Source organism: Citrus sinensis, chromosome 2 (assembly GCF_022201045.2).
Source record: "Citrus sinensis cultivar Valencia sweet orange chromosome 2, DVS_A1.0, whole genome shotgun sequence".
Taxonomy (NCBI): domain Eukaryota; kingdom Viridiplantae; phylum Streptophyta; class Magnoliopsida; order Sapindales; family Rutaceae; genus Citrus; species Citrus sinensis.
Genome location: NC_068557.1, coordinates 12,062,878 through 12,205,325, shown reverse-complemented (window position 1 = coordinate 12,205,325; position 142,448 = coordinate 12,062,878). Strand labels below are relative to the sequence as shown.

The 142,448-nt window shown below is 34.9% G+C and overlaps 15 protein-coding genes and 1 long non-coding RNA gene across 23 annotated transcripts; 8 read left to right on the top strand and 8 right to left on the bottom strand.

Annotated features, from left to right (window-relative positions):
* Nucleotides 1-4,665: 4,665 nt before the first annotated feature.
* On the bottom strand, nt 4,666-6,281 carry LOC127900290 (uncharacterized mitochondrial protein AtMg00810-like). Its single transcript, XM_052434913.1, has 2 exons — nt 5,990-6,281; nt 4,666-5,654 (listed from the first exon to the last, which is right to left on the bottom strand). The coding sequence occupies exons 1-2, from the start codon at nt 6,279-6,281 to the stop codon at nt 4,666-4,668; spliced, it is 1,281 nt and encodes a 426-aa protein (XP_052290873.1).
* Nucleotides 6,282-9,581: 3,300 nt separating this feature from the next.
* On the top strand, nt 9,582-17,345 carry LOC102606828 (transmembrane E3 ubiquitin-protein ligase FLY2). Its single transcript, XM_006469827.4, has 14 exons — nt 9,582-10,342; nt 11,431-11,503; nt 11,765-11,892; nt 12,843-12,958; nt 13,529-13,589; nt 13,994-14,060; nt 14,141-14,218; nt 14,380-14,537; nt 14,665-14,724; nt 14,856-14,949; nt 15,678-15,845; nt 16,284-16,612; nt 16,753-16,869; nt 16,951-17,345. Exons 1-14 carry the CDS (start codon nt 10,172-10,174, stop codon nt 17,050-17,052), a joined length of 1,722 nt encoding a protein of 573 aa, XP_006469890.1. The 5' UTR covers nt 9,582-10,171; the 3' UTR covers nt 17,053-17,345.
* Nucleotides 17,346-17,737: 392 nt separating this feature from the next.
* Nucleotides 17,738-19,955, bottom strand: LOC102618102 (leucine-rich repeat extensin-like protein 4). The gene has a single exon (XM_006469864.4). It carries the CDS (start codon nt 19,165-19,167, stop codon nt 17,911-17,913), a length of 1,257 nt encoding a protein of 418 aa, XP_006469927.1. The 5' UTR covers nt 19,168-19,955; the 3' UTR covers nt 17,738-17,910.
* A 146-nt stretch (nt 19,956-20,101) lies between these two features.
* LOC102607117 (ADP,ATP carrier protein 3, mitochondrial) lies at nt 20,102-23,572 on the bottom strand. Its single transcript, XM_006469828.3, has 4 exons — nt 23,407-23,572; nt 21,653-22,142; nt 20,922-21,293; nt 20,102-20,647 (listed from the first exon to the last, which is right to left on the bottom strand). Exons 2-4 carry the CDS (start codon nt 22,118-22,120, stop codon nt 20,348-20,350), a joined length of 1,140 nt encoding a protein of 379 aa, XP_006469891.1. The 5' UTR covers nt 22,121-22,142; nt 23,407-23,572; the 3' UTR covers nt 20,102-20,347.
* Nucleotides 23,573-56,640: 33,068 nt separating this feature from the next.
* LOC102607610 (uncharacterized) lies at nt 56,641-61,783 on the bottom strand. 5 transcript variants are annotated; one of them, XR_001507296.3, is made up of 3 exons: nt 58,808-61,763; nt 58,009-58,057; nt 56,641-57,346 (listed from the first exon to the last, which is right to left on the bottom strand). It is a non-coding gene; the product is annotated as an uncharacterized LOC102607610 (long non-coding RNA). The 5 variants fall into 5 exon arrangements; XR_008052312.1 differs by having other exon boundaries at nt 56,641-58,725; nt 58,808-61,783; XR_008052313.1 differs by having other exon boundaries at nt 56,641-58,057; nt 58,808-61,783.
* Nucleotides 61,784-65,434: 3,651 nt separating this feature from the next.
* LOC107175822 (protein FAR1-RELATED SEQUENCE 5-like) lies at nt 65,435-66,325 on the bottom strand. Its single transcript, XM_015527599.2, has one exon. The coding sequence runs from the start codon at nt 66,323-66,325 to the stop codon at nt 65,435-65,437; it is 891 nt and encodes a 296-aa protein (XP_015383085.2).
* Nucleotides 66,326-66,397: 72 nt separating this feature from the next.
* On the bottom strand, nt 66,398-67,305 carry LOC127900289 (protein FAR-RED IMPAIRED RESPONSE 1-like). Its single transcript, XM_052434912.1, has 2 exons — nt 66,931-67,305; nt 66,398-66,838 (listed from the first exon to the last, which is right to left on the bottom strand). Exons 1-2 carry the CDS (start codon nt 67,303-67,305, stop codon nt 66,398-66,400), a joined length of 816 nt encoding a protein of 271 aa, XP_052290872.1.
* A 2,955-nt stretch (nt 67,306-70,260) lies between these two features.
* LOC102618391 (mitotic checkpoint serine/threonine-protein kinase BUB1) lies at nt 70,261-75,429 on the bottom strand. 2 transcript variants are annotated; one of them, XM_052433146.1, is made up of 14 exons: nt 75,248-75,429; nt 74,987-75,137; nt 74,613-74,770; nt 74,451-74,526; nt 74,074-74,184; nt 73,883-73,970; nt 73,138-73,241; nt 72,974-73,045; nt 72,803-72,892; nt 72,551-72,708; nt 71,402-71,453; nt 71,187-71,325; nt 70,980-71,097; nt 70,261-70,779 (listed from the first exon to the last, which is right to left on the bottom strand). In XM_052433146.1, the coding sequence occupies exons 1-14, from the start codon at nt 75,319-75,321 to the stop codon at nt 70,593-70,595; spliced, it is 1,578 nt and encodes a 525-aa protein (XP_052289106.1). In that variant the 5' UTR covers nt 75,322-75,429; the 3' UTR covers nt 70,261-70,592. The 2 variants fall into 2 exon arrangements, with proteins under 2 accessions (XP_052289106.1, XP_052289108.1); XM_052433148.1 differs by having other exon boundaries at nt 74,685-74,770.
* A 4,540-nt stretch (nt 75,430-79,969) lies between these two features.
* LOC102607798 (squamosa promoter-binding protein 1-like) lies at nt 79,970-81,977 on the top strand. The gene is made up of 2 exons (XM_006469829.4): nt 79,970-80,649; nt 81,410-81,977. Exons 1-2 carry the CDS (start codon nt 80,318-80,320, stop codon nt 81,645-81,647), a joined length of 570 nt encoding a protein of 189 aa, XP_006469892.1. The 5' UTR covers nt 79,970-80,317; the 3' UTR covers nt 81,648-81,977.
* A 7,015-nt stretch (nt 81,978-88,992) lies between these two features.
* Nucleotides 88,993-95,569, top strand: LOC102608198 (putative E3 ubiquitin-protein ligase RING1a). 2 transcript variants are annotated; one of them, XM_006469831.4, is made up of 10 exons: nt 88,993-89,426; nt 89,513-89,555; nt 91,367-91,425; nt 92,158-92,239; nt 92,386-92,506; nt 92,600-92,641; nt 93,593-94,129; nt 94,384-94,491; nt 94,739-94,906; nt 95,167-95,569. In XM_006469831.4, the coding sequence occupies exons 1-10, from the start codon at nt 89,189-89,191 to the stop codon at nt 95,197-95,199; spliced, it is 1,431 nt and encodes a 476-aa protein (XP_006469894.1). In that variant the 5' UTR covers nt 88,993-89,188; the 3' UTR covers nt 95,200-95,569. The 2 variants fall into 2 exon arrangements, with proteins under 2 accessions (XP_006469894.1, XP_006469893.1); XM_006469830.4 differs by having other exon boundaries at nt 88,994-89,426; nt 94,724-94,906.
* A 150-nt stretch (nt 95,570-95,719) lies between these two features.
* LOC102608685 (protein TPX2) lies at nt 95,720-100,594 on the bottom strand. The gene is made up of 20 exons (XM_006469832.4): nt 100,149-100,594; nt 99,744-99,829; nt 99,515-99,649; nt 99,362-99,432; nt 99,050-99,262; nt 98,773-98,872; nt 98,560-98,670; nt 98,364-98,480; nt 98,099-98,251; nt 97,950-98,012; nt 97,775-97,855; nt 97,533-97,691; nt 97,310-97,441; nt 97,142-97,222; nt 96,951-97,070; nt 96,689-96,855; nt 96,498-96,606; nt 96,366-96,425; nt 96,168-96,262; nt 95,720-96,069 (listed from the first exon to the last, which is right to left on the bottom strand). Exons 1-20 carry the CDS (start codon nt 100,318-100,320, stop codon nt 95,961-95,963), a joined length of 2,334 nt encoding a protein of 777 aa, XP_006469895.1. The 5' UTR covers nt 100,321-100,594; the 3' UTR covers nt 95,720-95,960.
* A 464-nt stretch (nt 100,595-101,058) lies between these two features.
* Nucleotides 101,059-101,711, top strand: LOC107175824 (non-specific lipid-transfer protein 13-like). The gene is made up of 2 exons (XM_015527602.2): nt 101,059-101,443; nt 101,566-101,711. Exons 1-2 carry the CDS (start codon nt 101,139-101,141, stop codon nt 101,576-101,578), a joined length of 318 nt encoding a protein of 105 aa, XP_015383088.2. The 5' UTR covers nt 101,059-101,138; the 3' UTR covers nt 101,579-101,711.
* Nucleotides 101,712-103,112: 1,401 nt separating this feature from the next.
* Nucleotides 103,113-104,567, top strand: LOC127900442 (non-specific lipid-transfer protein 13-like). Its single transcript, XM_052435536.1, has 2 exons — nt 103,113-103,519; nt 104,361-104,567. Exons 1-2 carry the CDS (start codon nt 103,170-103,172, stop codon nt 104,365-104,367), a joined length of 357 nt encoding a protein of 118 aa, XP_052291496.1. The 5' UTR covers nt 103,113-103,169; the 3' UTR covers nt 104,368-104,567.
* An 8,881-nt stretch (nt 104,568-113,448) lies between these two features.
* Nucleotides 113,449-116,234, top strand: LOC102608973 (probable protein phosphatase 2C 58). 2 transcript variants are annotated; one of them, XM_006469833.4, is made up of 5 exons: nt 113,449-113,614; nt 114,826-115,074; nt 115,230-115,506; nt 115,608-115,762; nt 115,948-116,234. In XM_006469833.4, exons 1-5 carry the CDS (start codon nt 113,582-113,584, stop codon nt 116,086-116,088), a joined length of 855 nt encoding a protein of 284 aa, XP_006469896.1. In that variant the 5' UTR covers nt 113,449-113,581; the 3' UTR covers nt 116,089-116,234. The 2 variants fall into 2 exon arrangements, with proteins under 2 accessions (XP_006469896.1, XP_006469897.1); XM_006469834.4 differs by lacking the exon at nt 113,449-113,614 and adding an exon at nt 113,677-114,627.
* Nucleotides 116,235-119,691: 3,457 nt separating this feature from the next.
* Nucleotides 119,692-121,466, top strand: LOC102618966 (zinc finger CCCH domain-containing protein 2). Its single transcript, XM_006469867.4, has one exon. It carries the CDS (start codon nt 119,823-119,825, stop codon nt 121,110-121,112), a length of 1,290 nt encoding a protein of 429 aa, XP_006469930.1. The 5' UTR covers nt 119,692-119,822; the 3' UTR covers nt 121,113-121,466.
* Nucleotides 121,467-126,957: 5,491 nt separating this feature from the next.
* Nucleotides 126,958-129,009, top strand: LOC107175192 (uncharacterized). Its single transcript, XM_052434911.1, has 3 exons — nt 126,958-127,537; nt 127,892-128,691; nt 128,776-129,009. The coding sequence occupies exons 1-3, from the start codon at nt 126,958-126,960 to the stop codon at nt 129,007-129,009; spliced, it is 1,614 nt and encodes a 537-aa protein (XP_052290871.1).
* The last annotated feature ends 13,439 nt before the right edge of the window (nt 129,010-142,448 follow it).

Sequence of the window (142,448 nt, the reverse complement as noted above, 5' to 3'; positions counted from 1 at the left end):
ATGTTGCTCTCTAGTTTTAATCGGTTAACCGTTTAAAAGAAAACGGTTCACCGTTTATTTCCAAAATCACATTTTAAACCAGATTTTGCAGAGAATCATTTTCTAATTTGAAAGTCCATCTTTTATGAATATGATTGGAATGATTATAAGGCTTTCGTTTATTAAGGAATAGCTCCATCATTTTAATCAAAAACCATTTAAAGTTTGTTATCATCAAAATCAATATTATTAACATATTCATGTTAACACTTAATTTTGCAACAATACAACAAAATATAGATTCCAAACCTTGGTATCGTTGTCGTTAGTCAAGTTTTAGGAATTAATGTGCATTTACTAATTAGTAATATGATAGGTAAGAATTGAAATGGAATGGAATTAGAATGGGTTGGAATCAGAATGAGGAATAAGAATCAGAAAAAATTGCTTACTTTAGGTATAAGAATCAGAATTAGAATGAACTATACTATCATTAATATGTTTACTTTATCTTGAAATTAAAATAGACTGTTCTAAATTACTAAACTAACCTACATTGATTATTGTCATTATTTATTATAATAATTGTGATTATTATTATTATTATTATTATTATTATTATTATTATTATTATTATTATATAATTACTATTATATTAATATAATAATTACTATTAATAACATAATGATTATAATTAGTATTAATAATAATAATTTTAATATTATTATTATTACTATTATTATTATAATTATAACTATTTCGATAAAAGTAATTACTATCATCATCATTATCATCAATAGCCTTTCATAATAATAATAATAATAATAATAATAATAATAATAATATAATATAAGGAAGGACGAAATGAGAATTTTAAAATTTGAATATGGGTAATATGGTCACTTCAAGGAATCAGATTCTTGTTCTAACCTCCACCCATGGGAATGAGAACTCTGGTAATCATTCCCAATTTTAAGTGAGGCCTACCACTTTGATTCTGGTTATGCTTCTCATTTAAGCAAGTAAAGAAATCATTCATTTTCATTCCTTATTTCCCATTCTGATTCCTAATAAAGAAACACACTATAAGAGGAATCGGTTGGTTTTAGGGTTTGATAATATTTTGGGAATTCAAGGGTAATTGTGTTCAAATTGATATTGTGTGGCTAATTATGATAGAATAAAATTTGAGGGGTTAATAGTGAAAATTTAAAGGGCTAATTATGATAGAATTAAATTTTTTTTGGATGTTTTTGTAAGTTTCCTGATGTACTTTCATCTTATCTGAATAAATTGATTTATATTTGAAAAATTGTACAAATAACTAAAAAAATTATATTTCAAAAATCTATCTTATCTAGTGAAACATTTCTTCTTCTTTTTTTACCAAAGTATCATAAACTTATCAATAAATTACAAAATCAATGATATTCTAAAAAAAAATCAAATCTCACTATTCTCCCCTAATCAACAAAACTCACCACCCTCTGCAAATCACCAAATTCGTGAAATAAATGTAATTACACATAATGAAGATAAAATCATAAATTGCAGAGCAAGAATTTAAGGTCAACATTTATTTTTACGCAGTATGGGTTTTTTTATTTCAAATTTTGTTTGAAATTCACATAGGCATTTTGAGTAAAAACAAATAAGGAGAGGAATCCTACAAAATGCGTGATAGGCACTTGTCCCACAACCTCATGTGCGGCAAGCTTATGTGTTGAGCACCTATCGTTTGTTGCACAAGATCATGTGCGATTGTGCCTATTGCTTTTTTTAGAGATTTATTTTTTAATTATGTAATCATATTTTTATTCATTTCTGAATTATTTAGGCTTAATGGAGTCATTTTTCCTTCAAATGTGTTTTAATAGATCGTGGGAGAAATTTAAAACGGCGGTTGTTTTGAATACATGAATGGTAAGAATAAAGCTTCTTTTGTTCAAAAAGAGCTTATGAGGTTCTACTAAAAATTTTGAATGATTATAGCATTATAGTGAAGCTTAAGGTCAAGTTTTCTACCCAACCCTCGTGTACACTACCTATAGACGTATTTGATGATGAAATGGTACGAAATTGTGTTGTAAATGGGCTCTGATCTAGTAAATTATAGGTGCATCTATATTTTAATTACCCCATCCTCTGAAGTTCTGAACCTAGGGAATCAAAAGCCTGTGATACAGCAAACTCAAACTTCGTATAGAGCAAGCATCTTCGTCCTTAATATCCAAGAACAAGTTTTATCAATAACAGCGTCAATGCAACAAATTACTATCCAATTTGCTACAATGATGATCCCATTTAAGAGAATAGCATTACATTGGTGCATGTTGAAGAAGAGGTGTTACCACTAACGACTACTCTTTATTCTTATATAATGATCCCATTGATGACAAGACAATACAACAACATATAACATTAATGTTAAATCATAACATAATCCTATTGATGATGGGGATGACAATCTTTTCGATAGTCCAACTGATGACGAAAATGACACTCTTTTTTATACTCCTATTGATGATGGGGATTATAATCATTTCAATAATTCTATCAGCGATAGGAAAGATTTACCTCACTTTCAAAACAAGTAGGAACCACATCAAAGTTCGCTAGTTACCCCTTGCAAATATTGCTCCAATTTTAACTTTAAACTCGATTGCTGTAGACTTTTCTAGAAATTATAGACCCAATGATATTTGTGTGGGAAAGTTGTTTGATTTAAAGTATAATTTGACATTGAAATGGTGCAAATTTTCCTTGAGGGATAAATTTGATTTCAAGGACGTAAGGTCTACATCAAGATGTTTTCAGGCCCACTACACTTCAAAATCATGTAAATGACATCTTTAAGAAAAGAGAGCTTTAATTGGGAGAATATACGTTGCGTAATAATAAAATGTGAACATTTGTCGTAATGAGGTGCTACTTAGTGTTCTTCATCATGCAAGGAATTGGGTTGTCGGACATTTCATTGTGAACAAATTTAATCAAAAGAAATGGATATACACTCTAAATGACATTATAGCAAACATGCAATAGGCACAATATTCATTTATCTTACTAGCAGGCATATTGGGCTAGAGAATTTGCTCTTGAGGTTAGAGTCATATAACTTATTCTCCAAATACTCTTATGCATTAAAGAAAAAAATAATAAGGGTGCACTACTTAATCACTGAAATTGAATGGCAATAATAATTTCTGGTGCTATTTTGTGGCTATTGGCTCTTGCATCAATCGTTTTTATAATGCATTAGGCCAATAATTACAATAGATGGTAGTCATCTAAAAAGGTTATATCATGCAACGATGTTTGTGGTAACATATTTGGATAGAATAATCAATTATGTCCGATATCTATTGGTATTTGGAATTTCAAAAACAATGGTTCTCAGGAATGATCTATAATAAAATTACATGGAGCAATTGGTAATGTCCCAGAGTTAGTAATTATCACTTTTATCAAGAGAGCTGCTATGAATATATCTTTTAGTGCCTGCCATGATGTTTGCTTTTACCATCCAAGTCAAAATTCAATATTTCCAAAGGTTGTTGCAGTAAGTTTAGGCCCGTATTTATTAGCATAGCAAAGGAATATAGATGCGAAGAATTTACAAAACAACTTAAGTGGTTATGGAGTATACATTTAGCAGCAATTGATTACTTAGAGAATGATGTAGACATATGTAATTGAGTGCAATTTTAGTTCGAATATAGAAGGTATAGTATTCTAACCACTAACATTGCAGAGAGCGTGAATTCTTTTATGTGGGAATTGCAAAAAAAAATTATTAGTTATTCAGTTGACCACTCTAGAAAATCAATTATGTCCGATAGCTATTGGTATTTGGAATTTCAAAAACAATGGTTCTCAGGAATGATCTATAATAAAATTACATGGAGCAATTGGTAATGTCCCAGAGTTAGTAATTATCACTTTTATCAAGAGAGCTGCTATGAATATATCTTTTAGTGCCTGCCATGATGTTTGCTTTTACCATCCAAGTCAAAATTCAATATTTCCAAAGGTTGTTGCAGTAAGTTTAGGCCTGTATTTATTAGCACAGCAAAGGAATATGGATGCGAAGAATTTACAAAACAACTTAAGTGGAGTATACATTTAGCAGCAATTGATTACTTAGAGAATAATGTAGACATATGTAATTGAGTGCAATTTTAATTCGAATATAGAAGGTATAGTATTCTAGCCACTAACATTGCAGAGAGAATGAATTCTTTTATGTGGGAATTGCAAAAAAAAAATTATTAGTTATTCGGTTGACCACTCTAAAAAATTATTAGTTATTGTAACAATAGTTTTATGATAGAAAGAGGGTGATGGAACCACTGAATACTCCTTTAACAACATGAGTAGACAAAATAGTAGCTGAAATAAAGGATTGTTAAATTGTAAAATGTTTGTTTGGTTTCTAAGAAAATTACAGAGAAAAACAGAAGAAAAATAACAAGAGAAAATGAATCTGAATTATTGAATTAATTCGAATGGTTTACAAGAATGTATTTATACATGTATCTCGAATCTTCTACATGCTGCTTGTGTTGAGCTAACAGCATAACAACCTTCCTCCAGCTCAGCTGCCAAGTCAGCGGTCATAACAAACTTGCTTAATCAAATTAACTAAGCTTAACTAACCAAACCATCTTAACTAATTCTATTATCTTAACAGCCCCTCTCAAGCTCAAGGTCTGGAAGAACATTGAGCTTGGATCCTAGATAATGAAATTGATCAAATGCTAATGGTTTAGTAAGAATATCTGATACCTGATCACAACTTGGAACATGATTAATCTGTAGCTCCTTTCTAGATACATGCTCTCGAATAAAATGTAGATCAAGCTCAATGTGTTTAGTTTTAGAGTGATACTTAGGATTGCTAGCAAGGGCTTCTACACTTTTGTTATCACAATAAAGAACTAGAGACTGCAGCAAAGACACTTTCAATTCTTTAAAAAGATAAGTGATCCACAATACCTCAGATGTTGTTAAAGCCAAAGCTTTGTATTCTGATTTAGTTGTGCTTCTAGATACTATATGTTGTTTCTTAGAAGACCATGATATCAAGTTGTTGCCTAAGTAAACACAATATCCCCCTACTGACTTCCTATCATCCAGATCTGATCCCCAATCAGCATCTGAGAAAGCTGTAAGCTTAAGTGATCCAGATGAGTAAAATTGTAAACCATAATATGTTGTATATTGTAGATACCGTAGCACCCTTTTGCAAACTTGCCAATGAAATACTGATGGATTAGAAAGATATTGGTTGAGTTTATTCACTATAAAGGCAATTTCAGGCCTTGTTAGTGTAACATATTGTAATGAGCCAACCATACTTCTATATAAAGAGGGATTTTCAAAAACTGCACCCTTGTCTTTGACTAACTTTTCTGTTGAGCTCATTGGCGTTGGACAGCCCTTGCAATTCACCATTTGGGCTTTCTTGAGCAGATCACCAATGTACTTAGTTTGTGATAGGTGCAATCCATCAACAGTTGAAGTTACCTCAAGGCCAAGAAAGTAATTGAATTCCCCAAGATCTTTCAAGGCAAACTCTGCACCCAACTGATGTATAACCTTCTCTACCAAGTGAGAATTTGAGCCAGTGATCAAGATATCATCTACATAGATTAGTACTACAATGATTTCCCCTGCCACATGATGAATAAACAATGAGGTATCCGATTTGGATGTCACAAAACCCCACTAAATTAAGGAAGCTTTCAACCTGTCATACCAGGCTCTTGGTGTCTGTTTGAGTCCATAAAGTGCCTTGGTAAGTTTGCAGACATGAGTTGGAAACTGAGGATGAACAAAACCCTCAGGTTGATGCATAAAAACATCTTCTGTAAGAATGTCATTAAGGAAGGCATTATTGACATCTAGCTGCCTAATTGTCCAGTGATTCATGACAGCAAGACTCAAGATTATTCTGATTGTGCAGGGCTTTACAACTGGACTAAATGTTTCAAAAAAAAATCCACACCTTGTGTCTGATGAAACCCCTTTGCAACCAATCTCGCTTTGTACTTTGATATGCTGCCATCAGGATTATATTTAATTCTGAATACCCATTTGTTTCCACCAATCTTTTCAGCTGTTTCTGGAGGAATAAGAACCCAGGTTTTATTCTTTTGCAATGCATCAAATTCCTCTTGCATAGCATGTTGCCATTTGGGGTCTGTTAAAGCTGCTTTAACATATGAAGGTTCAAGTTCTTGAGCTACTGTTAAGTATGTCTTGGGCTTAAACACAACAGCTTTTGATCTGGTAGTCATGGGATGAATACTATGAACTGGTGATACTTGTACTGGTTGATGATCTTGTATGTGTGGTGATGAATTTTGAGATGAATGTCTTGAAAATGGATGTGTTGAAGGTGTATGGGAATGACTTGAATCAGGTCCTCCATCTGGAGATGAGGGAATAACAGAGGATTGTGCATTGTTGCTGTCTTGAATGACTTCTGTAATTGTAATATTTGAAAAAGAAACTTGATTTGGTTGGACAAAGGATATTTATGAATCAGACTTTGTAGGAAAGAGTTCAGAATAAGGGAAGTCTGATTAATTGAACTGAACATGTCTAGCAATGTATATTTTACCAGTGGAATCCAGACATTTATATCCCTTGTGTATAGGACTATAGCCAATCATTAGGCATTTTTGTGTATGAAAATTGAGTTTATGTTTATTATAGGGTCTGAGAAGAGGGAAACAAGAGCAACCAAATGTTCTAAGGAACTTGTAATCTGATGATCTGCCATGAAGTTTTGCATAAGGGGAAACATTATTCAACATTGGTGCTGGCATTCTGTTAATGAGAAATGAAGCTGTATGAAATGACTCCCACCAAAAAGATAAAGGCATTTTGGCTTGAGCAAGAAGTGTTAACCTAGTTTCTACAATATGCCTATGATTTCTCTCAACTACACCATTTTGGGGATGTGTGTGAGGAAAACTATGCCTAAAATGTATCCCTTTTGCCTCGATAATTTCCAGATTGTGCATTATTATTCCAGACACCATTCTAATTTCCTCTTCCTCGGCCTTGTGGAAAGCCTTTGCCACCATTATTAGTATTGACATTTTTAATCCAATTAGCATTATACTATCCTCCAAATTTAGTATTGGTTCCAGTTTAAGCAACATTAGCCGCATAGTTCAATTTAGTTTCCTTGCTAGCACTTGACTAATGTGCTTCTAATCTAGCTTCATGAGTCAAAAGCATGGAGTAAGCTTCATTAACAGTCATTTTTGCAAGATTTGCTTCAATATACACAACTACTGGATAGTATGGTTGACCTAGCCCAAAGATCAGATGTGTAATAAAATCCAGGGCTTCCAGCAATAGCTAAATCATCAGTTATTGTTTTCAACTTCCAAAGAATTTAGTCATAGACATTGAACCTTTTCTAAGATTATTAAGCATCATCTTGAGATGAACCTTTTTAGCAAAAGTTTCAAATCCAAATTGTTATCAAGACTAGTCCAGAGTTCAAGTGAAGTTTCAGAGTTTACCACAAGACTGAGAATCTCGAGATTTATGGAAGACAGCATCCAGCTCAGCAACATTTGATCCTTCCTTTTCCAAGTAGTAAACGCTGGATTTGTTTGAGTTTCAACTCCAAAGTTTTCAGATTCACTTTGAAGAAATTGATCTGGACATGATTTGGAGCTATCACGATGATCTTCAAGACCATTTGCACGCACTAAAGAGAGAATCTAAGATTTCTAGATTGTGTAGTTCGATCGATCAAGCTTAATAGGAGAAGTGAAAGTAAATGAAGAAACATGGATTGTTGTGTTTGAATTTGAGCTTATAGACTCCATTTTTGCTTTTAGTGAAGCTCTGATACCATGTTAAATTGTAAAGTATTTGTTTGGTTTCTAAGAAAATTACAGAGAAAAATAGAAGAAAAATAACAAGAGAAAATGAATATGAATTATTGAATTAATTCGAATGGTTTACAAGAATGTATTTATACATGTATCTCGAATCTTCTACATGCTGCTTGTGTTGAGCTAACAGCATAACAACCTTCCTCCAGCTCAGCTGCCAAGTCAGCAGTCATAACAAATTTGCTTAATCAAATTAACTAAGCTTAACTAACTAAACCATCTTAACTAATTCTATTATCTTAACAAGGATCAGGTTGAAAGAATGATTGTTCATTCGATGTTTAAGCACAAATCCCCAGTTTGAGACGGTAGTGTAAAGAAGGAGTTAATTGACATAAGTGGCGAGGCTTTAGCGATAGAGTACTCCAACTATATCAACTTGTTTATGCTCAGACAATTGTTGTCTGTATAAATGCTTGAGTGGAATACATAGGTCTCTATTTTCACTTTTACTCCAAGGAATTACTATTGAAGGCATATGCAAGACCAGTCAATCTGGTTAGTGATGTTACTTCTTGGAAAATTCCACAGAACATCTTAAAATTAAAGATAAAGCCATCAATAAAAAAAACCACCTCTTAATCATCGTCCGAAGCTTAGAATATTATCTGTTAGTAAGGACGTATCATGGAGAACTGTGATATGTTCTCGGTTAAAGGAATGCGAGCATAACCAAAATAAATAAGAATCTCATTGTACCAAATTCAAATTTAATTTCACTAATATACTTCTATTTTTTTCTATAATTTTATTTTTATAATATCTTTTTCTAAATTTTTACGGTGTTTATAAATTTATAATTACAGCTTTGTATTGCTTTAATTATTTTCTTAACAATATGACATGTTTTTAAGTATTCAATTTGTATCGAACATTTTTTGAAAGAATTTTTTTCAAATTGAGTTATAGTTTTAAAAAAAAAATTAGCTTACAGTAAAGTTTTCGTTTTGTTACATACATTCATATTGTCGCACTTTTATTTATTTATTATGATATTTACTATATGATTTAATTAAAGTTGCATTTATTAAAAAAAATGTTCACTTCATAACCGATATAACTTAATTTGATATAATTAATAAATTAATTTTAAATTCTCTGAAGTAAGTATATTTAAATAAAAAATGAGCAATTAAGTTTAAGGTAAAAATTTTGCCACATAAATATTTTTGTATAATGCATTTATTAAGTTATATTTTCCATAGAAAATAACTTTTCTTATAATTTACAAGCTCCTGTAAAATAATTTTTTTTATTTTTCTCTCTCTCAATATCTCTATAATTCTAGACAAACAACAAAACACATTTTTAATTTTTATTTTTATTTTTTGTTGTAAAAACAAGCTACTAGATGAGTTTTCAAATTCATTAAAAACTAATCATAAATACAAAAACATTATTTAAAAAATAATAACAAACATATTTTTAAGGGTTCTGCATGATTTTTTTTTTTAATTTTGCAAGTGTCATTTTTTCGAAATAATAATGTCACGGCAGGTGCACATTAAGCAGAGAAAACTCAACTCACTATTGGATCGTGACGCAAGAAACACATGAAGTGCGCGTAAAACAAACCGCAGTAGTCAGTACTTTTTTTAATTTTTTTTTTTTAATTTTTTATTTTTATTTTTATTTTTTTTACCAACAAGCACCAAGCACCACCAAGAGTGACTCTTCTTTCTCTGATCTCCATTTACCAAAAACAGAAAAGTGCAAAAAACACAAGCCGAAAACATGTCAAATTGTCAACGAACACAACAAACACCAATTGAAGTCTTGAAAGGCTTATAGAATATTTTAGATTAGTTTGAGAAAGCAAACTCCCCAAACCAAATAATCCACCCACCATCTAACTTATAACTAAAAAATAATAATAAATATTTTTTTATTATTATTATCTATCTATCTATCTACTTTTATGTGTATGTACAGTTTCTGGTCAAAATTCGCCTAGTGAAAGGCCTTCGTTAGTTACTTTGTTTGCTTAAATTAAATTAATAATCTCTTTAGTCAGTTGACCTCTCACTTTCCATCATCTGATTATTAGTTAGTTTGCTTGTTTGATTATTTGTTACTTCAAATGTTGGTTTGATCCTACCTAAAGCAAGCGAGCGAGCTAAGTAGAGTCCCGCTTGCTTCATGAGGGGAACTGGTTTTCTTTCATTGTCTTTGCTTAAGAATATTCATCTTGCTTTTGAAGATTGTCAACCTTTTGGTTTGAACTTGATTTTTGGCTTTTGAGAAGGTGGGTATTTTTTTTTTCTAATATGGTTGCCTGGGAGAGGTTGGGTTTTTTGTTGCTTCTGTGGAGGAGGAGGAAATTAGGGTTCTGGGTTCATTTTGTTTTTGGATTATGGTTTGGTTTCTTGGTTTTAAAGCCTGTGGAGGGTCTCAGACCGTTGAGGGAGCGGGCACGGGCACGGTCCTGGGGCGATGAGGTTGGTACATTTTAGTTTGTTTTTTGGGGTTACTTGAATTTAATTTAATTGTAAATTGTGTTGTTATGATGCAAGTTAGATTGGTTAAATTTGGTGTTTGTATGATCAAATTACTCTTTTGTGGTGAGTTCAAGTGGATGCCATAGTGCAATGATAGTTGAGCTTTTTTTTGTGACATGATTTTGATGGGTTTTGAATAATTGTTTCATGAGTTATATTTGTTCTGCTTTTGAATGCCTTCTAAACACAATGTTGTGAAATTGAAGTGGGAAATGTAGTTCAATGGGGAGGAAAAAAAAGGGGGGAAAATATGACAACTGAAAGAAATCCTTTGCTGGAAATTCTACTGTTAGTTAGTGTTCAATTTTAGTCTATAGTTGCAGGATCTTTCGGTACATAAAAACTGGTTTTCATGTAGTACTACAGCCTAATTTTGTGTATTGAAGTTAAAGGTGGAAGTTCGTTTGCATTCAGGGGTCCATGTTTTAGTCAAGACCCTTTGACTGTTAACATATGAAGCACATGGAGAGGTGAAACTTACAAATAGTAGCCTGAAGTTTCCATTTTTCCTTCATGGACTCTGTATGTGTTTCTGTGTTAACTTGTTTGAGTCACTTGTTGCTTAGAAGAAATAAGTACACAAAATATAATAATCTTTCTACAATCTAATCCTATCATCAGTTATGTCAATCATTCTGGCTTAATCAATTGATAAAGTCATTGGCTGAGTTGTGGTACAATTTATGGTGATATAGTAATAGGTAGACTATTAGATTTTTCATTTTTAATATTAGTTTGGTCACCAGTTATATCAGAGCTTTACCAGGTTTAGGATAGATGAGGAAAGTGTCTTTTCGGAGTATTATTTAAATTGTCTAGGGCTGATATGGACCATATGGTTTCTTTTTTAACCTATTATCTACTCTAGATATAAGTGTGCCATGTGATCTTTTAGTGTTACATTTTGATGTGTCAAGGAAGTGCGTAAAGTTGTTATCTTTTATGGATTAGATTTGCCTTAACATTACAGAAAATGTAATTGAATATAAGCTCATTCTTTTGTTTGTTATTAATATTTCTTTTTGCAGTGGCTATTTGTTAGAAAAGATGAAAATGAATTGGGTCCGTATTCGGAATGGAACATAACCGGAACCTACCGAGGTTTGTAAGTTATTCTTTTTTTGAATAAGTTGGTTTGATGTTGTATAATAAATAAGTTATATCTGCATTCTACCCAAGTTTTTAAATTTTTCACTTGCTGGAGTAAGGTTGCTTATTTTTCTCAGATGTTGTAGGACATGCACTCGGATGAGCCTGTTAATAATTGTTTGCCTTTGCATTCTTATCCATTTTTGTTTTACTGAAGAAATAAAAATATACTGCAATGCGTATTTGACTAGTGGCATATTTGGATGTGTGCAGGGACTTGGAAATTTCTGGATTCAACAAATAGCTCTTCCAGGTTTCGAGACTTTAGAAAATCAAATGGCAATTCCATCACTGAATTAGTTAGCACTCCAACAAAAATAAATGGTGTGCATTATGTGCAGGTGAGTGAGTTAAACCAATGTTTATCATGGTCATATTTGAGGCAACTCATCATTATTGGTTATCATGTGTTTACTTGGTTCACTTTGAGAAGTAATTTATTGTCTAAAGAGGGTAACTGATTTTTTCATGCCAAATATGTATTGAAGACTGAAAATAAATTTGGTTGCCAATTATAGGAAGTTTGTGTGAAATTCTCTTGTTACAATAAATGATTCTGAAATAGTTGTTTCCGCTTCTTCATTCTCTTGTAGTCATTCCTACCATGGCATAATACGTTTTCTTTTGAATTTATGCTTTCACAGAACACTGATTTTTATGTGCTCTTCAAGACTTTCTTATCATTGCAAAGTTGCCCTAATATATTATGTTAAATCATTCTATTTTTGTTGGGATTACCACTCCATGTGTCCTTGTAAATCCTATTGCGGTTTCAGAAGTGGAGTGCTGCAATCCTGGAAAAGCAACTTTCCACTATCATGTAAAGCTTGCTTGCTTGGTCTTTTCAAATCGACAAAAGATATTAAATTATTTGATTCACCCATTTCTCATTACGTGAAAGAGTTGACTTCATTAAATCTCCCTCTTTCTCACTAAAAGCTTGCTCTTGCTCTCCCTGTCATCCATTCTCACTAGTCACTACATTTCATATGCATGCAGACACAAAAGCTGACCTGTTTGTTCCCCTGCATTGTTGCATTAGAGGACAGTTGTAATTTTTATGGCCCTCTTGGATGTAGATGCATAATTTTTTGAGTTTTGAGAGACACACACATCCATGCTCATCAACTAATATGGAGCATATAACATTCCCACTGATGCTCAAAGCCTCTTCATATTGTTAATTAAATATGGGTTTCCTTGCCCTTAGTCATTCTCATATGGTTTTTTATGGTAAGATGATATATTGGTAGATAATGTTTGATTTTTTAATTAATGACATTGATAACAGGGTGTAATTATATTCCATGATGTTTTTGACAATGAGCATAATGTTGGTGGTGCTCAAATCAGAGTTGAAGGTGTATATATATGGCCTTTTAGACAACTTCGAATGGTAGCTCACAGGTAATTCTCATGAATTTTGGTATGTTGCTGGCTTTTAAGATTTCCCTCGGAGAGCTATGTCAGTCAATAATCAGTATGCTGCTGACATGTTCTTTATGAATGTACATTCTTTTATATGTCTATTCAACAAGAAGGATAAGCATGCAAATTTTTTTTTATTTTCCCATGAATTTAGAATTTTTTGGCCAAGAGATGTATTCTTGACTTGACTGCATTCAATAAATATGGATGACATTGTCCAAGTAGGAGCCCGTAAATTCACATGTATATTCTGCCATTGGCTAAATTGGTAAAGTGCTTGGTTACGTATTAGCTAACTTTAGAAACACTGTAAGCCTAGTTTCAAGGATGTCTGAACAGAGAGTTTATCAGAAACTAGTCCAGTTATGGGCAACATTGAGTGATTCCTTAACGTTTACTCGATTGGATTGATTTCCTAGTCTTATAAGGATACACATGATTCTGGTTTAACTCAATTGGTTATTTCAGTTCTGTGATCACTTAATCTTGTGAAGCTGGTCATTTTGTTGCATTTTAACTCAAATATTCATTTTTCATGTTCAATTGCAGCGGAAAACAGGGAGAGCTGAGCCAGGAAGATGATTATATTTTATCAAATCCATATCATTTGGTAACACTTTTTATCAAGTCATTACTGAGATACTTGTAATTGATATTGGTCTACATAATAATGTTTCAGGATAAGTACTGGATAAGCTGCTTGGGGGTCACTTTATTAGTTTAATTTTTTCAATTATCTCATTGGTTTACTGTTATTATCGTAAAAAGGCACTAGTTATTCAAGCATTGGTTTTAATGTGATGTGGTTTTGACTTCATAATAAGTGTTATACAGTTTTGAGTTATATTGGGGGCAACTATGTGTTGGGATTTTATGGGATTGGGTTTTTGATAAGTACTTGCTTTTGGCTATGAATGACATTGATCAACAAACATAATTGTCTCAGATCTTATGAAGTATCTTTATTGATGGGGCTTCTGATTACTAATTTGTTACATGTTCTTCTTTGAACAGCTTGGAGTTTTCTCATCTCAGGTTTTCCAAGAATCTCCGCGAGAGAAAATTTGGAGAAGAAAAAACTGTAATATTGCCTCCTTCACTTGGAGTTCAAGTTTGACAGAATGCTACTTTGTAACTAAATCTGATATTTTATCTCTGCAGCACCAATTTATGAGATGGAGAAACATTGCAACATAGAAATCGCAGCCCAAATTTCCCGTGTCTCATCGACCCAACATGGTAACCATTTTCTCGGCATATGAATTCATTCCTCCTTTTTTCTTTCTTTTAAAAAAAAAAAATTGAAATCTTGTATTGCATCTTGGAATTTGTCTGGGCATATTTATAAATGCATGCACATACACTACTAAGTTGTTGCTGTGCTTCTTACCTTTGTGCAGAGGGTGATCATGATCGTTATCACATAGAAGGACTAATGGAAAGTCCTGCAGTGGATGATGATGGAGATTGCTTCTCACCTTTGCTGCTGAATGCTACTTCTGTCAACATTGAGGTCTATTATAATAAAGCAGTGAACTATACCTTAATGGTTACCTTTGTATCCTTAAAATATCATCACTATCTTATTTGCTGATTGTTAATGAATTGCTGCTCTGGTTATCCAAAAAAATAAATAAATAACTAAATAAAAAGTTTTAGATGAACTCCTTAACATTTTTGTTCAGGTTTCTTTCCTGCAGGTTCTTTTGTTAATTCGACAAATGGAACATAGCAACACTCAATCTGTAAAAATTTTATTTTGCGCAACTCTTTTATGCAATATTCTGCATTTGCATAATTTCATTGACATACAATTCTTTTCAATATTTGTACTCTTATGATCTAACGGTGGTGATAATTGATCTGCATTTATCAGGGGGCTGCCAAAGTTTCGATTTTAATGATTGGCCAACAAGCTATCATGGATGCATATCTCTGCCTTTTGCATCTGACTGCTGGAATACTTGTTGGTAAGTCTAGAAATGAATCTGTGGCAAGTTGTGCTTGCTTAAAATTTCAGATTATTTTTTTATGTGAGAAATTGACAGCACTTGTGGATGGATTAAATTTATTTGGACAGTGGCATTGATAAGAGTTTAAGGTTATCTGCGAATAAAAAATTTCTCGCCTTCACTAGTCACAACTGCAAGGCATTGTCAAATCTTCCGTGATTGCAGTTCTCATTTGCAATAGATTTTGAAGAGAACTCACATGAGTCTGTTTGTGTGCATCATAGAATACTCCTAATGAGAATGTTTTGTTGATAAGCATGATGAATTACAAATGTCAAATGGTTTGAATTTGCCCTTTTGGCCTCAATGCACAAAGTCAGCAACTCCACAATCATAGAAGCTTAAAACTGTTGCAAGTGAGGGAGAGCAGTTTTTTTTTTTTTCCTGCTTTTAGAACAAAAGAAGGTTTTGATGAAATTGCTTAATGCAAGTTGAAAGAAACCACTCAGGTAAAGAACTTGATGCTAAGCTTAATGTTGTGCTTAATTCATACTGGCACACTGATGCATTAACATAAATGTTAATGTGATAATATACAAGTTGCAAATGTTTGTTATACCTACATCCTTTGCACACCTCCTGTTTCCAGATCAGTTGATTTGTCCATGCAACGTTTCTTTGTAATCAATCAAAACCAAAAAATTGTTTGCCTCGGTTAATGAGTATACTATGTTCTTTGCTTGCAGAATCCTTGTTTAATGCTTTTGCAACGGCTGCATTTTTCAAGTTTGTAGTCTTCTCAATTTTTGAGATGCGATATCTTCTTGCTATATGGAAAGCAAGCCGACCTATGAATAATGGTGAAGGTTGGGAGACGATGAGGCGTGAGCTATCTGTTCTATATAGCCGTTTCTGTAAGTGCTGTTGCATTGTTGATAAACTTGTGTTTGAAATGAAATGCTATTTGTTAATTTGTGACAACCGTTAATGGCCTTTTAGTAAATGAAGAAAGCTTTAAATTTTATTAAGAGTATGTGAGTTGTTTACAAACTCCATCAACTCTCAACTCAGTCTTATTAATATTCTTCGTACCGATGGGTTCACTGGAGGAGCTCTGGGTCCTCAGAGCCAAGGGTCCACTGGAGAAGCTCTGGGTCCTCAGAGCCTTCCAACTTGTTTATGATTTTGTACCCTTTCTTCTGCAATCATATTTGCTTATGTCCAACTTATTGTATATTTAATGCTATTAGTTAAGTGATTATGGCTCAGTTGTTTGGTTAGATCAGTTTGCTGTTTTTTATCAGATTATATATTGTAATGTAAATTTGATAATCTGTTGTTACTATCCACAGATGGGATCCTTTTGGGTGGCATTCTAGTTATGTACGAATTTCATAATTTCTTGCGACCCATTCTTCTGCTTATGTACTCATTTTGGATACCTCAAATCATCACCAATGTTGTTCGTGATTCAAGAAAATTTTTGCATCCTCACTACATTTTAGGCATAAGTGTTACTCGGTTAGCTATTCCACTATATATATTTGGATGCCCTCACAACTTCATGCGCATTGAGCCAGATAAGAACTGGTGTATCTGTTTGTGTGTATTCATTGGACTACAAGCATCGATTCTTCTTCTTCAACACTACCTTGGGTCCCGATGGTTCATTCCTCGTCAGGTTGGATATAACTCTGGTTATTTTCTTCATGCTAAATCTCACATTTTCTGGTTCCTGTCCTGTTTTCAGTGACTAATAATTTTGCAAAATCTTTTCAAGTTTTTCGATTATTGACTGAAGCTTGGTTTTATGGCTTGCAGATCCTACCTGAGAAGTATAGCTATTATAGAAGGTTTGATCAGGGAACATATCATACAACAGACTGCGTTATTTGTATGACTGCCATTGATCTTATGCAACGTTCTAATGATTGCATGGTATGTTATTGGTATATAATGCTGTTTCTGTTCATTTCCTTTGAGCTGTAGACCTATATAATTTGCAAATACTCTTAACAGGTGACACCATGTGATCACTTTTTCCACTCCGGATGTTTACAAAGGTGGATGGATATAAAGATGGAATGCCCTACTTGCCGGCGTCCACTACCACCAGCTTAGAGAGATTATTCCACTATCTGTCGTACATAGAATCAATCGCCGTCGCTGGACATGTTAATTTTGATAATTATTTGATGCAAAATCAACCCGTTACCGTCTTTAACAACTATCAGGCATTGATGATTTTGAGAGATTTTTTTCATTTCTGAAAAGTGTTAGGATTTCCATTTGCTTTCAGCATTTACAGTTTTATCAGATGTAATTTTCGAATTAAAAATATCATCAATTTGTAAATTATATGTAATAAATTCTTGAATATATTCAGATCAATAGATGTGCAAATTGTTATCTGAGTTGCGCCGCATAAATAACATTCACTACTCGAATCTTTTCTGTTTCATGTTGGCTTAGAATCACTTTTAAATCTTTTCTTTTCAGGCATATTTTAACAAGATGGCTGCAAGAGTGGTAACCAGGCCAAACAAATCCCAATTGTAGTTAACACAATTGTAATAACTGCATAATGTGTACGAAATTTGGATTAAGTTTTAGCCACATTCGAGTTTGGAAATTGAAATCACTTGATGAAACATTTTTGTCAAAGTATTTTCAGTCTTTAGATTAAAATTATTAGGTATTCGGATCGGATATTAGTTGAAGTTGATAAAGAAACGAATATCACTTGGAAGTAGATACAAAAACTATCATTAAAACATAGAAGAAAAGAAATTGAAAATGTAAGGAATCTATTATTAAATGGGGCAAGTTCAATAAATATGAAAAATAGCTTCATATTTTCATCTAACTTCCTTATTGTTACAAACTTCAAATAAATTAAATTAAATTAAATTTACAAGGAGAAGTTTTTATCTTATTTTTGGCTTTTTACAAATTATTACCAATCTTGTAACATCCTTATTAATAGGCAGGAGCAATAGAAGGCGAAAGCATAGGTGCTGCAGCTGGGATTGCACTTGGAACCATACCAAATCCTTCACCAAAACCTTCGCTGCCACCATTACTACAGTGTTGCTCGAAACACTCAACGGGATGCTCGAGCACCGGCTCGCATACTTTGTTACTCCGCTGGAATGGCTTCTCAGGGAAACAGTTCCAGCGATCATCATAAGCTATGCCCTTTGATGTCAAGTTATTGCAAATTCCCTCCTCTTCACAGAAGAAGTTATAAGAGAATGTAAAGTTGGACAAATTTGGCAAAAGACAAACACCCTCTGGCACAATCCCACTCATCATATTATGCTCCAAATTTAGCAGCTCCAGGTGAGCTAACCCAGCAACGCTGTAAGGAATTGGCCCAACTAACTTATTAAGGCTCACATCCAACACTCTCAGCTTGTAAAGATAACCCACTTCTGGGGGCAAACAGCCTGAGATACTTGTGTTAATCAATAGCAGCTCCTCTATAGAATTGGCCAAGTTGGCTACACTAGGTGGCAGGCACCCACCAAATTTATTGTTGGCAATGACCAGAACACTGGCTGAGTTATTTGAACCAAAGTTTTGAGGAATCATGCTAGTGAACCGGTTGTTGTTAACAAAGATTGCATCAAGTTTTTTGTTGAAAAGTTCAGGAGGTAATGGCCCTTCAAATTCATTGAAACGGATGTCAAGATAATTTAGCATGGGAAGAGAGAGCACTACATTAGGAAAAGGGCCTACAAATCTGTTGTTACTGAGGTCAAGCTCATAGAGAAGTGTAAGATTGGATAAAGTTTGAGGGACTATACCACAGAAGCGATTGCTATTAAGATGAATGAGCGCAAGGTCAGAGAGGAGGCCTAATTCATCAGGAAGGAATCCTGCTATATCAGCATTGTTGAGATCAATGCCAGAAACAACTTGGATTTTGTGGTCATAAGGAGGAGGTGCACAATATATGCCTCTGTAGTTGCATACTGAAGGACCAACCCAGTTGGTTGTAAAGTTGTTTGGATCAGAGTAGATTACTTTTTTCCATGCTTGGAGAGCTATGTAAGCTTGGTGAAGTTTCGGGTTTGGGAAGGGGGACGAGTTGTGGGGGCGGTGGTGATGGCGGTGAGTGGAAGAGTAGCCATGTTTTGCAGCGAGACTGTTCGTTAAGAATGATGAGCATAGGAGCAAGATGATTAAAATGACATGAGAAGAAGTAATAGCAGAAAACAGAAATGAAGCCATTGTGTGAGGGTTACTTTACAGAAAGAAGCCGGCTTTGGTTCTTTATGTAAGGACCCGATGATCTGCATTCTCAAGAAGTCTTGTGTTTAATCATGTTGTCGCATGTCAGATGAGAACATTGGTTTCTTTTCTAGATGAGGAGAGTCCTAAGAAGATGATACAACGACCTGTTATAGCGACAATTAACCATTACAAATAGCATAAAACAAATATCAGATTTTCTTGATATGCATGTCAATTCATACTAACCAACAAAACGTCCTCTTCTCAGCTGTTTTTGTTGGATTGAAGTGGCAAATATTGCAAGAAAGAAGAAGTGGGTCATGATTGTTATGGTTGGTTCTAAAATGCATTCTTCACTTAAGAGTAGAATGGGGATTAGTTGCAGACCAAAGCTTTGACAAAATGAACAGAGGATGAGCACGATATAGACCCACCTCCTTCCGTGTAGTTTTCACAGTTGTTAGAAGTGGAACAGGAGAAAGACAGCTTCTCCTCATGTGAGAAAGAGGGTCATTTCTTTAAACTGAAGGGATAAAACATGCGTTGTGTCAAAGATCTAGAAGAAGGTATCAAATTGTAGCTGGGTTGGTTTCAGACTAGTCACAAGCAAACCTTTTTTTTTTTTTTTTTTGGATAATTTGTTGCAACTTGCAAGTGTATAAGAGAAAGAGATCCTGATCATTCTCTTTTCATCCGAGAAAAATGTAAGCGGTACCCAAGTGCTTCTGGCATTTTATCAAGGCCAACTCCAACTATTGATGGCAAAACCACCATTCTATTAGCATTAAATGCTTCTTTAAAAGAACTAAAATGAATATATACTAGTATTACTCTTTTTATAAAACCTTGTGAAAGAATTCTCTACATCATTTGATAATTTCGTCATCATGTTAAAAACATCAACCCCAGTAAAACACAAACACCATTAACATAAAAGAAGCATTCTCCAGCAGATAATAATTTCAAGTGAAAACTATTTAAATTATTATCACAACACTTGAGTCTAGTGCTCAAGCACAAAAACACTCAAATTCAAACAGTTCTTTGACGACTATAATCTTTTCTTTTATCAAATCCCTAAAAACCGGATAAATATTAATAACACTATCGATCATCCAAAATTATTCAAACTTGAGAAGAGCACCTATAGAATTTTCACCAACATCTTGTACAAGTATTAACCGCCACCACCGGATCCGTATTTCTTGCCAAATAGAACCAGCTGCAGCTTGTCATAACCGGCAAGCACACCAGCACCTGCCACAGCACGCAGAATGTTTGCACCAGCACCTTTGAAGAGTGATTTAGTGCCTTCATTCTTTATAATTTCCTGGAATGCATGCAAAGAGCTCTTGTACTTCACAGCTTCTCCAGAGGTCATCATCATCCTTCTACGCACCGTATCAATTGGGTAAGAAGCCAAACCAGCACCAATTGTGATTCCCCAGCCAAGTAAGAAGCTAGCCAAGAAACTATCCTGTAATCCAAAATCCAAAGACAGCCTAAATTCAGCATACAGAAACTATGTTGGCTAACATTACAGAAATAAATTGATTCAATCCAGAATACTGATTTAGAACACAGCGCAAAGCACATAAGTGTTCTAAGTCTGTTAGCGCTGATGTGACTTAACTTTGCAACCAACAAAAACTGCATTCCTGGGTCCTTGTCATTCAATATAAGCAACATAAAACAAACTCAACGAAATTTAAAAAACATCAGGAACAATGTGATAGGCAATATCCATATACCTGCATCCCATCAGTCAACACCACAGGTTTTAGAGAATCGTACATTCCAAAGTAGAGCCCACGATACACTATAATTCCAACACATGAGATGCTGAATCCACGGTAGAGCCCAGCAATGCCATCAGATTTCAGAGTCTTCTTGTAGACATCAATCAAACCATTAAACTGCCTTTCCCCACCCTTTTTAGCTGCCTTAGCATCATTTGCCAAACGTGTTCTTGCATAGTCAAGCGAATACACAAAAAGAAGCGATGAAGCACCAGCAGCCCCACCAGATGCCAAGTTCCCAGCAAACCACTTCCAGTAGCCATCTCTGTCTTTCTTGAAGTTAAACAGCCTCTTAAAGTAATCCTTGAATGCAAAGTTCAGGGCCTGGTACATGCATGCAAAAAGACTCATGGTAAATACAAAAACCTAAAAAGGAAAAAGGATTACTAAATATGAAGGTTTTGATTCAACTTTATCAGCCAACTGCCAGCGGCGGCCAAATCAGAATGAGCAAAATAAGAACGGAAACCCGTAAGAAAAGTTCTCTATCATTGACATTTCCAACTTCCTTCTGAGATTTCCAAATGCTTACACACAACTTTTCTGGCAAGAGGATGTTGAAGATTATCCTCCATCTCTCTCTTGCAACAGAAATCCAATAAAAGCTACAACTATATAGGCTAACATCACTCCACCCAACTCAAAAATAAAAAACTGGAGAAAACAAATAACTGAAAACTGACCTGGGTAGGGAAGTATCTGATAACATTGGCAGTGTTGCCTCTCCAAAGAGATAGTATGCCTTCATCCTTAACAGTTCTACCAAAGCAATCAGAAATCCCCTTGTACGGATGCGAGAGCCGACCACTCTTGATCATCTCATCTTGATTCTGAATCAAAAGCTTAACCCGCTCAATAGGAGCAGCTGCAGTCTTGGAAACAGCTGCTGAAACTCCTCCCATGAGAAAATCCACCAAAAAAGAAGAAAGACTTTTTTCTGATGGAGCTTGTACGAATATAGGAGAAACAGGAGACACAAGTGCCAGGCCAGTTCCCTGACTTGCTGCCCAAAAAGAATTCTGTGATCCTCTATTAACAAAGGAACCTGCCACACTGTAGTTGTGGGCATACAAATTGGGGGAGACCCCAGAAATGAAGTATGACTGGCCTTGCATTTTCTGAAATACGGATGGATACGATCCATCTGCCATGTTTGCAGCTGAAGATGGTGACCTGCAAAGGTAGACATCTGAGACCCCTTTTATAATAGATAAACATTAAACAATCACTCTAAGCAAAATATACTTCTCCCTTTGAGATATGAATTTTCTTAATTTGAAAATATGTGACTTCGATTAAACAAAATTAACCATGAGCATTTGACACATGAAAGTTAAAATCAGAAACAGAAGAAGCTAGACACTCAGCCAAAAAGTAAACTTTAGTATTAAGTGTTTAATACACAGAAAGTGTATGCTAGATCAGTAACAGAAACATCGCCAAGGACAACCTAGCTAACATATGAAATTTAAGCAGTAATTGAAGCTACAATACAATTACAAAAGCTTTCTTATTAGATACCCATACCTAAACAAAAAGTGGGACCACAAGGATCCATTGCCCTTTAGCCTATAAGTGGCTCCTCACCACCACAGGGAGGGTAAAATGGTGTGGCTTTGATATGAAAGGGTAAAATGGTGATACTGTTTGTTTATGGCTTTTCAAATATAAGTTATGCTTCTGCACATATAAAAACCCCATAATCAAAGACAGTAATCCTATATATCCCAAAAGTTGCCCAAAAAGTTCATCCCAAATGAGGTAGCATTTGATGTGGCAAGGGACAATGAATTTCCCATAAAATTTTCAAATTAACTTATTGGAATACTCCACAATCCACAGTATGAACGAAACCACACATAACACCCCATTTGAGATTAATTTTTTGGGATAATGTTAATGCTACACAAATTTGATACAGTCATTTCTCCCTTTCATTTCAAGGAAAAATGGAAAACCCAAAAGAAACCAGCAGATTACCTATACGAAGTGTAATCAACACCTTCAGCAAAATTGAAACTCAAACTTTAAAAAACCAATGTGAAAGACTAAGCATTAGATTAGCAGAAAGCCAAGAATAAATTTTAAAACTTCACCAATAACTAGAAAAAAGAAAAAAGATGAAAATAATATAGAGAATTAGCAACAAAAATATTATAACAGATTCTCTCGGATCATTAAATTACTCTATAATACTATAATTGATAATATGAATAAACTAGATTGCACTTAAAATAAAGCTTAACACGGCTATACAAAGGGAGCTAGCTAAAGAAATAAATAACCAAGTCTTAGGATATGATCAGTCAAAGCCATCCCAAAAAACATACACACAAACACAATTAGAATAAACTAAAAACGACAGCAAAATAACAGAAAATTAGAATGAAACGCAGATACCCAAGGGAAATAAAAGTGATCAGGAGTGAAATTTAACCTGAGAAGGTCGCCTAGTGTGAGACCTCCGTAATGTGAGGAGAACAAAATGGAAGAGACGATATTTATATGGTGACCAGTTTTAGGGTTATGTTTTGTTTTCAAATGACGTATTTGACCCTCTCACGGTTGTTATTTGCTTGCGCATGTTGCTGTTGTGGGTCAATTACGACACACGCATACCAATATAATTTTCTCTCATGATGATGAAAATTTCAAAAACAGGCATCCGAATCTTCTAATTTCTAATTGACCCCTTGACTTTGATTATATCAGTTTAGCACATTCGGTTAATGAAATAAGATGACAAGATGACTCGTACATGTAACTTGTAAATTTTTTCTAGAGGCAGCTAAAGACGAAACAATTTGCTGCAGGTTCAATGAATTATATTTAACAATTAGGTTTTTTTCAAAATTTTACTAAGCCCACCTCATATCGCAGTGACCTTAAGTATATCAACTCAATCAATCCAAAGATAACTAGTGACCAGGACTTTTACAAGGAGACGGTTAATTTGAACCAACCCAAAAGGAGACTCGGTCAAAATTCCAAAGTAATTTGCTGCTATCTGGGCATTACAACATTACAGGTTTCAATGTTAAAATATGCAGTGTGCCCCATCCAGATCAATGGAGTTTACTTTCAAAGATGTAGTTAATGCATTGCATGCACAAGCCCACTCTCTTCTCTACTAACATGATCAAACTAGTTATTGATGGTAACAATATGTTCCTCCCTAAATATAATACATATTGACGTAGTGTGAAAGCAATATTCAATGTCGTTTTGGCATGCATTCTTAGAATTCAAGAAAAAAAAACTCTCGAATAGAGAAAACATCGAATTAACAACCAAGTTAAACTCCTGTTAGAGTGCAATTTATACACTAGTTTTGCATTATTTACTTCCTTTAATATCGATGTTTTGCACTTAATAATAGTGATTCACTTGTGTTTTATTTTTGTAGGTGCAATTCTATTGATTGGTGCTAAAATTGAGCTACAAGATGATGTTTGAGGATGATTGTTTTCTTGAAGAAATTATGAGCGTCAGAAGAACTTTGTTGATAAGACGTGGGCGCGTGCTGTCAACTACGGACCTGCAGTTTTTAGTTTAACGTGTTTTATATTTTTTGTTATTTTTGTAATTACGAATTTAATATTTCAGCTATTAGTATTTTATTTTAAAAAGAACTCTAGAGGAGAAGAGAAAGAGAGAGTATTTAAGGGAGGAATCTATTGTGAAAAAGGGAGATTTTTAGAAGAAAAAGAAACCCTATATCTAAATTTGTCTCTTCTCTCTATGAAGAACTAAACCTATTATTCTGGTTGAAGGTTAATGAAGCTTTGATTCATCACTAATGTGAGATCTTTCTTATGCTTTAATTATTTTATTGCTTTTTAGATATTTATTTATTCTCTAAATTATTGTCATGATTATGTTTGTTAATTAGATAATTGGCCACTATTTAATTATCAACTTAATCTATTGTCAATTAAAAGATTCATCGTATGAAGATTTTAATGTTTGTGACAAATAACACAGCAGTTCGTTGTGTTATGAGAATAAGCAATCTAATTTAAATGAATCATCGTATGCGCTTGTTGATTAGGATTTGGGTCTCTCTGGTTTTTCAGGCTGTCAATTGATTAAATCATATAATCGTATCTAGGGTTGTTTATTGATTAGGGAAATAACCAACGGTCGTACCTTGGTTATCGACTAGTTAAGGAGAGATTGGCTATTAGAGGGTCTCAGTAGCTATAACCGGTCTATTCATAAGTAGTAATAATTTATATTTGAATCAATGATCAGTAGTCGAATCAAGCTGAGTTAATTCCTTCAACCAGAGCTTTCCTCAATTTGAATTACAATTTTAATTTGTGTTCTTGTTATTGTAATTTGATTTTTATTATTGTCAACAATTCCCCCATTTTGCATTTTATATTTTTAAAAGGATTTAAATAATTACCGATCTTTGTGGACACGACCCTACTCAATCACTATACGGAATTTATTTAGAGTATGTATTTATTTTTACTAGATTCGACAACCATCAAATTTTGGCACCATTGCCCGGGATTGGTGTCGTTTATTTAATCCTTTTTACGTTTTACTTGGTGTATGGTTCGTTCTTCTCGTACAGGTACACTTTCGTTTGATCCTGAAATTGAGAAGACAGCTCGCCAGCTGAGATAGAAGACGAAGCGAGCTAAGCAAATCTTCATCGCCTTTGCTTTCTGAAACAGATACGGTGCCTAATTTGGTTAAATCATCTAGCGATTCAGAAGAACAAGTGATGGATAGAGTTGCACCTGGAGAAAGAACTCTTAGAGAGTTAGCTGAACCAGACTTGAATCAACAACCACTCTGCATTCAATATGTAGACTTGGAGGTAAATTTTGAATTAAAGTCTGGTCTTATTCATTTATTACCCAAGTTTCATGGTTTTGCAGGTGAAGATCCTCATAAACATCTCAAGGAGTTTCATGTTGTGTGTTCAAGTATGAGGCCACAAGGCGTGACTGAAGAGTAGATTAAGTTGTGTGCTTTTCTGTTCTCTTTAGATGGGCTAGCTAAAGACTGGTTGTACTACTTACCTCCTAGATCGATTACAACGTGGAATGGTTTGAAGAAGTAGTTCCTTGAGAAGTACTTTCTTGCTTCAAGAGCTGCCAACATCAGAAAAAGACATTTGTGGGATCAAACAACTTCCTGGGGAGACTTCGTATGAGTATTGGGAGTGATTCAAACAATTGTGTGCCAGCTGTCCTCAGCATCATATTTCTGATCAACTTCTTATTCAATATTTTTATGAAGGACTGACATTGATGGATAGGAGTATGATAGATGCTGCTAGTGGAGGTGTGTTGGTGAACAAGACCCCTACTCAAGCAAGGGAGTTGATCTCAAATATGGCTGCTAATGCACAACAATTTGGCAGCAGGCAAGATCCCACTTCAAGGAAGGTGAATGAGGTAAATATTTCTTCTGTTGAACAACGTTTAGATAAACTTACTTCTCTTGTGGAAAAATTTGTTGTAAGTAATGTGCAACAGGTGAAGACTTGTGGTATTTGTTACAATATGGGTCATTCAATTGATATGTGTCCTACACTTCAAGAAGAACCATTGAACAAGCCAATACAGTTGGAGGATTTCCAGGCATGCCTCAGAGGAGGTATGATCCTTATACACAAACATATAATCCGGGATGGAAGAATCATCACAACTTCAACTATGGAGTTAAGCCGTTAGGATTTCTACAACAATACTCACTAAGACAACCAGCACCTCCACAGTCAAACTTCAAGTCAGGTATATCTCTTGAAGAAATTGTTAAATCACTTGCGACTAACACTCAACAATTTCAGCAAGCAACTACAACAAGCATTCAGAATTTGGAGAGCCAAACGAGTCAATTGGCGACTACAATGAGCCGTCTAGAGTCTCAAGTATCAGGGAGATTGCCTTCACAATCTGAGGTGAATCCAAAGTAAAATGTTAGTGCTGTCATCCTTAGAAGTAGGAAGGAGTTGCAAGAGCCTAGTAAGAAAGTGACAAAGCATGTAGAAGATGAGCTTGAGAAAAATGAATTGATGCCTAAATCTCAAGATGTGCAACCCACCAGAGTGAAACCCCTACCTGTGGTGATACTTCTTCTTTTTCCAAGCCGATTTGCAAAATCCAAGAAGGAGAAACAAGAGAATGATATCCTTGAGACATTTCGCAAGGTTGAGGTAAATATTCATTTATTAGATGCTATAAAACAAATACCTCGATATGCTAAAGTCCTTAAGGAACTGTGCACCTCTAAGAGAAAATTAAGAGGAGATGAAAAAGTTCACATGGGAGAGAATGTTTCAGCAGTTCTTCAAAAGAAACTACCTCTTAAATGCAAGGATCCAGGTATGTTTACTATCCCTTGTAAAATTGGTAGTGTTAGAGTTGAAAAGGCTATGTTAGATCTAGGAGCTTCTGTTAATGTCATGCCTCGTTCCATTTATTCATCTTTGAATGTTGGTCCTCGTTCCATTTATTCATCTTTGAATGTTGGTCCATTAAAAGAAACTGGCTTGATAATTCAACTAGCTGATAGGTCTAATGCATATCTTGATGGGGTATTAGAAGATGTCTTAGTACAAGTTAATGAGTTAGTTTTTCCTGCTGATTTTTATGTACTTGATGTGGAAGAGGATAACTCCTCTAATTCTGTCCTAATTTTGTTAGGAATACATTTTCTTAAGACTACTAGGACTAAAATGGATGTACATAAAGGGACTCTCACTATGCAGTTTAATGGAGAGGTTATAGAATTCAATATGAATGATGCCATGAAATATCCTAGTGAGAAACATTCGGTATTTTCTATGGATGTTATTAACCTTATAGTGCAGGAAGTTTTTTACAAGGAAAAGACGAAGACATTTCATGACAGAATGATTTTGAGAAAGGAGTTCTATGTTGGTCAAAAATTTCTTCTTTTTCATTCTAAGCTTAAACGTTTTCTTGATAAATTACGTTCTCGCTGAGTTGGACCTTTTATTGTTACTAATGTTTTTCCTCATGGTGCAGTTGAGATTCGGAGTCCGACTTCTGACAAAGTTTTTAAGGTTAATGGTCATCGCTTAAAACTTTTTTATAAAGGTTTTTCGGTAAATATTGTGGAGGATGTGGCTCTCGAGAGTCCCATTTATGAAGATTGATGCATGAATGTATCTAGCCAAAGACATAAAACAAAGGCGCTTTTTGGGAGGCAACCCAAAGGATTTATTTATTTTGGTTTTTGTTATATCTTCTATTTTTAATTTTGATTCAGATTTTTTTTTAAATAATGTTTTGCTTATTTTGGCCAGAAGAAAATTTTTGATAAGGCGTGCCCACGTTTTAACTAATAAGTATTTCTATGATTTTTAAGTAAAATGATTTTAAGGCGTACCTACGTCTTAACTAATAAGTACTTCTGTGATTTTTAAGTAAAATGATTTTAAGGCGTACCCACGTCTTAACTAATAAGTACTTCTGTGATTTTTAAAGTAAAACGGTTTTAAGGCTTGCCCATACGCTTATTAAAAAAGTACTTCTGAAATTTTTAATGTCTCAAGTGATTCATCACTAAAAAAAAATATTTTATTTATTTATTATTATTTTAAAAGGTTTTTTTCTTTCTTTTATTTTTTTATTTATTTGAAAAAATAATAATAAAAAAATGAAAAAAATTCACTGTTCACAAAATCCCTAATTCACAAAAATTTGTTTTCTTTCCAGCAGCATCCCAGCCATCCCGCAGCACCAGCGTCACCAGCAGCCGCGCAACCAGCTCCATCTCCGCAAAACAAGCCCGCGTCACCAGCCCAGCATCCGCACGCAACCAGCGCAGCAGCTGCAGTCCCACGTCCAGCAGCCGCTCTCCAGCCCACCCGTGTGTCCATCCCAGCAGCGCATCAACCATCCCGTGTCGCAAGCACCAGACCAGCTCGCTACACTAGCCCAGCATCCACGCACAACTAGTGCAGCAGCCGTGCTCACCAACAATCCCATGTCCGCAACTGTACCAGCCCTGCAAGCAGTCCACGCCCTGCATTCCAGCTGCGTGAATCAAAACCCGTGAGTGAAATTACTGTAACAATGCCAAAGAGGAAAGCATCAACTTCCAAGTCATCTAAAAAGACACCCGTCGCAAAGAAATCCAAGATTGCCCCTCCCAATACGGTTCCATGGAACAAAGTTTCAGATTCACGCCAAGCCGTGAGACAAAGTCGAAACATGGAAAAGGCATGAGTGTTTTGCCACTTGCTGAATCCAATCTCGGAGGGTGCCTCACATTCACGACTCCACAAGAGAAAGAAATGTACAAAGATATTTCCAAGCGAAAAATACTTCCAGCTAAGTATATTCATTACCCGACTCTTGAAAAATTGAATGTTAAGGATAATTTTGATTCTTTGATAGATAAGATTGGTTTGCGTAAGTTTGTTGATGTTGATTGCTTGGGTTATGTTGAGTTGATTAGGGAGTTCTATGCTACTTTTCAATTTAATATACCGAATGATTTTACTTTGCGTACTCCAGATGTTATAAAGTTTAGGTTAATGAGACGAAATTTTTCACAATCTATCACAGATTTTAACCTAGCTTTAAGATTCATTGATGATGATTATTCTTCTAGTGATAAATATTTAGGAACAACTTATGACTTTAGCAAAAATTTTAAGCCTTATGGTCTTTGGCGTAATTTATCTGTTGATCACAATGCTTATTGTTAACATGAATATGTTAATAATATTTATTAGAGTAGGTATTTATTTTTCTGGTTTCGACAACCATTAACCCCATAATTTGAAATACTATAAATGAAAAGGTTAAAAATATTACAATAAATTAATATAACAATCCTATTTATATCATTAGTTAACTTAATCCTAACCCTTCTCAAATAAGAGAAATTATCTAAAACCTTAATTAAGCTAGAATTACAAATACAACTCGATAAGCTTATTAAAACAAGATAAATTCTAATAAAATACTAAAAACTAAATTAACTCAAAATATAGAATTCTCAATTTATTCTATCCTATATGCTTTCTACATCAGTCTCCTCTTGAAAAAAAAAAAATTGGTCCTCGAATTTTACTAAAAACAAATGACAATCTAAAAGATAAAACTTAAAGTAGAAGCAATGCATCGTGAAGCTCGAATTTGTAGTCTTTACATCAAGCTTCCTTGAAACTCGAAATGCTCCGTACTTCATTTTCTTTTTGATCTAGTTAGTCACTCTACGAAAAGGTAAAGTCATATACGAATGAGTAACTTCCAAGATTCTTAAGTCTTTGTCAAACCTTACTCAATCTTCTAACCAATTAACTATATCTTGACAGCCATATCTTCTTTAAGAATAACTTTCTTGTCAAGCAAAAGTATATCAATTATCTTTAGGTCTTCTTGAATAATTGGTTTGGCTTTAACTTCAAAATCAATTATCTCTGCTTGATGCCCTCTTCATCAACTTGATTTGATGAAATCATATCAACCATATTACTCTTTATATAACAATTGATGCCTCTTCAACTTGAGTTTCTTGAATTTCAATTGTAGCATTCAATTCAATGCTCAAATTAAGATTAGAAGTTACCTCATCTTGTGTAATTTTGAGCACAACTTCAATTATTTTATGATGCTCATAGATATATCTTTGACTAAGTTGAAGTACTAACAATGATTCTAGAGATTCTCCTGTTGAACTCTTCAGTGCATCAGTTAAACATTCCATTGATGGCAATGCCCTCGCTGAATCTTGCAATGTCTTTGATGGTTCGAGATGCTTTATCATTCGAGCTTCAAAACTTTCTTCGAATTTATTTTTTTCTTTTTTTAAATTTTCTTTTTCTCTTTTTTATAAGATCAAAATAATTAAAAGGGTAACACCATAATTAAGAGAAAGTATTAGATAAAACTATATATAAGCAAAAGATGTGATTACTAGCAACAGTAATAAAAAACTTGGACAATGATGGGTGGATCTAAAATTTTTGAGGTCGATGAGTGCGACAGTAATGGTGGTTTGACAAATCGCTATAGATTGAATGGAAAAGTGAATTGAATTTATGGCAAAGGGTTTGGTTTGCTTCGAGTGAATAAGGCGGTGTTTGACAGTGGGACTTGGCTGGAAAGAAAGGTCTTATGGTCAAGAGTGAATTGGTTGTGGTGTAGCTGGCAAATCATGACCGATGGTGGTGAATCGAGCGGCGAAGATCGTGGCAGTTTGATGGTTGTTTTGGTGGTGTTTGGGCTAGTTATAGTGACCGATTGAGAGTTTAATGGCTGAGGTATGGTCAGCAGTGTGTGGGTGTTCGGATAGTAGAGAGGATCGATGGAAAAAGGCAATAGAAAATGGTGGGGCGCGATCATGTACGCCAACTGTAATGGTGGCTTTGGGTTTTACAAGTTCTTTTTTGTTTTTTTTCTTTTTTATTGATGGAATCGGTAGAGTTAATGGATTATCAAGGAAGCATTTTTAGTATAGAAGGTGGTTGGTGGAAAGAAAGCTCTGCTTGGCATAGAGAAAGGCTCTTATATCACTTGATGCAGTATGGAAGTGATACTAGATGTCATTCTAGCGTATGCTCTTGATATTAAAGAAAGAACATCTCTCAAATCGAGAAAACGTCAAATTAACGACAAAGTTAAACCTCAAAGGATATAATATGAAATATTATTAATGAAAAGGTTAAAGGAATAACAATAAACTAAGATAACAACCCTATTTATAATAGTACTTAACAAAATCCTTATCCTTCTCAAATAAAAAGAAACTATCTAAAACTCTAATTAGACTAGGATTACAAATACTACTTTAATAAGCTTACTAAAACAAGATAAATCTTAATAAAATATTGAATACTAAATTGACTCAAAATCTAAAATTACCAATTCAGTTAGTAATAACTTAGACTATATTTTGTATAGCTTTTCAAATAAAGCTTATTCAAGTAAAGCTTTTGTTAGTAGAACTTTCATAAGTAGAGCTTTTATCAACACAATTTTAGTTTTTTAGTTGTTAATGAGAGTTTTAATTAAAAATTATAAAATTACTTTAATATAAAAGTTTTTATAGTTATATTATAATTATAAAAGGAATGAAATAACATAAAAATTCTAGATTGAGATTTGAGCAGAAATTTATCCCAGGTGAGTGTTGAGTGTTAGAAAATGCATATTTATAAAGGAGAAAACCGTCATTTTACATTTCAAGTCTTACTAACAACCCTTACTTTTATGTATTTAACCTTCTTGTGATTTAATTACATGTGTTTTATTTTAATTAAGTATTTTATGTATTTTAGGGGCATTATAGTCATTTCACAATAAAGGAGAGATCAGACGGCAAAACGGACATCACTTTTGAACTCAGGACAGTCGAAAACCTTAGGAGGAGCATAAAAAGAAAAATGGCACTATTCATATGTACGGTACTATTCACGTGTACGGTACTAACTACGTTACTGTTCACATAGACGGATCGATGACGTGGCATTGACTGATGATGTGGCATTGACTGATGAGGTGTCACGATCCTGTTGGACTAAAATTCTTATGTACTGTTGATGGTGATGTGGCAGCATATCAATGGATGAAAAATCTCGCGTACGGTACATGCATCACACAGGATTATTTTCAACCAAACCGCGTTACTGTTCATCCGAGTCAAACCGTGTTACTGTTCATCCGAGTCAAACAGTGTTACTGTTCATCCGTGTGGTCAAACCGTGGACTGTTGACTGATGACGTGGCACAATCCTGAGCGTCCAAACTGTTTTTAATCCGATGGCCATGATTTACTCCATGTATCTATAAAAAGGGGGCCTCCCCCCCCTAATTTGATATCTCTGAATCTATTTTTGGGATCCATTTTCTGTAATTCCTTCTCCATCTTGTATTTTCTTCATATTTAATAAATTCCCATTTTGCCCCTAGTTCAATTATGAGTGGCTAATTTTCTTTCAAGCTTGGGTTGAAGGTGAAGTCTCAACATGTGTCATGGGCTTTATTTGGTAAATTTATTTTCTCTTCCCCTCTAGTTTTTGTGGATGTTTTGACTTCTCGTCGACAAATAATACTAATCTTGTCTAGTACCGCCTTGGTTTCACCGGCCCTCTAGTACAAGGTTATTATTATTTGGCACGATAAGCCCTTAGCACCATATTGATTAGAGCGTGGTTCATGAGGTGTGGATTCCCCCCTCATGATTTAATTGACATTAATACGGATTATTTAGCCTATGATACATGTTGATACGGATCCAGATACCCAAGTACGTCAATTTAATAGATTTTCTCTTCAATTTATTCTCTCCATTGTAATTCCAGTTTTAGAATTTATTCTCGCCATTTTAATTTAAGTTTTAGCATATTCCAAATCATTTCCACCATAATTCCAACCACCCATTTACAAAATTAATTCTATATATAATTAAAATCCACCTCCTCGTGGGATCGACACTCGTCACCATTGATCTACACTACAATAGATTCGTGCGCTTGCGAGTACATTAAAATTTGCACAACAAGTTTTTGGCGCCGTTGCCGGGGAGGTAAGTAATTTTAATTCGTAAAATTAATTTTTTGTGAATAATTTCTTTTATTTTTTTTCTTGTATTTTTTTTATTATTAAAAAAAAGTGAATCTACATTTAAAGGTTAGTATTTTTTTTCTTTTTCTCTTCTTTAAAATTCTATAATTTAATTTTCAATTTATTTTTCTTTGTAATTTTTTTTATTTTATTTTAATTAATTTAATTTTTAGTTAATTTCTTTCACGTATTTATTTTTGTGTATTTTATAGAAAGGTTTTAATAGCGCAATAAGGTTAGTATCGTAATTTCTCCTCTTCTTTATTTTTATTTATTTTGTTCCCATCTTTATTTTTTTATTTTATTTGTTTTGCATGCATGGTCGAAAGTCATTATTACCCAATCTTGAACCTATAGACCTTGAACTTGAGAAAACACTTCGCACACACAAACAAATTAAAAATAAAATGGATTTGCAACCACAGGAGAGGCCATTTAAGGATTATTTCAGTCCTTTAGCAAATTTGAGCACATCATGTATAAGATACCCAAATGTAGCTGCTAGGAGCTTTGAACTAAAACCTAGTGTGCTAAATTGTCTCCCTACATTTTATGGCCTAGAAAATGAGGACCCATATAATCATCTGAATGATTTTCATGCTATTTGTCAAACTTTTAAATACGAGAATTTTTCAGACGATGATGTTAAACTTAGATTATTCTCATTTTCTTTAAAGGATAGAGCTCGTTCATGGTTAAATACTTTACCTGCTAATAGCATCACATCATGGGAACAAATGGTAACAAAATTTTTAAATAAATATTTCCCAGTGCATAAAACCAATGCTATTCGCAGGAAAATCTCAGAGTTTACTCAAAGAGAAGACGAGCAGTTTTTCGAAATATGGGAGCGATTCAATGGGCTACTCTTGAAGTGTCCACATCATGGGTACGAGAAATGGCACCAATGCCAATACTTTTTGGAGGGATTACTGCCGAATGTGCAAGAATGGCTAATGGCAACAAGTGGAGGAGAGCTAATGTCAAAAAGTGCATCAGAGATTTAGGAATTCTTCCAGCGACAAGCGGATAATTCCCAACAACGGAGTCGATCACTCAGGAATACTAGAAGAATTAAGGGAGTAAATGAGGTTCACATTGGCGAATCAAGTTCAGAAATTAAAGAAGTCAAAGCGATAATTGAAGGTCTCTCTCGACAAATAGCATCATTATCGACTGCTAAATCAACAGAGCCACATGACCATGACTCATACTCAGATCAAGCCAATGCCATAGGTGTAATGAGAAAACCATCGAATTACAACCCATACTCCAACACATATAATCCTGGATGGAGAGACCACCCCAATTTTTCATGGTCTCAAGGATTCCAACAGAACTGACCAGCAGCTCCAGCTCCACCAATTCCACAAAATCCTCAAGCCTCTCAGCCACCATTTAGACAATACAATCAGAACCAGAACCACTCTCAACCTAGACCATGGGAGGATGCATTCCAGAATTTCAGGAATGTTACTCACTCCACGATTGAGCAACATAACCGCACCATTGATGGACTACGAAATGAGTTGAGAGCGGGCTTCAACTCACAAGCCCAATCAGTTTCAAGCCTCGAGAAGATGGTGGGACAACTTCCTTCTTCAGTTCAGACCTTGGCAATGACCGTTGAGAAAGGTAAGTTTCCAAGTCAACCAGTGCCTAACCCTAAAGGAGTGCATGAAGCAAGTACCAATTCACCACAGCAACATGGAGAAGTCAAAGCCGTCATGACCTTGCGAAAAGGAAAAGAAGTCGACAACAAAGTGGAGATGCCGGCGACAAAAGAAAATCAAATTGTACCTGTAAATGTTGACGACTCATCACCGGAGGAGAAACAAGAAACCAACCCACGAGAATACATTCCCAAAGCTCCATTTCCTCAGAGGTTAGCTAAAGGAAAAAAGAGAAAATCCACAGGTGAGATTCTTGAAATCTTCAAACAGGTAAGTGTTAACATCCCTTTGCTTGATGCTATTAAACAAGTTCCATCTTATGCCAAGTTTGTTAAAGACCTTTGTACAAAAAAGAGAAATATGCATGTTCAAAAGAAGGCATTTTTAACAGAAAACGTTAGTTCTATACTCCAACATAAAATTCCTTTAAAATGCAAAGATCCAGGCTCCCCCACTATCTCATGTAGTATAGGGAACCACACAATTGAGAATGCTTTGTTGGATTTAGGAGCTAGTGTAAATTTGTTGCCTTACTCTGTATTCGTGAAACTTGGACTGTGAGAATTACACCCAACTCCAGTGGTGTTACAGCTTGCAGATCGGTTCACGAAAATACCTCGTGGTATTGTGGAGGACGTGCTTATCCAGGTAGACAAGTTCTATTTTCCTGTTGATTTCATTGTAATTGACACTCAACCAATACAGGATTCAAGGAAGCACATCCCCATTATTCTAGGCCGACCTTTCTTGGCAACTGCGGATGCTCACATTCAATGCAGGACTGGAAATATGCCGTTGTCCTTCGGCAACATGACTATGGAACTGAACATCTTCAACATTGCCAAACAACCTCACAGTGCAGATGATGGAATTGTTGATGTGGATTTAATTGAAGCATTAGTTGATGATACTTTTGTTTCAAACCTTAGTGATGATCCTTTACAAACATGTTTAACTCACTTTGGTTTTGATTTTGATATTGACAGATCGGTTGATGAGGTCAACGCCCTGCTTGACTCAGCACCATCTATGGACACTAATAAATGGAAGTCAAGAGTTGAACAACTAACACCATCAGAGAAGAAACTCATCCCATCATCAGAATCACCACCGAAACTCGAGCTCAAACCATTACCCAACACTTTGGAATATGCATTTTTGGGAGAATAAAGTACTCTGCCGGTAATCATCTCATCATCCCTCAATGACGAACAAAAAGGTAAGTTGTTGGATGTTTTAAAAGAGCATAAAGGGGCATTATGATGGACCATAGCAGACATAAAAGGTATAAATCCAGTAGACTGCATGCATTACATTCACCTTGATGAAAATGCTAAATCTACTAGGGAAATGCAACGTCGGTTAAATCCTAATATGAAAGAAGTTGTTAGAACAGAAGTCCTTAAGCTATTAGATGCAGGTATCATTTACCCAATTTCTGATAGTTCATGGGTCAGTCCTGTACAAGTTGTCCCCAAAAAGTCAGGAGTCACAGTAGTTACCAATGCTGATAATGAATTGATACCCACTAGAGTAACTACAGGATGGCGTGTTTGCATTGATTATAGAAAGTTGAATTCTGTCACACGTAAAGACCATTTTCCTTTACCATTTATCGATCAAATGCTTGATAGATTAGCAGGCCATGAATTTTATTGCTTTCTAGATGGCTACTCAGGATATAATCAGATTCCCATAGCACCAAAAGATCAAGAGAAAACTACTTTCACTTGCCCTTTTGGCACATTTGCATATAGGAGAATGCCATTTGGATTATGTAATGCACCTGCTACATTTCAACGATGCATGTTAAGCATTTTTTCTGATATAGTTGAACGATTCCTTGAAGTCTTTATGAATGACTTTTCTGTCTTTGGTGATTCGTTTGATCAATGTTTACATCATCTAACACTAGTTCTGCAGAGATGTATTGAGAAGAACTTGGTCTTAAATTGGGAGAAATGTCATTTTATGGTAAAACAAGGTATTGTTCTCGGTCACATCATTTCGAGCAAAGGTATTGAGGTTGACAAAGCCAAGGTGGATCTCATTTCTAATCTTCCACCACCTAAAACAGTTAGAGAAGTAAGATCTTTCCTTAGGCATGCTGGTTTCTATAGACGTTTCATTAAAGATTTTAGCAAAATTTCTAGACCCTTATGCAATTTACTTGCTAAGGACGTACCTTTTATCTTTAATGATTCATGTCTTATGGCGTTTGAAAAATTAAAACAGTTGTTGACATCATCACCCATCATTCAGGCCCCAAACTGGAGCTTACCATTTGAGCTAATGTGTGATGCATCTGATTATGCAGTAGGAGCAGTATTAGGAAAAAGAGTTGATCGAATTCCCCATGTCATTTACTATACTAGTATGATATTGAATGATGCACAATTGAACTATTCAACTACTGAAAAAGAAATGCTAGCAGTAGTGTTTGCATTGGAAAAATTTCAATCATATCTCATTGGTTGTAAAATAATTATATTCACGGATCATGCTGCTCTTAAATATCTTCTCACAAAGAAAGATGCAAAAGTTAGACTAATTTGTTGGGTGTTACTTTTGCAGGAATTTGACTTGGAATTCAAAGATAAGAAAGGGACAGAAAATGTTGTGGCGGACCATCTCTCTCGTCTCCATTTTGACACAATTATAGAACAATTACCATTAAATGAGTCATTTCCAGATGAACAATTGATGAATGTGGAAGTATTACCGTGGTATGCTGACATCGTGAATTATCTTGTTACAGGTCAACTTCCAGAGCATTTGACCAAGCAAGATAAGGCTAAATTCTTTGCAGAGATAAAGAATTTCTTTTGGGATGACCCGTATTTGTTCAAGTATTGTGCAGACCAAATTGTTAGACGATGTGTCCCAGAAAATGAAATTCAGAATATTCTTTCATTCTGCCATGAACAAGCTTGTGGAGGCCATTTCAGTGCTAAGAAAACAGCGACTAAAATTTTACAATGTGGTTTCTATTGGCCAACTATATTTCGAGATGCTTACACTTTCTGTTCTTCATGTGATAGGTGTCAACAAATGGGGAGCATTACACGAAGGAACATGATGCCATTAAATCCAATTTTAGTGGTAGAAGTTTTTGACGTATGGGGTATCGACTTCATGGGACCCTTTCCCCCGTCTTTTGGCCATCAATACATATTGGTTGCTGTTGACTACGTATCGAAATGGGTAGAAGCAATTCCATGTAGGACCAATGATCACAAGATGGTGATAGCATTTTTGAAAAGCAACATTGTTTCACGCTTTGGATTCCCTCGAGCAATAATCAGTGATGGTGGTGCCCACTTTTGTAACAAAGCATTCAAAGCTCTTTTGACAAAGTATTCAATCACACACAAAGTGGCGACCCCGTATCATCCGCAAACCAGTGGCCAAGTTGAGATTTCCAATCGAGAAATAAAGCACATATTAGAAAAGACGGTGAGGCCGGACAGAAAAGATTGGTCATTAAGACTTGATGATGCCTTATGGGCATATAGAACGGCTTTCAAGACCCCGATTGGGATGTCACCCTACAGGCTAGTGTATGGAAAAGCTTGCCACCTACCTGTGGAACTCGAGCATCGTGCGTATTGGGCCATCAAGAAATTCAATTTTGACATGCAGCAAGCCAGCTCAGAAAGAAGATTACAGCTGGCAGAACTTGAAGAAATTCTCAATGATGCATACGAAAATGCCAAGATTTACAAGCAACGAATGAAAGTCTTCCATGATAAGCAAATTATGAGAAAATCGTTCACTCCAGGTCAGAAAGTGCTTTTATTCAATTCTCGCCTGCACCTATTCCCAGGTAAGTTACGCTCTCGTTGGTCTGGCCTATTTATTGTTCATACTATTTTTCCACATGGGGCAATTGAAATTAAAAACCCAAAGAACGGTGTCACGTTTAAAGTTAATGGTCAAAGATTAAAGCCATATCTAGAGTACCAACCACATGAAGAAGACACCGAAATAAATTTGAGTGACCCACCAAATTTGAATTGATTTTTTTTCTTTTCGTTGATTTGATTTTTCTTTCTTTCTTTTTATTATTATTCTTTTGCTAATTGAAATTGTTTTTGCATAAGTGTGTTTATTTTACCATTAAGTTTTCTCTTATCATTTTTAACCATGAGTCTCATACTTAGACCGTTCCTCCTGAACATTCTTAAACCACTTCAACGTGTCAAAACTCATCTCAAAAGGCAGATTCAATTTTGTAAAACATAACGCATTTGGGCTCTACAACCACCAGAGTTAGTAGCCTATGTTGAGGGTTTAGAACGCCAACTCAGAGACATTGAGAGAAGTGTTTACGACATCCAGTTGGAGCTTGAGGTAAATTCAATAAGAGGACGATTTTAATTTTCTTTGTGTGTTTTAATTTATTTTTCTATTTGTGTGCTTTAGTTTGTTACCCCGGTGAAGTGGCGGATAACGGTACTCCGTGACAATCAAGTCGGTTACTTCAGTTTCCCATAATAACTGATATTCTGAGGCGAAGGTATGGACAGAAACGAGATTCTAGCGAAGCTTCACAAGCGATTCCCTTCACTTCCTCAGAATGCCCTCCTTACGATCTATAAAGCTCGGTCCGAACGCATGCGATTACTCATGAGGAATAACATACTTGCTGACATCCGTTGGTTAATCGAGGCTAAAGTACGATCGGCAGGTGAGTTACCTCCAAAATTTATTGCATACATGCCTGGTTGTGGTAAAGGAAATTATGCAAGAAAACGACGAGCTCGAAGAATTTCTGTTGCTTGTCATAAGTGTGCCAGAATGAGTTGCAATAAAAACCCATGTTCTTTAGGAATGATGTCTGATAACAAGATAAGATTCAATTCATTAGGGATGGCTTGAATAAGGATTCATTGGATGATATCCTTTTGTCTCTTGAAACGCATCCCAGTGGATATGTGCAAGGAGCGATTCTCCAGTTATGGTCATTATTCCAGAAAGAGCATGCGCGATATAGTCTCGGGAATCTGACTATAAACGACCCTGTTTGCCAGTTTATAAGAAAACTGGATAGGAAGCCTATCCTCGACCCATGGAGGGCGTTCAAGCCGTTTCTGGACGTAAAACCAGAGGAAGATGTGAGCCACAGTCGCAACTACCTGTAAATATCCTTTTACTTTATTGTTATTTTATTTCACTATTGTCTTATTGTTTGCATTATTGTCTTTAATAATTTTATTACTGTTTGTTTTTTCCTTTTTACTGTTTTCTTTTTGACTTGCGAGCCACGTGCTTTACGCGTTATTTGACACTGACATATTACCTCATACACAACCATAACCAAGACTCTTAAATGTGATTTCTTTTTTGTCAAGCACTCACAAATTGTTTTCGAGAAGTATCACAATGGCAGCTACTCCCAATAGACAATTCAAGAACATTTGTGTGCTTTCTGGATTTACCTATGGCAAACATAAAGAGTTCGTTGAGGTAGCCATAGATCTTGGTCGAAGCATAGCAGCGAGAAAATTACACTTGGTGTATGGAGGAGGTAATCGAGGGTTATCAAAAATGGTCTCAGAAGCAGCTTTTATCAGAGGAAGTCAAGTGTTAGGCATCATCCCAAAAGTCCTAAAACCATTGGGCAGTTCGTCTGACTCATCAACTGGAGAAGAGTTAGTCGTCTCAGGTATGCAAGAAAGAATAACTGAAATGCTTAATTATGCTGATGCTTTTATTTTCCTTCCAGGAGATCTTGCAACACTAGAGGCACTTATGACACTAGCATCTTGGGCCCATCTACACATTCACCAGAAACCCATCGGTTTGTTAAATGTCAATAACTTTTATGATGGCTTTATCGCATTTCTTAACCATGCAATAAAAAACTATTTCATTCCTTCTAATGTGAAAAAACTCTTTATTTGTGCTCACACTGCTACTGAGCTACTTGATATGTTACAAGCTTATAAACCGGAGCTAGACCCCTGGACCTTTGTGTTGGAGCGACCAAATAATGATGGTAACAGTAGCCGCAGTAAGAAGTACAAATTAGATTTAACTCTCCGCCTGTAAATATTTTCTTCTGTGTTGCACCACCCAGGTGATGTCTTCTAAACTCTACTTCTTTCATTTCAAACATTGAGGACAATGTTTCGTTCTGGTTGGGGGGAGGGAATAGTCGACAATTGTGGAATTTTGGTTAAGTTTTTACTAATTTTTTGTTGTAGAAACTAACTGTTGCTAACTTTTTGTGTTGAAGATGGCTGAATATGGAGTGTAGTTACTCTAGAAACGCATCTTCATTGTTTGAAAAAAAAATTCAAAAAAAAAATTAGACAATTTCTTTTTCTTTATTAAGTTTTGATGTTTATTTTTCTTCTTTTTAATTTCTCCTCTATGAATATACATTTTCCAACTTTTGAGTCAAAGATGGCTGAATATGGAGTGTAGTGCCTCTAGAAACGCATCTTCTTAGTAAAAAAAAAAAAAACCATTTTTCGTTTTCTATCATTTTAAGTGTAACTTTTCTAATTAGTTTTTATGCATTATTTTCACATTTCTGCATGCATATTTTCCTTTCATGTTTAGAATAGGTTGGGGGGTAGAATGTTGTTTAAAAAAAAAAAAATTTTTGATTTGTTTTTGGATGACATGATTAATTTCAAATTTTAGTATTTGTATTATCTTTGGTCTTAAGTGATGTTACGCTATGTTTGCTACTTTACATGTTGATGTCAGAGACAAATGTGAGTTGCTTGAAGGAATGAACATGTCATAATAAGTACCAAGTGAGTTTTTGAGCCTATCATTTTTCTTGGAGAGTAACCCTTTTGCCCATTCTTTATACAGCTTAACGGTTTATTATTGTATGCACGATCTCTAGATTTCTTTTGAGTTAACCCTTAATAAAAATAAAAATAAAAATAAAAGAAAAAAAAAGTGTGTTGCTACATTTGGAGGCCCATCTAACTAGTAGATATGGAAGGTTATTTAGAGCCCTAAAAGACGATGGAAAGGCCATCTTTGATCCGTTTGAGCCTTTCTAACCATCCCTTTTATTAAATATCCATAGTTAACCCTTTTGAGCCTTTAAAAAAAAAAAACATTTTCTTTGTCAACTTATCATCTTGACCCACTCCGATTTGGAGTATTACCCGATATCTTATAAGTTCCATCACCTATTTATGTTTGAGAAAATGTAAATAATTATGTTGTTCAGTGAAGTTATAGCAAAAAAAAAAACAAAAAAACAAAAAAAAACAAAAGTTGTTGTTTCAAAAGAATAAAAATAACAATAATAGGTGAAATCCACCTTGCAACTTCCAAAAAAAAAAAAAATTCTCTGCATTTTTCTCAAACATACACTTTGTTTTCCTTATTTCCTTTCTTTGTTAACCATATCCCTAGCCTACGTTACGTCCAAATAAAAGTCCTTCTTGATTTTAGGGAACTATAGTTTGAAGTAGAAGCTAGTTATATGGGCTAAAAAGATGTAGTGATGCATAATAAAAAATAAAAAAGATAAATAAATTGGGTTGACTAGCATTTTTGTTTGACTTGAGATCGTATTATTTCTAAGCTGAGGGCATATTTATTTCATCTTGGTGAGAGCATGTGATATCACTTCTTTATTATTTTCTCTCTCAATTACCATTCATTGGAGTGACTATTTTTATTGGTTTTAATTTCTTTGTGAGAGTGTCACTACTTCCAGTGAGATTTTGGGGTTTGACATGTCATTCTTGAAAGTAGCTATGACAAAGTCTACTGGGCTGATTCATGTGGATGGTTGATGTGGGTGTGATGTTGCTTTAGACTGGAGATAATGCTTATACTTTTATTTGATTGCTATCATTAATCTGACGGAATAAATACGAGTGTTTCTATTACAAAAAAAAAAAAAAACAATATTTTGAATTTGAATTTTGTTTTCGCTTTATTTGCTAGGGACTAGCAATTAGCTGGTTGGGGGGTGTGTTGAGTGTTAGAAAATGCATATTTATAACGGAGAAAACCGTCATTTTACATTTCAAGTCTTACTAACAACCCTTACTTTTATGTATTTAACCTTCTTGTGATTTAATTACATGTGTTTTATTTTAATTAAGTATTTTATGTATTTTAGGGACATTATAGTCATTTCACAATAAAGGAGAGATCAGACGGCAAAACGGACATCACTTTTGAACTCAGGACAGTCGAAAACCTTAGGAGGAGCATAAAAGGAAAAATGGCATTATTCATATGTACGGTACTATTCACGTGTACGGTACTAACTACGTTACTGTTCACATAGACGGATCGATGATGTGGCATTGACTGATGATGTGGCATTGACTGATGAGGTGTCACGATCCTGTTGGGCTAAAATTCTTATGTACTGTTGATGGTGACGTGGCAGCATATCAATGGATGAAAAATCTCGCGTACGGTACATGCATCACAAAGGATTATTTTCAACCAAACCGCGTTACTGTTCATCCGAGTCAAACCGCGTTACTGTTCATCCGAGTCAAACCGCGTTACTGTTCATCCGAGTCAAACAGTGTTACTGTTCATCCGTGTGGTCAAACCGTGAACTGTTGACTGATGACGTGGCGCAATCCTGAGCGTCCAAACTGTTTTTAATCCGATGGCCATGATTTACTCCATGTATCTATAAAAAGGGGGCCTCCCCTCCCCCTAATTTGATATCTCTGAATCCATTTTTGGGATCCATTTTCTGTAATTCCTTCTCCATCTTGTATTTTCTTCGTATTTTAATAAATTCCCATTTTGCCCCTAGTTCAATTATGAGTGGCTAATTTTCTTTCAAGCTTGGGTTGAAGGTGAAGTCTCAACATGTGTCATGGGCTTTATTTGGTAAATTTATTTTCTCTTCCCCTCTAGTTTTTGTGGATGTTTTGACTTCTCGTCGACAAATAATACTAATCTTGTCTAGTACCGCCTTGGTTTCACCGGCCCTCTAGTACAAGGTTATTATTATTTGGCACGATAAGCCCTTAGCACCATATTGATTAGAGCGTGGTTCATGAGGTGTGGATTCCCCCCTCATGATTTAATTGACATTAATACGGATTATTTAGCCTATGATGCATGTTGATACGGATCCAGATACCCAAGTACGTCAATTTAATAGATTTTCTCTTCAATTTATTCTCTCCATTGCAATTCCAGTTTTAGAATTTATTCTCGCCATTTTAATTTAAGTTTTAGCATATTCCAAATCATTTCCACCATAATTCCAACCACCCATTTACAAAATTAATTCTACATATAATTAAAATCCACCTCCTCGTGGGATCGACACTCGTCACCATTGATCTACACTACAATAGATTTGTGCGCTTGCGAGTACATTAAAATTTGCACAACAGTGAGTGTGGCTACATTTTAGGGTGGTAATTTGTTGCTTGGTCGAGCAGCTGCCCTTGGCAAGGAAGGCTTTGGAAAACCATAGCATCAGGGGCCTAGGCCCTGTTCTGGTTACTACAATTAGTGTAGTGTAGCACCTTTATTTTCAGGGCTTACTTCGGATAGTACCGCTGCTATTGTTTGAGTATAATCCTGGTATCTTTCTACAATCGTCTTTGTGGCTCCTGTTGTTGCGGAGCCTCTGTGCTGTTGGTTTTACCCTGCCCGGTAACGGGTCCTTGAATATTCTCAGGTGGAGATTGTCGACCAAAAAAAAAAACTAAATGATCAGTCAAATAAGTAAAAGATATTTTAACGTTTAAAAAAGCTTTTCAAAGACATCAACATAAGTCATAAGCATTCACCTAAAATAAGAGCACTCCAATCCTAGGGCATCAAGTGCATCAAGTGCACCTCTAAATACTGAACAATTTACAAGTCATTATTCTTCACAAAATCTGCTTTTATGTGAAATTAATTTTACATACCGATCTTATCAACTTAAGATGTATACCATCAATGTAAAGTTCGAACATGAACATCATTCACATTCAATTTATAATCGATTTTTCTCCACAAAACATGCTCAAACATGTCAAACTAATCTTACATATCTAATCAAATTAAGGTGTGTATCATATGTATAATGTTCAAATATGAACATCATTCATATTCAAATGCTCGACATTCAAATCAAATACATAATTGCTTATGAGATCATATGAACCTAATAGTGCACATATGTGCAAAATTATCATGCCAACAGACCTATATAGTATTACAAAATATACCAATAAAAGAAATAAATGTGTCTGAGGTATGTATACCCCTAAAAGCACCCATAAGGCTTTTAAAACCACACAAAATAGGGAAAGGGCAAGATTGCAAAAGACATAAAAATCTAGGTTCTACTTGTATACCAAAAAATTTGTTAACTGAGGTGCGAAGATAATTTGAATTATTTGTTCGTTATGTCACAATCACTATCTATCACACCATAAAAAGTTTTTATTTTAAAAAAACAAAAAGAAAACGAAAACGAAAAGAAACACATAAAAAAGAATGGTAAAATAAATAAATACTTAAACATTGATTTATTAAAAGTACTTGCTAACCTACCTTTCAAGGTTGTCAGCCCAAAGAAAGTCAAGACACGCTTCCCATTTGTTTCCAATGACTTGAAAAATATTAACCAAAACAAAATATAAAACCCTAGAACCAACCATTCATTTGAAATAATAAAATCTTCATAAAGCATTAACTTTAATTATCCCTAGAACCAACCATTTGTTTGAAATAATAAAATCTTTATAAAGCATCAACTTTAATTATCTTTAAAGATATAATATTAATTTTAAGAAGAGATGGATAATTGTAACCAACATTGAATCATGTGTTGTTCAAACTACAATGCCCTTGAGCCGATTTGACGTTGTTCTCGCCTAAGAGCATCACCAAAAGGCTCTTCAAATAAAATTATGGAGTAGGTCACCCCATTGGTTTGGGCTCAAAACTTTTAAAATAGTAGCCGTGGAATAGGCTGGTTCTGAATGTGATTCACTGAGAAAGAAATGTTTGAACTTAACTAAATCAGTGATTTCTAAAATGCTTTGATAGTAGGACTGGGGTTTTGTTAAATCCCATGGTTTAAAAAACCAACCCTTAGGGAAAAACTTTGAAATTGCTTGGAAAGGATCAGCATGGTAAAATCCATCTTCTAAAGAAAGAATATTTTGAAAATGGGTTTTATCAAACCAATCGGAGGTTTTCTTTGAAGGTGATGGTTGGGAAAGTACAATTTGGAAAGAAGAGCTTTCACCAGAGACAATCACATTTTGAGAAGAGGGTTTTGAGATTTCTTTGGAGATAGGGTTTTCTTTTTCTTCTTTTGAGAAAATCTGGCTTTAGGAAAGGTTTTGTAAGGCGAGCATAAGCTCAGGGGACTTTGTAATGGAACTCATCCATTGTTTTACTTGTTCATCAGAAGAGGTGGTTTTGTAATGGGCACCATGTTCTTCAACCATTTCTATCCAAGATTTAATAGGCATGGCTGAGGAAAGTAATTTGTCTTTAGAAGGGGCAGCTTGAGGTTCTTTAGAGGTTGCTCTAGATTCAGAATCTTTAAGAACAGCTTTACCTTTGTCTTTCTTTTTTGGCGGCATTATCTGTTTTGAAGAAATTCCCGAGTTAGAAAATCAGGAATAAAATTTGTATCACCTTTAATAGATTCAATATCAAAATCAAAAACACTGAAAATGGCTTGCCATCGTGCAAAAATCTGTTTTGATGCAATATTTTGAACATCTTTTTCCAAAACATGTTTTGCAGCTTTGCAATCAATTCTAAGTAGAAATTTTTGATTTAATAAATCACTTTGAAATTTTGTAATGCATAAAACAATGGAAAGGATTTCTTTTTTTATAGCAGAATAATTTTTCTGGCAATCATTCCAATGTGCAGAAACATATTGTACTATCTGTTCTTTATCATTTTCTTTTTGCTTTAATATGCCTCCATAACCTAAATCAGATGCATCAGTTTCAACAATTTTAGGTAATTTAGGATTAGCAAGATATAAACATGGGATGCTTTTCACAGAATTCTTTATAAGCTTTACAACCTTGGTATGTTCATCTGTCCAGGGAACAGGTTTTTTCTTTAATCTATCATGCAAGGGTTTAGACATCCTATTAATATTAGGACAAAAATCAAGAACATAATTTAAACTTCCAAGAAATCTTTGTAATTGGGTTTTGTCAAGAATTTTATCAGGAAATTTATCAGCAAACAAAAGAGATCTCTCGATTGGAGTGATTGTTCCTTTAGAAATATGATGACCAAGGAATCTGACTTTTGTTTGAAATAAAGAAACCTTAGAACTGGAAATTGCCAATCCAGCCTTTCTGGTGGCAAAATAAAATGTCTTTAAATGTTTGAAATGTTGATCGATAGAATTTGAAAATATCAATACATCGTCAATGTAAACAATGCAAAAATCAGAATGAGGATTATAAATATCATTCATAATTTTTTGAAATTCTGAGGGTGCATTCTTTAAACCAAAGGGCATAACAGTCCACTCATACTGTCCAAATGGAACAGTAAAAGCAGTTTTGTAACGGTCATTAGGATGAATTTGGATTTGCCAAAAACCAGATTTCATGTCGAATTTTGAAAAAATAAGAGCAGAACATAGTTTTTGGAGTAAATCTTTTTTATTAGGTATTGGATACCTAATCCATTTTAGAGTGTTATTAAGAGGTTTGTAGTTTATAACTAATCTAGGAGTGCCTCTTTCAATTTCAGAATTTTTATTAACATAAAAAGCGGCACAAGACCATGGGGACCTTGACTTAACAATGAGTCCTTTTGACTCTAAATCTTTGATTTCATTTTTGCAATGTTGTTCCAATTCCATGTTCATCTGGATTGGACGTGCTTTAGTGGGGATCTGTCTTTCATTAAAAGAAGTTTCATAAGGTAGATCTACCATGTGTTGTTTTCTGTCCCAAAAAGCAGAATGTAGATCAGCACAAATTTCTTTTTCAATGAGAGTTTTGAAATCAGAAATCTTTCTTTTAATGAAATTACTTTGTAATTGACTTTCAATTCTTTGTAAGTTTAAATCTTTTTGTAAAAACATTATATCACACTGTTTTGATTTAAGTAGGTTATTTATTCTGTTTTGATAAACAGAACAGGCTTTAACAATATTCAAATTCCTTGTTTTAGGTTTTTTAATAAAAGGGAAAACAAGTTTCTTGTTTTTTGCTTTGAATGATATACTATCATAATTGACAGTATATGGAGTTATAAGATTTATAAAAGGAGTTCCCAAAATGATGGCATGATGAATATCATTTGTGAGGACAAAAGAAGTTTTAAAATCAAAACCATTATTATGGATTGAGGCTTCAACCTTGGAACTGACATTCAGTTTTGAATTATTAGCGGCAGAAAGTCTTTCTTTTGTTTTTTCATGAAATCTTTTGGGGATGATGTCTTCTCTAATGCAATTTAAATCTGCGCCAGTATCAAAAAGGGCAATGGCGTCCATTGCAAAATCATCAGAAAAGATTAAAGTGACTTTAATCAAATATTTTCTTGTGGTGATTTGCTTTAAAACAAATAGAAAATCATTGGGTACTGACTCAATGTTTTCTACTTTAATATCACCACCATCATCAGGATTAGATTCATTGTCTGAATTATCCTGCAATTGTTTTTGTAAAAGAAGTTGGATAGTATCAGAATCACTTTTTTGTTTTTCTTTTAAATCTCTGATTTCACATTTGATTTCTTTTATCTCTTTCTGAAGATCTTGGATATTAGGAACCGTCTTCTTTGTTTTCTTTTTATCCAAAATTTGAGTAAGATCATAAGAATTCTTTTTAACAATTGGGACTTTAGAAGTCTCGATTAAAATCCAAAGTTTTCAAAAGTTTATCAAGATATTCTTTTTGAAGATTTGGATCAGAAATATGCTTTACAAGTTCAAGAAAAGTTTCTTGGTCTTTAGTCAAAACATTGATTTTCTTTAAATATGAATCAGATTCAGATTCACTACTGCTAGATACAGAGTCATCTGAGTCAAAAAGCTCATCAACTTGATATGGATCACTGTCTCCCGACATGGAAGATTCGGAATCAGAAGATTCGACAAGAAGGGAGACTATTTTGGAAAGGATTTCCTCATCGAGGTCAAGTTCATGAAGCTTTTTGTTCATCCTGCAATAATTTGCAGTATGACCTTTCATGCCACATTTATGACATATAGCTTCTTTGTAATTGAAAGGGGTCTTTGGTTTGGCTCGAAACTCTTTTCTTTTAGAGAATTTGGGTTTCTTATAAGGCCTCGAAGGTTTCTTATAAGGAGGTTCTCTAAAATTACGAAAGGGTTTCCTAAAAGTTTTTTATTTGTAATGTTTCCTGCGAGGTTTAGTAAAATACTGGCCATTACAATCTTTGGGATAAGAGGTTTTAAAGGGGTCATAATTGAATTGTTTACAGAAACCGCCTAACTCTTGTTTAGACTTTTTAAGTTCACACTTAAGACGTTTCTGTAATTTCAAATCTTGACAAATCTTTAATCCTTCTTTATTGACGAAACTGACAAGTTCACCGTAGGTAAGCTCGTCATATGGAATACGATTATCATAAAGGGCTTTGATGTAATTTCTTACTTTTTCACCTAGAAGGGTAGGTAATCCAGCAAGAAATTTTTCTTTCCAAGTTATATGATTTGCATCATCCCTTAGAAATAGTCTGGTAAAAAATGAGGTTTTGTAACTTTGAAATTCACTAAGTTTCCTACATCTTAAATTATGTAGTAACTCAGCGTTTTTATCACAAAGGTGTGAAGGGTCACCAATGAAATGGAGGGAAATGGTTAAAATTAGAGTAGCAACAGCATCCTGAATTGGATTGTTGAACTCATCAAAAATAGGGACTCCATTTTCATCGACTTGAATGGAATTTAGAATGTCTAATTGTTGCTGATTAGTGAGAAGATGATCCCACCAACCTTTTAATTGACCAGTAAAACCGGCAATGAGGATTTCTGATATAGCACGATCAGAAGTTCCTGCTTGGGTTTTATAGGCATTGGTTGCCATTGTCATTTGTTGCAACAATCCTAGGATATTGTATTCGGACATGCCGTCAATATTCCACTAATAGACTGAAGATGCATTATATCGGGATTGATTTAATGCACTTGGTCTATTATCTATTGCTAGATCTGGTGGAGTCTTGACAGTGGGAAGGGCTAATTCCCAATGAATTTTGTTGGCTTTAGGAGTAGAAGGTTCTTCTTTGAAGGCTTCTATATCAGAAGAGGCTATAGACATTTGGTCTTGTTCTAATACTCCAATCTTGCTAGATTGAGGAGTATCAGGGGCTTTGGAATGTGTTATTATTTATTTAAAGAGCCACATCAATATTTAAGGCTCCAAAAGATATTCCAATTAAGATTCTTCAAATAAGAGATGATTCTCTCTCTTTAAATTTGGAGAGTTGATTTCTCCCTATTCAATTTATATTTTATTATTTTTCATTGGAGAAAGAGAGAGAAGTGTTTTAATTGCTATTGACTTTTCCTTTAAAAAATAATTATTTGATTAAAATAATATTAACTTATTTCTATTTGAAGAGTCTTTTGGAGAATAACATATTTTTTCACTCTTTTATTTGCCACATAAGTAAGCAAATAGATATTTGAAGAGTAAAATTAATAGAGGCTTTCGGAGATGCTCCAAGCATTGGAAATGGAAAAGTAAGACAAGACTAGAGCTATTTCGAAAGGCATCCAATTAAACAATATATGAAAATCATTCTGCCTCTATCGACACCCATTTATTTAATAATTTAAAACTAGCCTTGTGGTGCATTTACTTCCCAAATTGGGGAATTGAAATCCTAAATCAGGATCATTGACAACATTTACTTCACAAAATATATACGAGAACTAAAATCGAAATTGTGGGTTCCACCCTAATTCAGGAATGAGGAATTAGAGATTGATTCCCAAGAGGAAGGTGGGAATCAGTCTCCCATGCCCAAGAGTTCCAATTCTACCCTCATTAACGTTTCGATATTCACAAAATGCCCTCCATTTAAATGAAAAATATAAATACAAAAGAATTTTAAAAACATATCCCTAATAAAATCCTTTTGTCAAAGCTCCATCAAGCGAATGCAATCATACCTTCTTGTCACTGTTGCTGCCAAAATCCAACCATCGTCTTCATCATCGCTAGTCCATCGGCTGTGAAGTGGCAATTGGTTACTGATTTCATCTCCGTTTAGGCTAGTTTTTTTTCTCTATTTGTCAATGATGTTCATCTTGACCGTACAATCTTCACCGTAGATCTCAAGCATCTCGTCACCATCTTCATCGCTGCAAATATTGATTAGTATTAAAAATTGTTTGATTATCAAGCGATAAAAAATATAATTTTGTGCTTATATTATAATTTATATTTTTGTGTATGCAATATATTAGGAATTATTAATTATGTTTTAACTATATATAATTTTGTGTATTTTTGTGTGTTTATTAGGTAAATATTAATTTTACGTAATTCTAGGCTCCAAACAAATAAACATATGTCAAATTTGGATTCCGGAGGTTCGAAAACCTTAAGATGAGTCAAGAACGGCAAAAAGTTGACTTTTTCTGTTGACCGAACACTGATTGGATGATAAAATGAGCTTACAATAGTATGAATACATTAGATATTTTGACTAAATCTCAACCATTCATGATTCAATGGCCACGATTGTGCCACGTGGCAATGGTTGGTGAAGCAAGTTGTAGGATCTGAATCTTTGTATTCGACTCAACCTAATCCATCTATTAACCCGCCAAATCTCAACTATTCTTTGACCAAATCGGACGCTTCACAAGATGCCACATGTAATGTTGACTTTTGAAGTTTGACCAGCCGTTGGATCTTTATCTAATGGTTGTGTAGATTACATGCATAAAGGTTATGATAGATCGCAATACACTGGATTATGAATTTATTTTTCTATAAATAAAGCCTCATTTTTATGTTTTGGAGCATCTCTTTTCCTCTCAATTTCTCTCAATTTCCCTGTAATCTTATTTTTCAGGTGTGTTTTAATATTTTGCATAATTATTTTTATAAATAAATTTGATTTTATTTTTAATTTTAGTTGCTTTTATTCCTTTTAATTATGAGTAATTTAAATTTAATAATTATTTTTATTTCAATTATGCTTATCTAAATAATAATAGTTAGGGTAAGGTGAAACTCTTAGGAAATAAATATGATTTAATCAAATTCTATTTTTAATTACATAAATTAAATTATTTTCTATTTAATTTTATACATATTTTATATTTTGAAATTTTGATTATTGTAGACAAATAAGGGAATTTGGCACAATAAATTCTTAATATCTTAATATAAAGTATGGTAAAATGGTATTTTGACTTATTGTAGACAAATTAAATATTGGCACAATAAATACTTAATCCATAATAAAATTGCACAATAAATACTTAATCCATAATAAGATTAAGGGGAAAATAATAATAATTTATATAATTAATCTTTTGGGCAAAAACATCTATAAAAAAGGCAAAAATAATTTATTAAATTTTATTTACTACTAGGAGTGGATCCATAACCCTAACTAATTCAATTTTATAGTTTCATTTAAATTAAGTTGTTTATATTCAAGTTTTATTTTTATTTTTAGATAAAAGAAAATAAACAAATTAATCTTTTTTTCTGTAGATCGACTTTGAACTCACCAAGCTATAATATAACAAGACACTTGGGAGTTAAAAATCACTTTTAAATTGTGTTAACTACTGATCTAACCATTTTGGCATTGAAGCACAATTTTTTGGTTGTGAATTACTTCTTCATCTTTTTTTATTTTTTATAAATTAGCGAGAAAAATTCCCAATTTCGGTAAGGGCTACAGAAGATTGCATTGTTTCCACATTCTTTGATCGATGTATACGTATATAAGTGTGTATGGAGATTGTTATGTTAGGATCAGGTATCGGGTCTAATTTTTCTTTTGTTTTATAATAAAACTAGAAAATAGAACCGTGCTTCACGCGGTTTTGAAAAAAGAATTTAGTATTATCCTTTTTTTATTTTACACTTGATGAAACTGATAAAACATATGAATTGATTTTTTTTAAAAGATGAGGCAGCCTTATAAAAAATAAAAAAAGATATTAGCCAGCAATACAAATAAAGAAATAACACAAGATAAAAAATAAAATGAGAGAATATATTATAGAGTGATTTTATTCATTCCAACTGTGTGTGTACAAAACAAAAAAATAAGCTCTCCTTTTATAGTTACACAATCACTCCATGAAATTAATGAAAAATTATAGATCATAATTCCTTATGAGATAGTGGGAGTTATAGGGAATGTAAAGGTTGCTAATGGGAGATAGTGGGGAGACTAAGAGATATATGTTATGAACATCTACATTTATTTTAATAAATGTATAACACTCCCCCTTGGATGTTCATTACAAAGAATATGCCTCATTAAAACCTTTACATAATTGTTATTGTGTAATAATAATTAAATTAATTATAAGAAGATGAAACGTCAAATCTAAAAAAAAAATCTATATTTATTAGATAATAGAAAATATAAAAAGATGAGAAATAGTGATGCCACATCACCTCTTGTAGTCCCAGCTTTATATATATATATATATATATATATATATATATATAGAAACTATTAGCCAGCAACAAAAATAAAGAAGAAACGCAAGATAAAGAATAAAATGAGAGAATATATTAGAGAGTGATTTTATTCATTCTAATTGTGTGTGTACAAAACAAAAAGATGAGCTCTCCTTTTATAGTTACATAATCACTCCATGAAATTAATGAAAAATTATGGATTATAATTTCTTGTGAGATAGTGGGAGTTATAGGGAAGCTAAATGTTGCTAATGTGAGATATTGGGGAGACTAAAAGATATATGTTATGAATATCTACATTTATTTTAATAAATTCATAACACTCCCCCTTGGATGTTCATTACAAAGAATATGTCTCATTAAAACCTTTACATAATTATTATTGTGTTTTACATAATTATTATTGTGTAATAACAATCAAATTAATTATGAAAAGATGAAAAATCAAATCTAAAAGAAAATTTCTCTATTTATTAGATAATAGAGAATATACAAATATGAGAAATGGTGATGTCACATCACCTCCTCAAGTCTTAACTTTATATATATATATATATATATATATATATATAGATTGGGTGCAGGTATAATTATTCATATCCATTTATTGGACGGGTAGGGTATAGATATTAAACACTAAAACCTGCACCCACTCGTAAGCCTGTTTTATTATTTATTTTATTATTAATTTTTAAAAGCTAAAGTTATTAATTAACATCTAAACCTAATTATTAAAAACCCTAAAAGACTAAAACATGAATAACTAAAGTTAGCAGCTTTAAGTCTTCAATTTTTCAATTGTAGGATATTTTGAAACCTATTTTGAAACCCTAAGAATACCAAAAGTTAAAGTTTTAAAGAATAATTATCTTTACAAGATTTGATTCAAGACGCCAATTCTAATCATTGCAGTATTTACTAGAAAAATAACCAAAGATGGTCTGAAAACTATGAATCTATATCAATGACCGAATGACCAAATTTCTTTCCAAAATCAATAAAATAACCTCCATCTTGGATATCTATATTCTTATAGTTTAAGAGAAATAAATCAACTAAAATTCTTAACATCATTCATCAATCATCAATATTTCATTAGGTATTTCTCCATATAAATATTGAAAATTTTCTTCCTGTTATTTTAATATTATTAAATTAAAAGGAGATATAGGGAATGGGGGAAGAGAATGGGTATCTATACTTTTTAACGAGTACAGATACGAGTATTTGCAATCCCCACATAACACCTATCCCGTTGGCATTCCTAATTCCAATTCATTCTGATTCCGTTTAGTAAAAACATCATAGAAATAAAAGGCCTGACTAAAAAAAAAGCCTAAACATTTAAGTTTCAGGTCAGGTCAAGCCCGGCTTAATTCGGGTCAGGCTTTTTTCCAAGCTCGAATTTTATAATATTTAAGACTTTTTTTAAATTTAAGTAATTTAATTTTTTTAAATAGATATAACATTCCTCATATATTAAAATTTAACATAAATATCAAAATTACTTAAGGTCTCAACCATATAATTGTATAAATAATAAAATAAAGGTAATCCAAAATTATGTCTTATAAAATTATACAAATAAAATAATATTTTTTAATTTTGAATTTTGGGTCGGGTCACGTCGAGCCAGCTAGAGCACGACCCTGACCCGAATTTTAATCGAGTCCTTATATTTAGGCTCGAGCCCAACCCGAAATCCTTAAATTTGGGTCAAAGTTTGAAAAATTCGAGTCGGGTCAATCGAGCCAAAATTCGAGTCAGACTTTTTGCCATGCATACCTGCACTGGTACCCAACAGATTTTTTCTCAATACCAAATTCACTTGCAACCTGTAGTGAATTTAACTTTAAAATACCAAACCTACCTGTAACCCGCAAAATTACTCGTAGAGGGCGGGTTTAAACAGGTTTGCGGGTAATTTCACCATCCCTAAGTGACTAGTTTTAAGGTTGTTTTGTTTTCAAATGACGTATTTGACCCTCTCACGGTTGTTATTTGCTTGCGCACATTGCTGTTGTGGGTCAATATAATTTTCACGCATAATGATGAAAATTTCAAAAACAGGCATCCGAATCTTCTAATTTCTAATTGACCCCTTGACTTTGATTATCAGTTCATCACGTTGGGTTAATGAACTAAGATGACAAGATACCTCGTACATTTAACTTGTATATTTTTTCTAAAGGCAGCTAAAGAGTATATTTTTTCTAAAGGCAGCTAAAGACAAGGCAATTTGCTGCAGGTTCAATGAATTATATTTAGGTGATAAAATACGCCGATCACAAGTAGATTTTTCTCAAAATTTTACTATGCTCATCTCATATGCAGTGACCTTAAATACATCAGCTCAATAAAAAAGTAATTAATGAGCAGGACTTTTACAAAGAGTCAGTTAAACTGAGCCAACCCGAAGGAGACTCGGTCAAAACCACCTCATGAATTTTCTCTTAAAAATTAGGGATTGAGCTCAATCCTCCAAACTATCATTCCGTCATTTAAGGCGGAGAAGACAAATAAAAGTCCAAAGCAATTTGCTACTATCTGGGCATTACAACATTACAGGTTTCAATGTTAAAATATGCAGAGTCCTGCCTCCATCTCAATGGAGCTTACTTGCAAAGATGTAGCTAATGCATTGCATGCACAAGCCCACTCTCCTCTACTAACATGATCAAACTAGTCATTGATGATAATAGTATGTTCCTCCCTAAATATAATACATATTGACGTAGTGTGGAAGTAATATTCGATATCGTTTTAGCATGCATTCTTAGAATTCAAGAAAAAATAACTCTCAAATAGGGAAAACATCGAATTAACAACAAAATTATACCCGATTATCTGAAATATTATTAATGAAAAGGTTACAAGTATTACAATAAATTAATATAACAACCCTATTTATACCAGTAGCTAATTTATTCATAATCGTTCTCAAATAAGAGAAATTATCTAAAACCTTAATTAAGCTAAAATTACAAATACGCCGAATCTTTTCTCACATTTTGCAATTCGAACGATGTAAAGAGTCAAGAATCAGTAACCGTTATCAGTACTCGTGCTTCCATTCTGGTTATCTAGAACAAATTCTTCAAGATCATCCCATATATCACTTGCATTGCAGACATCATCAAGTTTGTGCGTGCTCGCGCGCACCAGGAAAGTCTCTAAAAATGTATTTGATTTCTAATATTGCTCCATACTGAACATAACTAGGTAAACACAGAGAAGTGCTCACATACATTACAACACAGAAGCAACTGCAAAATGAGAATAGGAGGAATACAGTAAATCAAATTTCAAGGAAACCTTCGGGCTTTACTAGCTGGTATCAGACTTATCCAAAGCTGCAAAATAAGTCCAGAATCAATCGAAGAAACATAAGAGGAATCCACCAGAACTAACAGACAAACACGCAAGGTAAAAGGGAGAAGATTACTGTTGTAGTTAAGGAGGGAGGAAGATTACTGATGTAGTTAAGAAGCTTTGCAATGAGATCAACGTGAGTCATAAGCATTCACCTACAACAATAGCACATTAATCCCAGGGCATCAAGTGCATCTCTGAATACTGAACAATTCACCAGTCAATATTCTTAACAAAATCTGCTTTTATGTAAAACTAATCTTACATACCTATCCCATCGAAGTTGTGTGCCATCAGTGTAAAGTTCCAACATGAACATCATTCATATTCAATTTTCAAGTCATGCTTAAATATGTGAAACTAATCTTACACGTCTAATCAAATTAAGGTGTGTACCATCTGTATAATTTTTGAATGTGAACATCATTCATAATCAAATGCTGGTCATTCAAGTCAAATACATAATTGCTTATGAGATCATATGTGACTTACAGTGCACATACCAAATATACTAATAAAAGAAACAAAAATAGCAGAGTATGTATACTGCTAAAAAGACCCATAAAATTTTTGAAACCACCCAAAACAAGAAAAGGGCAAGATTGCAAGAGACATAAAAACTTGGCTGTACTTGTACACAAAATTTCTTAACCAAGCTTCGAATATAGATTGAATTATTTGTTCATTATGTCACAGTCACAATGTATCACACCATAAAGAGTTTTTATTTGAAAAAAAAAAAAAGAAATACATAAAAAATAATGGTAAAATAAATAATAAAGAAACATAGATTTGTTGAAAGTAAATGCAAACCTACCATTCATCAAGACAATGTCAAGATACGCGTCCCATTTGTTTCCAATGACCTAAAAAAATATTAACCAAGATAACATATAAAACCCCAGTACCAACCACTCGTTTGCAATAATAAAATGTCTTCATAAATCATCAATTTATTATCTTTAAATCTTGATATACGATATAATTTTTGTTTTAAAGAGATGGATAATTGTAACCAATATTGAATCATGTGTTGTTCAAACTACAATGCCCATGAGCCGATTTGACGCCGGCCTTGCCTGAGCCTTGGAATTGAAAAAGTAAGACAAGACTGGGACTATTTCTAAAGGCACCCCATTAAAAAATATTTGAAAATCATTCTACCTCTATCGACACCCATTTATTTGATATTCTAAAACTATCCTTAGATAGAATAGAAGGGTTAAACCTCATAAAAGCAAGATTCTCTTTCTATATAACAAACACTAATCTAGAATGGTACATACCAACATATACCACTCTCTGGTTCCACCAGGCTTTACAATAACCTCCATAAAATAAGAAACAAAAATTTAAGGCATTTTCAAATGCCACAATTACAATTACCCAAAAAAAAAAGAGAAAAAGAATCTAAACTATTATTGCAACAAATATTCTTCCTGTCAGCGTTACTGTCAGGCATCCCAAGTCCTCAAATCTCCTACAGTAAAGAAATGCCAACCCTGGCCTCATCTAAGACTCAAGCCATTGCAATCTGAAAATAATTTCTGCAGTTAATTAGGTTCTGATGCTTTATGGGTGAATTTCTAGTTTGAACTCAACTCATGCATGCTTACCTTACTTCTTTTGCAAGCATCAAATCAACTTAAGATGGAGGTAGAAGGTCCGTGGATGTTTTGCCTGGAGAATTGCAGATGCCTTTATGCTTTCAAAAAGCAAGCCTCACAATTACCACAATCTCCCCGCCAATCAGGGTATTCCTTGCACTAAAATTGGCATCTGCGAAAGAACATCTAAGAAAGAAGATCCCAACCCTGCCCTGGCTCACGCCAAAACCGCTCTAGTTATGATATCTTCAAGGCATTTCACCAAACATTTGTCAATTCCAAAATAAGACACAATGATACTAAAATGTCACAGATAACAAAACGGATTTGCAATTCTTAGGGACTTGGATCATCTAACTCCAGTCAAAAGCTTTCACTACTTTAAGTTGATAAGCCATGGAAGTCATAAGGTATAAAGAGTAACGATAAACAAAATTCCTGAAACAACAGCAGCAATATCATATTATCACTCTTCCCTAGTTACAATGAACATGTTTGAGGAAGTTAAAGCAAAAGAACTTGCGAGGACACTTCTACATGTAACAAAATTTACATGCACATAAGGACTGTAACTAACAGAAACCCAGTTGAGTGAATATTAAGCAATGAACAAAAATGAAAGAAGCAACCAGAATTACACAATTCCAAAAACACCAAATCAAATTAGAAGTATCAGATTTCCAGAACAATTAACTACTTGCAGAAAATGTATAAAACAAAAGCACTTCCGTGCCTGGTGGTTATATATATCTACATCAAGGAGAGGCCATAGTCCCTCTACTATCCAGAAGCATAGACCAAATACTGAAGATGAACACCACAGCAGAAACAATTCAAAACAGGGACAAGGCAACAAAAAGACCGAAAAGGGAAATGACTTTTCCCTTTTTTTTTTTTTTGGTTGGCCCCTAGTATCATTCCTTTCAGTACTTTTGACATGCTACTGTAAGAGTTCTACAAGACAATTGAAAACACAAGTGAAAAATAGAAACTTCCCAAAAACTATGCCACAAAGAGAGCTATCACTGAAACCAAAGGGTGAAAATTAAATAGTCAAAACCGAACAGAATTCTTCAAACACTATGTCACAAACGGAATTCTCAATTAAACAAGCAGAGAAACACAAGTACAAGCATAACACAATAAGAGAACATAGTCAGAATCCAATGAGCTGATAAGCAAATTTACTGTAAACCAACAACAAGATGAACATTGAGAATTATTTTGGGGGTAGGAGATTGTCTTTTTCCCAGCCATGCATATAAATATAAACAGTAACTGTTTTGAGATCGAAAGACTTCATCCAAGACAAATCTATAGGCGGCCAATCTAACATTCAATGAACAACCAGAGTTTAAAAATGATTCCGAGTAAAGTAAAACAATTTTTAAATTAATAAAAAAAATTCAAAACAAAAGCTCCTCATCATTGCCAGTTTTCCATAAAGAATAGAGGAGATTACAAGCAACCTGAGGGGAAATCATGAAATCAGAAAACGTATGTAAATTATTCCTCATTCTGAACATTAGATGTGAAAGCAAACAACAAAAGATTTCTACAAATGCTAAGTGGCAACTTAAAGCAAAAAATTATCAAGGTAATAGACCATAGATCCAACTTGATCAAACAGATTTCTAATGATTAAGGAAGTAACAACTCCTCACCTTTGCCAGTTTCCCATTATGAATAGAGGCACCAAATGTTTTCTTACAAACAAAAATATTAGGGGAGAAAAAAACCTCGGATGTTTGAATTTCAAAAAATCCGCATTTCCAACATCTCTGCAGCAAGACAAATCAAAGTTGAAATACAATTCAGAGAGTCAAATAGATTTGAAACCCAAAAAATTCAAAAAAATCCATTGTTGCCAACAAGTAAGCTGATAGTCTCATGCTGCCAGTTTCCCATTAAGAACAGGGGAGATTTCTTTGAAAGGCCAATAAAAACTCGAACTTTCAGTTTCAACATTTTTTGACATGCATTTGGCAGCTTAAATAACATGCAAACTATTCCCCAGTTCTAACATCTATGCAATTTCCTTGAAAGGCCAATAAAAACTCGAACTTTCAGTTTCAACATTTTTTGACATGCATTCCCAAGGCAGCTTAAATAACATGCAAACTATTCCCCAGTTCTAACATCTATGCAGAAAATAAGTCATTATCAAGGCAGCAAGCAAAACATATTCTCAACATAGTGAACTGAAGCTGCAATAATATTAAAATAAGAAAGCATTCAAAAATAAAAAATAAAGTAATTGTTTTGCCAAAATTCTCAAGTATTCCACAAACAAATTTAAATAAATCAATTAAAAAAAATTAAAGAAACGAAAATTTCAATTTCAAAACATTTTCTATGTGACAACAAACATTTATTTAGTCAAATACAATGTTCAAGAAGCAAGCCGAGGAACAACATCATGGAATCAAAATAATAATAAAAACAAAAAATTTTAAAATGAAGTACCAATTTTTTTCGGTAAGCAAAAAATCCCAAAACAGTTTCATGATCGGACCAATGGTCTCTTTTATTTGAAAGGAACTAACCCAGCAAATATTCAAAATTAACAAATAAAAACTCCTCACCGATGCCAATCTCACATCAAGAGGCGTACTTCGAAGATACTATATTTTTGTAAAATCAAACAAAATGTTAAGGAGAAAAAAAAAAAAACTCCAACCATTGATCTAAAAGCAAAAAAGTTTGTTCTAGTTTTACAACGGCCAAATTTTTTAGCAATTGGCCGACACAAGGGCAGCGGCAATTTGCCGGGCTTTTTAAAATTATTCCTGATAACCCCAATTTCGTTTTCGATCACTGAAACCCTAAAACAAAAAACAGCCAAGAAAACCCTAATTTTGGCTCTCGTAGTCTCGTAGTCTCGTAGTCACAGGTTTAGAGTTTCAACGAACGAATAACAAATTGGAGATAATTGGCCCTTCAAAAATTTTAGCAACTCTCATTCTCAGCGGCATTGCGCGTATATAAGATAGGAAAATGATGTTTGCCCCGGTCAAACCCCGCAAATCATGTAAACGGCGTCGTTTTGATTATTATTTTTTTCTTTTAGAAAACTCTAAAACGACGACGTTTCTGATGATATTTTGAGAAGAATAAAATCTATCTTCCTCTTCATTTTTGTTTCTTCGTTTCACCTGTGAGAGCAACAGAGCAACAGAGATCCCAACTTGGTCTTATTCTGTTTGACCGTAAATCTCTTCATTTCTTCGTTTTTTCATTTTTTTGTTTCTTCATTTCTTCGTTTCTTTACTTTCCTTCCTATCCCGAGGTCCAGGCATTCGGGATCCACGACGACCGACTCACAGCCACGATCATCGTTCAGCTGGTAACGCTGGTAGTCGAAACTTGTTCGTGAAATTGAACTCATGAAGCAGCAAAGTTCACAGCCCGAGGTAATGCTTTGTTTTTTCCTCTTTAGGTTATGGCAAAATGAGGATGATTTGGTTGATCTAGGTTAGGCTGCCCTGGTAATGCTTCGTTTTTTCCTCTTTAGGTTATGGCAAAATGGGGACGATTTGGTTGATCTAGGTTAGGCTGCCCTGTTGAATTTAATTTCATTGCTCAGCAAGTACTAAATTTTGTTCCTCTCTGATTTAATTTCATTGCCCTGTTGAATTATTGAATTTTGTTCCACTTGAAAGCTCTATTTGCTAAATTTTGCTCCTCTTTAATTTAATTTAATTTTTGAAGATCACACTTTTAGAATCTTCCTCATTTGGAGCTTTGTTGAGTTCTAATTAGTTAGGCATCCGACCCACAATCATGGCATCAGGGTCTCTTATTTGATTTTCATGACCCTGATCTAGGATTCATGACTCTTGCATTTTTTTATCCACTGACTTAATTTTTGTAACAACAATTACAAAACTATGAGTTAATCTCTTTGAATTATTATTGTTGCTAAAGTGTACACTCAATGGAATAAGTTGGTCTTAGTGGGAATTTTTCTAATTACAGTGGTTAATTGTTAAGCACAAGAAGGGTTTGTGATGGAACAAATCGATAGAAGCGGGAATTGTAAAGCGAAACAGCAAAACTTAGCCATGACAGAGAGTATTAAGTAGGGCAAATCCAAATCAGATATTCCTTATTTGAATCAATTGCAGCTGTTCTCTTTCTGTATTTTATGTTATTTTTTAAATTAATGTAACCGAGTGATGAGGATTAATATTATTGATGGAGGGTTGTATTTTATCTCCAGTTGTGTGTGTATAGATTGTGTGCATTTTGGCTTGGGTTCTTTGATAGCCTTTCTGGCATGTTGCTTCTAGTTTTCATAGCTGCTGGGTGGTTGCTGGGTGGTATTTTCTGGCATGTTGCTTCTAGTTTGGATATTAGTTGTTGGGTTTCTGGCATTTTGGTATTAGTTGCTGGCATGTGGCTTGGGCTGTTGGTGGTATTTTTTGGCATGTTGCTGCTAGTTTGTTTTTGGCATTTTGGTATTAGCTGCTGGCATGTGGCTTGGGTTCTGGGTGGTATTTTCTGGCATGTTGCTTCTAGTTTGGAGATTAGCTGCTGGGTTTCTGGCATTTTGGTATTAGCTACTGGCATGTGGCTTGGGTTGTGGGTGGTATTTTCTGGCATGTTGCTGGGTGGTTCAGGCAGTAATCATGCTGTTCATATGTTCCAGTTTTCTTTTCTTTTAAGTCTAACTAACTGTAATTGCAATTAAAATTTGATTTGGGTAATTTCTTTGGCATTATTAACTGTAATTGTTTCCGTTTTTGGGCAGTTTATTCTCAAGGGACTATTAACCACAAACAATGTCATCCGAGCTAAGTGAGAATCGGAGCTCATTGCAAATGTGTAATAGATGCGGTAATCATATGGAGTTGTTAACGTCACGCACAACAAAAAATCCAAATCGAAAATTTTGGATTTGTAGAGGATGTAAGAACTTTCAATGGGCAGAAGATCATAAACCTACCGAAGAGAAAATAGACTTGTTAGGGGATGAAATTACGAAGTTAGGCTTAGAGATCGAGTGTTTGTCGGTTAAATTTCAATTATTGCATAAAGAACTTGAGCATATGCGAGAACGTGAAGTGCAGAGGCGATTATTGGACGACGAACTTCGAAAGAGAGAGGCACCACGATATGATTTTATTAAAATACTGATGATTGTTGTATTATGTTTTCTCTTAAAGTATTATTTTTAAGTTGTTTTAAGTTAAAGACTTGTAGACATATGTAATAGCATTTTCATGTTAAATATAAGTTTCCGAGTAGTTTAACTCTCTGGATTTAATTCACAGTATTATAAAATTATAATTTGGCCCCAAAAATTATTCTCAAAATTATACTATGGCCCAAATCATTCTAATATTTTCGAAATTAATTCAATTCTAAACTTTTGAAAATAAACTTATTAATTCACAGTATTATGAAATTATAATTTGGCCCCAAAAATTATTCTCAAAATTATACTATGGCCCAAATCATTCTAATATTTTCGAAATTAATCCAATTCTAAACTTTTGAAAATAAACTTATTAATTCATAGTATTATAAAATTATAATTTGGCCCCAAAAATTATTCTCAAAATTATACTATGGCCCAAATCATTCTAATATTTTCGAAATTAATCCAATTCTAAACTTTTGAAAATAAACTTATTAATTCACAGTATTATGAAATTATAATTTGGCCCCAAAAATTATTCTCAAAATTATACTATGGCCCAAATCATTCTAATATTTTCGAAATTAATCCAATTCTAAACTTTTGAAAATAAACTTATTAATTCATAGTATTATGAAATTATAATTTGGCCCCAAAAATTATTCTTAAAATTATACTATGGCCCAAATCATTCTAATATTTTCCAAATTAATCCATTTCTAGAATTTTGAAAATAGACTTATGAACTCCATAATTTAAAAAATGTCGAAATACACATACACCAAATTACATTAGTTCATTAGTTGAATAACACATAAAATATAAGCATAAGCTAACTTCGATTACATGCTTGGTTCATAAGTTGAAAACTCACCTTGATTGGCCTCCTCGAAATTTTGTTGCGGTGCATGTTGCAATTGCACATGATGAGTTGGACCGTAATTCATCCAATACTGATAGTACGGGGGGAAAAATGCATGTTGTGGGGGTGCTTGTTGTGGTTGTTGTTGTACCAAAAAAAAAAAGTTAAACACAAATTATCAAACATATGACAATGAAAGGAAATAGCAAATAAAACAATATTACCATAGCCATATTGCTCTCTTGTGTTGGGATTGTAGTGGCCACCTGAGAAGATAAATCATGTATCTCCGCGTCCTAGGAGTGCAGTCAACACACATTTAAAGTATATATTAAATTAATTTAAAATGAATGTATTAAAGTATTAAATTAATCTAAAGTATATACAATTACCTCTATAGTTGTGTTTATCGAAATGTTCGATTTCTGTTTTGGCCGCTTAAATTGCTTTTGCTTTCTTTGACTAGGTGGACGACCTTTACGCCGACTTACCACTGGATTTTGTATGTTACTACTGGATCCACCATCAATGGTTGTATCGTTGTCGTCACATCGAACATTTAGAGAAACATCCTTCATAGCTTTCTCAATCCAACCCATAATGTTTTTATGACTTTCTTCATTTTTGGAAGCTACCTCAGCAACATCATAAAAAGCAGTGCACTCCTCTCTATATCGCTGATGTTCAATGCTCGAACTCCGTGCATCATAATGACTTTGACTTTACTAGAGAACCTCCGCACATCTTTCCTCCATCTTCGTAGGATATACTTTTCAGGCAGTAATTGCACACGGTTACGTGATAACACTGCGATAGCGTGTTTGCAAAGAATGCCCTTGTATTCAAACATTGAGCACACACAACGAATTTCACCTTCATCTTTTTCAAAAATGACTCTAAAAGTCTTTTCTCTACTCTTTTCATCGTTTTCAATAACTTCATATTCTGATCTCCCACAACTGAAAACCTCACAATATATCTTATTCACCAGCTCTTGCTGAAAATCCTGAAACTTGGAAATAGTGTACACTTCTTCAACTTGCTTTTCCATGGCAAAACTGGTACGACATGGCAACCGTTGGCTAAAACTTCGTGCATCTGCTTGCCATTCTTTCTCAATTTTACTTTCCATTGCTTTCTCATATTTCTCCACAAATTGCTTCAAAGTTGTCTTCGAGTTAACATACCCATCAAAGAAAGCATTCATACTCTCACTACGCTGAGTGGTTGACATTCCAGCCCAAAAAGTAGTTTTCACGAATGCTGGAACCCAACGATTTCTTTCCTCATACAAATCATTCAACCACTGATTATTTCTCAGATCATATCTAACTAACATGTCATGCCAAGCTTCCTCGAATTCAACAGGAGTATGTAAGTCATAAACAACAGAAAGTAATGAAACTTTAATGGCATGATATTCTGCATACCTTCCCAACTTCTCAGGCACCTTTTTCAATATATGCCACAAACACCATCGATGCCTAGTGTCTGGAAAAATAATCTGAATTGCCTTTTTCATCGCTTTATCTTGATCTGTAATGATTCCAAGGGGAGGACACCCAGACATACATGATAGCCATGTGTCAAATAACTACGTAAATGTTTCCGTGTCCTCATGCGAAATCAACCCACATCCTAACAAAATTGATTGACCATGATGATTAACTCCTACAAAAAGAGCAAATGGCATGTCATACTTGTTTGTTAGGTATGTGGTATCAAATGTGACAACATCCCCAAAGTCCTTATAGGCTGCCCTGCTCCTTGGATCTGCCCAAAATACATTTTTTAACCGACCCTCCTCATCTAGGTCAATACTGAAGTAAAACCCATCATTTTCTGTTTGCATTTTCTGAAAATACCTCTGAATTGCAATAGCATCCCCTTCTCCGAGTCTTAATCGCCTCACCTTGTCAACATGATTTCTAGCATCTCTTTCTAAAAATGACACATTTTCAAAGCCACCAACCTCGACAACAATCGACTTAAAACTTTGAGCCATTTTAATTCTAGCTTCTTCATTTATTTCAAGCTGCTTTTTAACAAAATGACTAATGGAACGAATGCATCGATCTTGCTCGGACTCACGGCATGGTTGTGTTCAAGGATCAAATTTCCAATTACCCATTTTCCACTAACAATATACAAACGTCCTCCAATTTTAGCATTGCATCCAATCTTTTGGTTTGGTTGAAGCCGCAAAACATTAGTGGCTTTGGCTTTTGACTTGCCGTTTCTCCCACAAGTAAACGTCACATATCTCAAACTCTCATCATCCCCTTTTCTACAAGATCTCCGCATCACTGGAAACCCCTCTTGTAGGCCATAAGTTTTATAATATTCAAACATTTCATCAGGACTATCAAAAGACATCCCAACCGTAGGCTCAACAACATTTTCCACCACCAATTCCTCATTGTTTTCTTCCAAATCAGCCCCCTGTAAATCCTGCAATTCCCCAACTTCATCAACCTCCTCCACTTGTTCAAAATTATCCATTAACTGCTGCAAATTAAAATAATTCAACATCTTATTAGTTATTTATCGCAAATTCATTAAATTTAAAAACAAAATTTCAAAAGCAAAATGAAACAACTCATATGGTAATTACATCTTCTCACATTGCTTTTTCTGAAGCCCTTGTATTAATTGCAGATGAAGAAACACAATAATATGATCAACTAGTCTTGAAATAAATTGAGCCATGTATGTAGAAACTCAAATCGATTGATACTGATCATAATTCCTTTCTTCAGAACAATAATATTAATTCTCTTGCCTTTAACAAAACAATTCCATTATACCCAATTTAATTACATACATAATTATAAAAAAAACAGAGCCCAAGTCATTACTCTACCTCCCTTCGTTCACAATTTTTTAAATTGATTTTGAATCCTACGAAGCTACAACCCAATTTCATAAACAACATAATTTCTACATTAAAAATAGATTAACATCACCATCAATTTAGCTTCAAACAACTCTATTTTTTTTTCTTAGTGATGCTAACAGCTAATGTATGGAAACTGTTACAATGTTACTGAAGAAATAAATTCAAGAACATGAGAACTGAAGAAATAAATTCAATGTTACAATGTTACAATGTTGTAAAAACACAGGGAAAAATTTAAAATTAAATTAAAAAACAAAATGCTACAAAGAAGACAGTACCTAAAAAAAAATTCAAGCTTCCAAAATTCAAGCTTTCAGGCACAATGTTAATCTTCCTCTACCGAAACTAATCTTGCCGAAACTCAGCCGAAACCAATCTTGCTGTTGTTGGTCTTGTTCTTCACTAAATGCAAGGGCTGTGGATCTCGTTCAGCTTAATTAGTAGATGCCGAAACTAATCTTGCTCGCAGCCGAAACTCAACCGAAACTCACCCGAAACTCAGCTGTTGTTGGTCTTGTTCTTCACTAAATGCAAGGGCTGTAGATCTCGTTTAGCTTAAGATGAAGAGGATGGAGCAAGGGCTGTGCAAGGGCTTTAGTCTTGTTCTTCACTAAATGCAAGGGCTGTGGATCTCGTTCAGCTGCTGTTGCAAGGGCTGTGGATCTCGTTCAGCTTAAGACGAAGAAACGAAAAAGAAATGAAGAAAGGATGGAAGAAACGAAAGAAATGAAGAAAGCCTGGAAGAAATGAAAAAGAAAAAAATAAAGAAAACGACGCAAATAAGAAACCGCGAAGCAAAAAAAAAATTTAAAAACAAAACGACGACGTTTTGTATTTTTCGGGGTTTGACCCGGGGCAAACATCATCACTCTATAAGATTATATGATATAGAGCTATATATAGAGTCACTAACTGGATGTTAAGAAAACGCGTTTTTTTTTATCTTAACTTGCAGTAAAAGACAACGCAGACGAGAAAACGCGTTTTTTACTCGTTTGAATCGCCATTTTTTTGGTGCGAAAAGCTGTTGAATTTTTTTTTTATTTTAAAAAGACAAAATGCAGAGATAATAAATTCCAAACTTCAATTAGCCCGCTACATTTCAAAAATTATTCTAAGATTTTTTTGTTATATTTTTTTAAAATAAAGTTTATTTAAATAAAAATTTTTGTTGGTAAATAAAAGTTTTACTTAAAAAATTTTAACTATTTAGTTGTCAATGACAACTTTTATTAAATATTATAAAATTATTTTAATATGTAAATTTTTTAAAGTTATATTATTAAAAAAAATAAAATTATCAAATAAATAAAAAATTTAATATTTTAACATTAAAAAAAATTCAGCCAAAATTTACATTTTTGCCCATAGAGACATTTAATTTTCAAAATCTCTACTAAAAAAACAAACTAAACAAGAAATATTTTGATAAAAATTGAGTAAACAATTATGACCATTAAATAAATCATACCCAACATTCGGGATGGCAATGGGGAGGGGAGGGGAGGGGACCGATATCCCCGTACCCATCCCCGATGTTCTGCATATATCCTCATCATTTCCCCATCCCCGTCAGAATTGCTTGAGGGGATTTCCGTCCCCTCCCCAAAAAATAACAGGGGATCCCCGAGAGTCCCCGATCCCCGAATAACTAATATCTTTTTAGTTTTCGAACTTAATTTAATCATATTAACGAATTAACCTAAAAATATATAAAATAAAATGAGAATGTCATGAATGGGTCTTATTTCATTCTACTCCTTCAAACTTTTAGTATATATAATATTCAAATAATAATTTTCAAAACAAACTTCAAATAATGTGATTTTTATACAATATTGACATGATAATTGTCCATAAGTAATGAAACATGTTGATCACGGATTATAGCGCAATAGAGCCGCATGTTTGGCTACTAGTTGGCATTGCGATGAGTTAGGTTGCTCTGCCAATGACAACGCGACGTGCTATTGGGCTATGATGAAATGAAGACGAGTTGGGTACTTGCCATGAGAGAGTAATTTATAGTTTGATTTGTGAGTTATGAGCTTATAGGATTGTGTGCTTTTAGTTGTAGTTAAGTTTAAATTATATTAAACATTTTATATTAAGTAATATGTATATTATTTGTATAAATATTTTAATATTTGTTATTTACACCAATATTTAATATTTTACAATTTAAAATTTATTATCTATTCACTAATAATTTTAGAAAATAAAATAAATATTAAAAATAAAAATAAGAAAATGGGGAAATGAGGAGGGGATGGGGATTCTACCTCATCTCCGTCCCTTTCCCGAATAAATAATTAAGTAAAAAATCACTCTTATCCCTTCTCCAATTAAAAAATTAGGTATAAAATTATTCTCGTACCCTCCCTAAATAAAAAAAATCCCCAAAGACCCCGTCCCCATGAAAATTTCTACCATCCCTACCCAACATATACTAAACCCTTCACATTTTCAACTAGCTTTTCACATCACCATTTTCACGTCATGAACTTGGCAAATTGATTGGCAACCAATCACAAACACTTTCTCAAAAATACAAGCCGAGAGCAAACAATTAAGATTACATTTTCGCAGCCAAATGGACAATTGCTTAGCAAGCAACAGAATTTTTAGTCAAGAAAGCCGACCGAGAGGGTATACACATGATCAGAGCGCAACATTTTATGTCGTTCGCTCAGAGCTGCAGATGAGCCTACATCAAGTTTTACAATAGCACTGATGTTTCTCACTAGTGTTCCCCACATGGGATTGAAGGATGCACATACGTATATTTTTGGGTGAAAAGCAGGGGATTTTCACTTTCTTAAGTGTTGGTTTGTGCACATAGCAAATTCATTCACGACAACAGAAATAATCACAAGTATTAGGAGGTAAATTAAGCACCACACAAGGAAGCCCTCTGCTTTGCCAATAATTCTTTTAGGTTCTTCAAAAGCTGAGGATTGGAGCACAAGTAATCCTGGAAGGATTTCCGCAGATTCTGCAACACTTCCTTGTCATTGCCAGAGCTCATATTAAGCAGATTTGTGAACAGACTTTTCCACAGTTCAAGCTTCCAATATCTGATAAAAATTGTCAAAAGGAAGAAAGACGGATGTGAAAATGAGAAAGTTCCGAGAATCATCCATACATCAGCAACGTGTAAATTTTTCATTCATTCAAGGAAAGCAAAAAAATTTCAGCCACCCAAGTACACACATACAGGAAAAGGTCAACAATATCAACATTGTCTTACTGCTAATGCAGAAATATTCGGACATACCTTTTAAAAGATAACTTTGGTAGATACACCAACCCACCGTCAGGTGATGCTTTCTTCTCAACCTCCATATAAGAGCTGTGCAGCATCATGTGAACAATAGCACACAGGCCATATGTGTCTACCTGGTGATAATGACACAAATGAACCAATATTAAGTAAGTCATGTGAACAGAGCAGTGCAGTTTCATTGTAAGAAATGTTTGAGACTTGCCTGAAATTTCCATGGCTTCTTCTCTTGCATTTCAATACAACGGAAGCCAGAAGTCCTGCAATCACCCTCAAATTCCGTGTTGTCAGGAAAAAGATGCAGATCTATACCCCTTCCCCAATCTACAAGGCAAAGTCCCTGCAACATAAATTCTTAAGCATAATAACAAACATGTAGGGAAAAACATGAAAATCCCTATGCCACCAGAGTTAACCTGATCTTGCCAAGGGCCACTTCGATCATGATCAAGCACTGTAAGTTCATCTCTGCAAAAATGTCAGATAATTGATGTCACTTGCCAAGCTCAGTAAAATGTTCTTTGCAATCAGAATTTTATCTGAAGAGAATGTTTCACTTTTGATATAAAAGCAATGTATAATTGGGCCTAAACAGGACTACAGAAAGCAAGTATAATTGTACTTTACAATGTGTTTTACCTTTATATGTGGCATAAACATGGAAAAAAAGGACAAAAATCTACCATTTTCAACTGTGAAATGTATAGACCAAAAAAAACAAAAGCAAGGTTACTTATCTACCACAAGCTTCCGTCAATTTAGTCCAAGCAAAGAAATTAAAATCAGAAGAGGTAGATACGGATTTATAAATTGCATTACCTTGATAGTTGGTAGAATCTAAACTTTGACAACTACAAGAAAACGAGTCCAAATGATGTATGATTCCCAGATTCATGCAAGATAATATAGGCCTAATAAATTATGAAGAATTCCCATATGATGCAGTAAATCTTCATAAAGAGAGACTGACTACCCACTTCTTCCATACATTAACTTAAGCAATAATATGAATGTGCTGACAATAAAAGATTTTTCATCTACAAGCTCAAATTCAAATAATCTTCTTGAAAGATAAACAAGGGCAAAAATATCAACTTGAGAAAGTATATTGATGATGAAACTAGTATACCAATTAGTAATTGCTGTTAGTAGTTCTGTAATGGGAGAATCATTTACTCTACTAACACAAAATACTTCCTAATAAAGTTTTATTTTTCCATTTCCTTTTTGAAGCTGCCCGCCCCCTTCCTCGAATGCATTTCAAAAAAGCACAGCAGCAACCAGAGAAAACCAATATTCCTGTGTCAAACTTTCTATGATCTGGCCCAGCCCAAAGCCAAACAATACAAGTCAAAAACAATGGAAGGAAATTTTATGCCATAAATTCATATGTGAGGTTCAAATGTCTAATGTGACCCCAAGATCATTATAAACCAAGAGTGATTTTCTAGCTTTATATGTGAGAGTGCAAGGTTTTATAATATACAGATCGTAAAGAAATAGTAATTCAGTTTTGAGCTCTGGATAGTTTCCACAGTTGAATCTATAATGTGAGAAAGCTTTACCTAGCATATCGAATAAGGAGATTATCAGGCTTGAAATCACCATGAATGATGCCAACATCATGCAGAGATTCCAGAATGCAGAGCATCTCTATAGTGTAGTAAATGCATAAGACCTCTTCCATGGACTTGCCGATAACCACATAAGAATTTATGGCGTCCTGCACAAGTTTATGTGTTATCTAAAGTACTAAAAAAGATTTGCCTGCTGCCGATACATGTAGAATTCCCATATACAAAGTAGAAAAAATGTACCTGGAGTGTCCCTTGAGATAGATAGTCACAGACGAGTATGCTATAATCAGAATAGAGATGAATTCTGTGTGCAAAACCAAAGCTTGACCTCTGTTGAAATAAAATATCCAGTAAGTATCTCAGAATCACAAAGAATGCATAGATAAATAATGGAAACAAGAAAATACATACTTCCCTGCCAGAGATGCGCTGATCAAGCTGGCGATACATGTAGAACTCCCAAGGGAAAGCAGGCTTTTGAATCTGTCAGAATTGAGAAATTAAAAAAAAAAAAAAATTCCAGTAAGACAAGTTCTTCACTATGCATTAGAGAAAAGAATGAAAGATAATGATACCTTTAATGCTACAACATCTTCAGGATCACCATTGACATATGCTTTAAATACTTTAGCAAAACCACCCTGACCTGCACATCCTTTGATCTGGTACTTCTTTCCACCTTTGAGTATCACAATGTAAGCAATCAAAGTAATAAACAATTAAATCTCCTCTGGATTTATAGAACTGTAGGTTAGAAACTAAAAATTCCCTACTCTCTAAACCAATAAGACATGACAAGCAAGTTTAACTAGAAGAAAATATAATGTGTGGTTGATGTTAGCAGTCTAAATCAAACAGTGTGAAGTGTCTGTAAACAAGAAATTATACTTGCCCACATTGATTGCATACAATATACAAATATTGCAGTGGACAAGCATTTATGATGCACCATTTACTAGTGTTACATATATCTTAGAAGAGCTTTTATCTGTATGAGACATATACAGAATTACAGATGGTAGAATACTCTGTTTATCGTCTCTCTAAATTTCTCTGTTGGGCAACTGTTACTTTCTTCATACTTGGGGGGTGGCAAATCTGCATACTCTGGCCTAATTTGGTAGTCCTTTTACCTCTAATATTCGCTTGGCTTTGCTCAGCATTTCAGACGATTTCAAATAGCCTCTCCTAAACTTGAAAACTCATGCTTTATGATGCAAACATGTGAAAATTTAGGTGGTAAACAGCTATTCAAGTAGACTTCAAGCTTTCCATGTGAATATATTTAGCAATGAACAATGGCGTAAAAAAGAAATTCACCTATCTCAATAGTCTTATTCCTCGATGAATTATTCAAAGACGATAAAGCCACTTTTCCTGAGTAAACTTTATTACTCCGATGGTATCCCTGAAACAATAGCAAAAGTATTCAGGAGCTTGGTTAAACATAAATATTTATCAGACAAATTAATAGCGATTGCGCCAATAGTAAAATAGGTAAATTGTCGTACCTCAAACTTCATAATTCGAGAATTTATCTGCTTCAGTAATTTGTTCATGTTGGAACTGGACCATGGGTGAATATAATTCTCCATGGAGTCAATAATTTCACCATCATCAATCTGCAAAGTTCAATTAACAAAAATTTGAACTACAAAAAGGTGGACAAGAGAACTGAGAAATTTTCTTGAAATAATGCACTATGTTACATTGGCTTTAACATGTTATAATCTCAAAGGAATTTTACATTTTGAAAAAAAGAAAGTTATCTCGTTTAAAGTGGTATTTACACTTCATACAACAATTACCACTTAAAATTCTTCACATTCAATCAAATGTTTGCGTTTCTTCTCTAAACCAAATCCAAATCACACATGCAAAGGCAAACCTTCTGAAGTCTTTCGGACAATCTATCAATAAATAAGGCAAGTGCCTCCTCCAACTTATCAAGTGGCTCAGCTTTCCTGTTAGCCCAAAATAACAACATTAGAGATGAAACTTGAACCATTCTACAAACAAAGATAAACAATTAATTAAGAGCAAGAGGCACCTTGAAATGCCAATCTGATAAACCATATGTGCATCCCGCCACTTCCCATTCAGTTCAAGAAAAATTGCATACCATTGATATAACAAAGAATGCCCAGTACATATCTCAAGTTCTTCCATTTCTCTAAAAACTTTTTCATAGTCTTTACTACCTTCCAGCTACATAATCCCAAAAGACAAATAAAAGTTATAAACTATCAGATAATTGAAATTAAACTATAAATCAAATGGACCCTATAACCGCTCCACGTGAAACCTTCAATTAAATTAACTAAAATTGATCCCAAAATAAAGTAAAACATAAAAAATACACAAATATTAAACCATTGATACTATTCTATCAAATTTTGGGAAACGAAACAGGAGATTAATTACGTAGAGAAACCAAATCTTGAGAAATCGAATGTCGTTTTTGTACTGAGAATGGTGCTTGAAAGTATTGATACAATTTGAAAGAAGCTTGTACAGATCTGTGGCGCCGGAGTCTTTGCCCGAGTACCATTCATCGAGCGCCTTCTTAGCCGACCTGCATTTACAAACAAATTCATAACTACAACTGTAAATACAAACATATTTATTTGAAAAAAAAAAGAAAAAGAAATTAGAGACTGTATGAGTGTGTGGTTGTATGCGTACTGGAGCCAAGGCAAGAGGGGGTCGTGAACGGCGCCGTTTTCATCGTGATTGGGCAAAATGACGGCCGTCCCCATGTTCTCGACTTCACTTAGCGAAATAGGAATTCAGTTGATTAAATTTGGAGCGAGGCGGCAAATTCTTGTTTTTCAAATTTCAGATTTTTTTAATCCCCATGCTCACGGCCCCCCTTAAATTTTCATAATCTCATATTTCCTTCAATTAAATTTTATCACTATTACATTTTGGTCCCTACAGGAATTTTAAAATATTTATAAATAAGTCCTTCATTATTTATTTATTAATAATATAATAATTATTATTATGATCATCATCATTATTATTATTATTTATAAATGTCATTATTATTATATTAATAATATTATTATTAAAATTTATTATTATCATCATTAATTTTACTATAATTTATTAATTTTATTGTATTATTAACAATAATTATTATTATAATCACAATTACTATGATAAATAATGATAATAATCAATTAAGATCATTTTAGTAACTTGTAATAACCCAATCACCATGAATTTTATTCTTATTTTCACTCTAATGGTAATAATCATTCATAAGTGGACCACCACAACAATAACACAACCTCCGCTAATAATAATTTTTATTGTACAAAAGCCCAATTCATTTTATTTTCTACCACATTTGATTTTTTTTCTCCTCTAAACATCATAATAATGGTCAGCGAATGTGATTCTAATTTTTTGGAAAACTTTGTTTAATTTTATGTCATTTACTAATTGATGAATATTTGTTTGATAACATAAGCTGGTTTTTAATTAAAATTGAAAGTAAATAATAAAAAATTGATGGATTCGATATTAACTGTCGTTGAAGGCTTCTAGGGTAAAAAAATTTGTTGAAGGCTTTTCAGCCCATCATTGGGCTAGAAGACCAGTAACAACAGTCAAAAAACAACGATCAATTATTTACTTATTTATACTTGAGAAGTGGTAATTTTATTTTATAATAGTTGTGACTTGTGAGTAGTTCAACACAAATGAATCTTTGAACTTAGGATGCGTTTGATACACTTGATTATATTCTATTATATTATATTAAGTTATAATGAAATATTATGTTTCATGTAGTATAGATTATATTATATAAAATGATATTTTTATTTTAATATTCATATTAAATCAATAATTAAGGTTCATTTATATTTTATTACTATTTATATTCAATTAATAATTAAAAAAATAATTTTCACTATTGGCCATTCCAATCCACAGCTTGCCGTCGTATAGTATCATTTGGACTATATGTTGGTAGAATCAAAATTTGTATTATCGGGACTATATGTTGGTGCAACTCTTATTAACAAAGGAATTTTCATTCACTTCAGATCAACAGTCAAAATTTTAGTTTTCAAATTTTTATCATAAATTAATAGCAAACGGAAATAAGAATTCTAATAGTACCATATTTTAGTGCAAAACTAATATTATGTGGCGGCCTTGGGCTCCCCTCAAATTGTTGTTGGCAGTTTATTAACACCAGCGGTAGCATATTTAAGTTTTTAATTTTAATTAATATTATATATTTTTATTTAACTTCTATTAATTTAATTAAAGAATTAAAAAATTAAAGTGAACAATGTCGTATTACACAAACTCAACCCCTTCGTCTTTCTTTAATATGGCAGTGTTCGTATTATGTGAATAGAAAGATTTACTAAATATGGGACTGCATTACATTAACTAAAACAATCCCATATAATATGGCGTGCCACGTACTATTAAATATCACCTTATCCTTCCAAAGTCATTGTGACATCAATGTTTGACTACACATTTTCACTAATGTGTCATTTTTGCATTGATTTCGACCCTAAGAAAACTTACAACATATGTAAATGTGAGATTATGTGTATTCTAACAAGCAATTAGGGAAAAAAAATGTGAAGTTCATTCTAACCAAATTAAGGTGGTGTAGTTTTTTTTTTTTATTTGAAACCTGAATGGATTTAAATTAGTCTGAATAGTAAATAGAGTTAAATGTTTGAATTTGAAAAACTTTTGTTGTTTAAATATTTGATAATAACTACTAAGTTATTCTTTTTTTAAATTAAAAAGTCTAAAAACTAGTACTTTTAAATTTGTTCCGTACAAATTTTTAAAGTTGAATAAATAATAAACATCTCAACGAATATAAATAAGATAATATTTTATCATAATATAAATAATGTTTAAATGAATATAACCATTTAGTATTCTAAATTAGAACATATTAATCAATTTTATTATAGTTTATATTTATAATATGAACTACTCATAAAAAATTGTAAAGATAAATCATACTAATTTGAAGAATATAAAAAATAAAAATAATATTAATTTACTACTATATTATCGTAAGTTATGGAGATGAATAATAATGTTTGATTTTGGTAATGATGAAAATAAATTAATTAGATAGGGGTGTTTTAAAAATATCTTTTAATGATGTCATTTAGACTTTTTTTTATTAAATAAAAAGCTAAAAAAATTAACTTAATGATGAAAATTTTTCATCAAATTGAAAAAGTAAATAGAATTTATGATTTAACTGATTGAAATTAAGTCAAATTAAGTCATTAAGTTAAAAGAACACCTATTCTAAAAAACAAATCTATCTAATTTTCTTGAAATTTTCTTCTCACTGTTTTTCTTTTGTCTTTCACCCTTATATGCCATATCAAGCCACCATGGTGTCCATGACTCCTTATTTATGTTTTGTTAAGAAAAATACTCGCAAGAAATATTCTTTTTGTGGAACTCTTTTCATTTCTTTTTTTTTCCTTTTTCAGTTGGTATTTTTTTGTCCTTTTACAGTGGATAAAAGTAGTTTTTAATTTTTTTTTTTTTTGTCCTTTTACATTGGATTTATAAATTCAAAATTTTAGTAGTCTCTATCCGCAAAATTTCGGTTGCGATGGTTGTGTTGATGTGACCATTACCAATTTACCATTACAAAATTTGTTAACGGTGGGGTGATAAATAAGAAAGAGGCAACATAAGAATATCAGATAGATTCCTAACAACTATTGTGGGGTTGGTAGTTAATTGACCTGGATTGACTTGACGCTCAGGTCATAGATTTGATTCAATTTTAATTTATTCATGTTGTTTATTTATCTTTAGTGTAAAAATGTAAGATTTCATTTCATCAATTTATTACTGTAATAAATTATTAAAAAGATGATATTAAATATTTATCTATATTTCAAATCGATTATAATAAAAAAAATAAATGTTTATTTCAAATCTATTATTTTACCACAAAAAAAAAGTCTAATTAAACTCTCACAATTCGGTTTTGGCACACGTCAATCGGGTCGAATCATGACCTGAGACTTGAGAGTCAAGTCAATCGGGGTCAAGCAATTGCGGACCCCACGCCGGTAATTAGGACGGGACAGGGGACCCCGTTTTCTTAAACCATCCACTTCTCTGAACGTCGCCACGTTTCGCATTAACATTAGCTTAAACCAACAAAGTTCAAATCAAAGTCAAACTATCCGGCCGAGCCATCCAAATTAACCAGTCTCTTCCGACCACGTCACTATCTTCGCGTATCGCTCCCACCCACTGGATAGCTTCCCCATGCAGAGTATCAATAATTATTCAATGCGGTGGGTACCAAGCGACATACTGGGCACAGCTAATTAAATAACGTGACTGCCGTGCGTGAGAGTTGCGAAAGGATTTTTGCTTAAAATTTCCGCAACTGATTAAATTAAATTAAATTAAATAGAATGAATTGATTAACAAAAAAGGAGAGGAATGGAAGTCAATTTTTCAATACAATGGATCTATCAATTAGTCTATTATTATTAGTCCAAATCTCGATTGAGGTCCTATATGTCAATTTTTTTTCTAAAATATAAATGAAATTCATTAGATACAGTAAATTTTAGATTATTTTTTGCATTAATCAATTATTTTTAATCGCTTTTCTTATTTTTAAATTTTTTTAATTACTCTTATATTTATTAAAAGATAATAAAAAAATTGTAATGGGTTGCTGAATCTTTTTTTTGTCTTCTTAATAAAAATGAAGAATAAGTCAAAAAATTTAAAAATAAATTAATCCTTATATTTACAAAGAAAGAAAATTGTGGATCAGAAAAAAGGTAATTGGTTGAATGTAGAGTAGTAGACAAGCTCATATGCATATATAAATAAATGTAGAAAGGCCGAGTGGTTGAGCTACTGACCTCACAACTTACAAGGTTTAAACCTCCAAAAAAATATTATGGGAGTTAAAATATTTATAAGAGTGGAGTGGAGAAATCTCTTGTCTGTGTGAATTATTTGTACTTTATAAAATTTAATATAATAATATAAATTTTATTTATATATATTTAATTATAAATATTAATTTAATTTTTACTATAATAACAATTATAAATATATATATATATATATATATATATATATAATACAATAATTGATGTGTAATCAGTATAAAAAAAAATATAGTACTAATGGGCGGCTTTTTTTTAACAAAGGAAAAGTTATGTGGGAGAAAAAAAAGGAAAAAGAAAAAAGAACAAAAACGCAGAACCGAACACGCGTTCACATAACAACAATGGCGTAGGGGCCATAAGGCCCACCATTCACGAGAAAAATGGCCAGCAGCCCCAACCCCCAAGCTCGCCCGGGTTCCCTCCCTCTTATTCAAGAAAAATAAAATAAAAACAAAATAAAATCTATGTTAACAATTTCTTCACCTCTCATCTCATGTCATGTACAACAACCCAAAAAAAAAAAAAAAAACAGGACAGCACACAGACAGACAGCCAAAATAAGAAAGGGAGGAAAAAAAAAAAAGAATGGAGCTTTTGTTGTGGTCCTCATTCATTACTCGTTCTTCTTCTCTCTCTTTTCAAATTCCAATTTCTTTTAGTTCAAGTTCAAACCCATTGCTCTTCTTTCACTTTCTGGGACTCTTTTGTATTTCACCAGTAGTGTATTGCTCTCTTTTCACTTTCTGGAACTCTTTTGTATTTCACCAGTAGTGTATAGTGTTAAGTATTTTTCATACCAGTCTTGAAACTTATGGATGCAAAAAGGAAGAACAAGATGGTAAAAGTTTTGAAAAAGGAGGAGGCGACGGCGGCTTTTGTGGATTCAGATGATGATGATGATGGTGGTGAATATGACCTCTGCCCGCAAGAAGAAGGTGATGATAATAGGAACAGTGGTAGTAAGAAAAAGAAAGGGTCAAGTGGTGGCAGCGGGTTGAGGAGTTGTCAAGTGGACAAGTGTGCGGCTGATCTGAGTGATGCAAAGCAGTACCACAGGAGGCATAAAGTGTGTGAGGTTCATGCCAAAGCTCAGGTTGTGCTTATGGGTGGAATGAGGCAGAGGTTTTGTCAGCAATGTAGCAGGTTTCAATTACCCCTATGCTCTGTTTCTTGTCATTTTCACTTGACTATATATATATATATTGGCAAGAATTGTTCATGTTCCAGTGGTTGTTGTTTTCAATTTCCTATCACTTGTATTTTGTGTATGAGGTGAATTTTTAAGATGAAAGAGATTGAGGTAGGAGATAATAGTTTCGGGAACCAAGGAAAGTGCTTGCTAAAGATTAGGTTATTGCCGTTTGTTATCTTTTCTGTCTTTTATGCATCTTAAGATTTTTGGATAATACTCCTAATACATCTTCAGACCCAAAAAAAACTCTCTACTCACATGATTAGCTTATACTGAAAGCAGTAACTTAATCTTTAGTTAGTAAATTGATGAGTTTGATAGTATGTTTGAATTGAGTGATTCTATCCGTATGCAATTATTCTTAATGGTGTCTTTTAGTGTTTACAGCACGATGATTCCGTGATCTTGTTTAATCTGGTCATGTGTGATTTGGATTTTAGTGTATGTGTCTTCTGTGCAAGTTGAAATTTTTATTATAATGTATAATTGGAATCAATCCAATTTTGAGCAGCTAGCTTTATAATTCCACTATTAGATACCTTTTAAATCTTTTCCAAAAAGGGAAAAAAAAAAACATTGTATAAGGGCACATTGCTTGTTGCTTAACATTGTTATGCTGCTTCTGATATCTTTCTCCTGGACCATCAAGAAACAAGTAGTGGAACTTTATTTGTTGCTCTGATTATTATGATTGGGAATGTTGTGGAGCAGATTCCATGAGCTATCAGAATTTGATGAAACCAAACGAAGTTGTCGCAGGCGTTTGGCTGGACATAATGAACGAAGAAGGAAGAATGCGGCTGAATCTAATGGGGAAGGTTCGAGCTGCAAAGGAACAGGGACAGGTACGCAGTTGAAGGATTTGGTCTGCGGGAAGCTTGACGACAAGGGAAGAATCAAAATATCTATCCAAGAAAATGCCACTTGCAAACATTTCCAGATCAGATAACTGTTCTGAAGCATGCTCTCTCTCTTCTGTCATCCTAGGAACATAGCAGCCGTTGCCCTGCTATTAAATTTCATGTTCTTATTGAAGATTTGTAGTATTTAAGCGAAACACAAGAGCCATAGGATTTGTGGAACATCAATTTTCATAGTGTTAGGGTTTCTAGCTGATTGCAGCCCTAGGTATTTACCATGCTGTAGCTGAGTCATTTAACTCGGTTCTGCTGCTACGATAGTATATCATTGCTTGTACTTCCTTCGTCCATGTTAAGTGCTTTACTCACTATGTTATCCCATGAGAATTGATTTATAAAGGCTATTGTGTTGGAAGCAACAGGCTGTGCATGCACGAGTGAGTGTTACAGAATCTTCTCAAAGGTTAGCTTATGCTCAAGCATTCTTGCTGGTTTTGGTTAACACTAGCTATCATCTCATGCCTTTAGCCGTTCATATAAGCATTTATATAAATCAATAATTTATACAAAATGTAAATTTTCCATGGCTTATGTCTCCCTTTCATTTTTTCATGTCAATGTAAGTGCAACGTTCAAACTGCTCAGCATACAGGAATCTACAACTCTCCAGTGACTCTCAGTTTTGATTATCTTTCTCAGCGGCACTCTTATGTTCATGGCTCTTTCTACTGCTAAGCAATCTTTTACATCTTTCTTTCTTCAATTTTTTTCTTTAGATTACACATTCGTTTTTGCCATGTGACAACCTGATTCTGGTTTTGTCTGTAAGTTGTGGTTCTAAGAAATGCGTGCACCGAAATTCATGCCATAGATCATTCTATAATCCCATAGGCCGCAGCACAGACATGGCGAATCCAATGTCATGTTGGCACTAAGTTCAGCAAGCTGAAGAAGCCAGCAATGGCTCTTATAGAGCATTAATGTCAGGTGTAAATATATGTATATATTGGACATTTTCAAAATTGCATCTTCTGCATTTGCTACCAGATGCATGATTCTTATAAGCGCACCCAATAATCATTCATTCTTGTTACTTGTTAGTGCAAACAGAAATTTATTTGATGGTGTTTTATATATCTCACAAGGTAAACGCTACCTTACAAATTTTGTATTTTCTATCGTTTTGTAAATGTTTCCATTACATTTACAAACTTGTTCTTTGTGATCAAAACCTGGGATGTGTCATGAAAATTTGCAGTTGGTAACAATTTTTTTTTCGGTTGTAATTTGTAACATACAATAATTGCAAGTTAGATGCATTCAATTTATAATTTGTTTTCGATTTTTTTTTCAAAAAAAATTATGCTTCAATCTATTGATCTTCAACTAAGGATATACTGTGACATTAAATCCAGACAATTAGCACAGGTCGACGTTCGTGGGGTATGGACCAGTTTGGGATTGCAGTTGCTGGTTAAATAAGTTGCTTCTATTATGTGGATGCAATAAGTTGATTAAAAAAGTAGCTTGGTGTTTAGTAAACTGTGTTGTTGCGATTGCTGTGAATTTGAAAAGCAATGCACATGTGTTTGGTAAATTTTATTACAAATTTGTTATTTTATCATATGATGACCAAAATACATATAAGTTTAAATTTTTTTTTTAAAGTATATTTAATAATGTTTAGACATGCCTTCTTCTTTTTAAAACACATAAAAAAAACTTAAAATATGATAAAAATTCATATTAATTTATAATTCAGATAAATAAAAATGTGATATGCATTACTTTACCATTAAACTTGTTGCAATAAATACTAAGACTATAAAAAAATATAAATAGATTGAATGTTAAAAAGTCGTGGTTATGAAATTGATTTTAAAAGTTATGGATAATTTTCATGTGAAATTGTTCGTAATTAAAAAAAATTATATAATTATATGCAAGTCATTTTTTTATCTTATAATAGAAAATACAAGTATAATATAAAAAATATGAACTTACTAGATCAAAATTTTGATATTGGAGAGAATATATAGTAGTTGTTGTGGTAATATGATATTTAATGGCTTATTTATTAGAGTATATGGAAAAATATAACATAATTATTTTTGTTAAAATAATAATGTGGTAGCTTATTTAATAAACTACTTATGAAAAACAACCATTTACCCGCTTTTAAAAATTAATTTCAAAATGAAGAAAATTACGAAATAAGTAGCTTTTATAACATTTACCAAACACTACTTTTGTCACAGATTATAAAATAAGTAGCTTATTGAGTTTCAACATCAATCACAAACGAGACCTATATATATATAGCTTGGAAATGTACCCCTAATAAATATTAGAGATTTATTTAACACCTAATGTTTTAATAGGATAAATTAAAAGATAAGAAAAAAAAATACACTCCAATATAGTGAGGTGTGTGTATTTTTACTATCCTTTTAATCTCTTACTTTAATAAACTAAAAGATGTGACTATTTACACTTTAAAAATTATTCTGAATAATTTAATTTTAATAAAAATATATATCATAAAAATTACTATTAAGAACAATTTATTATAAGTCGATGTTATATAATTATTTTGAACACCCATATAACACACTCCTTATTGAACATATAATTCTCATATCTTAAACACTAAAACTTTTATATATTTCCAACATCTTAATTAATATTTAGATGAAAGATGAAGAAATTAATTTCAGAAAATTTTTAACTACAAAATTGGTGTGATACTTTTTAGTTTTAAAAAATAAAACGAGACAAAAATACTGTAAAGTTTTTTTTTTTTGGGCTTTAGCCCCTCTTCTCCATCTCTTATCTTCTTCTCCTACTTCTTTTTCTTTTTTTTTAGTATTTATGGATTTATTATTATTATTATTATTATTATTATTATTATTATTATTATTATTATTATTATTATTATTATTATGTTCTCATTACAAGTTATTTCGAGTGTAAAATTCAATACCGAACATAAATAAACAAAAAATCAATAACTAAAATTATGTTAAATAATTTATTTACAACTTGAGTTTGTTATATTGTAGTAAGTATATGCTAAATCTCTTAAAATTAGTGTGCTGAATTGTTTTATTTCTCTTTTAAGTAATCAAAGTTAAGTAAAATTATTAAAGTCGAGATATTTTTGAAATTTTAAGGAGTGTACAAAGCAATACTTAATTTTTATAATTAGTGTATGAGTGTGCAAAATAATAAAACATTCAAAGTAATATTTAGAGTACAAAATTCCAAACAGCGTCACCCTTGAAGGATCTCTTTTTAGATAATGATTCTATATTTAGAAAGTAATTTTTTAATAAGGTATCTCTAACTTTATTAAAGTAAGAGACATGTGTCTTTGTTATCTTTTATCTTGACCCATACCATATTAAGGTAAGAGAACCATTACTAGAAAGAAACTATAAGTATGGAGTAAATACTCGTTTAGTCTCTATAATTTGATGTAAATACTCATTTAGTTTATATATTTTCAAAATTATTTCAAAACACCTTTGCAATTAAATACGTTACACTTTTACCCTTACATTTATTTTTCTTTTACAATAATAATATTCCAACAATATTCTTGACATTAATTTATTTATCTATAAAAAATTTAATTAGCAAATAACTAATAACTATTTATTAGTAAACTAATCAATAAATATTGGTGAGAAAGATTTTTGTACCTGTGTAATAAATCTTAAAAATAATTATTTAAAAGTAAACTAATATCAACCAATTTTAAATAATGTTTAATGTGCTTACAATAATCTTACTAATAATTATTTTATGGAAAATTCATTTACCAGTTAATTTTAAAAGTAAAATAATGATATAAAAGTTTGAGTAAATTTTTATGTTACTTGTAAAGGTTATTTTGATAAATTATCATTTTTTTCTTTTCATCAATATCCCTAAGAATATTTTTCCAAGGGTATTATTGTAGAAGGAAAGAAAACAAGAGTAGGATTTTAATATATTTAGCAGCAATAAAGTATTTTTTAAAAAATATATGGACTAAATAGACATTTAATTCAAAATATAGGAACAAAATAAGTATATATATAGTAATTCTCAGATGCGATCGTCCTTTTTTTTTTTTTTTATACGAACATGCTATTAAGTCAATATAGACATGCTATTAAACCACACACCTTTATATTTTTTTTACATTAACTCAATTAAATCATATAATTTATCAGCAGATTCATATTAGAAAAATGAGAACAACTGCTAGGTTTTCAATTAGAGATCCCTGACTATAGAAAAATTAGGAATAAGTTCAAACACAAAAAACAAAAGTTTTAATACACTACAGGATAAAATAAATTGTATTGAAATCTGTATATATTTTTTTATCTTTTAACTTGTTGCTAATTTTAATATGGTCAGAGATCTCTCATTGCTCTATATCCTCACTTTATTAAAGTGGGAACATAATTAAAATACAAAAAGTACATATTTCAATATATTAAAAAGTTTTTTTGTTTGTTAATGTATTAAAAGCTATATTTTTTATTTTTTTTGTTTGTTAATGTATTAAAAGCTGTATTTTTTATTTGTTATGGCATCCTTATTTTGTTAAAATAAGAATATTCTCACTATAAAATGATTATATATGTACGGGTTCTTTTATTTTATTTATTGTGGATATGTTATTATAGTGTACTTGCATTAACTCTATTAAATCACAAAATTTTATAGTGTGGCCGGATAAAAAAAAAATGAGGTTGTCCGCACTATATACATGTGTGTGTGTGCGCGCGCGCGTGTTTTGTGATAGAGAAGAGATGTGACTTACAGAACTATTTTTTCATTGGCAGGCATGCAAGAAATGAAGAAATGACCAACGAGTTGATGGAAACGAATAAATGGCTAGTTGATGAAAATGAAATTCTTTTACGGTAGAGATAATGCCTGAACATGCACTCTTTAATTAGAATTTATAATATATAATAATTATCCGCATCTCCAGATGCCATTGTTTGACTTAAACTTCATTTAACAAAATGCTTTTAAATGTTTAAAGAAAAAAAAAATGTGGGTTCACTGGACGAACATGATTGACTGTACACGTGAACCACATTTGACAGCTTGCATGTTTCCTTCGATATTATTTTTTAGCAAATAGACGGTGTTTTTTTGTAATCAACTCGATAGATGCGTTAACATTTTAATTGCATTAATTTCCTCAAAAAAGTGAAAATTACTTTCCTCAATCTTGCTTTTGCCCTTTTCTTTTTTCTTTTTTCCTTCTAAAATTCCTCTTTTTCTTTTTTAAGAGTGATGATACAGTCACAAACTCTTGTATAAATTTATTTTATATAAATTGATGTAATATTAATTCATTAGTTGAATAAAAATATAAAATAATAAAAACAAATCATGTGGGTTAAGTGATATTTAATTCAAACAATCTTATCACGCCACATCAGTTTATACAAAATAAAATTATATAAAAATTTGTAGCTATACCATTACTCTTTTTTTAATACATTTAACTTAAAACCAAAAAAAAAAAAATCCTGTAATCTTTGCTAAAAATATATATATTGTTTATACTTCAGCGTGGAGTGGTATCTCCCACTAATGAAAAAAATTATGGCATCTCATCATAATGTAAAAGAATATGTCACAAAGATATGATCGAAAAATCGAGAAAGATAAGAAATAGTTTTGATTTACTATTTTTAGATTAAAAAAGCTAATTTGAGAAAAATATAATAATTTGAGCTGAGGCCTAAGTTTGAGTTCTCAAAATTTTAAAATGATAAAATAAATTCTTACTAAATTCATATTCTAATATATGAGAACCTCTCAATTAAATACCGCATCTTATTTTGAATATGATCTCATTGCAATGTATTACCTCACAAAATTTTCTCAATTACGTACGCAAATAAATTTATTAGCAATCTAATATGCTTTTATTATAATATACTAGTATTACCATCAGAATCATCAAGAGTTCAAACTTTTTATAATTTTAGCACATTATAAAACTTATCAGATATATTTAATTTGCATTAAATAAAGACAATATCTATATATAGTGTGCTATATTAACTTTTCTCTATGGTAGGGAAAAAATGAGGATTTTACACCTTGCTAATGGCCTTAGTGGTAAACTCCCAATATATGTATTTGAATTGCATGCATAATTGCATTGAATGAAAAAAAATAAATAAATAACAATATGTTAATAATATAGAGAATTTATAATAATAAATTAAAGATATATCCTATTTAAAAATCAAAAGTAAAATAAATTAGTCATTCGACCTTTGGCTGAACTAGGAGTGTTCGTGGATCGGATTTTACGGATTGGACATCAATTCATATTCGATCCACGATTTTACGGATTATAAATTTTCAATCCAATTCAATTCAATCCACAGATCGGTGAAATTCAATCCAAATTCAATCCATGTCTGTGAATCGGATGCGGATTTGACCCAATCCATATCTAATTCACCATTTTGCGGATTAGTTTACGGACTGAAAATTTTTAATTCTGTCCAATACACAAATTAACTAAATAAAAAAATTAATATAAAAATAATTTTACTATCGATCAAATTTAAAATTAAATAAGATTTAAATAAAATTAATTGTTTAAATAAAGCTTGATAATACATTTAAAGTTTCAAAATATAGCACATAAAAAAAAACTCATTTGTTTAGATCAATATATGGAAATTAATAATTTAGGAAACTATATTTGTTTACTTAATTATTTTTTATTTTATATTATTATCATATAAGATATAATATAGTATTAATGTCACTATATTTTAACTTATTTATTTACTTGTAAGTACTAATGTCATATTTACAAGTTTTAATTTTTAATTAAATAAATATTTTTTATTTTTTTGTGGACTTGTGGATTTCTGCGGATTTACAGAAGTAGATCCATATCCAATCCACCGATTGCGAATTATCAAATTTTCAATCTAATCCAACCGGGATCAGATTTTTACGGATCAAATTTTTACGGATTAGATAGATTGAGCATATCAGATCTGATTCTGAACACCCCTAAGCTTGCAGATTGAATTTTTATGAATCAAACGGATTGAGCGGATCAGATCGGATTCTGAACACCCCTTAGGCTAAATGGTGGCTTGCTACTCTCACATTTTCAAGTTTAAAAAAAAATATAGAATTAAATTTTTTCTTCAATTAAAATAATTTAAGGGAGACAAATATCTTTTAAAGTGCGGGCAAAAAATCTAGATTGTACTTCATAAAATTTAATTAAAATAGTCCTAATAATTATACGTATAATATCAGTAATAAAAATAAAATTGTAACAACTGGGGGTTGGAAATGACAAAAGTAACCAAAGAAGAGAGAGAGAGACAGAAGGCCGGCCACCAAAGCCAACAAGTGCTTCTTATAGTTGCCGCAACATCTGATTCTGCTGCTGCTTTCTCCAAACTCCAAGACCAAAACACACACGAAAAAAAGGAAATAATTTTTTATTTAATTAAATTAAATAATTAAAAAAAGAAAAGAAAAGAAAAGCTCATAAATCTCTTGCCATCTCTTGCTTTGGTGCTTCGGCTTTGTCTTGTCTCGTGCAAATCTTTCATCATTACCAATATCAATGCCTGCACAGAAGCGGTCGTTGCAAGAAAGTCATCACGCCAACAACGGTGAACAGCTACAAGGAGAAGAACAACAACGGCAAGACTCTTTTCAACAGAGCCACGCCAAGCAATCTCGACATGAACGACAACAGCTAGAGCTTCAACAAAATGAACAGCAGCAGCTTGAAGAAGATCAGAAAGACGACGAAGAAGTGGAAGGTGAAGGGGATGAAGAAGATGAGGAAAATGAAGATGGTAACGTTCCTTTGTTTCTGTTTACACGTGTATGTAAATGGGATGTGAAGTTTGATTGATTGAATTGATTGCATTTCTTTTTGCAGATTCTGAGGGACCTTCATCTGACACTTCAGGAGAAAAACCCGAGTATATACACTCTCTCTCTTTTGTTAAAGCTTCTTTGTTTTTTACATTTTCCTTATTTTGTTAGCTTATCAATGAGTTTTTGGCATCTGGGTCTGTTAGATTTCGCTCTTTCAACGAGTGTTTATTCTCTTCTGGGTTGCAGTTCAAATACGTTTCTTGCAAATTGGCTCTTGATGGGTTCCTTTTGTTTCTGTGAAGAGATTACTGTCTGGGTTTATGTTTTTGCTCTTCTTGGGTCAGTGCCCGCCAGTTTATTGCATGGAGCCATCTGTGTCGAGTAACTGGCTATTTACATGCATGAAAACTCATTTGTTGTTATTCTTTTCAGGCGTTTTTACCTGTATATAATATGAACTGATATATTGTAGTAGGTGGATTAATTGGTTGTCAGAAACATTTCACATGCACCAACTAGCTTAAGAAGATTGTAAAAGTTTGAATGTCTCTAATACTGGTGTTAATAGTCTTTTTCTATTCTAGCAAGGCTAACAACATCTGTTAAGGCAGCTATAATTTCACTTATTGAATTAAACTGAATATATATTTGCCAAACTGCTGTGGGGAACTCCTTTCCCATCTTCTATCTGGTATTCTAATATTGTTTTTGTGCTATACTTATTGATAATCTTGTATGTAAAAACACTACTTCTGCCCTGCTTTCTACTTGCTTGTTCGTTAACGAAATATAATGATACTTGCATTCTTAAGAGCCTATTATGTTTTTGTATGTCAACTGCTTAGCCTTGTATCTGGTGAGACTGTTGACTACCAGTATCCATGTCAGGATGCAAACATGTTTTAAGGGCTGATATGAATATCTGTTAGAATTATGTAGTAGTATGCAGTTCTGTTTCAAAAGTTTGTCTGAGCATTTTGCTAATAGAAAATATGTCAAGGCTAGTCAGCTTTGATTATTTTCTATGAGGTTGAGGATGATGGTGCCTTGATTCTAGAAACAATGAGAAAGATATTAGCAAAGTTATCATACTGGTGAAAACCACTGATTTATCCTTTAAGGAGCCTTAAAAATGTCTGGGCAATTATTACTGATGCATATATGAAGATGTTTTATCCTGCTGTTTTACTTTCTGATTGTGGATCAGAGAAGATTCTTCTTTACACTGTAAACTGGGCATAAGTACAATGTTGGAGAATCACCTTGAAAGTTGATCATTGAATTCCTTGTAGTATCTTTGGCTGGCACTAGCATTCAACTCGTATGGCTTAAAGTTTGTCACTGCTTGCAAGAATCAATTCTAATTCAATAAAATATTACTTCCTTATATTCCAAGTAGTTGCTTAGAATTTTTTTGTTTGATCATTGGCTTCTTATGCTAGTTATGGCCTTAATTTTGTGCTGATTATAATATACATACTGCTCTCATTGTCTTTAAGCTGCTGGGTTGACTGATGTCAAGGGTGAAAACAATAAGCCCTCTTCGATAACTGTTTCTCATTAAGATTTCAGTAAGACACTGAATAGAGGGAAAATACCTAAGAAATCTAGGTTGGGATCTTAAATGTGCATGAAGGGTTAGGTGGCTGACAAATGTTGGCCTTATATATCTATATCTATATCTATATCTATATATATTTTTTTGTTGAACAATAATATGTGTTTCCTATCAATGAAGTCTTACCATGAAGTTTAAATCTATTGATAACTAGTTGATTGCTTCTGTACTTTATGGCTATAGCCAAGATAACATCGTCATTTATCAATTTAGCAGTTTGTTTGAATTGTTACTATAATTGGAATTGTCAATGGCCAAGTACAATATTCCACTTAAGTTTTCTGGTTTCTTTTGCAGATTTGTTTTTGTTGAACTTCCAGAAATTCGTAAGGATGTACAATGTCCAATTTGTCTAGGTACTTTCTGCTTTGCACCATCTGAAACTTTTCTTCCTTTCCTTTTTGGCCTTATTCTTCAACATGCTCTTTTTATTATTAAAAAAAAAAAAACTTAGCCGGCTCTAATTAATTCCTATTCAAGAGGCTATTTGGGATTGCTCAATTCAGTCCAATACAATGTTCTCCCAGTTATACTAATGATGATATGTTTGTCAATTTAGTAAATTACTAATCTAGTGAAGTGGCATCCTTCAACGTTCGGAAACTGGCTCTAACTTTTAAATAATGGTTTTGAAACTTGCAAAAGAAAACTTTAGTTAAAAAGCATGACCTTGACCAAATTGAATTGTCGGAGAACAATGGAATAGCTACCTCAGATAATTGAATTGAGGTAACTTAATATGAGTGAAATACTTTGATAAAATAATTCTACAAATTGAATTGAATGCTATGATGCTATCATGTTGGCTGATTCAATCATCATTGCTGTAGTATTTGAGATCTTGAGTTAAAAGTGATATTACCTGGGAGGAATGCAGGGTGCTGCCTTAGTTTAATGGGTTATTTTAATTTTCAAAATGTGTCAACTTAAGCAAAGCTTTTATTGAAACAGAAAACAAAGATGCCCGAGAAAGGCAGGAGCATTGTGCCAGCATATAAGTAGAACATTGATAAAGTTGAGAATCTTTTGGGAGTCTTAACTTTTATTGTACAGGCTAAGGATATAATTTTCATTTTTTCCCTGTACAGGGATTATAAAAAAAACACGAACTGTAATGGAATGCCTGCACCGCTTTTGCAGGGAATGCATAGACAAGTCAATGCGACTAGGGTATGTGACAACATTGGCCATATTATTGTTAAATATTCTGTGTTCATGCCTTTGTCCCAGCTAATTGTATCAGTGACTCAAAATTTATGATTCTGTAGATTATTTGTTAATTGAATTTTTGTACTTAAATTGACATTCAACTGCAGGAACAATGAGTGTCCTGCTTGCCGCACACACTGTGCCAGTCGACGTTCTTTGAGAGATGACCCAAACTACGATGCCCTAATTTCTGCTCTATATCCAGACATTGATAAATATGAGGAAGAGGTATGAATTTCCTTCATTATTTATTTACTTGTTCAGATTTAGTTTATGGTGTTTTTGCATATGGCAAACTAATTTGCTGAGTATTGTCCTCAGGAATTGGCTTTTCATGAAGAAGAAAGGACTCGGAATAAGCAGGTTGGATGACAAATTACAAATGATTTCTGTGTGCTTGCCAATCTCTGTATTTATGTTTTTGTTGCTCTGTTTAAATGCATGATTCATGTTCAAACTTAGGTTTAAATAATTCTAACGCAGGGAAGCATTCATCAAAAACCGATTTTGATATCTTTTCATGAAGATCTTTGACACATGCTTGGAGTAACACACATCCTGTGAATATTGTCGTATCACCCCATGATTATGCTCCTTAATTTAAGATCATTAAAGCATTTATGATAATCATCACTGGCATTTGTGCTGCTTGCTTTAGGCTGGAAAATTTTGATTTCGAAATTTGGTTGTACTGTTTTCTTGTGACATGGATGCTTAACTCTCAAAATTTGTTGTTATACTGCCACTGCCACTGCTACTATTACAGCCGCAAATAATCCCAACCATTCAAATTCAGCTGGGCCGTAGCTTGCCTTTTTTCTTTTTTTTTGGGGGGGGGAGGGGGTTCTGAAAGCAAGCTTAGATATTCGGGTAAGAGTGTTTAAGGTCAATGAAATAAAGCCAACTTTCGTTGACAAGCTCAATGAGAAACAATCCATGCCTATTGACCTGCTTGAAGGATTCACTAATTGCTTGGCTATGAGCTTTTGTCAACCATGGTGACCACTGAACATCACAACTGTGCGTTAATGAGACGAAGGTAGCATGTAATGGTGGAATTTTATGCTTGTGAGGTAAGCATGAATAGCGTAATATACTCACATCCACTTGATTACTTGTCAGTTCATTAATGGCCCTAAGTCCTGAGTCATACATTTCTGAGCATTTTTAGTTAGTCACTAGTTGGAATTTCATTCAGATTTCATTTTCGCTAGCTCTGCCAAGGGGAGATTTAACTTAAAACCTTGCTTGATGAGAATGGGTGTATGTTGGTTTTCTTGTTCTTATATGTTGTTTATCTGATTTATTCAACAGATTCAAGCATCAATTGCCAAAATATTTCAACGACAATCAGAAGCACTAGTTAAGAGACGCACACCTGGTAAAGATACAGTGAGCCCATTTATGACAAGACCGCAGCGGAATCCTCGTACTGCTCATTTGAGAAGGAGAAGAAACAGCCGTGGCACTGAACATCAGGGATCTGAAGACAATGAGGATGAAAATGATGATAACGGAGGCAAAGATTCCTCTTCTAATGATGAACGCTCAGCAGAAGTCAGGCCGAGAAGGCGTAAAAGAAGGTCAGGAATTCGGTCATCCCAGCCTTCTTCATCGGCCGCAAACTCAGATGGCGGATGCATTGAAAATGATTTAGAAGTGGGTAGAGAAAGCAGAGGAATTTCTCCTGGGCTTGTTTGGAACCCAGAAATGCTTGCTTGGGGCAGGGGTGGTACTAGGAGTAACACACGGCATGGCAGTGCTAGTGGCTGCAATATTAAGAGCTCGCGCAGCACTCGCCTAAATAAGCTTGTAGAATATCTCCGGAGCTTGCAGGAAAATAACGATGAGGTATGATTGGCTGCTGTTGGACTGTTTATTGAGTAAAATTATGTCAATCATGGTTCGTACAAACCACAATTGGAATTATCGTTGCTGAAGAGTACTTTCAAGAGGTGATGAAAAATTGGTGATGCAATGAAATCTATCTTTTATTTATCTTTCATAAGCATTGCAATGGCCTGATCTAATTAATTCATTGGTTCCTTCACCAGTCAGTGGGCACATCCTCTCAAATTAAATCCTCCATTTCCCCTTTCTTGCAGTTAGATGTTCGTCTCATGCTTGTTTCTGCGGATACCCAATGTGCACCAAGTTTGCAGCAACCTTACCTTTGTTGTCAACCTAGTTTGTCAGTTAAACAGCTATGCGAAGTGAGATTTCTCTCCTACTATAATTTTTAACTGTGCTATTTTAGAGAAGTAACATGTCAGGTCTTTTGAATTTGTACGAGTTTTGAGCTTGTCCAAATTATGATCTGACCTGAACCTATGCAATATATTGCACTTGGTACACTGCTCTATCTTTCTCTGTATATAATGAAATTTTAAGATTTTTTCATGTCTTCTTTGGTGCTTTATCTAAATTTGTAGTGTATATATGTAGTATGTCTCGCTCCAGACACCTTTGCAAGCTGAAGAAGTTGAAATATTAATGGTGAAAGAGCGGCTTGACGCCAAAGGCAACCAGTCCACGCCAATTCCTACAACAGATCAGCTGCAAATTTTGGAAGGTCAAGAAACTTTGGCAGGGCTTAGAGTCAATCACACTTCCAATACAGATCATTTGGTGAGCATGAATTGATTGTAATTAATTTCTCAGAAAAACTCCACACTAAATATTTGGACTTGTTTTAAAATGCGGTAACTCCACTATTTTGACTTCACTATTAAATTTAAAGTAATTGATTGGTTGCCACTGTACTTTATATTCTGCTGTGAAGCAAATTCTTTGTGCTTAACTTCATTTTCTCAGAAATGCCTTACATGATAGTTTCTTATTGGCTCATAGTGCACCAACTAATTTTATCTTTTCTTACCTCATTGCAGATACTAGCATATAGGCAGAAGCAGAGTAGGTAGCAGCAAAATTTTTCAGAAGTTGTGGTTGCTCTTAAAATGCCACTTGTTACTTGTGAAGTGGGAGCTTTCATGGTTCATTCCGTTTTCTCCTATGAGAATATTTGTGAATGGAATTTTCACGTGGCTGGAATTCTTCTGATGTTCACTATATCTCAGGAATTTAAAAAGGGACTTATGTGTTATATGTGTTCCCGTAGTGAGTCAAGTTCTGTGCATCAAGAAGCAACCATTGTTAATTTTTCACTTTTCTCTCCTCCCATCAAACACTTGTTACTTCCGTTTGAAGTATTGTGCAAAACATCCATGATTTTTATTTGTGAAGTGGGTTATGTGTTCTGTGCATCAAGAAGCAACCATTGTTAATTTTTCACTTTTCTCTCCTCCCATGTGCTGTGAATACATTTGAAGTTCACTATATCTCAGCAGTTCAGGTTCAAGAGTTCTTGAACAAGCGAACCAAATCTTTATTTGGTCCGTTTTCTCCTATGAGAATATATTTGTGAATGGAATTCTTCTGATGTGCATGGGAAAGCAGGAATTTAAAAAGGGACCAATGTTCTGTTCCCGTAGCAAGTCACTGTTCAAGAACCAATGTTATTTTTCACTTCTCTCTCCTCCCATCACCACTATGGACATAAAAGAATTTCATAATCCCTAAAACAAATACAGTAGCTGTGCTGTGAATACATTTAAAGTTCACTATATCTCTGTAGAGGTTCAAGAGTTCTTGAACAAGCCAACCAAATTTTTCATCAACCTCATCACCTATGGGCAGTGGCGCTGGAAATTGCACCCAGAAATTTTCTTCTCTCTTTTCTCTGGAGCACACGCAACTGTGGTGACTTTGCCTTCGTGATTTCTCTAGTTGACCTATTATGTGGAGCAAAGATCATCCATCAGTCAAAAAACTGAGAAAGAAAGAAGAATAACGGCTTACTAAAACATGTGTCAAAAATCTGAATTTTTACTTTTGTGGGCAAAAGGGATTGTCGAATTTGGGGAGAGGCCTAGCATGTGGAACCATCGTCCTTCTCAACTGTTTCAATGCTTTTTCTTCCTCCATCTACAATGTTTTTGTATAACACAAATCAAAGTCATCATATAATCATCAGAACAAAAATGGTAAATTGAAAAATGTGTCAGAATGGTATCAGAATGTCACATACCATTCTTGCAGCCTCGCTTTCCTCTCTATACCTTTTGTACATCATTTCCTTTTCTTTAATCTGTACAAGTTTAAAACAAAACACTCGTTGAACAAGAATATCTTTTAGCTATAAAATATAATTCATTTTTACCTTCTGATCAAACTCTGCTCTCTCCTCGGCTCGGTGGTCCAGATTAAGGTTAAATTCCTTGACTGCTGTCAGGGGTTTTCGTACTTTCTCTGGAACTGGAATTGGGTCTCTACAAGACAAAGCCATATGATATAAGGAACCGATTTATGTTCTCTTCAGCATAGTGCATCATACGCAACAATTTAACCTACTCTTTCATAACTGGCTGTGCCTTGAATTTTCTCATCTCAGCCTTTTCCTTCTCCTTCCTCCACCGCTCCTCCATTTCCCTCTGCATTTCCTCCTCATGTCTGACCAGACTCTCCAATTGAAATGGTTCTGGTCTCGTGCATTGCTTCAGCTCTGGCTTTGGTGGAATCTGCATTTATAGAAGGATTGGTAATAAGTATAACACTAACATGCACAAAATGCTCGTAACTAAATTTGATATGAAAAATAAGTAAATTTCTTTACCACTGGAAAGTCAGTCGTATAGGGATATGGATTAGCCTTTGGAAGTCTGGCTCTTTCCTCTTCCAACTGTTTTTGCACAAGTTCCATCACAAATTTCTTCTCTTTCTCTGCTCCTCTTACCTGCAGCAAGTCATTAAAATAGCAAATAAGAATGTGGTCAGGGATAATAAGATTGTGCAAGTGGAACAAACCTCAGTAAATAGATGGAATGGATTTGGCTTTGTATTTCTTGGAAGTGGCTTCTCATGTCCAGGTTCTGAATTCAAAGAGAGCTGGAAAAGAAAAACAAATTAAAAATTAAAATAACAACAAAAACTCACTTTTTAATGCGCTAGGTAAAAGTAAAGTCGATAAATTACCTTTTCAAATGACTCAAAGATAGAACTTGGTAATGGAATCCTCTCATTGATACTGAAATGGAATTCTTGGGGCCTGGTCGCATGTTTCTTTTCTGTACATGAAATCCCCAGTTCCCCTTTACTTTCAAAGATCTACAAAAGAATTTTTTGTTAATTGAATTTAGAAGAGGGACAATGGTCCAAAAAGAATTTCTTTCCATTCATTGAAAATGTGGAAACACACCTTTCTATTAAGTGGCCTAGCCTTAAATTTAGGGGCTTTTTCAAGTTCCTCTTGCTCAAGTTCGGCGGAACTTTTAACCTTTGGTGGACGGGCTCTCAATAATGTTTGGAGTACAGGGCTTTTAGGTTCAGTAAGGCACCATGGTTTCCACTGATTTTCCTGTTAAGATGAAGAAAAAAAAGGGTCAGTGAGTGAACTAAATCAGTTAATTAGTTCTGTAATGGCATCAGTATATTCCTTACCTGACGAGAAACTTCTGTTGAAGCTACCGAAGATGTTTCAGCATGTTGATTAGCCCTTGCCATTGTCTCTAAATGAAATTCCTGCAAAATTAATCAAATGAAACTCCAAATGAGAGACTACCCCCTATTATTACAACAAATTTTTCATCATTGGTCATTCCTCAATATAGCTTACCCGAAATTCAGGTGGCTGTGGTGCACTTCTGGGTACAGCAGGTAACATTGGAGCTTCAAGAATCTGTGTAGAGAAGTACATGCCACATGTTAAGGACCAATCCAGTTTAGGTGAGATTTATGGGGGAACTATGTAAGTAGAAAATATACCTTCTTGTTCAGTGGGCGAGCTTTGAACTTGGGAATCTTTGCCATCATCTCTTCTTCAAGTTCCGCTGTACTCTTAACCCTGACTGACCGGACCCTCTGAGATGTTTCCAGTTCGGGTTCCTTAGGTCTTGTCAATGTGAGTTTAGGCTTCCCCTGGATAAACCAGAAGCGAAAAAAGGGGTGAAAAACTCAAGAAGAAAGAAGAAATGCAAGGAAAAACAGGCTTCAACTGCAATTAAGAAAAAACGAGATTCCTTCTGTTTACATGTGAGAGTGAAGTATTTTGTGGCAGTGACAAGTCTCTAGTACTAGAATTAAACTTCTGCATCATCTCAGCCATTGAGACAAATGGTGCAGCTGGTTCCCGTTCTCGAACATAAACCTTCAAAATAAGCGAGTTTCAGTGAGAAGTGTGACGCCAGAGAGTTGAAAATGCAAAAGGGTTGTGGAAAATAACAAACCTTTCTCTCATCTCTGCGAGTTTTAGCAGTCGAAGTGCATAAACTGGAACTGTTATTAGCAAGACCCAGTTTGGACTTGTGGGGTAAAATTTGGGGTTTGACATTAAGAATCTGAGATTTTTTTGGGAAACAGACAGGAAAAAGAACAGTTCAGATAAAGCTCAACAGAAACAATAATAATAAAGGAGATGCCAAAAAACAGTAATGGGAAACCTGTCTAGATCTTCCTCCGTCAAGCTTTTGCCTCTTGATGGCTTGGTTTTCTAGAGCAAAGTTAGTAGGAGTTCCAGCAATCTTTTTCATAATAGCATCTCTAAAATGAGAATTGAGACAAAATAAGTAAAATAACATACAATCAAATAGAAAAGGAATTTAAAAACCAAAGAGAAAAAGAACAAGTTTTGGTTTTCTTATGCAGCTCTTCTATCTTATACTTGCAATAATCAGTCCACAAATGAATTAAGCAGTAAGTCTAAATATAGATCCCAACCTCTTAGCTTGTGATGACTGCAATTGATTTTTTGGCTTTAGTGCCGATGGATTTTTAATCAGACTCGCTATCTTCTTGGCCGTCTGCTGCTTCTTGGCATCAGTTACTCCTTTACCAGAATTGATCATTGATTTTGGGGTGCATACTTCACTTCCTACTTGGACAGAGGCTTTACCCTTCTCTTTATCACCAGCAACTGGTTCTATGATCACACTGGAAGAGAAAAAGAACTGAGTTTTGATTTACTTATGCAGCTCTTCTATCTTATAGTTGCAATAATCAGTCTTGATAGATAAACCATTAGCAACAAACCTTCCATTATCTTGAGTACATTTACTGTCCCCTATATGTTCTTCACTGGTGGTATCCTTATCAGCAGAAAGCTGAAAGAAACTGAATTGTGAGAAAGATAGCAAAAACAAGAACAATAAGGCATTTTGAACCAAAAAAAAAAAAGTAAATTACCAAGTGTCCACTTTTCTCTTCTGTTGCTTCACTGGGTGTCACTTCAACTTTCCTTGTTTCAGCCGAAACGAGCTCCGATGGATGCTTCATTTCTTTGGAACAATCAGTGGATGTTGAGTCTGATGATTCCGAGGCCTGAAAAAGAATAAAGCGAAAGAAATTACACACACCAGAATTAGAATATCCAAGATCGAAATCCCAAAAATTGAGGATAAAAGAGAACCTTCACCTTCTGAATTTGGTCGGCTGCCTCACTAAAATTGCATAAGCTTTCAACCTTGAAGGATCTTTCTGCTTTAATTCTAGGCATAAAAGCTGCATGGATGCATAATAACAAATCAAGCAAACTGTAATTAATCCTAAATTGAGTACCATTAAAATCTAGAGAACTTTAATTAGAACACTCCTTTCTCAATTCTTCCAATCAGTTCAAAAATCCATGAGGCAAAATCAACCCATAACTCTGCTTGGATGATAAGAAAATTCGAAACATCAATTGAGTTGAGATCCGATACTACTACAAAACCCTAACTTGAAATACGTTTCAAGATTCTGATCCACAGAAAACCTAAACCCTTACTTTCTTGATCTAAATGCTTCAAGAGAAATCAATCAAAGAAAAAGAATAACGTACGAGACGGCGCGTAGCTTAGAGCGGACTCGAACCAGAGCTCGGCCTTCTGCATTTCTTCCTCGGACTCTTCTTTTGTGAAATCAAAAAACCGCGGCGCCGAGAACTCGTACGCGTCGTCGATCATAGCCATCGTCGTCATTGTCGTACCCGCTGGTTCCTCTGCAACCGACATGGCGGATTAATTGCGATAGGCTCTTATTGGAGATAGAGAGAGGCTTGGGGGAATCTGATATCGTGTTTAGAGAGAGATGATATGAAGAAAAAATGAATGGGGAGTTGGGGGCCGGAAAGAAGTATAACGTTAAGATCTCCAACGGTCAAAAGTTTTGAATTTGGGCTGGGAGTGCAACGGAAACAGTTCGTTTCTGTTCTGTGTTTTTCTAACGGCTATATTCTGTGTCCGAAGTCCTAACCACCCCAAAACGCCGTCGTTTGTTTTGGTTGGTTATATTGTTTAATCACTTTCTCATACGCTCCTTTAATGTGACCGTGACGACAACACACATGCACATAATACTTCCTCTTAGAAATTGAAACAAGTAATAACTTGTTAACTGAACCTTCTCAAATGCTGCAGCATGAAATTCTCATGGCAAGTACCCTAATCCAATTGCCATCAACTTATTGCAACACGAAATTCTCAAATGCGGGTATTCTTATTTTTTTAATTGCAAACGCACTATTAAATTACGTGATTTAATATGTACTTTAATAGAGTCAGTTTTCAATTCATTATAAAACTATACGATTTAATAATATAAATGTATTTATTTTATTAAATCACATGATTCAACAATGTGTCTGTATAAAAAAAAAAAAATCACCCGCATAAAAGGACACTTTATATATATATATATATATATATATACTCATCATCACAAAGCACACATGCAGATGCGTCAATTAATGGCTGGTGGCGGTCGCCAATTTATTGGGTTTACAATAATCATTTTCCTCTTATTATTAGCTTCAGAATCATCAGCAATAATAATGGGTGAAGATGAATACATCGAGAGCAAGCAGGGTTGTGAGTATGTGTTTACGGCATTTCCTTATTGCTTGGAGTTTCTGACAGGTTTGTACTACAAGCCGTCGCGAAAGTGCTGCAACCACATCAAGAAACTAAACATGATAGCAAAGCACAGAAAGGGTAATGCACAGAGGTTCTGCTATTGCATCGAGGCCATGGTGAGGGGAACTCAACCTCCTTTGCTCGCTTCGCGTATCCAACAACTTCCCATCACATGCAACACTTCTCTCAGTTTCCCCATCTCTGCAAGCATGGATTGCTCCCAGTAACAACAGCTTTCATCTCTCTTTTTTTTTTTTAAAATTTCATCTCTTTTTTCTACTCACTAATTAATTAATTAATTGAACTAACTACCTAATATGTCATTAATTAATCAATTAACTGCAGGGTAACGAGTTGAAATTTGTAGCAGCTTAACTTCTCCGACGTCTATTTATATATATATTGCAGGGTAACGGGTTGAATTTCGCTTATTTAATTATACGTTAAATAAACTTTATTATTATTCATTGTTATTATTATTGATTATGGACTGTTGTTTTAATACTTTAATAGTGGATTTATCGATTGATAATTAAAATAGAGAATGATAATGAAAATAAGTTATTTACTTTAATTATAAAAATTAGAATTAGAATAAACTGCATTTTTATTATTATTATTATTATTATTATTATTATTATTGTTATTGTTGTTGTTATCGTTTCGCCACAAATTATACAGCATAAAAATACAATAACAGAAAGTGTATACATGGGGCATAGTATATATTTAAGTTATGAATCTGAAGGTTAATTAATTTTTAATTATATATAACTGGATGATCATGATCAACTTAATTTATATGTGATCGATGTAATTATAGCAATATACGATATACTGAAACCAAATTGATGCAGCTGGAGGAAGAGGATGCCATGGAATCAATCAACAAGAGTTATAAGAAGGCCGCCTGTTTTGAATCGTGGGAAAATATTTAAGCTGGTCTTCTTCATTAATCATCAGTCAAATATGCTTCGGACAATTACCGTAAAATTATAAGTATTTATTAAACACTTCAGTCTTGTAATTTAAAACCACCAATCGAAGCTTCAAACTGCTACTTACGCGTATGTTGTGATTATTTTTTCAAAAATGGTTTTCTAAGTATTCAACTTGATCTAGATGCAGGTTTACTATATCAATGTTTTTGTGTACATGTAATTTCTAGAAAAAAGACACACACACACACACACACATATATATATTTCTTTGAAATGATCAAGTAGAGCCACAACCATAAAAACACTACAAATTGAGAGTGTATGATATTATAGACGAAGGTGACGAAACTTTCAATTTACGTAATTTAGTTACTAATTTTTGCTTTTTTTTTCTTCTTATTTAGGTTTTTCCGTCAAAGTGAGTTGTACTTATTGCAGGCTTCTTTTTTTGTTTTAAATGCGGATTTGTTATTAAGTTATAAATTTAATAGAGTCAGTATTTAATTCATTAGTAAACCATATAACTTAATACTTAATAGCATGTCCATACAAAGAAAAAAAAAAAAAAAAAGAAAAAAGGGAGCTCCCACACCTGAGAATTTTTATGTATCGCTAATCTAAGAGTGCTACTGTAAAGTGCTTTAATTTCTTACAGAAGCTGGTGTTTACTGGCTAGAGCACTAAAATCTCGGTGTTTTAAAACTTACGCGATGAACTCAGAAACTCACTATAACGTATGTATCCACATCACAAAAAGGCTGTGCATGCTATAGGACAGCCGAGGATCGCTCACACACGCTCACGCATGCTGCCACAACGGGCACTTAATTCATGGACCATTCTATTTACATGCATGTTAACAAATTAAATAGCCAATAATTAACCAAATATTCTAGGTTCTAATTATATATACATAGCCTCATTGGCACGATCAGCTAAGCCTCATTGGGACGATCAGCTAGCATACATGTGCTACACCATATATACTAGCTGGAAAGATATATATAAATGGCCCGCCATCTGTTGTACTTGGCAACATTTGCATTGATGCTAGTTTCAGTATCAAAAGCTCGTGAATCAAGCTTCTGTGACAACGTATTCAATAATTTTATTCATTGCGTAAGATATGTATCGGATTTGTCTATAAATGAGCCAGCGAGCGGGTGTTGCTCCGGCATCATTAATCTGAAGCAAGTGGCCAACCAAAATGAAGCTGGTCCTGCCCAAATTTGCCAGTGCATTGAGGATCTTGCTCGTGTCATGCATATTCCATTCGATGCCTCCAGGATTCAGTCTCTTCGCATCCACTGCCGTACTCACTTAAGCTTTCCCATTTCCAACGCCATGGATTGCTCCAAGTAAAATCATCATCCTCATCATCGTCCATATACATGCAGGCAGGGGCGGATGTAGCATGTGACCACTGGGGGCTCAAGCCCCCACTAGCCAAAAAAAATTTTAAAATTAAAAAATAAAAATATTTTAGTTTTCTAATTAGTTCCCATAAAAAATTTATTGAAATAATCATTATAAATTATAAACTCCCATAAAATTTAAAATTTAACTTTTAAGAATTATAAAAACTTATATTTTAATTAAAAATAATGATAGTCCATCACTCAAAATATTTTATATTCTCAAAAATAGGATTAATTCTTCCAGTCTCTATAATAATACTAGAGCGAACGTTTTTAATAATAAAACTTATGAAGAATCATCTTTGGAATCGGATGGGATAAATGATAGTTTAGTTGTTTATATAGGAAACAATAAAATTTAATAATATTGATAATGAGTCTATTGTATAACATTTTTAAAATACGACAATGCGCAGAGAATAATTATAAATGTATTAGCAAATATTTTATGTATTCAAAATTTTAGTTTTTCATATTTTACTATTATCTAATAACCCCCGGTAAATTATTTTTCTAGATCCGCCACTGCATGCAGGCGCCCTTATTTTTTTATACACATATGTTATTGATTCGTATTATTTTATAGAGACAGTGTAGACAATCTATTCAGCCATATAATTTTACAGTGGATTGAACATTAACTTAATTAAATCATATGACTAAATAACATATCCACATGAAAAAAAAAATGGAGCCTGCACTTAAAATATATATGTGTGTGTGTACATGTTCCCCTTGATTAATTACCTAATGTTTTTTCTTGATTGATTAATTTCTGCAGGGTTTAATTGATTGAGCAGATTAATTGCATAATGCATGTGAGGCGATGCGGGAACAAGTTAATAAGATGCATGAGACCGATTCCAAAGTGATGGTAAATTTACAGTTGATTATATACGATTAATGATAACAAATATTAATATTGTGTAATAAAGAACCTGTCATCATGCATGATAATATAAGCCAAGTTATTAAACGGCTGGCACTCTCCTCCTTATTTAAATATTTCGATTTAACGGCTGAGTTGAGTTATGCTCACATTTTCATAATCTTCTCCTAATCATCCATAAAAGTCATATGTGATTAAGATTTAATTAATTTTATATTTGTATTCAATGGCTGCCAATTACATCTTTTTAAAAGATTAGCCAAAAAAAAAAAAAATTCAATTTAGCAAATGGCACTAAATTCAAATTCAATATTAATGATAATTAATTAAAAAAAGTGACAACAGACGGGGATTTGAAGAAATTAAAAATTAAACTCAATTTGCGATTGTGGTTGAAATATTATAGGCAACCTATTTTATATCTTTTGACGAAAATTATGTTTGGTAAATTTTTTAAAAATCACTCATTATATTAGTTTTTTTATTTCGACAAAAGCTTATAAAAATAAGTAGAGGTTATTTTTCTATAAACCACACCTTGTTAAATAAACCACCAGACTTTTTTAAAATTTCTATTATAATTTAATATTTTAACAAAAAGACAATTATAATTTTACTTTTTCATAAACTCTAATATATAAATAAAACGTATTTTAAACTTAAATTTATTTTGATTATTATATTTTACAAAAAAAATTTACTAAATACACATACTTTATTTTTCACATTCATTACAGCAACAACAACATAATTTATAAAATAATAAATTATATTTTTAATCAACAACTTATTTGATTTGTATAATAAAAACAATTTATTTTATCCGTGACCGCAATCTCCGACACATGCCTTCATCAATCACGCATCAGAGTTGAGCTCTGGCGAGTTACGATAATAAAAATATGTTTTAGAATTGAAACCTTCTATTATTTATATACCTTCAAATTGAGACACGTATACAACCCAACTGGTTACATCATTCACCACACAATCAAGCAATATAAAAAATAATGTTCATGCATTTTATCAAATTTTGCCACGTATTCAGTTGATCACGACGTTCCTAGTAAATCGTTTTATTTAATATTTTTTTCCCCATCGAAAGGCCAGGTGGCTGTGTCTGGATGGATCCTCACAGTCCCAATGATGTTCTTACCTGTAAATTAACCTGTGCCTTTGACCTACCCTGCATGCTTTTCTTTTCTTCTTTAATTTAATGTCCAAATAGCATTTTGCAAATTGCAAGAAGCTTTCAATGATTCACACATTTCATGGATAAAATTTAAAATCTTTTTGACTTTTTTCTACTTTCACCTTTAAATCTAACGGAAGAGTAATTTTGAAGGTAGAATGTGTTAATTTGGTTGTGTATTGAAATTCTAAAAAATCAAAAGGTTTGAAAATTTTACACATAAATCATCTGCACAACAAGATTCATGCCCCATAATGGAGATTGGACAAGAAGACTATGGTAGAACTTTTATTATAAATAAAAATTGTTGATAAGAAAGAAAGCAGGGCATCTCAATCACAAAACGCAATTCTAATCCTATGATTGTGATATTCATTTATCACATTTCATTAAATTTATATTTCCATCTTAATGGAGCCCAATCAAACTTTTATCATTTTGTTGATAAGAAGATAACTTCACTAGTCTAATTAAACGATAATGAAACACGTCATGTGTATATTCTTTTATTAATCGCAAATTATGAATTCAATTACCAAAGTTCACCAAACCTTGAATTGATCTTGGCCAAACAATTGAGCTAGAGTGAACAAGGGCCAACAAAACAACATTAACCTATGATTAATTGTACCTTACCTTATTTTTAACTTTACTAACAGCTATTCTATAGTAGATATTTTTTTTAAGTTTTTCTTGATATTACCAAATTATTTTAAAATTAATGATAAAATTACTTTTAAGTCCAAAAATAACACTAAAGTCTTCTATTCGTACACACACATTTATAAGGCTATTGTCTAAAAATATCTCTTCAAAATAAACTTTCACTATATATATATATATATATATATATATATATATATATATATATATATATATATATATATATATATATATATATTATGCCTATCTTAGAGTTACTTTAAGGTAGAGCATGAATCACAGCCACACACATAAAGTGATAAATAATAAAAAAATTATTATAACTTTAATTATATGGTTATGAAACGGTAAACTACTTTAGAGCAGTTCTAACATAATTGGAACTATATATATACATATAAATTAAAAACATCTCTTCTAAAATTGTTTCAAATCTTTTTATAAAGTATCTATCCATCCGCATTAGGCAAATGCTAAGTTATAATTATATCTCTTATGTGAACCACATAAATTATAGATCCTATAATTTTATGTGGTTTACATAAGAGGTGTAAGTTACAATAATTATAATTTAGAGGCTCCCTCCGCATTAATACTCTCATTAATGAACAACCTCTCTTTTGTTAGTTAAAGGACCAACTGGCAATTGGGACAAATAGTAGTGCTAAAAATAATTATTCATCCTCGTCTACTTGCCAATAGGATGTAGCTACTAGCCGCCCACTTGTCAAACAGAAAGGGAGCATCTTTGACTCAATCCACAAGAAAACAAAAACTAAAAAACTGATCTGTAAAAATAGTTGCATAATGTTATTTAGTTTTTTAATATTTAAATTGTGGAGAAAAAGGAGTGAGAGTGAACCTATATTATTTGACAAAACTAATTGAAACATCTATATTATTTTAGAATGCATCTAAATTTTTTTGAGTGTCAACTTTTTTATTAATTTTATTATTTTACTCCTAGTGATCGTTTCATAATGGAAATAAGAATGCATATAATTATTTAATTAATTGAACAATTTTTTCTAATCAGAATTAATTGAAAATTTATAGGAAAAAGAAAGAGAATTGTCATAGTTGTTTAATTAATTTTGAAAATTTTTTAAGAATTAATTGGAAAATTATGACAACTCCCTTACTCCTTTTCCATAATTTTTATTTTATTTTCAACTAATTAATATTAGAAATATTCAGTAAGTAAATAATTAAAGTATTTATATTTCCAACATCAAACAACCCACCAAGGGTAAAATAGTAAGATTAGCAAAAAGGTTGACACTCAAAGAGGGTTTAGATGTGTGCTAAAATTTTAGGAAAATTTCGATTAATTTTGTTAAACAATTGGGGAATTTCGCTCATTTTCCTTTAAATTATGCGAATATGAGTAGGTGAGTGTGTGTTAGTTTCACTTGTAAAACTTCTTGTGGTGATACAAAAAGTTTGGACTTCAAATTTGCTCACATAGGTGTGTGGAAGGATTGACTTATCATCACATTATGGTTAAAAAATAATAATAATAAATTACACGAGTATAAATTATGAGTAAACCAAATCCCTTATATAGTCATAAGGATAAGGAGATCTTCAAACCTAAAATATTCAATTTACCTTTCTTTGTCCTCAAGCTCCGGTCCAAGAATTGAATAACTATCAAAGATATTATGATACGCAAGTCAAACAGTTGATTAAGAGAAAATGAAGGAAAATGAGACAAAAGGTGCATTAAGTCATTTCTAAGAGCACTATAATATTCTCTTGAACGGTTTTGAATACTCCCAAAGGATCTATTACGTGTATGCTTTTAGTTTGTATAAATGTCTTGAAAATGGTAGGTTGGTTGTTTATATATTGAATGAAATTTTAGAGAGAAATAACCATTTTCCATTTAATTGTGGTATATCATTAGATTAGGATCCCTCAATCGTTGGACAAAGTTTCACTTTGGTCTTAATCTTGATCAGTTGGTTGTACTTACTCCTACCACTACAATTTATTAGTGCAAGTTCATACGCCTACTATTGCGATATTATTTTTTTACGAGTTGAATCAATGAACACCATTTAAAATAGAACTTGCCTATGTTGCAACTGTTGCAACATACCACACTTTTTGTCTTTATTAGAATCGTCCTTCGATGTAAAGAGAGTTTACCTAACAGTTGAGATGAATCAATAGATAATTAAAGAAGCCAGTCGCTAAAAAAGACTGTAGAAAACTATAACAAACAAATAAAGATCAAAATAGGGGTTCTTTATTAACTCTATTTTGAGAGGCCATCATCAAAAGTTTATCCAAAACCCAAAAAGTGCCGAAATCTTTTCCACACATATAAAATTCCAATGATCCAAATCTTTTGGCCATTGAATTGTGATCGTATTAGGGGGAAAGTAATCTGAAATGATGTCAGCTAAATTGAAAGGGAATATATGGTGATGGCAGCCAATTGAACCAAATATTGGATAAAACTAAAACTTTTGGAATTGGGCATATCTCATTATATGAAAAAAGAGTGGAAAGATGTTTGTTTGATCTGTTGATAAGACATTTGATCAAATACAACTAGTAACTCCTCATAAGAAATTGTTAATTTTGTTTAAAAGATTTAATGGTGGTAATTAGATTAGGAGAGCCCATTATGTTTATGTGTTAGAATTAGAAAATGGGAGAATGGTAACAAGTACTTATTGTTTAATTTCATTGCAAGAAGCACAAGATTGAAGAAGGAAGAGGCAATCAATTTCTTGGCAAAGAAAATGAAGAATGATCCTGCATTCAACTTTGAAAAAACTGTGTAGGTAGATATTGTTTTGTTTTTGTTAGGATCATTTGGTTATATGGCTAATTCATAAGGTGTTACTTCAAGGCATTTTAAATTTCTTACAATAATTTATCATCTTAGCATGTATCATACATGGCACAACCTTACTCAAATTGCATTCATTATTATTATAACAATGACCATCAAAGACGCAACTAAATAATTATCATTAATCAAATAGCCCAGTAAAAATCACCTGCTACTACTAACACAAAGCACTTTCCCCTTGCTTGGCACTATCACAAACATTAACCTATTTTTCAATGTTGTTTTTGCCTTCTTTGGACGCAATGGTCGAGTGCATCATCAAATGCACTTAAAGTTATAAATTCATCATACATGGAAAAATGCTTTTTTGCTTTTCAGATCCATCATTTATGATGGCCCATGATAGTAGCTCTTATTCTTGTTTGGTTATATCAATCAATTACTCATCGATCTCCTCAATGGACAACACCTTGAATTGTGGGTTCTCCTTACTCACCATGGAAACCTATAAAAGATCAAGGAAGCATGATATGGTCACACAAACAATCATAACTCTGTATACCCTTATCAAGACTTCATAATATCAATCTTATTTGCTATCTTAAAGCATTAACTACTAAATTATGCATAAGTTCTATAATCTTCTACAAAAGGATACAACCATGCACAGAATTGGAAAATATTAAAAAGAAATAGATACGCCTTCAAATTGGCACTTTCACTCCATCAATTTAACAAATCTCACTGAAAGGGCACCATCTTACCATATCACATTTTTAACAAGCAAATGAAGAAAAAAAAATCCAGAATGAGGGGGAATATTCAATACCTCAATCTCCTAAACCTTAAATTCCTACTATAGAACTGATACTAAGGTGGAAATTATAGGCAACCAATTGCTCATCCATCTCGTCGATGGGCAATACTCTAAATTCTAGATTCTTTTTCCTCACCACATAACCTGTAAAAGATGAAGGAAGCATGAAACGGTCACATACCTAACAAAATTCGAAATACTCTTTCCAAGGATTCAAAACAGTAATAGTATCTACTCTCTTATTGCATTAAGTATTAATATGTGCAAGTGATGTTTAATGTTCTGTACACTAATACAACCATGACATATAATTGGAAAAGAAACTGAAAAAATAGATATGCCATCAAATGACAACACCTTCATTACATTAATTTAATAATGTTGATTCACAGGGAACCTCCATATCATCTTACATTTGTTGCAACCAATTGAAGTTAAAAAACAGAGCAAATTTTCAATACCTTAACCTCACAAACCTTTAATTCCTCTTGCACAACTAATTGCAGGGTCGAAATTGCAGGCAATCAAGTGTTCATCGATCTCCTCAATGGAAAACATTCTCAATTGCAGATTCTCCTTCATCACCATGTCAACCTTTACAAGATGAAATCATTAATTGGTCACACAGGCTGACAAAACTTGGAAAACCCTTATTAACACTTCATAATATTAATTTTATCTGTCCATTAAATATTGCATGGACTACTACAAATGGCAAGAGTTGTATAATGTTCTACAAAGTGATATAGTTATGGCATATAATTGGAATAAATTAAAATAGCAATACACCATCAATTAGCATCACCTTCACTCCTTCAATTTAACAATGGTCATTGAGCAATCTCCTATTTAGATATGTTATATTTGGAACAGCCAATTGAAATAAAATAAAAAGAATTTTCAATACTTCAATCTTAATTGCCTGAAGTTCCTCTTCTATAACTGATTCATTTCCGAGATTGCAGTCTATATGTCAAAGAGGAATAACAATATAAGACTCCACAAATACAATAGTCTATAAAAAACAAACATGTCGATGCCTGCAATGTAAAGCAATCATAAACAAAGACTCATGGCCCATGAAGATCTAAAACAAAATTTAATTGCTTTTATCAGCAAATTCTGCTATTTTGCCCCACTATTGATTTCATTTAAAGGGGGTTCATCCCTAAAGCCCATCGATATGCTTGCTTTTATAACTAAGCAATTTATGTTTACATCAATGAGATGCAGTCCAGTAATAGAACTAAATTTAAATTCATAATCCCAATATCCACCTTACTGAATTGGTCACCAGAAGAGAATACAAAATAAATAAATAAATAAACATATAACAACATGTCGTAGAAATAAAACCTCATCAATTACCTATATAAACAAATGATCTTTACTAAAATAAAGTAATATCTACATGCATAGTTTATTTAAAGGTAAATGTAGGATCGTTCTTCATTTTCTTCTCCATGAAATTAACTATCTCTTGCTCCTTCAATTCACCGCTTGTTGCCATGAAATTAAATGTTGACTCCTTGTTACCGATCTCATCTCCTCGCATTCTAATAAATAAACATAACGGTTTTCCTAATCTAACTATAGCTGTTAAATTTTTCAAACAAATTTAATCTTTTTTTTTTCATGAATTACCTCTTGCATCCGCTTTGAACTACAAATCAACAGATCAAATAGATGTGATATTCCCTTTCTTTTCAGATATGCCTCATTCCTGAACTTTCAACACAGTAAAATATAGGTTGCAGTTGGCTGCTACATTTACAAAATCACCATCAAATTCATACCCATGAGAGCCCTAGTTTATAAACAAATCATTGGAATCTTTTTCAGGAGAGAAATTGCAATCATCCTCTCCTGTGTTTGGTGTCTCCTGATTATTTGTCAAATGAAATCGGTAACACTCGATGTAGTAACAAACTCACCATTGAAATCGTACGGCTCACATCCCAAGTTGCAATGTAGATGAATCCTCAAAACCTTTTCCCCCTAAAAAAATGCAATCGTCTTCTTTTGATTTCAGTGTTTGTAGATTTTTTCTAAACCACGGTTTGTTGAACCCTTATTTTTTTTTTCTCATACATAAAATATAGCTCTTCTTTTTCCTGAGCAAATTTTTCAAACCAATGTTCCCTCAACAACAATTAAATGAGTATATAACTGGCTTCAACGGTTGCCGGTGCATACATTTTTTATCCACTGATTCATCTCAACCATTATATGAACTCACTTTACATCAAATGGCAATTCTGAATGAAGACAAACAGTATGGTATGGTGCAACTATTGCAACATAGGAGGTCCTTTTAAAATCATATATTTATAAATGTCACCGAGTCGATGAAAGTAATTTATTAATGTCACATTAGCTAATTAAACGTGAAAGTAAATTAGTTAAATTTTAAGATCTCTTATCATATGATAAAGGGGTCAAAGGTCAAATTGGGCTCACATAAATTGGGAGGAGAGTTGATTAACATCATGCTACTAACAAATAGAGCAAAATTAAAAGAAAGACAAATAATTCTCTCAAAGACAAATAAGGGAAATTAGAAAAAGGAAATTGTCCCCAAAAACTTTGTGCATAAATAGGGATGGCAATGGATACTACTCGTTGCAAGGTTGGTCATTACCAAACTCGTATTTATAAAAAATTTAAATAAATAACCCACCTACAACCCATAGCGGATTTTTATTTTTTAAAAAACTTGTCCGTTGCGGATTTTAACAATTACAAAACCTATACACAACCGCCAACAAGTTTTTTTTTATGAGTTTTGCATTTAAAATCATAAATATTTTTAAAAATACTTTTAATAATACACAAAAATTTAAAATAAATGATTCAAACTATAAATTTATAGTAGTAGCCCAAAAACATAAAATATGCAGTTCTAGATTTTATCAATGTAACTAAGAAACTAAAGTTTCAACATTCAAATAAATACACAAAATATATCAATCTGACACAAAATGAATCTGTTATAGGTGAATCATTATCACTAAGATCAATGTCTTGCTTCATTTTTTAATCAATATACAAGTATCGTCAACAATATTAAGAAGTAAATTATGGACGATTACCGTTAATAAAATATCAGTAATATTAAACTTGAAAATTATAAAAATTTCTACTTATTAAAGCATAGTGTGTGTGTAGAATTCAAGAAGGAGCAGGACATGTGGCTAGAGTGATTAAGGTTGGGTAATTAAAATTAAAAGCATAAATAATTATAAAAAATGCGGGTCAATAGATAACTGCGTAGCTATCCAACAGATTTGTCACAATGCGCTGCGCGTTTAAATTTAAAATACTAAATCCGTCCATAATCGGCAAAATTATCTAAGGGAATGGATATCTGCGGTAGATTTAGACTGATTTGAGGGTCATTTTACGATCCCTAAATATGACATATATATCTATCAATTATTAAATAATTCATAAAACAGAAATAGTTAAAAATGAAAAGTCGTCGGCAAGTACGCGCTAATTTGTAGAGAAAGCAACGCGCCCGCCCCCGGAGGCAAGTCATGTGGTTTCCTTAAAGTCAAACAAAGCCTTCTTTAATTATTATAAATCCATTTACATAAATAATAACAGAGAGCAGAACAGAACAGATCAAAATGAATGGCAAAGAAATTCTTCAGAAGATGAAGGTCTGTTGCGTACTTTTAACTCCTAGATTTTTTTATTTTTAATCACATAGTTAAGCACTCTTATGTACACAAATTCATGCTCTTGTCAATGTTCCCAATTTCTGTTTATTAATTTATGTGAAAAAGAAAATTCTGTTGATAAAATGAAGTCAAGGTTGTGTAACTAAAGCTAATTTCTGTTTTCCCATTTTTGAATTTGTAAATTTGGGAATTCCTCTTTGTCTTTGACTTTTGTTATATCTGGAGAAGTGGTGATAAAGATATGATAATCTTTTTTTTTTTTTTTTTTAATCTTTTTATTGAGATGTTTTTGTGTGTATGTTTTGATCTAGAAAATCAACAGTGCATATTTTAGTTGGGAGAAAAAAGCTTACATGTTATGATGTAGAGATGCAGTTTACTATTTATGTATATGCTCTTAACACCTTATTTTGAGTCATGTTTGTGACTGACGTGCTGCGGGATGGAATCCATGGCCGATCACTAGTTGTTAAATATAAGTAGAAGGATGAGTAGTAAACATTAGTTGCAGAGTAAAAAGTGAGTGTTCACTAAAAACTTTAACGGTTATGCTTTCAAAGTTATGTAGAAGCGCAAAGATCCTCTATATACCCTTTAAGTAGGATGAGGAAAGGTGTTTTGGTGCTTGTAAGGAAAGAAATTTGAATCTACTTCTTATGTCATTGCATTTGATTTGGGTGAACTCACTTTAGAGTTTCACAACAAATAAGTTTTAAGAGTAGTTTCACAACAAAGTAGGTGTTGTTGGCGACATCATGTTGTGGGAAAATTTAATGGAATCCTCAGAAATTTGCTATCAGTGACAGCTAAGAAATTTAACATTTGAACAGTAGAACTACTTGAGAAATTTTGTATGCTTGTGCTCCCTTTATTATGAGGATCAATTTTTGTGAGGAAAGATATGCTATGGTTGAACGTTTGCTCAGATAAGGACTAAATTCTGGTGGGACTCTTGCTAAAACTGGGCCTGTCTCAAAACTTAGCCACAAGATGTATGTGCTAGTTGTCATTTTCATGGCTTTCGAGTTGATTCTTTACAATTGAACTACTCATCTGATTCTTGCTTTAATTAAAAAGAGATTAAAAAAAAAAGATCACGTTTCCTCATGAGAGGAGTCTAAGATTTGCTGTTTAGTTATTGGAAAACACTAACTTCTGTCGTATGGCGTCATTGCTTATGATTATTTTAGGTTAAGGCTGGGTTTTGTACATCTGCATTGGACACAGGGAAAGGTAAAAGCAAAATGTCGAAACATATCACGCATGGATATCATCTAGTGAAGGGAAAATCAAACCATGCCATGGAAGATTATCTCGTTTCAGAATTCAAGCAAGAAAAAGACAATGAGCTGGGCTTATTTGCCATATTTGATGGCCATTTGGGCCATGATGTAGCAAATTACTTGCAAACTCACCTGTTTGATAATATTTTGAAAGAGGTACTTTGTTTCATCCTATTTCAGATTTCTTTTCATTTTTCTAGTTCTTCTCTTGAGCTTTTGTTGCGTCCCGCTGTTTTTCTATCTATTAAACTTCTTTCAGGAGGAACATTGTGAATATATATCTATATACTTTCTTTATTTTCTGCAAGCAGCCTGACTTTTGGACTGATACGGAAAGTGCAATCAGGAGAGCTTATCATATGACAGACACTAAGATATTGGAGCAAGCATTTGTCCTGGGAAAAGGGGGATCAACAGCAGTAACAGCAATTCTTATTAATGGTCAGAAACTAGTAGTTGCAAATGTGGGAGATTCTCGGGCTGTTATATCCAAGAATGGTGTGGCCAAACAACTGTCTGTTGACCACGAACCAAGCAAGGAAAAGAGACTGATTGAGAGCCGCGGTGGCTTTGTATCGAACATTCCCGGTAGCAGCTTCTAAACGGAAAATCTACCCTTTCTTTTAGCTTGATATATGTTTACCTATATATAGGTCTCTGGAATGAAGTTCCCAGTCTATTGACTGCAGGGGACGTTCCACGTGTTGATGGGCAACTGGCTGTAGCAAGGGCATTTGGTGACAAGAGTTTGAAAATACACCTTAGCTCAGAACCTGATGTGAAAGTGGAGATGATTACTGATGATACAGAGTTCATAATACTAGCAAGTGATGGGATATGGAAGGTAAGGTAACTTTTACATTGATTATCACCTTCAGGTTGTTTCAATCAATTCAAAAATGGCAGGCTAAACTTATTTGTAATTAAGGAAAAATCAGAATAACCAAATTTTTTAAGCTAGTCTATTCTGTTCAACCTCCAATTTGTCTGCTACAGTTTTGGTTGGTTTTTTCTGGACTTCTCTAACAGGTGATGACAAACCAAGAAGCCGTAGACTGTATCAAACATGTAAAAGATGCTAAGTCAGCAGCAAAGCACTTGATAGAACACGCAGTTTCTAGGAAAAGTAAGGATGACATATCTTGCATAGTTGTAAAGTTCCATCGATAAATTTCGTGGTCTGTCTTTGATGGAGGAAAATTATTAGACGAGATGTCTGTATATTGTGGATAAATTTGTTTCTGCGTGGAGATACATGAAATGTGTCACTAAACTGTTGTTTGCACGATAGAGCATTATGAAATTGATTGCTTGAATTTGAACTTCCAGTTAAGTTAATTTAATGGTTCCGTGTTGCATAATGATGCAGCCATTGATATGTCTTTGGATCGATTGGAGTTTGTCAAAAGTTGAGGATCTGAATAGAACACGAGATCATGTGATTTTAACAAAATAGCTTGTGCACTTCTCACTAAGATGGGAGTATATTAGCAAATAGCAATCTCTATTCTTATCTGTTTAATTTTCTGGAGGTTCTGTCATTAACTGTAGACATTTTGTTGCTAAACCATTTTGGAATAGTTGAATGCATATTGCTGCTCAATTATGACTGCTTTGCATCATAAGTTCTCGTCAATCATTTTGTTGATTAAAAGAAATAAACAGAGGATAATCTTCAAATTGTTTTTGTGTTCTTAAATTTTGCTAGCATTTTCATAGCTAAGCTATAGCATTGCAAGTAGCAACTTGTGAGTACCAACGTAGAAAGAGTAGATTTGTCAGTCATTTTAGGCAAGCCTAGCAGTTGCATTGTCCAACTAAATGATATTTGATGATTTTGGTTCGATCAAAGTTCACTGATGCATATGTGATGCCGGAAAAGCGTCAAATATCGTTCATGGCTTATCACTTTTGCTATTTATTCTTTACCAAGAACTACTGCACATGAGAGTGTAGAACCCAGAAGCAAAGGCAATTACAGAAGACAGTTTTGCTTGATGGCTTGCAGTGTAAGCACAAGTAACTTTGTTGGCTTGCTTTCGGCCTTTGCTTGCAAGCTGCCCAATTACCCAAATGTTTATCATGCAATTTGTGCTTTCCAGGAAATAACTGAAAGTTGTAGATTTTTCCCTGGAAACAGGACTGTGTAGTCACAACAGTTGAGCCTTTATATTTGGTGCGTGAGCTGTTGGATTTAATGAAAAATCAATAGGATAAGGATAATACAAGACTCACCGGAGTTTCCCAATTAGAAACTGCATGTCACTGCTTGATTCAAAAGTGCTTTATCATGTATTCAAATCGATATTTGCATGATCAAGCACCTTTCAACTAAAGTCTTTTGCAACTAGATCTTTTATTAGTAAAGATTTCAATCAAAGGAAATGAAAATCTCTAATTATTTAGTCATCAATAAGAATATTTTGTAAAGATTGTATTATTAATTTTTTTTAATCAATGAGTTAGGTTAAAGAAGAGTTGCAGAGAGTTAGGTTATTTTAACCGGTGGAATAATGTGTCACTACTCACTAGGGCTCACGGTATTGGGTGGGTGGAAATGCAAGATGACAACTGTTGTTTCCTTATCTATTATTCTCTTCTTGACAACGTGGCCATAAATGTGCTTTCGTGTTGGCAAAACTAATTAATTTAGTACTTTAGAGTACATTTGTCATGTTTTTGCAAAGTTCCAAGCTGCACTCTGTCAAAACTATTTATTCCCTTGACGTACAACAAGACAATGCACATAATTTGCGTTTTGTACTCTTAACTTCAATTGGGATGAGGAATATTTCTTTATTGTTTTTTTTTCAGTCTTTTAAATTTAGTGAAAAAAATGGTTCAATGATAAATGAACTGAAAAAAAAAAAGTAGTTTAACTGTTAAGATTAAAATTTAAAAATTTAACTTTAGCTACTTATTTTATGAAGAGAGATTAAAAAGAAAAAAAATATTATGAGAAAATCTTTATCTCTTTTAATGGATTGTTTTATTTCAACTAGCCCAAAAGATATTATTAATTGTAACTTTTGAACATTTTTGGTAACTGGCCAATAGTATTTGGTCGTGAAAAGATACTTCTTTTCCTTTAGATAATTGAACATTTAATTCATTTTAAGTGAATGTTCAAGTTCATTTATCACAAAACTTATTTCAAATCTCAATAACTTCTCAACAAGAATTGAGCTCTTTTCTTGACCTAAGCTTCTAAGTAAAATTGTGAGGTGCTTGGTCATGCAAACAATTGTGGTTAGAGTCCCCACAATACTTTGTGAAGGATTAAATTCCTTCTTAATTATGAATAATAATTGAGTGAAAGCTGTTTTTTCCCTTTCGATATGAGAGTAGAGTAAATATTTCTCGAATGTTAAAGAAGGTTAAAATCTGGGTAGTGTTACATAAAATTTAATGTAAAATTAGTCCCAATAATTATTTGATTGTAAATATATTAATAATAATCTCATGTAATATGAGTTGTAATTTGAGCATTATTCTCATGTAGTTAATATATATATATATTTTATGCGATGTGTCTTACAATTATATTATATAGATAAAGTTTAACTACCTTTATTCTTCTTAATTCTTCTTTTTATATTAACTACCAATTATACATGTGAATTTTTACTCAGAAATTAGATTATGAAGGAATCCTATTCCCATTGACAAAATCCACATTGTTTTGAACTCAAATATCTAAATTGTTGCATCAGAGAATTAGTTCGTGTGTGGAATTTAAGCACTGTAACTTTTAAGTACAACTATTGCAGAGAAAAAGCTATAATAAGAAAATAAAAATTTATAGTGTGTAGTAAATATGATTTTTAAATAATAATTTTGATAGAATTATATAAATATTGTATATTTCTTAATATACAAGTGTGAGATTAAATTAACTTAGTTTGGAAGCCACCACAATTAGTATTTATCAAACTTTTTAATATTGTACCTTTTAAGCTGTAATTACCCTCTCAACACCAAATAAGATCTTATTTTGTATATATTATGTAATATTTTATAATTTTAAAAATATATTAATAGATTTGTTATTTTCCATATGAGCTTCCTAAAATACTACCAATTTATTTAATTTTTTAAAATTTTCTTTCATCAGATTTCTCATTTTCAGCGAAACAATTCGGATTTGGTTATGTGCTTTAACCCTTATTTTAACTAATTAACATATGGAAAAATAAAAAAAACATCGCAATATATCAAATGAAATCTAATTCTCTTTCTTTTTTTAATCAATCGATAAAACGAGACATTTTGAAGCTCTAGTAAGCAAAATTTGATCCTACTTGTTGTAGCACTTATTAAATTTTATTTTCCTAATTAAGAACGAACACCCACATCCACAATACAAAACTAGAATATGCATCTACCAGCAAACACAAGAATTAAACTTGTTACAACTCACAAGATGGTAGCTAGCTTAGCTAGTTAGAAAGGTGCACTGGCATGGCCTTCACCAAGCGCAACACCACCCCTGTCACCCCATCATTACCCCTCAATCCCTGAGAAAAATCCAAAATGCCCTAGCTAGCTAGCTCAGGTATTGAGTAGCTGATCAGACTGATCAGATTGTTAATTTGAGCAAAAAGCATACACATAGCAAGTCTTGAGTGTTACGCATTGTGAAGCTGCCACATACACCCTTTTGCATGCTGATCCCAAATAATAAGCTGCCACGCATCTCATCTCCCCCTCAAGTACTCCATCCTTGTGACCCCTTCATTCTCTCTATTCCATAACCATCTATATATATCCCCTTTGTTCCCTCCTCCCATAACATTATCACACTCCAAAATTTATCACTCCAAAATTCATCACACAACAACAACTAATTCTCTCTCTTCTAGATTCCCATTCATTTTTCATTTTCTTTTTCTAGGCTTCTAGCTATGAGCAGTGCTGCTGATCAGCAACATAAGCTTCTTTCACCAAAGAGTAATGGTGCAAAACTCTTATTCAAAGACATTGAAGTCCCTCCAAGAAAGCTTCTCCTTCAAAACAAGAAATCCCACCACCACCACCACCACCACCATCATCATCAAGATATCTGCAGCGGTAGCCCTCGCTCTGGCTCTGGCTCTGACTCAGCCTCTTACTTATTCTATCCCGATCAACAAGAAATGAACATCCTTCATAATAAATTCTTACCTTTCAACAACACTGACGCCGACTCAGACCCCGACTCCGATCCTTACGCATCTGACCATTTCCGTATGTACGAGTTCAAGATCCGCCGCTGCACCCGCAGCCGCAGCCACGACTGGACAGACTGTCCTTTCGCCCATCCCAGCGAGAAGGCCCGCCGCCGTGACCCCCGCCGGTATCATTACTCCGGGGCCGTTTGCTCCGAGTACCGCCGTGGCGGCGGCTGCAGCCTTGGAGATGACTGTGAGTTTGCTCACGGAGTCTTCGAGTGCTGGCTTCACCCTTCAAGGTACAGAACTGAAGCCTGCAAAGATGGCAAGAATTGCAAGCGCAAGGTCTGTTTCTTTGCTCATTCTCCTCGTCAGCTTCGCATTTTGCCAGAAATTTCATCACAGTACTCCAGCTCTCCCTCCTCTGTTAACAACAACAATCAGAAGATCAGTAGCCATTGTTGCATGTATTGTCATCACCACTCTGTCAATTCATCCCCAACAAGCACTTTGTTGGGCAACATGTCTCATTTATCACGTTCCCCTTCTCTTTCACCTCCATTGTCGCCGGTGAAACATGGGTTGATCTCGCCGATTTCTAGGTACAGTGCTACTACTCCTGTTCCTGCTGATCGCTTAAGCAAGTTTAGCAACTCATCAGAAATGTCCATGAGTTACAAAGATGTGCTCAATGAGCTGATGACTTCTATGGATGCAATCAGTTTCAATGAAGTTTCATCTCCAATGTCACTGACACCTAGTAATGATGTTAATGCTTGTCCTTGGATTGATGTGAGTTCATTCAATGTTGAAGATCAGCAGCAGTTTGTTCTTTCACCTTCGACACCAAGCCCATCAGCTGGGTCAATCATGAATCCCGTTGCTGCTCATCATGATTACTTTTCTAACAAGTCTTTTCTTGATGATGATCAGAAGATGATTAATTATCATAATCATATTCATAATAATAGTAATGGTAGCTGCCAGCTGGCTAGTGATACTCCTGATCCTGATCTTGGGTGGGTCAATGAGCTCTTGACGTAAGATCAAGATCGTATGATAAAAGTTGAAGATGAAGATTGAGTGAGATCACTGTGAAGTACACATTATACTGCCTTTGCACCAGCCGTATATATATATATATACATATAAATATCCCAGTATATATATGTGATTTGGTGAGAATTATTGTTAAATATTATTATTGCTTTCAAGTACTTTGTTGTTGTCTTTCTTTAATTAAGTATCTGCCGTTTAATTTCTCTCTTAATTAAGCACATGAGAAGAGAGGGATTTGAAATGATCTTTGTTCTAATCGTTTCTTTATTGTACTGACTTTGAATTGTTTACTCAATATTGTAAGTGAAATCAATTAATGAAGTATGTTCCTTTTTTTTTTTTTTTCTTTTTTTTGTGTGTTTACACATAACATATAATACCTACTGTGTACGTGTTTAACCTAACTGCATGCGATATTTGAGGTCAAAACAATCGTGTTTGTGACTTTTTTGTTTTATTTTTTATTATTTTTACCGAGAGACCGGTTGGGATTAGCACTAAGCATGCATGGTGGATCTGATTCTCATACGTGGCGCACATGTGGAGAGAGAGAATGGTGACTAAGATTTGTTTTTGGGATTTTTCTTTAGAATTTACAGGTTCTGCTTTGATTCCGCAGATATTTCTTTAGTAGCTTCAGGATACTTCGTGATCTTACGCGATGAAACTTTCAATCAAACAAGTCAAGGGAAAAAGTTTTAAAGAAAAAGAAAACCCTAGCTGCTGCTTAAATTTACTAGAACCAAATGGAGAAGTCCAAGAAGTTAAAAAGTATGAATTTAATTAATTGCCCTGCTGAACCTTTGACAATTTGTCCCCTAGTGCTATATGTAAGAGCAGCAATACAATTGCGCATAGTTTGTTCAGATGCATATACGATATATCATTTATATGTATGCATCATATATGCGCATGTAATGTGAGGGAAGAAGACTGAGGAAGATTTAAGCTTATCTATAATGTAATTTGATAATATTTTCTTTTATTAATATAGTTTTAGATTCATTCTTGAGCTAAATTTTACATATGCTAAGAGTAGTGGTAGAATTTTTATACAAAATCATTGTGTACAAACTTATGTAGTATGAAATGGTGGCTCGAAAAGTGATAACAACTACTTTTTTTAATTATGTGTATTTATGATAGTTTTATATAACTAATCTTTAAGGATGTCAAACATAGTCCAAACCCGAGCGATGTAGGTTGGGTACCGCCGGTCTAGTTCGATCCAGTTATCACTAGATAGGTCTGGGACTCAGTCTGAAACTCGAATTTTGTTAAAAAAATTATAAAATCTATTTATTTTTTAAATAATTATATTTACTTCACCTATGTATTACATATATGTAAAGTTTTAAATATTTAAAGTTCATATTTTCATGTCCAACTTCATTGAAGTAAATTTAAAAATTATAAAATTATAAAAAATATATATATATACATATAAAATTTTTTAAAATATCAAATTCGTGTAAAAAAATCCCCAAATTAAAAAATTCGGTACCAGCCCGGCATAGTGCTTGGCTGCCGGTTCTTCAGAAGAATCAACTAACTTCTCCCTTTCATTAATTTGGGAGAGATATTTTATACGTCTTTCTTGTGCCAGGAACAGAACAACGGGGAAAGAAAAGAACAGGAACCAAGACAACTTATCTTACTAATAAAAGGGGTTAAGGCCTCCAACGCCTATAAATATAAGCTTTTTTCTGTCTCCATTTGGCAAAGGTCGCCTGGGTTTTTCTATTGCATGAAATTACATCCGGGGTCCAAGCATCGTCATTTTCGGACCTAGACCCACTACTATTCTCCTTATGTCACCTCAGTTTGTACGTACTTATCTATAAATGCGTTTGTGGTCCTGTCATTATTTGTATGCTTAACCTTTTACTAGGTTTGTAACTATTGAATAAGAAATTACATAAAATTAATTCTTAATTTTATACTGACATATATACGTTATAAGTATATAGTACGTAAAAAGAAATTATCATGCATAGTTTAGTTTAAGACAGGATTCAAATTTTTCTTATTCTAAAATTTATACAAAATTGTTCTTCCACACCAGTAGATGCCTGTCAAACTGAACTAGCTATACTAATATGCATGTCAACGCATTGCCAAAATGCTCTTTAAATGAGATTTTATTAGTCATTTGAAGAGTTACATCAACAAAAAGAGTTTTAAAAAACTCTCCAAATGAGGTTTTCTAAATGAGATAATTATTTTCTCTCTTCAATATGTAGTAAAATATTCTTTTAGAGAACCTTTTGAAGCTTTTAATTTAGTATTCTATTACTTTTATTTCATAATTCGCGAAGAGAGAGAAGAAGTGTTATAATTGCTATCACCGTTGTGGAGAAAAAAGTTTGATGGAAATAATGTATTTTTATTTTATATGAAGAGTTTTTAGGAGATAATTTTTTTTTCACTCATCTATTTATTATTTATATAAATAAATAAATAAGTATTTAAAAATTTAAATTAAAAGAGTATTTTAATGATGCTACTAAGTTTTCTTTTTACAGAATACAATTACAATTGAGGTGTCAATTAATGCTCAATGCAACGCAATTGCGTGATTATCTGCCGATATGAGAATACCTAAAAGCTATTTATTAGGGTATTAATGGGGGATGACGGTATCACTGAATTAAACCAATATTATTTGTTTCCTACGAAGGAAACTTGATCAGAAAGACAGCTAAGAAGGTAGGGAAGGGACCATAAGGGTGTTTTGGAATGATTCTTTGTTTTTTGGTGCAGTGTTGGGTTTAGGTGATTGTCACAAGAATATGGTATGGGTGTGGGGGTGTGTGGGGAGTGTGGGGGAGCAGCCCATGCAAAAATGACCTTATTAGATAAGGGTTCAGGGGTCCCCCTACCTTAGACCCCTTTTTTTATCCCCACATTTTGAGGGTCACATTTTGTAATAATTTGATTTGTTGGATGAATTCAATGCTCTATTAATGGGACACTCTAGCTCCATACTTTTGTCCTACTGTTTATGACTTTGCTTCACAAAAGGTATGGCTCATCACATCTCTCACTTCTATGTATTTGTACATATGGATCTATACTATTGCAATTGTTATTGTTTGGAAACAGAAAAATTACTGTCCTTTTCTTTTTAGAATGTGGGAGAAAATCTTATCATGGTAAAGATAAAAAGCATCTTCGAGCTATGGTGTATTTGCAAGTGAAATGATGAAAATTGTGAAAAAATAAAAGTTCTACTAAATCTTCACAGGTAAGAATCTTCATATATAGTACATGCATAGACGTTGTATGAGTGAATATATGTTTCAAAGGCATGTATGAAGTTGAAAATTACAGAGCAATAAAAGGTTAGAAGCAAATTAAAAGGAAATGACAGTACAAATATTTAAGAATAATCTAGAGTTTATAGAAGAATTTGTTGAGTGCGTTTATATATATAAACATATATAATAATATTAATAATAATTTTCTAATAAGGACATCTTTATTTTAATAAAACAAGAATATTAATAAATATAAAAAAAATACAGTTTAATGCATCAACAAACAAGAAACAGAGTCATCAATATATTGAAATATGTGCTTTTTATATTTTAATGGCAATATTCTCACTAGAAAATGAACATACATACATAACACTACATGGTGTAAAAGTGAATTTGTACGAAATTCAACCGTGCTTGGGCGTACGGATTCACTTTTACACCATGTAGTGTTATAATATTTCTATTCAATTAATTAGTATGCTATATGGTTGAATAACGAATCTGCATAAATTCTGCATTTAAGCATCCGAACTTAAGAATTTCAAAAAAAGTTCTTAATTAAGTGTAATAGTTTTGGTTTTGGTTTAATTATTTGAATATATTAATATAAATAAATTGATTTTGATTAATTTGTAGGATACATATTAAGTAGAGATGACAAATTGATAGACTGAGACATACTTTAGCACAAGTTAGTAAAACTAGGTCTAGACCCTCTATAAGCCCCTCCAAGTTTAAACGGCTCAAGCCCATTGCCTGGCCTTCCACAGACTTCTTTTTTCTAATTATTTTAAAATTTGTTTATAAATTTGTAATACATTAATAATCAATAAGTTGCTATAATAAAAATAAATGAAAGAAAATGACTGTTCCAAAATTAAAATAAAAAAATAAAGCAAATAAAAGCTTATATTTTTAATTTTTTTTAGAACTAGATTCTTTAATTTAAGCATTTTCTTAATTAATTAAGACTACCTAAAACCTAAAGGTCTTAAATTAGTTGACTTTGAATTTAATAAACCAGATGAGAAACTGAAATGGTAGGAAATTGGTTAACAACAGATACTTAAGTGAAAACTTTCAAAGATAGTAAGTTTAAATAATAGTATTCCATAACAAAGCAACTCTAAGTTGGTGGAAATTGAATGAAAATGATGGAATAAGCATCTTTATAAGGGGTTGGTGGGGTGGACAAGATCGGTGCTAGTGGTGATCTAATTCAATCGACAATGGATCAAGGGTGTGTGTGAGTGTAACAATGTGTATGTGTCAATTCAATATTATACTTTTAGGTCTTTTTTATTATTCATTGTGTTGATGCGAGATTCCGGTTCTCCTCGTTCTACGATCAGGATCTCTGCTCGATCAACTTCGTCACGACCAGGAGGTCTCCTCGCCAGGCTTCTTCTCCAGAGGTCCCTGCGTACACAGATAAGTCAGAGTACGCCGGTTGTTTTCCCGGCGCAAACCCTCCGACGCTCAAGTCAGATATGAAGGTTCGGGAAAAGCTTGCCACAGGTCTTATGGCGTTTCTTGTGGTTTTCTCCCCTTTTCTCAAGAATGCCAACCCTTTTACCTTCGTTGGCTACCTTTTTATAGGCTTCCTCTGAATCTCAGTCTTCCGCTCTTTTCGAGACGGTATGGGACTCCAACTGCTGCGTTATGGGCAAAACATGGGATCTAGCGTGTTACGCCACGGTTCAGGGGAAAGCGTGGCTGCCACGGCTCTGTGAGACCTTGCGTGTTACGCCACGGTTCTGGGGAAAGTGTGGCTGTCATGGCTCTGTGAGATCTTGCGTGTTACGTCGCGGTTCTGGGGAAAGCGTGGCTGTTGTGCCTAGATTCTCGTGCTGGAGAGCACGTCTTGCCAACTGCCGTCGACCGGGTCTCCTCGCCTCTCGATCTCTAGCCGGAATGGCCTCATGCCTTTTATAGGAATTGGCCTCGCGGACGGCAACATCGTGGACGAGCAGGATGTTTCTGCTCCTGTTCTTCCACGCGCCAGGCTTTAACGGAACACACCGGTTCGCAGAACTCCGCCATCAGATGTCTGCTCGTCATTCCTGGTCCCTTCGACGCATTTGTCCCAAACAGTATCCCTCCCAAACACCGGTCCCCCAGTTTCTGGTGTTGGGTAATGTAGTGGACCAGCAGTAGAAACTCGATAGTACTCGCTCGCGTGGGTTTGGAAAAGGCTGCCAGGAGTCATGTCGCATTTAATTGCGGACGAGGTGACGTGGCAGAAATCCCCCCCTCCATTTGAATTTCAAATCGACGGTTACGGGATTCTCGGAATATGCGTCATTAAATGCTGGCAGCCCAAGAGTTTGCTTCTCAGTAAGGAAACCCAAAATCTTCAAACACGAACTCGTCATTTTCTCCATTCTTGTCTCTCCGGCGAATGAACCTCGGCGCCAAAGCTGTCATCCCTGTCTCTCTCTGACCGAGTCCCTGCTTCAGGTATTTCTTCTATTTTTTTCGGTATTGGTTAGTTGTAGGTAATTTCCTTTCTCTCTGCTTTGCTTGAGGTTGTAGTTGGCGGTGGTGTTTTGGTTAGAACTTAGGATATGTCGAAGGGTAAGGAGAAGGTCGTTGAGGTTGGTGACGACGAACTAGGTTTTTTGCCTAGTCTGCCCGCTGATTTTGCTTTTGATCCCGGGATCCCCTTAGAGCCCATTAGGTCTAGTGTTGGTACTAGCGCTAGGAGGATGTCTCCCCAAACAACCTCCTCGAGCGACAGTAGCGATGAAGAAGGATCTTCTGGATCGGAGAACACCTTGAGTGAGGGTCAAGGGGATGATTCTGGTGAGGCGTCCCCATCAGGAGCATCACGACCAGAAGAACGGGGTACAGTAGGAGGTAGAGCCTTGTCGCGTGATTATGCCATTGATTACATGTCGTGTACGACCACGTTTGACGAGCTCAATGACCTCCGACTTAGGTATAGTATTCCTGGTGAGATACCTCTTAAGATCCCAGGAAAGAAGGATACACCTAGCCGGCCTCCCAGGGGATACGTTACCCTGTATCTGGAGAGCTTTAAGTATGGGCTGAGGTGTCCCTTGCAGCCTTACTTTGCCCGGATACTTAACGGGCTAAATCTGGCTCCTGGTCAGCTGAACCCCAACGGGTGGAGAGTGCTCTCTGGTCTGTTCATATTGTGGGACAGATGTTGCCAAAGCGAGCCCACGGTTGATGAGGTGAAGCACCTGTACCAGCTGAAGAGCAGCCCTAAAGATGCCGGCTGGTACTACTTCCAATCTGGTACCAAGAGCAGGAAACCCATAACTGATCTTCCAACTGGTGGTGGTGGGACTTGGAAGAGGAAATTCTTTTTTGCTGGGGGTCCCTGGGGTCAAGTTGCACAAATAGACGGGAAGGATTGTCGCGTCCCACCCCGTTTCACGGTCCCAGGTTGCCTGCTCGCTTTAGATGTCTTGTATCCATAATTGTTCCTGCTGTATTGGTTTGTCTCTAACCAAGTGTCCGTTTGTGCTGCAGTTTCCTGGGGTGTTCACTTCCCGCTCCGACCTGGTCAGCTTAAACGGGTCGAGGCTGTATTGGCCAATTCCTGCTCGAGCCGAGAACTGCTATCTACATACAACTTCCTCGAGTCTCGGTTGATACTTCCTGGCCATAAGATGGAGGACGCAGTGATTGGAGCTCTGACCAGGAAACGCTCTCGGCCTCCAACAACCGATAGGGACCAGGACAAAGATGCTCCCGCTGCGAAGCGAAAGAACATCGTGCAGCAGGTTCCTCCCTTGCAGGCTCTCCCTCCTGCCTCTGCTAAAGTCGGGGAATCCAGTAGAGCAGCCACTGATCCTGCTTCCTCTTCTCCACCTGTTGTGCCTCGGTCTCGCTTACCCGACAGCCGACCAGAACACTTGGTTCCCTATCTCAATGAGTTGTCTAAACTCGTGAGCAAGAAGGACCTGGAGGGCTTTGACGGTTGTACCCTGGGCGAGCTGGTGGGAGCCATGCAGTATAGTGCTTTCCATCTCGGCTGCATGGCCACCTACTATAAGGCCAAGGTTGGCCGTTACGACAGGAAGATGAAGGAGGACATTCAATCGGCGACGACCAGAGCTGACGTTGCCGAGAAAAAAGCGGGGGAGCTAAACGTTGAGAACCTCAAGCTGATAGAGCAAGAGTCCCTTGCTCAAGCAAAAGCCATTACCCTCGAGGAGGAGCTGACCAAGGTTAAGGAGGATCTCCAAGGGCAGAGGGCTATGTATGAGGCTCAGCTCGAATCTCTCCGCGATTCCCACCGAGCTCATATAGAGAACTTGGAGAGGGAGGCCGACAACCAGTACGACCAGGGACTTCGGCATTCCTATCGTTGTATCATGGCCGTCCTCGGGAAGCAACACCCTGATCTGAAGATGGATGACCTTGCAGCTGGTGTTGCTCAACATATGGACGAGGAGGCGGCCAAGGAAGATGCCGAAGGGGTAGAGCCGATCGTGATTGAGGAGGGAGACTCTCCTCCTCGTGCAGTCCCTGCTGATGTTGGCGAGGCGAGCGCCCCTCTGGATGCGACGGGTGATACTCCTCCTGCACCTGAGGAGGTCCAGCCAACCGACGCTGCTGGGCTTACTGATCCACGACCTTCCTGATATGTTTCTTGTATTGTAATGAACAATGTTTGTGAAGATTATCTGCTTTGTTAATTATTAACAAATTAATAGAAATGTTTTTGATTACTCTCTTGTGTGGTAATTACGAGAGCCTGCTCGTCCTCGTCTGGTCGAGCCGGCTATGGCTTGGTATATGATTTCGCCACATGCCTTAGAAAATTTTCCGATGTTCGGGATTCTGCTCGCCTTTACGCGGTCGAGCAGATCCCGCCATGCTTGGCTTCTGTCTCGCCATAAGACAGGCTTTGAGACTCGGTGAGCCTTTGCGTGCCTTGGGTTTTTCGAGGATTGGGATTCTGCTGCCTTCTCGTGGCCGAGCAGATCCTGACACGCTTGGCTTCTGTCTCGCCATAAGACAGGCTTTGAGACTTGGTGAGCCTTTGCGTGCCTTGGGTTTTCTTCAAACGATTTGGACTCTGCTGCCTTCTCGTGGCCGAGCAGATCCTGGCATGCTTGGCTTCTGTCTCGCCATAAGACAGGCTCTGAGACTTGGCGAGCCTTTGCATGCCTTAGGATTTTCTTCAAACGATTTGGATTCTGCTGCCTTCTCGTGGCCGAGCAGATCCTGGCATGCTTGGCTTCTGTCTCGCCATAAGACAGGCTCTGAGACTTGGCGAGCCTTTGCATGCCTCAGGATTTTCTTCAAACGATTTGGATTCTGCTGCCTTCTCGTGGCCGAGCAGATCCTGGCATGCTTGGCTCCTGTCTCGCCATAAGACAGGCTCTGAGACTTGGCGAGCCTTTGCCTGCCTCAGGATTTTCTTCAAACGATTTGGATTCTGCTGCCTTCTCGTGGCCGAGCAGATCCTGGCATGCGTGGCTTCTGTCTCGCCATAAGACAGGCTCTGAGACTTGGCGAGCCTTTGCATGCCTCAGGATTTTCTTCAAACGATTTGGATTCTGCTGCCTTCTCGTGGCCGAGCAGATCCTGGCATGCTTGGCTCCTGTCTCGCCATAAGACAGGCTCTGAGACTTGGCGAGCCTTTGCATGCCTCAGGATTTTTTTCGGTTTCAAGCGAATAAAATTCGTCGACGTTACATTAATGGCAGGATTTGACTTACATGAAATTGTTCGGACATAAAACATAAAAATAAAAGATAGACAGCATGAGCAGAAATTGCTTTAAAATGTGAGCAAGTCTTACTGGAAGTATTTTCGGAGGTGTGCTGCGTTCCATGGGCGTTTCACTTCGTGGCCGTCTGCGCGAACCAGCTTGTAAGCTCCGGGCCCCGCTATCTGCTTGACTCTATACGGCCCTTCCCAATTCGGTCCCAGCACTCCTTGAGTCGAATCTTTGGTGCTCTGATTCACTCTTCTCAGTACCCAGTCTCCGACCCTGAATTGCCGTATGTTCACCTTCTGGTTATAATACCGAGCAACCCTCTGTTGGTAAGTGACTGATCGCTCGGCTGCTTGTTCCCTCCTCTCCATTAGCAGATCAAGATTCAAGCATATCTGCTCGTCGTTCTCCTGTTCATTGAAATGATCTGTCCGGTGTGTGGTCGTTCCTACCTCAGCCGGCACGACCGCTTCATGTCCGAAAGCCAAAGCGAACGGTGTCTCCCCCGTTGCGGTTTTGTGGGTTGTTCTGTATGCCCATAGCACACCTGACAGCTCGTCAACCCACGCACCCTTTTTTGCTCCGAGCCTGGTTTTCAGAAGCCTCTTGACTGTCTTGTTGGCTGCTTCTACTTGTCCATTCGATTGAGGGTGAGCAGGCGAGCAATACTTCAGCTCTATCCCGAGGTTCTGGCAGAAATCCCTGAAGCTGTGATTATCGAACTGCCTGCCATTATCCGTTACCAAGGCATATGGGATCCCGTATCGACAGACCAGGTTTCTCCACACGAAGTCTGTTGTTTTCTTCTCTGTGATCCTGCTAAGGGCTTCTACCTCTATCCACTTCGTGAAGTAATCTATAGCGACTATCGCATGTGTTGCTGCTCCTCGTCCCTTTGGCAATGGGCCGATCAGATCAATTCCCCATTGAGCGAATGGCCAAGGGGAGGCCATGGAGGTGAGCTTCTCTGGTGGTTGGTTAGAGAAATTTGCAAAACTCTGGCAGCTTGCACAGCTCCTGGTCTTCCTTTGCGCATCCTGGTGCATCGTCGGCCAGAAATATCCCTGCCTTAGAACCTTGTGGGCCAGGGACCTCCCGCCAGAATGATTTCCGCAAATTCCTTCATGCACTTCCCTCAGCACGTAATCCGCGTCGTCATCGTCCAAACACCGAAGGAACGGTAATGTATATCCTCGTCGATACAGTACCCCATCGATCATCGTGTATCTCGAGGCCTGAGCTCTAATCTTCCGAGCCCGTAGCTTATCTGGTGGTAAGACCCCGTCTCTAAGGTATGAAACTATCGGGTCCCTCCACGAGCTTTTTTGTTCTATCCGCAACACCCCCAAATTTTGCTCGATACTCGGGCGAGACTTCACTTCTAGGGGGACCGACTTTGACATTTTTGGGTCGGCGACGGCTGCCATCCTAGCCAAAATGTCTGCTCGACTATTCTGCTCCCTGGGGATTTGTATCACCTCCACTGCTTCGAACTTCCCCATCATCTGCCTGACTATCCTTAGGTACTGTTCCATCTTCTCCTCTCTTGGTTGGAATCTTTCACTGACATGATTCGCAACCAGCTGGGAATCGGTTCTGATCTTAACTCTGTCCGCTTTCACGGCCCTAGCCAATTCCAGCCCTGCTATCAAGGCTTCATATTCTGCCTGATTATTTGTGGCTGCAAATTCCAACTTTACAGCATAAGAGATCTCCTCCCCCTCTGGGCCTTCCAGGACAATCCCTGCTCCTGAACCCCGCTCTCCTGATGACCCATCCACAGATATCTGCCATACTTGAGTTTCGTCGTTGCCTATATCTGCATCTTGCTGACCCAAGCATACTTCGGGCTCCGCGAACTCAGCTACGAAATCGGCCATTGCCTGGGCCTTTATCGCCGCGCGGGGTTTATAGTCTATGTCGAATTCGCTCAGCTCTACAGCCCATTTGACGAGCCGACCAGAGGCATCTGGCTTGTGCAGAATTTGACGCAATGGCTGGTTGGTTATTACCGAGACCGGGAATGCTTGAAAGTACGGCCTCAACTTCCGAGCAGCAACCACAAGGGCCAGTGCCCATTTCTCCATCGTTGGGTATCTGGTCTCAGCGTCGAGCAGGGCCTTGCTGGTGTAGTATATCGGATACTGAATTCCTTCTTCCTCTCTCACTAGAACGGAACTGGCGGCCCGATCAGATACCGCCAAATACAGATTCAACTTGTCCCCATCCCTCGGTGTGGACAGTAGCGGAGCTTGCTGCAAGTAATGCTTCAAGTTCCGGAAGGCTTCCTCGCATTCTGGGGTCCATTCCGTTTTCTTTCCCCTCCTTATCACTTGAAAGAATGGCTGACACTTATCTGTAGCCTTGGATATGAATCTGCTCAACGCCGCCAGCCTCCCCGTGAGGCTCTGCATCTCCTTCAGGTTTCGAGGAGACGTCATTTGCACAATCGCCTGGATCTTCTCGGGATTTGCTTCAATCCCCCTATGGCTCACCATGAATCCCAGGAATTTCCCTGACTCGACCCCAAAAGCACACTTCTCCGGGTTGAGCTTCATCTTATACTTCCTCAAAAGCTCGAACGTCTCCTCGATATGTCTGACATGTTCCTTCGGGATTTTGGACTTGGTGATCATGTCGTCCACGTACACCTCCATGGTTTTCCCGATCAAGGGCTTAAAGACTTTATTCACCAGCCTTTGATAGGTGGCCCCAGCATTCTTGAGACCGAATGGCATCACCCTGTAACAGAACAGACCTTGGTTAGTGATGAAAGCCGTGCTCTCCTCATCCGGCTCGTACATGGGGATCTGGTTGTATCCCGAGAATGCGTCCATGAAGCTAAGCAGACCATGTCCAGCCGTTGAATCTACTAGCTGATCGATCTTTGGTAAAGGGAAGCTGTCTTTTGGGCACGCCTTATTGAGGTCTGTGAAATCCACACACATCCTCCACTTGCCGTTTGCCTTCTTTACCAACACCACATTTGATATCCACTCTGGGTAATTGACTTCCCGAATGAACCCTGCTCTCAGAAGCTTCTCCACCTCATCATTTACAGCCTCATACCTCTCCTGGTTGAAGCACCTCCTCTTCTGCCTTACTGCCCGAGCACCTTTCTTTATTGCCAGCCTATGACATGCTACCTCTAGGTCAATCCCTGGCATGTCCTCATGTGTCCAGGCAAACACGTCGGCGTGAGCCTGTAAGCATTTCACCAACTCCTGCTTTTGCTCTCCCTCAAGTCTCGACCCGATTCTGATCGTCTTTCCCGAGTTCTCTGGTCCCATGCTTACTGTTTCCAGATCCTCTACGGGTTCTTGTCTGCCAGTCTTGTTTTCCACTCGGGTATCGAGGGATGTTATCTGCATCGCCTCCCTTGCTGCCGAGGAGTAGCAGCTTCTTGCGATCCTCTGGTCTCCTCGTACCACTCCGACTACCCCATTCACCCGGTACTTCAGAGCCAGATAATGGTTGGACAGCACCGCTTTGCTCATCCTTAAAAATGGCCGACCTAGGATCATCTGGTAAGGACCTTCCTCGTCCACTACGACGAAGTCCAGTATCATTGTTCTTTCTGTCGGGGGGCCCCCGATTGTGATAGGCAGTTCGACCACGCCCAGAGGGACCAGCTTCCCTCCTCCGAACCCCTTCAAGGAGGTGTTGGTGTATTCCAACTTCCGGTCGGCTATTCCTATTTCTTCCAAAGTTGATTTAAATAGCACATCAACTGAGCTCCCCGTATCAACCAGTATCCGGTCAAACTTCTTGCTAGCGATCGTAGCCTTGATGACTAAAGCGTCCTCGTGGGGGTATAGAATCCCTTCCTCATCCTCATCCGTCCACATGATTGGCACTTGCCTGACCCTTGCTCGTTTGGCTGCTGGGGTGTTGAAGAGTATCTCTTTACTGGTCATGGCGTATCTGGCATAATTTTTTCTCGATCTGTTCGAATCTCCGGCTAACGTTGGGCCCCCAGCTATCACCCTCGCTGCGGGCGGCTCGCGTCTCAAGATTCCTTCACTCTGCTCCCCTTCATCCGTTGTGGCCACCATCGGGAAAGTCCCATCCATAAACTCGTCCAGGTACCGATTTCTCACCAAATCTTCGACCTGGGTCTTGAGATCTCTACACTCTGCTGTGGTATGGCCATGGGTGCCATGGAACTTACAATAACGTCCTCTATCCCTCCTGTTGGGTAGCTTTGTTATTGGTGTAGGGAGGTGCAGCAGCCCTCGACCCTTTATGGCCTCGTACACCTCATCCAGGGGCATCTTCAAGGGAGTGTACCGCCCATAGTCCTGGTTCTGGTCGACCAGATGCACTGCTCTTTCTCTGTTTGCCCCACTGTGAGTTGGGGGCGGTGGGAGTGCTTCTGGTCTGCTCGTCCTGCTACCGTGGGAATGTTGATGAAGATCGCCGGATGCCGGATCATGTCTTCTCCAAGGCTCCCTGGCTGGGGAACGAGGAGGTGGCGCCCTGCTGCGCTGATACTGTGGCGGCCTCTGATGAGGCTGGTAAGCAATTACCCTACCTCCTGCTCCACTACCGGAGATCTGGTGGTCCCTCCTCCTGATCGGCCCATTAGTTGGTAATGCTTTCTTCTCTTTCCTCCCTAACCCTTCCAACTGGTCTGTCTTGATCCGTGCAGCCTTCTCCTCTTCAATCTCGATGTCTCTTTTAGCCTGTTCGTATGCGGCTGCATACGTTTGAATAGCTGGGCTTCTCAAATTGTACCACAGCCTTCCTATCTTCACCCCTTCTTTCAGTCCCCTTAACGCCTGAGGGTGGTTGAAGGCTCCCAAGTCGAGGACAGCCCGATGAAACCTCTTGATGAATTCCCGAAGGGTTTCTTGCTCCCCCTGTTTCATGCTCTTCAGCTCCATCATGTCATCTTCCGGTGACATTGCCCCACTAAACTGCTCTGCGAATTCCTGGCACATCTGCTCGAAGGTTTTTATGCTGCCCCGAGGAAGTTTCCTGTACCATTCTCGTGCACGTCCCTCAAGGGATAGTGGGAACACCCTGCACCTTTGGGATGGAGATAATCCCTGTACCCCCGTTATGTCGTTGAAGCGCTCCATGTGCATCAGCGGGTCAGTTCTTCCCGAGTATCTGAGGTCGGGGAGGCGGAAATCTCTCGGAATAACTGCCCTCATGATCTCTGCTGCGAGCGGTGATTCCCCGTCCAGCATTATCCTCCAACCAGGGGCTCTGTTCCTCCCTTGCATGTCATCAATTATTTGCGCTAGCCTTCGCACTTCCTCCTCCAGCTGTCCTGCGCGACCAGGGTCGCGCGCTGCAGCTTGATCCCGCTCTCGCTCTACATCATGTAAGTGTTGCCTCAGTTCTGTTTCCTCTGCATTCACCACCCCGTCGCCCCCGTCACAAGTCTGTCTTACCGGGGACTGCTCTCTTTCTCTATGAAATTCTCCCCGCAGAGGTACGTTACCTCTCTCACCACCAAATCTCCCAGCGGTTTGACTTCTCTCCGCACTATCGGTACCTGGTGCCGCTCCACCGCCTCTCACCCTTCCCTCTTGGGTTACCCTTCGCTCGTTCCGCAGCTCATGCAGGATGGTTGTCAAGGTTTCCATCTGCTTTTCCATTCGCTCCATCCGGTCGAACATGACTTTTTCCCGTGCTTCGCTGATTACCTCCCTCAGCGTCACGGAATCGTTAAGCCTTATGTCACCCCCTTGTGCGCTACTTCCTCCTATCTCCATTGCCTTTCGCTTACTCCACCCCTCTTCTTGCTATCGACAGAAGCTTTTTGCTCTGGATCCCCACAGACGGCGCCAAAATGTTGATGCGAGATTCCGGTTCTCCTCGTTCTACGATCAGGATCTCTGCTCGATCAACTTCGTCACGACCAGGAGGTCTCCTCGCCAGGCTTCTTCTCCAGAGGTCCCTGCGTACACAGATAAGTCAGAGTACGCCGGTTGTTTTCCCGGCGCAAACCCTCCGACGCTCAAGTCAGATATGAAGGTTCGGGAAAAGCTTGCCACAGGTCTTATGGCGTTTCTTGTGGTTTTCTCCCCTTTTCTCAAGAATGCCAACCCTTTTACCTTCGTTGGCTACCTTTTTATAGGCTTCCTCTGAATCTCAGTCTTCCGCTCTTTTCGAGACGGTATGGGACTCCAACTGCTGCGTTATGGGCAAAACATGGGATCTAGCGTGTTACGCCACGGTTCAGGGGAAAGCGTGGCTGCCACGGCTCTGTGAGACCTTGCGTGTTACGCCACGGTTCTGGGGAAAGTGTGGCTGTCATGGCTCTGTGAGATCTTGCGTGTTACGTCGCGGTTCTGGGGAAAGCGTGGCTGTTGTGCCTAGATTCTCGTGCTGGAGAGCACGTCTTGCCAACTGCCATCGACCGGGTCTCCTCGCCTCTCGATCTCTAGCCGGAATGGCCTCATGCCTTTTATAGGAATTGGCCTCGCGGACGGCAACATCGTGGACGAGCAGGATGTTTCTGCTCCTGTTCTTCCACGCGCCAGGCTTTAACGGAACACACCGGTTCGCAGAACTCCGCCATCAGATGTCTGCTCGTCATTCCTGGTCCCTTCGACGCATTTGTCCCAAACAGTATCCCTCCCAAACACATTGATTTAAGAGTTAGGATTTTTTTTCTTTTTAAATTTTTTTATTGCATTTTTTAGATTTTAATTTAAAATTTAAAATTCAATTATTTAAAAAAAAAAAGAGTTGTGATATTTGACTCCCTCGTTATATTTCACTAGTCTCCACTAATTACTTTTATACTAATATCTATTTTATCTTTAAATGAAATGACTTTAAAAGGTAAATAATTTTTAAGTGCATCCACGTGATAATTTCTATTAATATCTAATTTAAAAAATTTAATTTTTTAAACGCTAATTTCTTTAACTTTTTAAATTATTATCTCTTTTTAAATATTGTATGTTTTACTTTTTTAATCACAGAAGAAATAAATTTAACGGTATTGAGCAGAGGGTGATAAGAAGTATGAAATATTTGGCTATGGCAATGATGGATAAATTTTTTAAAGAGAAAAAAAGAGATTATAGTGACTTTAATTTTTTTTCAAATAAATTTTATAAGTTTTATATGATGAGCGTTTGAAAAAAAGATAAAAATTATAATATGGTTAAATTCGGGATTGGGTGTATGTTGAGAGATAATAATTAGTTTAAAATTTTTAACGAGATTAATTAAAAAGTGAAAGCTAATAAAATATAATAAGGGGATTAAATATCACTGCTCTTAAAAAAAACAAATGGTTAGACCCGGATCAGAGTGAGCATTTAATGAAGCCGCCTGGAAGTCTGAAAATGCCAGAAAAAAGGAAGTAAAAAAACAAATGGTTAGACCCGGATCAGAGTGAGCATTTAATGACGGGAGATGTTTGTTACAGAATCTGTAACGTAGACAGGTCCCCAAGAAAAGAGGAACTTGGGGCGGCAAAAAAAAGTGACAGTACAAGACGGTGGGAATTTTAGAAAAAGGCGAACCTTAAATTGAACTTCGAAGATTTTGAGGTAAGCCGAAAGGTGCAGAAAAGTGAGCATAATCAGAGGGGTTCCCAAGCAATGGATTTTCAACTTGAGGTGGGCTCGGTTTCGGCCCAAGCAGAATCTAAAGTAGATGGGTTGAATAATGGGGTAAGCGTAGCTGCTATCAAACAAAAGAAAAGACGGTGGAAATTGGAAGCTAGAAATAGGGAGAAAAAAGAAGTTCCCAAGCTTGGGCCAACGCGTGTTAAAAGGCCGATGACTGAAGTTTTTGAAACAAAGCCCAGAAGTAAAGAGGAGAAAGCTGTGCAATACAAAAAGACTCTTTCTTAATTTAGCGCTAGAAGCTAAACACGAGCAGAGGAGGGAAATTCAGAGTGATGGAAGTTTGGAAGTTGAAACACCAACGATGGAAAAAGCAACGGCCATGAAAATCATCAGCTGAAACGTTTCGGGATTGGGGAATGACCGAACGTTCCGCGAAGCAAAACAAAATTCTCCAAAGGCACAAGCCTCAAATCCTGTTCCTGTGTGAAACAAAGATGGGAGGCTGGACTAATGAGGCAAAAAGGTACTGAGTTAATGTTTGAAAATTGTTTTGTAGTTGGTAGAAATGGCATTATGATACAACCGTGGATATTAAATCTTATAGTAAGTATCACATAGATGCTGTAGTTCATACTGATAGTGCAAGTTACTGGAGATGTACGGGAATATGGGCACCCTGAAACTGGGCAAAAACACCACACCTGGACTTTGATGAGGAGATTGGCTGCTTTATCTTCTTTGCCCTGGTTGTGTTTTGGAGATTTTAACGAGATTTTGCAGCTAAATGAAAAAACCGATAGTAATACTAGATGTCTCAGCATGGTCAGTGAATTTAGAGACGCAGTCCATGATTGTGGGTTAACTGATATCGGTTGTAAAGGATATCCTTTTACCTGGTCCAATAAGAGGTACGGGCCTTCTTTGATTGAAGAAAGATTGGATAGATTCTTATGTTGCAAAAATTGGGGAAGTGTTTTCCAGGAGAAAATTGCTGAAAATTTAATAACATAATCATCGGATCACAACCCGATTATGATGGAGGTAACAGAAAGGAACAGAGATTCAAGGTATGAAAAAAGATCTTTCTCGAGAGTGCACTACGAGGACATGTGGAGCCCATATGCACAATGCCAAGAGATTGTCAAGCGGGAATGGATGGATCACAGTGGCTGGGAGGGTGAAAATGTTGTTTCTCTGTTTCAAAAGAAAATTAGAGATACCATGGCTGAATTGAAGCTGTGGAGCAAGGAGGAGTTTGGAGGAAGAACAAAGCAATTAGACAAGCTGCTTACCGACTTGGAGACTTCCAGACAGCAGCACTTGCAGTATGTGGATGAAGAAAGCATAAAAAAGCTTGAGAGGCAAATTGACAATCTGTTAGTGGATGAAGAAATTTACTAGAAGCAACGTTCTATAGCGGATTGGCTGAGAGCAGGAGACAAGAACACTAAGTTTTTCCATGCCAAAGCCTCTGCAAGGAAACAGAAAAATTGAATACGAGGAATCCGAGACGAGCAAGACAAATGGACTGAAGACACTAAGGAGGTAGAGAAAATGTTTTGCGAGTATTTTGACGGCCTCTTCACCACTACAAATCCTACTCGAGAAAGCTTCGAAGCACCTGTCAATTATATGCCAGTTAAAGTGGATGGGGAGATGAATGAGCAGCTAGACCAACTATTCACAAAGGAAGAACTAGCCGCAATTTTAGCGCAAATGTGACCCATGAAAGCTCTTGGACCAGATGGTTTTCTAGCTGCTTTTTTTCAAAAACACTGGAAATCAGTTGGGAAAGGAGTTACATCAACATGTCTCCACATTCTTAACGAAGGAGGTAATATCACCCCACTCAATCACACTTATATTGCCTTGATCCCTAAAGTTACTAAGCCTGAGAGAGTTACTGATTTTAGACCCATCAGCCTTTGCAATGTCATTTATAGGATAATAGCAAAAACTATAGCAAATAAGCTGAAACACTTCACCAAATTATCTCACCAAACCGAAGTGCTTTTATCCCAAATAGACTCATCATTGATAACATTATTATTGGGTATGAGTGTCTTCATAAAATTAGGCTTAGTAAGGGGAGAAAAAATGGATTAGCAGCCTTGAAGCTAGATATTAGTAAGGCACATTATAGAGTGGAATGGGGTTTTCTGCAATTTACAATGGAAAGGTTGGGATTTTCTAGGAAATGGATTGACCTAGTTTTGAGGTGTGTTACAACATCATCCTTCTCTGTTTTGATTAATGGAGCTGCGAAGGGCTTAATTCAGCCTCAAAGGGGTTTGAGACAAGGCTGCCCTTTATCCCCTTATTTGTTTATTTTGTGTGTAGAACTATTCTCCAATCTTTTGATGCAGGCTGAGACCAAGCAACTCATCCATGGCCTAAAATTTAGTGGAGACTTGTCTATCTCTCACTTGTTATTTGCCGATGATAGTTTGATATTCACAAGGGCAACAACAGAAGACTACACTCATTTGAAGGCTTTATTTGACTGCTATGCAACAGCATCGGGCCAAATTTTCAACTACGAAAAGTCCTCCATGTTCTTCAGCGGACAAGTTCAAAGTTCCCAAGTTGCTGCAATCCAAAGTATTTTTCAGTTTAATGTTGTATCCAAGCATGAAAAATACTTAGGATTACCATCCATGGTGGGAAGGAAAAGAAATACTTTTTTCAAGGACATCAAACTTAGGGTATTGAGCAAGATATCAAATTGGAGAGATAAAATTTTCTCAAGTGGTGGCAAAGAGACCCTCATCAAAGCAGTGGCACAGGCAGTTCCTGCCTATGCCATGAGTGTGTTTAGGATACCTTCGGGCCTTTGTGATGACATCCAAAAAGTTATCGCAAACTTTTGGTGGGCAGCTAAAAAAGACCAAAGAACAATCCATTAGGCAAAATGGGAGAGACTGTGCAAGGCCAAGAGCAGAGGTGGTATGGGGTTTCGGGACTTGTCTAGCTTCAATCAAGCTCTAATTGCAAAACAAGGCTGGAGGATTTTGCAATATCCAGACTCTTTGATGGCTAGAATCTTAAAGGCAAAGTACTTTAAGCATTCTTGTTTCTTGAATGCCAAAGTGGGATCACAACCCTCATTTGTGTGGAGAAGTATTTTGTGGGGAAGAATGGTTTTTCAAAATGGACTAAGATAGAGAATAGGCAATGGTGATCAAGCGCAAATCGACAATAGTTGCTGGATTCCTAGACCTGAAACTTTCAAGGTAATATTGCCACCAACTTTGCCTATGGAAACTAAGGTGTCTGACCTAATCGATCAGGACAACAAATGGAAGGAAAATATGATACAACATCATTTTTTACCAGATGATGCAGAATAAATGTTGAAAATTCCTCTCCCAAGAGCATCACAATTGGACCAACCACTATGGCACTATGATAAATCAGGCAACTACTCAGTTAAAAGTAGTTATCAAGTGGCTTTGAAGATCGAGTTTCCAAATTGTCCTAGTAGTTCGAGTAGCACTCAAACATCATGGAATGCTATTTGGACACTTGGAATTCCAGAAAAAGTGAAGATATTCACGTGGACTGTCAAGAACTTGCTCCCTACAGTTGACAACCATTGGAGGAGAAAGAGTGTACAGGATCCATTATGCAAAAGATGTGGAAGGACAAGTGAAACTACATATCACGTACTTTTTGAATGTAGAGCCTCACAGAAGACTTGGAAATTAACGCCTGTTCGAGAGACGATAAGAGGCCTCATCCACCAAAACATGATGGATATTTTGTATGAATTAAAAAGAAGCAACAACACGAACGAACTGGAGATGATAGTAACTGTGTGTTGGGCAATTTGGCACTCAAGAAATCTTTTCGTCTTTGAAAGGAAAAGAGAAAACTTCCGGCTATCAGTGGCTAGATCAGAAGCAATTCTTGACTCTTATAGAAGAATCCAGGCACTGAAGGAGGAGTGGAGATTAATGCAACAACCAACGAGACAGCAAACTTGGAATCCTCCACCAGAAAGTTATAACTAAGGTTAATGTGGATGCTACAACTAAACTAGAAGATCAGATTGCAGGTTTGGGTATAATAATTAGAGACTCAAATGGAAAGTTCGTAGACGCTGGCATGCAACAATCCAAGTTTTACGGAGATGTTATGTACGCCGAAGCTGAAGCTGCTAGACTGGGGATATAAATTGCAGAGTAAGTGAATTGCCTTCTTTTGATACTTGAAATAGATGCCCAAGAGATTGTGAGCTTGGCTTTAAACAAGAAAGGTAGTAGAACTAAATTTTTTTGGATAATCTCCGAAATTCAAGACAAGCTAAAATCCTTGAGGACAATCAAGTTCCAGCATGTTGTAAGAAATTGTAATAGCTTTGCTCATTCTTTAGCAAAGTTAGCTCTTGAAAATATGGAACCTGTTTGTTGGATGGGCCCACCTCAATTTTTGTATTTGTTTAATGAATTCTCTAAATGAAAGATTTAATTTCGTATATAAAAAAAAAATGGGTTGAATTGATCTGAATTTTTTTCTTATGCTCTTATCTAGGCTATATAACAATATATCTGAGATTTTTAGCTCAGGTATAGACCCTCAAATGGAATGTGAGGTCGACTTGGCTTTTCTACCTAATTTCTTCTCCATAAATACGAGCGAAGTTTGGACACAAATTTCTTGTACCTTTAACAGGGTATTCATCAATTAGAAACCATCAAATGTCGTCAATTTTTGAAGGAATGGCCAAATTAAATGGAACCGAAAGGATCTGTATACGGTAAAAATTTTCGAAATTTAGCGACAATTAATGGTTTCAAATTGATGAACACCGACA

Excerpts from the sequence above, each read along its gene's own strand:
- LOC127900290 (XM_052434913.1), bottom strand. The coding sequence starts at position 6,281 with ATGACTACCAGATCAAAAGCTGTTGTGTTTAAGCCCAAGACATACTTA. Across the intron at positions 5,655-5,989 it reads GGGGTTTCATCAGACACAAG|GGGAAATCATTGTAGTACTA; the intron begins GTGTGGATTTTT and ends ATCATGTGGCAG.
- LOC102606828 (XM_006469827.4), top strand. The coding sequence starts at position 10,172 with ATGGTTGCCTGGGAGAGGTTGGGTTTTTTGTTGCTTCTGTGGAGGAGG. Across the intron at positions 14,061-14,140 it reads AATTTGGAGAAGAAAAAACT|CACCAATTTATGAGATGGAG; the intron begins GTAATATTGCCT and ends TTATCTCTGCAG. Across the intron at positions 14,219-14,379 it reads TGTCTCATCGACCCAACATG|AGGGTGATCATGATCGTTAT; the intron begins GTAACCATTTTC and ends ACCTTTGTGCAG.
- LOC102618102 (XM_006469864.4), bottom strand. The coding sequence starts at position 19,167 with ATGGCTTCATTTCTGTTTTCTGCTATTACTTCTTCTCATGTCATTTTA.
- LOC102607117 (XM_006469828.3), bottom strand. The coding sequence starts at position 22,120 with ATGGCAGATGGATCGTATCCATCCGTATTTCAGAAAATGCAAGGCCAG. Across the intron at positions 21,294-21,652 it reads TCAGATACTTCCCTACCCAG|GCCCTGAACTTTGCATTCAA; the intron begins GTCAGTTTTCAG and ends TGCATGTACCAG. Across the intron at positions 20,648-20,921 it reads TGTTGACTGATGGGATGCAG|GATAGTTTCTTGGCTAGCTT; the intron begins GTATATGGATAT and ends TTTGGATTACAG.
- LOC107175822 (XM_015527599.2), bottom strand. The coding sequence starts at position 66,325 with ATGAAAAAGGCAATTCAGATTATTTTTCCAGACACTAGGCATCGATGG.
- LOC127900289 (XM_052434912.1), bottom strand. The coding sequence starts at position 67,305 with ATGGATAATTTTGAACAAGTGGAGGAGGTTGATGAAGTTGGGGAATTG. Across the intron at positions 66,839-66,930 it reads ATATTGTTAGTGGAAAATGG|CTTGAAATAAATGAAGAAGC; the intron begins GTAATTGGAAAT and ends GTTAAAAAGCAG.
- LOC102618391 (XM_052433146.1), bottom strand. The coding sequence starts at position 75,321 with ATGGGGACGGCCGTCATTTTGCCCAATCACGATGAAAACGGCGCCGTT. Across the intron at positions 75,138-75,247 it reads CCCCTCTTGCCTTGGCTCCA|GTCGGCTAAGAAGGCGCTCG; the intron begins GTACGCATACAA and ends TTGTAAATGCAG. Across the intron at positions 71,098-71,186 it reads GCCATGGAAATTTCAGGCAA|ACACATATGGCCTGTGTGCT; the intron begins GTCTCAAACATT and ends ATCACCAGGTAG.
- LOC102607798 (XM_006469829.4), top strand. The coding sequence starts at position 80,318 with ATGGATGCAAAAAGGAAGAACAAGATGGTAAAAGTTTTGAAAAAGGAG. Across the intron at positions 80,650-81,409 it reads TTTTGTCAGCAATGTAGCAG|ATTCCATGAGCTATCAGAAT; the intron begins GTTTCAATTACC and ends GTTGTGGAGCAG.
- LOC102608198 (XM_006469830.4), top strand. The coding sequence starts at position 89,189 with ATGCCTGCACAGAAGCGGTCGTTGCAAGAAAGTCATCACGCCAACAAC. Across the intron at positions 91,426-92,157 it reads ACAATGTCCAATTTGTCTAG|GGATTATAAAAAAAACACGA; the intron begins GTACTTTCTGCT and ends TTCCCTGTACAG. Across the intron at positions 92,642-93,592 it reads AAAGGACTCGGAATAAGCAG|ATTCAAGCATCAATTGCCAA; the intron begins GTTGGATGACAA and ends TTTATTCAACAG.
- LOC102608685 (XM_006469832.4), bottom strand. The coding sequence starts at position 100,320 with ATGTCGGTTGCAGAGGAACCAGCGGGTACGACAATGACGACGATGGCT. Across the intron at positions 97,223-97,309 it reads TCTTTGAGTCATTTGAAAAG|CTCTCTTTGAATTCAGAACC; the intron begins GTAATTTATCGA and ends TTTCTTTTCCAG. Across the intron at positions 96,856-96,950 it reads ATACGACTGACTTTCCAGTG|ATTCCACCAAAGCCAGAGCT; the intron begins GTAAAGAAATTT and ends CTATAAATGCAG.
- LOC107175824 (XM_015527602.2), top strand. The coding sequence starts at position 101,139 with ATGGGTGAAGATGAATACATCGAGAGCAAGCAGGGTTGTGAGTATGTG.
- LOC127900442 (XM_052435536.1), top strand. The coding sequence starts at position 103,170 with ATGGCCCGCCATCTGTTGTACTTGGCAACATTTGCATTGATGCTAGTT.
- LOC102608973 (XM_006469833.4), top strand. The coding sequence starts at position 113,582 with ATGAATGGCAAAGAAATTCTTCAGAAGATGAAG. Across the intron at positions 113,615-114,825 it reads AAATTCTTCAGAAGATGAAG|GTTAAGGCTGGGTTTTGTAC; the intron begins GTCTGTTGCGTA and ends TGATTATTTTAG. Across the intron at positions 115,507-115,607 it reads CTTTGTATCGAACATTCCCG|GGGACGTTCCACGTGTTGAT; the intron begins GTAGCAGCTTCT and ends TATTGACTGCAG.
- LOC102618966 (XM_006469867.4), top strand. The coding sequence starts at position 119,823 with ATGAGCAGTGCTGCTGATCAGCAACATAAGCTTCTTTCACCAAAGAGT.
- LOC107175192 (XM_052434911.1), top strand. The coding sequence starts at position 126,958 with ATGTCGAAGGGTAAGGAGAAGGTCGTTGAGGTTGGTGACGACGAACTA. Across the intron at positions 127,538-127,891 it reads CGGGTGGAGAGTGCTCTCTG|TTTCCTGGGGTGTTCACTTC; the intron begins GTCTGTTCATAT and ends TTTGTGCTGCAG. Across the intron at positions 128,692-128,775 it reads TAGAGAACTTGGAGAGGGAG|ATGGATGACCTTGCAGCTGG; the intron begins GCCGACAACCAG and ends CCTGATCTGAAG.